At 36.7% G+C, this 144179-nt stretch overlaps 1 long non-coding RNA gene across 1 annotated transcript; it reads right to left on the reverse strand.

Moving 5' to 3' along the window:
• Window positions 1-8834: 8834 nt before the first annotated feature.
• Window positions 8835-78608, reverse strand: LOC118894853. The gene is made up of 3 exons (XR_005019769.1): window positions 78536-78608; window positions 9234-9289; window positions 8835-8959 (listed from the first exon to the last, which is right to left on the reverse strand). It is a non-coding gene; the product is annotated as an uncharacterized LOC118894853 (long non-coding RNA).
• Window positions 78609-144179: the final 65571 nt, after the last annotated feature.

The raw sequence follows: 144179 nt of genomic DNA on the forward strand, positions 1-144179 counted from the left end.
GATGGAAATAACTCATTAGTGGTGGGATATATGAGCCTGGAGCTTTGCAGAAGGCTGTGAGCCCTAAATTTCTGTGGGTACAGAGCACATGGTACACTAACCTAAGTATAGGTAAAGTTGTGCTTGCGTCTCAACCTAACAACATAGCAGCTCTCTAACCTTGGGCAAATTACTTCTCTTTGAGCCTCAGTTTCTTAATTTGTAAATGAAGATGCTATGGGACCCAAATGAGATATAAATGAGAGAGTGCTTTGTGAAGTATTATGTGGCTATGCAGTTTTATTATTATCATTAATGACTCATGTACATATAATCAAAATATTTTCTTTGTGTGCACATGGTGCAGAAGAAAATATCAGACCAGGAACAAGTGATTTGTCTTCAAGTCTCAATTTTGTTATTCTCTACCTGGTGATCTTAGGTACTTTATATCACTCCTTATACTTCAACATCCATAAAGTGAAAGTTGGATGAGATCAGTGGTTTTGAAACTTCGCTCAGCGGAGCCTTAGCATTTTTCATTGAGATACCTCAAGGGCTCCAAAGGGATGGGGCATGGGGAGACTACAACAGTCCTACTTTCAGCTGGCTTATGTACTGAACTTTTCTATGGGGTTCTTTAAAAGAACATGTTTCAAAGCTAGGAACAGAAAAGTCTGAAAATTTCTGAGTTAGATGATCTCAAACGAACTTTCCTTCTGGAACATCCTATGGTCCTACAGTATTATAAATCATTCAGCCTCTCCAAATCCCTGCCTTCTCCACAAGACTATATGGAGGAATAGTTATGAAAAGGCTCCCAAAGCTGTAAGATAATTCTCTAAAGTTGCTTACTGACAATATCCAGATACCAAGTGATATTATATCCACATCCACACTATGTCACTTAATTGGATTTTTTATTCTTTATGTTTTATGTATAAATATTGCAGGATAGGGATGAAAATACTCATCATACATGCCAACTCTAGTAGCTACCCAGACCCTATGATAACCTGGTTTCTGTGTTTGCATTTGGGTTCCCCAGTAAAGAATGCTGTGATCAAATATTAATTTCCAACATAAGCATAGAAAGAACACAGGCACACATATTAGTATTTTTCATTCCTCTTAGAGGCAAAAATTTGCTTCCTGTGTGGTCAGTACAGCTTGATTCCAAAACATGCCTCTGACTTTCACTTTTGCATATAGGGGTTTTAGTCCTATGGGGAATTATGCCTAAATTTCACAGCTGAGCTCTCTCCTGTGGTACCAAGGGAATTCTGTCCTATTAAAAAAAAAAAAAGTCTTATTCAGTAAGTGTAAGGGAACTTCCTTAACCTGATAAAGGACATTTTAGTGGTGAAAGACTTACCCCTAAGGTCAGGAACAAGGTAAGGATGTCTTATCTCACTACTTCTTTTTAACAGTGTACTGGATGTTCTCACCAGTGGGATAAAGCAATAAAAAGTTCCTGGAAAAGGCCTTTTATCCAGAATATATAAAGAATTCTTACAATCCAGTAAAAAGAAGATAAAACAACCCAATTTAAAAATGGGCAAAAAGATTTTAATAGACATTTCATCAAAGACGATATATAGATGTCAAATAAGCACACAGAAATATGCTCAGTATCATGAATCATTGGTGAAATGGAAATAAAAACTGCAATGATATACCCCTACACATTTGCTAGAATGGCTAAAATAAAAAAGATTGTCTATGCAAAATGTTGGTGAAGACATGGAGCAACTGGAACTCTCACACACTGCTGGTGGAAATGTAAAATGATAAAACTACTTTGGAAGATAGTTTGGTAGTATCTTAAAAAGTTAAATACGTTGGGACTTCCCTGGTGGCGCAGTGGTTAAGAATCTTCCTGCCAATGCAGGGGACACCAGTTTGAGCCCTGGTCCAGGAAGATTCCACATGCCGTGGAGCAACTAAGCCCGTGAGCCACAACTGCTGAGCCTGCGCTCTAGAGCCCGTGAGCCACAACAACTGAGCCCGCGTTCCACAACTACTGAAACCCGCACGCCTAGAGATCCGCAACAAGAGACGCCACCACAATGAGAAGCCCGCGCACCACAACGAAGAGTAGCCCCCACTCACCGCAACCAGAGAAAGCCCGTGTGCAGCAACAAAGACCTGACGCAGCCAAAAATAAATAAGTAAATAAATAAATTTTAAAAAAAGTTAAATACATACCTACCATACTACTCAAACATTTCACTCACTCCTAGGTATTTACCCAAGAAAAACAAAAGCAAATGTTGACTCAAAGACTTACACACTATACTCATAGCCACTTTATTTTTAGTAGCCCCAAATTGGAAATAACCCATATGTTCACATTACCACCTGTCTACTAGGTAAATGAATAAACGAATTGTGGTATAGCCATGGAATGGAATACTTCTCAGCAACAAGAGGGTACAACCAATGATATATGCAAAAACAGGGATATACCTCAAAATAATTTTTTGAAGTGAAAAACGCCAGACAAAATATAGATACTATGTAATTTTATTCATACAAACTCTAGAAAATGCAAATTACACTATAATAATAGAAAGCAGATCAGTGGTTGCTTTGGGACAACAGGGGTGGGATGGCAGGGACCAAGGAGGAGCAGGAGGAAAAGATTACAAAGAGACTTTTTGGGGTGATGGATATGTTCATTATTTTGACTGTGGTGATGCTTTCATGAGTCTACACATACGTAAAAACTCATCAAACTATAATTTTTAAACATATGGGGTTTACTGTATGTCAATTACATCTCAATAAAGTTTTAACAAAAATTAATTACCTGTCATTTTTGGTGAGTATTAGTCTTCTATTTTTACTTCATTAGAAAGAAACCCATGACTTGCTGTGGAACTTGAGCAAGTTACTAACATCACTGGGATTCAATTTCCTCAATTTTAAGAAAGAGTTGACTTTTACAATGATAAAAGATCCCTTCCGTCATCTCTAATTTATGATATACAAGCCACATTCAAGAAGATGGAGAAGTCCTAAACTCCGATACTTAAATTTTAATGACAAAGAAATTTTCTTCTGGAATAAGGAAAGGTGGAAGCATTATAATTTGACATATAGACTCTGACTGTGGCTCTTGTACCATCAGCTGCTATGGCTCCTTTTATTGAATTTTCAGTTTGTGAGGCACTTGTGGAAGATTACACCTGAGCCCAGGCTGAGTCGGTCCCAGGATGATAATCAACCAACAGGAGGATCTGAGGCATCTGAGTGCCCCTGGGTCACTTCAGATTCTTTTTAGATCTTATACAATTAATATAAATTTGTAGTGTCCATGAGATTGAAATTGATGTAGGCTGAAAAGCCAGAATGCTTTAAAATTCTGTTCCAAAAATCCTTAAATGTTTATAAACAATGCTTTCTGGAATGACAGGAATTGAAAGGAGTGTGAATAATTTTATTAATATTAATCTTTATTTTCCAAACAATAATTGAAAGAAAAAACTAATAAATAATGTTAGCATTCATTGAATGCTTATTTGGTTTCAGGCACTGTGCTTTGCATATGTTATGTCATTTAATCCTCAAAACTATTCAACATTATATTTACTTTTTTACAAAAAAAATGAAGGATGCCACTCCTGAGATAAATGCCCAGTATCACATAGCTAGTAAAGTGCCAAGTATTAACTATTTTCACCACAGTATTTACAGATCATGAATTTAACCTGAGCCATGTGGGTTTTTGATTCTGTTTCATTCCACTTCTAACTTACAGACTGGCCTTCAAAGTCACTTAACGCTCTTCATGTTCTGAGGTCTGCACTTTGAAAATGAAGATAATGATTTTCTTACAATCCACACATGGAGGACATAAGAAATAAGACATAATCAGATGGCAAAAAAAACTTATTTGCATTGATAGCAACATCTTCTATAAAAATTAGAAAAATAATTTTCATAGGTTTGGTATTTATCATTTATAGGTGTATCCCAAATGTCAACACAATTAATCTTGCTTTTTTTTTAAGATTAAAATAAATTGACTGAACACTTCTATCCTTTTAGGAAGTAGAAAACTCACCACCTTTCCCCACCACCCCACCTTCAGAGAGTTATCTATTAACTGGTGTTTTCCTGGACACTCGTAGTTCTCATTTTCTATTCTAGCTGAACTCTGGGTCTCACTGTTATTTCATCCCCAATGATTATTCTTTTTGCTCTGTCTTACACAAAAATAGGGAGGGGCAAAGATTTTCTTTGATTCCAGAATAATGTCAATTTGTACAGATAACTCCTCTGAAGTTTTAAGGCAATGGAAGAGGGGAGTTACAGCACAAAACTACATAGAAAACAGTTTAAAACAGAGCATTAGACAATTCTTTTCTTAAAACTCTTTCCGTAGCCCTGTTAGCAGAAATTATTCACCAACTTGCTCTCTTTAGGCTCCAGTCTTCTGCCATATAATCTGAGCACTTTTTCTGTCTAATACCTCTGTCATTTTTCTCTTCCTCACTGAAACCCCCATATTTGTGATAACTTTCCATGATGAACAGTTCAGCTAATACTTTAATACATTTCCTTCCAAACTATAATCCTCCATCCTCATCTTCCACACTAACAGGCAGTTTCCTTTTCAAAAACATTTGTCTCCCTAAGAGAAATTCAGATGCCATCCACTGACATACACTTTTAAAAAACCTCATTTCATATTTAATGTACTAATACCTTGCTAATTTGCAGTTACTTGTCTGGTAACCTTAATACAAACCAGAAAGTAAGCATAAATGGTTCACAGGAAGCCAAAGTCACCATCTCAGGCAACTTATTTATAAAAATAAAATTGTATAAGAAGTAATAGTAATGATCAAAATGATAAGAAAAATATTAAAAGAGTTTGTCTTACAGATACATGTAAATCAATGAAAGTAGAACACTCCTTCACACCATATACAAAAATAAACTCAAAATGGTTTAAAGACCTAAATATAAGACATGACACCATAAAACTCCTAGAAGAGAACACAGGCAAAACATTCTAGGACATAAATCATAGCAATATTTTCTTAGATCAGTCTCCCAAGGAGAAAGAAATAAAAGCAAAAATAAACAATAAAAGCTTTTGCACAGCCAAAGAAACCATCAAAAAAATGAAAAGACAGCCTACAGAATGGGAGAAAATATTTGCAAACGATGTGACCAACAAGGGGTTACAAACAGCTCATACAACTCAATAACAAAAAGCAAACAGCCCAATCAAAAAATGGGCAAAAGACCTAAATAGACATCTCTCCAAAGAAGACATACAGATGGCCAAGAGGCACATGAAAAGATGCTCAACATTGCTAATTATTAGAAAAATGCAAATCAAAACCACAGTGAGGTATTGCCTCACATCTGTCAGAATGGCCATCATCAAAAAGTCTTCAAATAATAAATGCTACAGAGGGTGTGGAGAAAAGGGAACCCTCCTACACTGTTGGTGGGAATTAAAATTGGTGCAGCCACCATGGAGAACAGTATGGAGGTTCCTTAAAAACTTAAAATACAGTTACCATATGATCCAGCAATCCTACTCCTGGGCATTATCCAGAGAAAACCATAATTCGAAAAGATACATGCCCCCCAATGTTCATAGCAGCACTATTCCTAATAGCCAATATATGGAAACAACCGAAGTGCCCATCAACAGACAATGGGTTTAAGATGTGGTAAATATATACAATGGAATACTACTCAGCCACAAAAAAGATGAAATATTGCCATTTGTAGCAACATGGCTAGACCTAGAAAATATCATACCAAGTGAAGTAAGTCAGATAGAGAAAGACAAATATTATATGATATCACTTATATGTGGAATCTAAAAGATAATACAAATGAATCTATATACAAGACAGAAATAGACTCATAGACATAGAAAATGAACTTATGGTTACCAAAGGGGAAAGAGAAGGGGGAGAGGGATAAATTTGGAGTATGAGATTAACAAATACAAAGTACTATACATAGAACAGATAAGCAACAGGATTTACTATATAGCACAGGGAACTATATTCAATATCTTATAATAACTTATAATGGAAAATAATTTAAAAAATTATATATATAAAACTAAATCACTTTGCTATATACCTGAAACTAACACAGTATTTTATATCAATTATACTTCAATCAAAAGAAGAGTTTGTCTTAAATGTAAAACAAAACAAAAGAACCCTCAAAAACCAAAGTTCTCTTAGTAAAAATGCTGACTTCCATTGTTTAAAAAATGAGCAGTAATTAAGGAGTATAAGAACAGTTCCTGGATATGACATGCTCTCAGTTATGATTATAATACATTAATGAACTAATTTCTCATGAGATGGATGAATGATTAGAAAATAGCAATTATGATAAAATAAGGTACACATGAAGATAAGTCAACTCTGCTGCACAAAGTACTGGGAAAGAAAACTGAGACAAAAAGCAAAAACAAAAAATAACCACCACTGGAATACAAAAGCCTAGAATTTTCTCTTTAACTGATAACTAGTAGAGGCAGTATGAAGCTTTAATTCAAATATTTGAAATTCCCTGCTAATTTAAAATCCAATACCACCAGCTAGAATATGAAATAAATTTTGTAAAGGAAAAACAATGGTTGAAATATTTACATATTTGACATTTTAATAAATATAAATAAACAGATGAATCACTAACTTCCTACTTTGTACAGCAAAATCTTCAAGAAGGAGACACCACTGACCTAGGCTTTAAAGGAATAACATTTACTAAATTTAGAGCCATGACACTCCAGGTGGAGGAAGCACAAAAGCCAAGGCACAAACGAGCCAATTACTTTTTATTCCATCAAGAGGACACTAATATCATCATGGATGAGTAGAATGTAGCTCCTGGAATGAAAAGCTGAGGGGTCACTACTCCAATGAAACGAGTGATAGAATGATTAAGTTAAAATAAGTATTTCTTTGGAATACTGGTAGAGTGGATAAAAAGTCCTGAATTTTTTCTTTTCTCTTTTTTCTTTTTCTCTTTTTTTTTTTTTTTTTGGAGGGGGGTTAGAGGAGGTTGGGGAAGAGAATTCAACACTGATGCAAGTTATTAACAAAAATATGTACATTTAACTTAAATTTACAGGTTAGCCTTATGATGTGACTAATGCCATTGTCTAATACAAATGTCTGGAACACATTTTTCTCTATGTATTTATATTAGTATTTATTATTTCTTTATTATATGCATGTTATGTTACTTATCAAGTAAATCCAAATACATGGAACATCTAAACTTTGTATGCAAGGAAGTAAATAATATACTCAAGCAATCTAGTGCACATTCGAAGAAAAAATGCATTCACCATGTCCCCCAAATCTCAGGCTATTTTTCCATTCTCCCTCAATTCAAAGATCTTGTCTAACCACAGACTGAGAACCACTCAAAGAAGCTAGAATCACTCCAGGGAATTTTATATTTAGCAACTCACCTGGGTCACTGGTCTCTGTCCATGCCCCATATTTAATATAATATGCTAATCTTTGAATATTGAAGTTTTCCAAATAATAAAGTTTTCTATGAATGACCTAGCCACACGTACACACATTAGCAATTCATTATGTTTAATTTAGACCTCATCAGTGCATTACATCAAGTCCTAAAAAGACACAAAACAATATATTCTGAAAAGTACTGGGTTCTACCTTTTGATATTTTTAAGAGTGCATTCCTTTCTTTCATGAATTCAAATGCTATACTTTCTGGGCTTAACCTCTGTGTCAAGCTGTCAAGATGATAACCATCTGTTTGATTGGTAATTTTTTTTTTTTACTATGTTTGACATATTTTTAATGGTTTCTATTGATTTTTTCTTCCTAGCAATTGTACATGGTGATCAAAATATTTAATATGAGACTTTCCTGTTCTGTCTTCAAGTAGACAGTATAAGCTGTGTTCAAAAATATATTTTTAAAAATCCATATAAGACAGTGTTATGAACACTGTACATGAAAAAGGTATAAAGAATTTAGCAAATTGGCTCTTGTTCCCATAATGAAACTTAAAAATAAGATTTAAAGTAGATTATAAAACAATCTTTAAAAACACACACAAACAAAAACAACTGAGCAAAGAATAGGAAAAAACAGAAATTTGACGACCAGCAAAGTTTTCCATAGTGAGCTCAGAAAAATCAAAGACCAGTTTGCTGAAAGAAATAAAACCTGTAAGGCAATTAAATGTTTTCCAGGGCAATTAAATGATTGCCCCAACCATCACTCTCCTCATACCTCCTTCTTTCTTAGTCTGGAAAGAAACAGTAGTGGAAATTCTGCAGAGATTCTTATACATTGTGAAAATTACCTAATCAGCTTTGTAAAAGCTATAGAATCTCAATTACCATCATATCTTAATAGGATTTGGAATCCACTTGATCCAAATTTTGTCTAGATGCCATTTGTGTGTGGCAAAATGAACCAGACAATTTTGTTTCTTTCTGAACTATACATTTAAGTTTTTGTACCAGAATGATGTATCCTAACATCCCACCCCTGTGCTACACTTTCTTTTAAACCCCCAGCACAGCAGCACCAACAGGATTTTTCATGGAGGAAGTACACAGGCTACTCCTGAACAACCAACTATTTTGCAGACTGGCTTTCTCCCCAAATTTGGCTCCTAGATGCCCAGAGCACCCACCTGAGCAGACATATCCTACATCTTCAGATGAGAGAGATAAATGAACTCCATAGAGGGCAATATGAATTCTAAGATAGAAGTTGAGAAGAAAAATCAACCCCCTTACTCTTTTCTACAGGACTAGAAAAAGTTGTGTGTGTGCTTACCTGATGGCAGTGAGCTTGCTCTCTGTGCCAATGAAATTAATCCTGAAGCTAATGTGAACTGCGCCTGACTTCAGAATAGCAGCTCCTTCTGCTATTATCTGACAGCACTACCCTTTCAGAGAGTCTTCTGGCCTTGTGCTGTGGACATTTGCTTCCTGAAAAGATAGTTGATTGGACAGTTTAACTTTGTGAAGTTTGGGTGAATCTAATGATATTTTTCCCCATATAAGTTGCATGCATGTGAAACTGAACTTATACATGATTAAGAGGAGTCTTTTCTGCCCATTTAGCCTTTGCATCATTTACCAGATGCAGATATCTTAGGAAGATAAAATCTAAATTTTTAAGTTATTTTGGATGTTAAGTAAGTCCTGGGTGAACATGAAGGTTGGATGAGTCAACTAGAATTTTAGACTTGGCTAGACTTACTTTGGAACTAGGACTTGCAGCTGGCAACTGGGCAGTGATTCAGGAGGTAGCTGATGCTAAAAGAAAAAAAAAAAGAATGTATTAGACTTATATGGTTATAATCAGCTCCTAACCTCTTTAAAAACACCCCAGATTTCCCTTGTGGTGGTTTCTTTTTCCATCCAAATAGTTTCTGGATGTTAATTTTAATCTGATTTCATCGGGACACCAATGTGGGGAGAATAAAGGGCAAGGCAGGTGAGTAGCAGAGGGATTTTTATCTGAGCTCCAATCATTCACTGGTGCCTCTGGTTGAAAACACCAGAAAAATGAAAGCGATAGAAATAGCTAAAAGCAAATTTAAGAAGAGAAGCTGGAATGCTCAAGTCTAAAGGTAGTTACTAGAGGAAGGAGAAGCTCAGAAATTAATGTGTAATTAATGTGTCATGAGAAGAAGTTGGTAGAAGAAGAGGCGGAGGAGACAGGAAGGAACGTGGAGGAGACAGGAGGGAACATGAAGGAAGAAAGGGAGAGAAGGGGAAAAGGCATGAACTTCACTACTTGATTAGAGCTAGGTCCTCAGCTTAAGCTCAGTTTTGCTGTCATAAGATGACCCCACCATCTCAATAACTCACATTTCTTTCTCTCTTATACTACATGTCTCTCATAGGTCAACTGCCGTAACCACAGAACCAGCCCCAAACTGGCCCTATCTTGTTTCTAACAAGATACTGAGTTGTTTTTCAGAGACAACAGAATAAAACCCAAAGCATGTGCAGAGGAGAAGATCCTGACCTCAAAAAACACCCAGAACCAAAGTTTCTCCCCCCACGGAACCAAAGGCCCGGACGTGACCGGAACCTGAATGCTGGAACCCTTTCAGAAGCGGAGGGTCCAGACTGAAGCCCCTTTACCGTACCTTACTGCAAATGGCCAAGTTCCAAAGTCCCTCCAGGGCTTCTGCATACCAACCCTCCTCCCCTAACTCATAAAAGTTTGACTGAACCCCAGTTTGACAAAACTGAACTGTACCTCCTGTCTCCTTGCTGGTTGTCCTCACAATAAAGTTTTTTCTTTTCTCAAAAGCCGGTGTCATAGTATTTGCTTGTACGTGTGTCAGGCAACAAGCCCTTTGCTTGGTAATGAGACAGGAGGGGAAGGGGCAGGACCCAACCACCAGATAAATGAAGAAGGGGCACAGCTGTTAGGATGCGATAAAAACTGGCCGGAACCAGCTGAAACCAAGATGGCTTCGAGAACAGTCAGGTCATTGATCTTTAGCTCATTATACCTTTGCTGTAATACTAAAAATCACTCCCCCTTACCCCCGGACAGTTCCGAGATGGACCATGAAAGGCCAAAAAGTGGGTGGTGGCCCAATTCCTGGAAAATCCCCACCTTTCCCCAAAATAACAAGAATATTCCTCCCACTTGTTAGCATGTGAAATCACTCAGCCCATAAAAACTGACAATCCCCTGCCCTGAGGCCACTTTCACTTTCTGAGACAGTCTGCATTCTGCCTATGGAGTGCGTATCTCTCTAAATAAACTTGCTTTTGCTTTTCTTTGGCTCATTCTTGAATTCTTTTCTGCACAAAGCCAAGAAGCTTCACTTGGCGGTCTGTCTTAAGGGTTCCTGCGGGTCCCAGGACATGACATTTCCCTCTCCTGCCACAGTAATACTGCTGCTGGGCAGCTCATTGTCTTCACTTAGGATGTGGGCTGGTAGACTGGGAGGCCTTAACGGAGGTTTCAGAGGGAAAACAGCATACCAAAATCACAAGACAGAAGCTCAGAGGGACACACTTCATCTCTGCTCACATTTCATTTGTCAAAGCAAGTCAAATGGCCAAGCCTGAAGTCAGTAGGGTGGGAATGTATAGTTTGAAAATATATTATCATCAAGTAATATGTAATAACTAAAAATATTCATGAGAAAAGATGCCATTTCTACCTTCTTGGGAGTAGTGGTCAGGGCATTTCGTAGAATGCCCTTCAGTTTAGGTTTTTCTGATGATTTTCCTCATAATTAGAGGGGTTATGGGTTTTGGGGGAGGAAGACCACAGAGGAGAAGTGCCATGCTCAGCACAGTATATCAAGGGTTGGTACTATCAATATGACTCATCACTGTTGATATCAACCTTGAGGGAGAGCTTGTCAGATTGCTCCACTGTAAAGTTATTTTTCTTCTTTTCCGTACTTTACTCTTTAGATGGAAGTCATTATGCACAGCCCACACTTAAGGAGTGGGGAGTTTTGTTCTACCTTTTGAGAGCATTTCACTCTTTTTACGGGTGAGGGATCTGAGGTTTTCAGAGTTTAAGCCCAAGTTAACATAGTTAATTAAGTGGCATCAAGGTTGAAACTCACATCTGTCTGACTTATGAAACTATTCTTTTTTCAGTGCTACACATAAAGAAGCATAAAAATAGGGAAATGATTAGAAAAATAGAAGGATATGCTTATGAGTTTGTTTTACTGAAGCATGTTGAGAGCCATGGCCCCTTGATAACAGAAACATTTAGATAATGATTCCTTAACTTGCTACTCGCTAGCATTGGGACAGGAGAGTTATGCTCCCTGACATTTATAACGCTATCCAACTATTGTCGTAATGTGACCTATTAATCTGTCTTTCTGCAAATACACCCTGACTCCATTCTAATCACTAAGCCACTTTTCAAAAGGGAAACCAAGTTCTCAGTGCTGTGAGGAGAGTAGAGGATGAAAATGATTTTATCTGTCCGTCTTATGGCTTCTAAGCAGTGTGGGTTTTTTTGTTTTGTTTTGTTTTTGTTTTTTTCTTGATGAGAGTTATAACTCCAGATCTGGCTAATAAAGAGAAGGCATGTTTCTGTCACAGAAATAGCTTTTGTACAAATGGGAAACTGTCACTAAGGCTGAGAAGCAGAGCAACAGGATGGTCTACGTCTGGTGGGTGAAAATTGTGTGAGGTTTTTCCTTCTTACTATGGTGATATAATTCAACGTTGACATTTTAAAGTATGCATCAGGTCTCATTTCTTTTAAAGTGTCATTGACAATGCAATTCAAAGACAGAAATGACCATGTAAAAGTATTTTGTGTTTTCTTAACGGGGATCAAATCTCTCTTCTGACAAAAAATTAAGTTACAGAGAATGTATAAAGATAAAACAGAGTTTGTGGACATTCTATATATTTCACATGAAGATGGATTTCTCTATCCATTTTTATAAACTGAATAGAGACCACTTGACGTCTGAGTCACATGTGCATACCATACATTTAATTGTAATCATATGCTACTCCTGAACGTGATTTGTTTCAATATTCTCATGTGCAGTGATTTCTAAGTTGACTGAACTCTTGGCTGGCAATCAGGAAGTCAAGTTATTCACCTCTATTTCTCATACTATAGAGACATTTATATTTTCAGAAATAATTTTCTCCCTCAATTGCTGAGATTACCTTGACTTTCTGAGGCTGTTATGTAAATCCTACACAAGGATTGAGCTTTTAGGGCAAAAACTGTTCTGTTTACCATTGTGTCCCAGCACTTAGTACATTCTAGAACACTGTATACACTTAATCAATGTTTGTTAAGTGAATATTGAATAAATATTTTCAAGAGAGAAGCATTGCATAAATTTAAGATAGTCAAAAAATACACAACTACTTCTAAAATGAAAGGCCATGTTTAAAGTCTAAGATCATTAATTTCCTTCAGCTCAGAATAAGGCTTATTTTTATGACACCAAGTATAATAGAGTCTGTATCACATAACTTGTGTGATGGCACATTTTCTTCCAAATATCCTAATCAAAGACAAAAGCCCCAAAGATGGATATTAATGGCTAACTTCTATGCTATGCCTTCAGGAAGTCACTAAAATTTTTAACCATTAGGCAGCTATTCATATGAACAAAATCTAATTTTCCTTTTGATAAGCCAATTAAATTATATTTTCTTTATACTAAATAACAAAATTGATTGAAAAGTAATACTTAATGCTGATGAGAGTATGTTGAGAGAGTTACTCTCCTCTACTGCTGCTGTGAGAGTATTTTGATACAATTTTTCTGGAATATAGTTTGGGAATATATACAAAGAGGCTTTAAAGAGTTCATAGACTTTTTTAAACAAAGGAGTTCTACTTCTAGATGTTTATGTAAAATAAATCATCAGAGATTTTGTCAGAGATTAATATTTGAGGATATAAGGATGTTTGTTACATAATAATACTGATCATGAGAAAGTGTCATTTAATTTCATTGTGCTCTAATTTGGGGGGCAATGTTTATTTTTTAATTCAGTGCTAATTTTTTATCACAGTCACACATGATCATAATTTAGAGAGTCAAATTGTCGTACAAGCCTTATTACAGTAAAAAAGCAGAACTCTGACTACCTCTTTCCAATTTCTGTTGCCTAGAGGTAGCCACTTTTAGCTCTTTTAACTGATTCTTAGCATATTTGCCTCCATACTTCCACCAATCTAAAAACAAACAAACAAAGAAACAAACAAACAAGCTTAATTTTTCAATTTTACGCATTACATACTAACTTCCAACTATGGAAAATTACAATTTAGCTTTCTTTCACTGCCTCTATCCCCAGTTTACACATACACCCTTACTCTTTCCCTTTTTTCTCAACAGAGTTTCATCATAATTTTGTATTATCACTACAGCGTGTATAGTATTATGACTATATAAACACGAGACCTTGCTCAGTCATATTGGCTACTGTTATTACTTTTCCTTAACAAGTTTGGGTTTCCTTGTTTCTTTTTTTTAATTTTTAGGTAATGCTATTGTTGTCCATTCTTAGCTTCCTATGTATTTGTAGTTCTTTTATTTACTTCCCCAGTTGTGCAAATCTTCTTTCAGTACATGCATGTACGTTAAGCATCAATGTCATCCTCCTAAAAAAAGTCTCTCATGAGCCTTTCACTTTCCACATCTGGATGTCTGAAGCTTAGCTCTTGTTTGGGGGTCTCCTTTCACCATCATCCTGGGGATTTTCTTTCCACTTCTCATATGGAATTTCCTTTTTCCTGGATTCCATGTCTTTCTCTCTTAGTTTTCTTTGCTTTGGCAGAACACAGATTCCTGAGGAACTGCACATAAGAGGTAAATTTTTTTTTTTTACCTTTTTGCACTCTGAAAATTTAAAAATTTTACTCTGATACTTAAGTAATAGTAGGCTGGGAATAGAATTCTAGACTAGAAAACATGTACCCTCAGAATTGTGAAACCTTTGATCTATTGCCTTCTAGCTTCTAGAGTTGTTAATAAGAGGCTCAATAACAAAGGCTAACATTTTCTCAGCACTGACTATGCGCCAGTCACACGTCTGTATGTATTTATGTTTATTATCTCATGTAATACAACAAACCTATAAGGTAGGTGCTACTTTAATTTCCTTTTTTACAGATATGGAAGCTGAGACACAGGGTTGCAATGACTTCCCCAGAGTTATAGGGCTACTGACTATAGATTCTGGGATTTGAATTCAGCTGAGCTGGATGGCAAGCTCATGCTCTTAACCTCCATACCTTACTGACAAATTGATTAGTGATAGTTTCAATGAATCGTGAACTTTCAATCTGAATACATTTCTTATTATTTTATATTTTGATTTCAGTATCCTGAAATTTCACAATGCTGTGTCTTGTCGTGGGCTTTTCTCATTCATAATCATGAAGGCACAGTGAGACATTTCAGTCTGGAAATGCTGTGCTTCAGTTCTGGAGAAGGTTCTTGAATTATTTCTGTGTTAGTTTCCTCCCTTCTATTTTCTCTGTTCTCTGCTTCCAAATTTCATGGACTGGCCCCACTAATTTTCCTATTCTCTGCCTGTCTTATCTTCCATAGCTTTACCTTTCTGTTTCACTTTCTATAAGCTTTCCTCAACTTTATCCTCAAGAATTTCTATTGAATTTTTAATTTCTGCTATTATATTTTAACGTCCAAGAGCTCTTCTTTGTGTTCTCTGAATGTAGTTCTTTAAAACATTCTGAGTTTTTTTCCCATAGGTTTATTATCTCATGACTATCTCTCATATATTCATATTCACATCAGTCAGACTATTTTGCGTTTTTTAAAAAGTTCTATCCAAGTTGCCATTTTTATTTTCACTTGTAATCTCATTCAGATTCGATGGAGAAATCAAAAGCTTTACAGACAAGCAAAAGCTAAGAGAATTCAGCACCACCAAACCAGCTCTAAAACAAATGCTAAAGGAATTTCTCTAGGTGGGAAACACAAGAGAAGACAAGGACCTACAAAAACAAACCGAAAACAATTAAGAAAATGATAAAAGGAACATATATATCAATAATTACCTTAAATGTGAATGGATTAATTGCCCCAACCAAAACACACAGGCTCGCTGAATGTATACAAAAACAAGACCCATATATATGCTGTCTACAAGAGATCCACTTCAGACCTAGGGACACATACAGACTGAAAGTGAGGGGATGAAAAAAGATATTCCATGCAAATGGAAATCACAAGAAAGCTGGAGTATCAATACTCATATCAGATAAAATATACTTTAAAATAAAGAATGTTACAAGAGACAAGGAAGGACACTACATAATTATCAAGGGATCAATCCAAGAAGAAGATATACAGTTATAAATATATATGCACCCAACATAGGAGCACAGCAATACATAAGGCAAATGCTAACAGCTATAAAAGAGGAAATCAGCAGTAACACAATAATAGTGGGGGACTTTAACACCTCACTTACACCAATGGGCAGATCATCCAGACAGAAGATTAATAAGGAAACACAAACTTTAAATGACACAATAGACCAGATAGATTTAACTGATATTTATAGGACATTCCATCCGAAAACAGCAGATTACACTTTCTTCACAAGTGCACACAGAACATTCTCCAGGATACATCACATCTTGGGTCACAAATCAAGCTTTGGTAAATTTAAGAAAATTGAAACCATATTAAGCATCTTTTCTGACCACAACGTTATGAGATTAGAAATCAATTACAGGGGAAAAAAATAAAAAACATAAACACATGGAGGCTAAACACTACATTACTAAATAGCCAACAGAAGAAATCAAAGAGGAAATCAAAAAAATACCTAGGGTCAAATGACAACAAAAACACGATGATCCAAAATCTATGGGATGCAACAAAAGCAGTTCTGAGAGGGAAGTTTATAGCAATACAATCCTACCTCAAGAAACAAGAAAAATCTCAAATAAACAATCTAACCGTACACCTAAATGAACTAAAGAAAGAAGAACAAACAAAAGCCAAAGTTAGTAGAAGCAAAGAAATCATAAAGATCAGAGCAGAAATAAATGAAATAGAAACAATAGCAAAGATCAATAGAACTAATTTCTGGTTCTTTGAGAAGATAAACAAAATTGATAAACCTTTAACCAGACTCATCAAGAAAAAGAGGGAGAAGACTCAAATCAATAAAATTAGAAATGAAAACGGAGAAGTTACAACGGACACTGCAGAAATACAAAGCATCCGAAGAGACTAATACAAGCAACTCTATGTCAATAAAATGGACAACCTGGAAGAAATGGACAAATTCTTAGAAAGGTATAACCTTCCAAGACTGAACGAGGAAGAAATAGAAAATATGAACAGACTAATCATAGGTAATGAAATTGAAACTGTGATTAAAAATCTTCCAACAAACAAAAGTCCAGGACCAGATGGCTTCACAGGTGAATTCTATCAAACATTTAGAGAAGAGCTAACATCCATCCTTCTCAAACTCTTCCAAGAAATTGCAGAGGAAGGAATAGTCTCAAACTCATTCTATGAGGCCACCATCACCCTGATACCAAACCCAGAGAGAGATACTACAAAAAAAGAAAATTACAGACCAATGTCACTGATGAATATAGATGCAAAAATCCTGAACAAAATACTAGCAAACAGAATCCAACCACACATTAAAAGTATCATAAACCATGAACAAGTGGGATTTATCCCAGGGATGCAAAGATTCTTCAATATACACAAATCAATGTGATACACCATATTAACAAATAGAAGAATAAAAACCATATGATCATCTCAATAGATGCAGAAAAAGCTTTTGACAAAATTCAACATCCATTTATGATAAAAACTCTCCAGAAAGTGGGCATAGAGGGAACCTACCTTAACATTATAAAGGCCATATACAACAAACCCACAGCAAACATCATTCTCAATGGTGAAAAACAGAAAGCATTTCCTCTAAGATCAGGAACAAGACAAGGATGTCCACTCTCACCACTATTATTCAACATAGTTTTTGAAGTCCTAGCCATGGCAATCAGAGAAGAAAAAGAAATAAAAGGAATACAAATTGGAAAAGAAGAAGTAAAACTGTCACTGTTTGCAGATGACATGATACTATACACAGAGAATCCTGAAGATGCCACCAGAAAACTACTAGAGCTAATCAATGAATTTGGTAAAGTTGCAGGATACAAAATTAATGCACAGAAATGTCTTGCATTCCTATACACTAATGATGAAAAATCTGAAAGAGAAATTAAGGAAACACTCCCATTTACCATTGCAACAAAAAGAATAAAATACCTAGGAATAAACCTACCTAAGGAGGTAAAAGACCTGTACTCAGAAAACTATAAGCCACTGATGAAAGAAATCAAAGATGACACAAACAGATGGAGAGGTATACCATGTTCTTGGATTGGAAGAATTAATATTGTGAAAATGACTAAAATACCCAAAGCAATCTACAGATTCATTGTAATTCCTATCAAATTACCAATGGCATTTTTCACAGAATTAGAACAAAAAAGTTTACAATTTGTATGGAAACACAAAAGACCCCAAGTAGCCAAAGCAATACTGAGAAAGAAAAACAGAGCTGAAGGAATCAGGATCCCTGACTTCAGAGTATACTACAAAGCTACAGTAATCAAGACAATATGGTACTGGCACAAAAACAGAAATAATAGATCAATGGAACAGGATAGAAAGCCCAGAGATAAACCCACACACCTATGGTCAACTAATCTATGACAAAGGAGACAAGGATACATAATGGAGAAAAGACAATCTCTTTAAAAAGTGGTGCTGGGAAAACTGGACAGCTACATGTAAAAGAATGACATTAGAACACTCCCTAACACCATATACAAAAATAAACTCAAAATGGATTGAAGACCTAAATGTAAGATGGGACACTATAAAACTCTTAGAGGAAAACATAGGAAGAACAGTCTTTTGACATAAATCACAGCAAGATCTTTTCTGACCCACCTCCTAGAGTAATAGAAATAAAAACAAAAATAAACAAATGGGACCTAATGAAACTTAAATGCTTTTGCACAGCAAAGGAAACTATAAACAAGACGAAAAGACAGTCCTCAGAATGGGAGAACATATTTGGAAATGAATCAACAGACAAAGGATTAATCTCCAAAATATATAAACAGGTCATGGAGCTCAATATTAAAAAAACAAACAACCCAATCCAAAAATGGGCAGAAGACCTAAACAGACATTTCTCCAAAGAAGACATACAGATGGCCAAGAGGCACATGAAAAGCTGCTTGACATCACTAATTATTAGAGAAATGCAAATTAAAACTACAATGAGGTATCACCTCACACCAGTTAGAATGGGCATCATCAGAAAATCTATAAACAACAAATGCTGGAGAGGGTACGGAGAAAAGGGAACCCTCTTGCACTGTTGGTGGGAATGTAAACTGATAGAGCCACTATGGAGAACAGTATGGAGGTTCCTTAAAAAACTAAAAATAGAATAACCATGTGACCCAGCAATCCCACTACTGGGCATATACCCAGAAAAAACCATAATTCAAAAAGACACATGCACCCCAATGTTCACTGCAGCACTATTTACAATAGCTAGGTCATGGAAGCAACTTAAATGCCCATGAACAGATGAATGGATAAAGAAGAAGTGGTACATATATACAATGGAATATTACTCAGCCGTAAAAAGGAACGAAATTGGGTCATTTGTAGAGACGTGGATGAACCTAGAGAATGTCATACAGAGTGAAGTGAGTCAGGAAAATAAAACAAATATTGTATACTAATGCATATATGTGGAATCTAAAAAAATGGTACAGACGAACCAATTTGCAAGGCAGAAAGAGAAACACAGATGTAGAGAACAAACGTATGGACACCAAGGGGGGAAAGCGGAGCAGGGAGGAGTGGTAGTGGTGGGATGAATTGGGAGATTGGGATTGACATATATACACTAATATGTATAAAATGGATAACTAATAAGAACTTGGTGTATAAAATATAAATAAATAAAATTCAAAAAATAAAAAAATAAAAGTCAATACCAGCTTCTCCTCAGACCCCTATACAGCTTCTTATGATGCTGACCTCATCTTGTGCTATCCCTGATTAATATTAAACATCAATAGCTGAAGGAATGGAGAGAGACTTTCATATCCATCCATTACTGCCAGTGTTCCCACACTGTATTTTCATTGGGAGAAGATCAGGCACCTTTTCAAACATTAAGGCCTGGGCTTTCTTGGAGTCTTGCTCTCTTGTATATTTAAAACTTGCATAGATACTTTCAGTTTGCACAGAGAGGAACTTTTCAGAAAATTCCCTTTATACATCAAAACATCATCTAATATAATATAGTTTTGTATATTAGTTCAAAGAACACAATTCTTTTAAAATAAGGTAGTTTTAAAGCTAAATAAAAATATGCAGTAAATACATGCAGAAAGAAAACACTACAATGTTTAATAGGTATTTTCCTCTGAATTAGAGCACTATATCTAAGATTTTTTTAAATGTCTTTTTTTATTCTTTTGAATTTTCCAAGTCCATCATCTCAAATTTACATCTAATCAGAACTGTTGAATTTCTTCCCTTCCTACCACACAAACCAGATATGTGCACCCTGCCTGGCTTCCACAAATTGTTAGTGATCTCTCCATTTTCCTTTTGCTCAGGCCCAAAACCTAGGAGTCATCCTTGCCTCCTTTCTTTAGAGCAAAGTACATCCTGAATTTGACCACTTCTGATAAGCTCTACTGCCATCTTCCAAAATCTTACCTAGATTTACTTCAATAGCCACTTAATTGCCTTCCCTGTTTCCATTCTTGCTCATTGCCTCCACCACCAAGTCAGTTCTCCACACTGCAGCTAGAATAGTTCTATTAGTACACAATTACGACCATGTTGTTCTGCATTTCTTCTCTGATGGCCTCCTCAAGTCTTTCCCTGGGCTGTATGAGATCTGGTTCTGACCTACCTCTCCAGCTTTTTACCATTCCCCTCTTACAACATTCCTCAGGCCACAGTGGCCCTCTTGTTCATCTTTGAAATGACCATGCTTGTTCCCACCTCAAGGCTTTTGCATTTGTTAGTGCCTCTGCCTGGCACACACTTGCCCAGGTCTCTGCAGAGTCTGCTTCCTCAATTTGTCCTTGTCTCTGCTCAATGTCACATCCTTAGAGAGGTTCTCCTGACTCTAACCAAAGTATTGCTCCTTCACCTCTCTGTTCTTGTCTGTTTCCTCCCCCTGCTTTATTTTCCTTCATAGCACTATCACTACCTCACGTCTATTGAATGTACACTCATTTATAACCTGCCTTCCCCTCTAAGACTTTAGCTGCACTGAGGACAGGGTCAACGTTGTTCAGTGCTCCATTACCAAGCTTACAGCAGTCCCTGCTCCATATATATTTTCTTTCAAGTTATAAAGTAGTACTTTATAATTAGAAATAAAATACATACTTTTGCCTAAACATGAGCCCAAACCCCAATTATAGACTGAGAACATTCTGCAAGGTACAGCTTTGACAAAGGAAAAGCATGAGCTGTCAGGAGAATTGAGAGGTTAAATGAAGAAAGTGGAAGTTGAGCTGAGCCTGTCCTGAACTAAAGCATTACAGAGGCTAAGGAGAAGAAGAGAAATAATGGGAGAAGGAAAATAAGACTGCAGTTAAAAATAGAAAGGTCACTGAAGGCCGGCTTCCACTTCTAAGTGACTGAGTGCCAGAGAGGACCAAATTTTATAACAGGCTGTGGAGAGGGGTTTGGCACCTGGCACCGGGATGCCAAGGTTATTATTCTGTAACAGAGTTCTGTGGACCCTTTAATGATGACAGCAGGCACTCTGTTAAAAGGTTAGCTGTAGAGGGCACCTGAGATAGAAAGTGAACAGCAATGTGCATGACACGATATGGCTTAAATCTAGTAACTTGCACCTGCAAAAGACTGAAATGTTTGTTGTGTGGAGACTATAAACAGAATAGGCATCCGAGACAGTGCCCCAACTGTTTTCAATAATCAGGTTTACCAGAATCCAGAATGAAGCTAACTCTAAAATATCCACAAAAAGAAAATATTCCAAGAGAGATAGAACTGGTAAAGAGAGGAGAAGACAGGGGTTCCCATGCATATGCATAGTCATTTCACCACCTCTATGCAAATAATGTTGTGAGGGGAAAACAAGAAGAAATCTGAAATGGACTCAGACTCTTTCTTCCTTTCTTTCTCTCTTTCTCTCTCCCTTCCTTCCTTCCTTCCTATTGTATCTCTATGTGGTGATGGACATTAACTATACTTATTGTGGTAATAATTTCACAACATATGTAAGTCAAACCTTTATGGTATACACCTGAAACTCTACAATGATATGTCAATTATAAAAAGAGAAGAAATAGTGCATAGATTCTCTCTTTCTCTCTGATATGGCATTACATAGATGAACATATCTATGTGGAACCAGTTTAAGATCTGTTGATAGCCATCTGGCAGCACTGTGAATTCAAAGGCAGAATACCTAGAACAGATGAGATCACAGATTGGATGAGTGATCTTATGTGAGTCATTTCACTCCTCTAAGCTTCATTTTTTTCATGAGTAAAATAAGAGAATTTAACTAGACCATTCCTAAAATCCATTTCAATTCTTGCAATCCCTATCATTATAAACACTGGCATTGATTTGAGCTAAATGAAGTAAATCAAAAGTTCCTAAGGATTGACTCACTTTATTATTCTGCATGTACTTAATCAAATATCATTCATCCATCATCCATCTATCCTTCATTCAACGAACATTTATTGAGTAACTATGATATGCCAAACACCATTCTAGGAGTTTCAACAACGTCCCAGCCCTTAAAGAACTCTACCAAAGGGTTTGACACTATAGTTTTTTAAGGTTAATTTGTTTCGGGACTTAGGTAAGACTCCTTTAGTCAACAGAGCGAGATTGGTTAATTTGCCAAGATGCGGATTTCTATGTACATGTATTTGTATCTGTGTTCTCTTGTGAACACAGATATTGGAATTTTATCTGCAAAGTTTGTATACATACCCACACAAAGTATGTATATACATGTATACATGCCCATGTTTTTCCAAGCTACTGAAGTCTGCCAACTGTACTGACAGTGATAAACATAGTATTTATAGTTCAGTCCCACCAATTGCTTCACAGAGTTCTAGCCCCTTTAGGTCCCACACTTGTGCAATACTACTGCTTATGTAAGCAACTGCAAGAATCACTGTGTCCACATTGAGGTAAGCCTGCTGGGTGGCTCCCACAGAGGAGAGCCTCCTCTCAGGGAGTTGGGCTGTGCATTAGCCCCTCTTAAGAGTCTGTTCATTTCGGACACTGATGCCCATTTATGAAAGAATGAATTCATTTTTCATTCCCTCCTCCTCTTGAGGATGGTCTCCACCACTTGAGGCTTCTTTAACAGTCATCTCTGGAAATTCATCTTCTCGTTCTTCTGGTTTACCACATATCCCAAGCATTCACTCAGTCAGTTTTGCCAGGACTTGATGTTTCACTCTGAAGCTTTAGTTATCAGAAAAATAACAGACTCTTAAGCAACCAAACAAGACTATTTTGGAATTTATGTCTCCTTTTTTAAGGAATGAAGAAAGATACCCCAAAAGGCCTGTGTTCTTTAACACAACCACCACCTACTGAATCAAAAACTCACACTTATTAAAGAGCCAGATGGTTATTTCCTCCTGCTCTGTTCCACCTAGTAACCCAGAAGTATGTGATTTTAAAGAGAAACCTAAACTTTTAAACAAAAAAAAACATTATGTTTTTACTTAAAAAATAAAAATATACAAACACTGAATAACAGATGAATTATTCTAGCATAAGTAATATTTTTCTTATTATTTTGTGACAGGTGCTTAAAATAGCATTCACCAATGGCAGACGTAGAAATGCACTGCTCAGCTCTGCCTTCAAGGAAGGACTTGCTGTCGGATGCTGGGGATGTGATCAGCAGCCCTCCTCCATCATTGGTCCTTTAGGATCTGTGTTGGCTGCAGAGAGTCAGGGTGGTACTCTTCTCAGGGCTGTCCCCGTCCAATGACTCTACAAGGCAGGGGTGTAAGTGGAGGGTCATTTTGGCCCAAGGTGGGACATTCTGATGGGCTTAGATCCCTCAGGAATAAGGGTTTGGGTAGTGCTATCAGGTGCACTGTAGACAAGACTAGATTTGGTACCAAAGTTGAGGAGACCCTGGATAGCTGAGTGGAGGAGGGAGAACATGAGTACCAGTTGTTGGAACCTACTTTAGCTATGGCAGCTACAGCTTGTCCTGCTAACCTCCATTTTCTAAGTTTCTCTCAGGAAAGGAGGTCCATCAGAATCCCAGAGGATGTGCTGCCAAAACATGTGGAGAAGGAGATCCAGGAGGGACAAGGGATGGACTGTGGTAGACACAGAAATGAGCTGCCCAGTTCCTTCTTCCAGGAATGAATTTCTGCCCGGCTGCAGGAAGCAGCTAATAGCAGACAGCCTCAAATCACTGGCTTCTTCAGAGTTTGCCTCAACTGCAGACAGCCAGGGTCTCACTCTTCCTGGGATAACTGGTAGCCAATGACTGAGCAAGATGGGGGAATATTTCAGCACAATCCAGAATTCCTCTGATGGTCAATATTTGCTCTGGAGCTCCACAGGGTTGGCAGAGACCTTGCCACACTTGCATCATGATCTGAAATCTCCCAATCTTGCCCAATCTTGCTTCCTCCCCCTTCCCTTTCTTTCAAAGACCTTTTGCTTGTCTAAGGACCTGCTTCCAGGGAACACAACCAGTGGCATTCACCCCTTCTCCCACTTACATGTAACAGGGCCTCTTACTTTGCCTCCTCACCTCTTATGTTAGTGGGACAAGGAATGGGAGTGGTGGCCAGCAGCACAGAGATCTGATGATCAGAGTCTGGGGTAGTGGGAAAGGGCAGGAATAAAATTATTTCAGTGCTTTTTCACTTTTCTTCTCAGTCCTGAGATACAGGTAACATCATTAATGGCAAGGGAAACATAGACGGTTTGATGTACAGTACACCTTGCTGCTTAGGGTAATAGACAAATCTTTAAGAAATGGATCTATTTTTAAATGTTCTGAGGGGGTTAGTTAAAGGTATTTTATAATAACTCCTTTAGTAAACAAAATAATGCCATTTTAATCTACTTTACAAACACAGATTTTCATATGTTAGAATTATATAAATTATATTTTAAAAAACTAAAATAAAGCAGCTATTCTGATTGATACTACCTCAAGGTTTGGGATGGGGGAGGTTAGAAAACTGCTTCTACTGTTATCCAAAAATGTATTTTTAAAAAATATTTGGACTTCTGTTCAACATTCTCTTTATGTTGAAGACAGAATTCCTTCCTCTTCCCCAACCCCTTAACTTGCCCCCAACTCCCATCCTGTTTCTGGCATGTACTGTCTGTTGAATAGAACTTAGCCCTGCCCCCTTGGCCTGACACACAGAATTCTGGAGAGTGGCTTAGAGTGTTGGCTTTGCCCCAGGATCAGGACAAGGAGAAGGAGGGCCAGGCCAGTTGGTTCAGGCCCTTCTGTGGTATAGCTGAGAACCACAAAGATGGAGCACAGCTTCTTTCCCCCTGGGCTTTTCCACTTCTACACAAAACATTCCAAGTGAGGGCTGAAGAGGCTGATCTCCTCTCCTTGTTTGTTTCTTCATCTGTACATTGAGGACCCACACAGGCACAGGCTTGCTGTGAAGCTTAACTGAGATAGCGAATATGAGAGGGTCCAGCACAACGCCTGACACAGCAAAGTGGCTCAAAAAGTGGGTGTTTGTTCATATATGTGTTCATTTATTCCTGGCCTTCTATCGGGAATGTCTGAATATATGACATATGATCATATCTGAGCCCATGTACCTATGCAGCTGGCAGGATAAAAAAAAGAGGGACTCCTTTAGGAGATAGGGTTTCCTTACGGACTTAAGCTGTTTTGCCTTTATTGCTCTGCTCTAAACTGCACCCCCCACCCCTGGTGATTCCAAGTTCTCCATTATAATAACTCCAAGGTGCTCCCAGTTCTAAGGGGATGTATAAAAAGTACTCAAGTAGTCCACCCTAAATGTCTTTAAATGAAAACAAACCATAAAAACAAAAAACCTTCGTAGTCTTTGAGAGTTTGGCACCTACTACAATGAAATACATAAAAGATGTCACTGGTTTGCAAAATCTACTAATTACTTATTATTTGCCATTTATTGATTGTTTACTCTATGCTGGGCACTGGCACTTTATATACATTCTTTCAATTCATCTGCCTTATAACATGTGGGATAGAGAAATGGATACTAGAGAAGTTGTGTAGCTGCCATGAGGTCCCTAACTACCCAGCAGGTGATTTCCTATGAAGCTTGATGCAGCTTAGGCTTTAGCTCCTTCACTTGCAGGGGTCCCTTCGAAGGCCCTGTAAGAAGTCCTAGCATGTGTTCACATGGTCATGTTTTTACTAAATTTTCAAAAGTAAGATATTTTAACAGAAATCAGTTAAGATTGTTTTCTCTTTCCACTACAATTTCCTCACCATCACACTCTCCTTTGTGGCACTGGAGTGGCCATAAACCTTTTTGGGAGATGGATAAGGGCGAGTTGAGGTAGGCTACATTTAATTTGGGTTTAGTAGCACCTCATGTTTGGTTAAGGTTTCACCAGCCACCCCAGTGTAGGAATTTGCTGTGTCAGCTTACCCAGCGTCATGTCACAGGATGTAAGGCCAAAAGTTGTAACATAATATGAATCTGCCCTACAGCACCCAGCACTGGAAGTACACAGGTAACAGAGGAGAGACAAGGTTTAAAGTCTATAGACACAAAAGCTAGACTATGGAAATGCTTCCAAATCTTACATTCACATATGGGAGGAGTTTAATACAGGTTTTCCCAAATTTGGCAACAACTCTACAAATCTAAATGACAATACCAATAATGACTTATGGAGGCAAAAGGCATTTTTCTGAGCAATTATTTAAGAAGATTATAGCAACCATGTTACAGGAAGGACTGAATTACCTTTCTATTCTTCCGATAGAAAATGATATTGCGAAACCACTGTCATATGAAGAAGTGACTAAAGAATTTGAAGCCAAAAATGTAGGAAAGAAATCATGTAGTGTATATAACTGTCAGGTAGTTAGTAAAAAATATACATGGTTATCTTTCTGAATATTGGAATGTTTTTGGTATTTGTTAGCTTTAAATTTTTTTTAATGTATTATTATTTCTCTTTCAAAATAAAAATCCACATTTGCTCTAATTTTAGTTTCATATTTTGTATTATTTTTCTTTTTTCCCCATCTTTATTGCTGTATAATTGACAAATAAAAATTGTATACAACTGATGTTTTTATATATGTACACATTGTGAAATAATTGCCACAACCAAGCTAATTAACATATCCATCACATGACCTAGTTACCACTTTCTTTGTGTGTGCATGGTAAGAACACTTAAGATCTACCCTCTTAGCAAATTTCAAGTATACATTACAGTGTTGTTAACTGCATTCACATTGCTGTATAATTATCATATCTACCTGTTGAACTGACCCTTTTATCGTTACATAATTACTGTCTCTAGAGACAGTTTTTAACTTAATGTCTATTTTGTCTTATATAAATATAGCCTCCCTTGCTCTCTTTTTGGTTACCATTTGCATGGAATATCTTTTTTCCATCCTTTCACTTTCAGCCTGAGGGTCTTTAAAGTGAGTCTTGTAGACAGCATATCTCTGGTTCCTTTTTTTTTTTTTTAATCCATTTGGCCACTTTATACCTTTTGATTGAGAAGTATAATCCATTTACATATAAATTATTGGTAAGTGAGGACTTAATATTGCCATTTTGTTAATTGTTTTCTGTTTTGCAGCTGTTTTGTCCCTCTCTTCCTCTCTTGCCATCTTCCTTTTTTATTTGTTCTTGTTTTTGTTTTTTTTTTGGTAGTGATTTGCTTTGATTCTTTTCTCTGTATCTTTTGTTATACCTATTATAGGTTTTTATCTTTGTGGTTAGCTCCAGGCTTGCATAAAATATCTTGTAGTTATAACTTTCTATTTTAAGTTGATAACAACTTAAGTTCAATTGCGCTGCAGATGTTCACAGTGGTGGTGAGGTCCTGGGGTCCTCCTACTCTCTTTTTCCCCCATGTGGTAAGTCACAGCCAAGGGGATCCTTTTTGGTGCCAGGTCAGGGACAAAGGTATATGCACAGTCATGGCAGTGCCAGCATCTAGGACATGGGTGCCCATGCTGTGGCATCAGGACTTGGGGGAATGTGGTGAGGGAGGGAAGGGTGTGGCACCTCTGGCCCTAGAGGGAGGCAGTGACAGATCTTGCGTAGGGGGCATACAGTGGCATGGAGTCCAAGCAGCTCTGTCAGCGGGGGTCAGCTGTAGTCCTTGGTGGTGAAGCCTGCTGGGGACCTTCTGGTTTCCTTTACCCCCTTGGGAGGAGTCTTTGGTCCAGGGGATCCCTCTTGGACCCAAGCTGTGCCAGGCTGGGGGATGGGATGATTCAGGTAAAATGCTTCCTGCACTTTTCAATTCTGGCATCTTCAGTTTTTGTGCTCCACTATTTTGCTACAGTTTCTTTACTGTAATCTAGAGCTCTCCAGAGCTATTTTCATCTGTGAGTAGTTATTAAATTACTGTTTTTGTGGGGGCATGAGACCTACTAGTTTGCCATTTTGCTAATGTCACTCTTTGTATTGTTTTTCTTAAAGTGGAATTCTTAAATTGGATCAACCCCTGCAGCTAGTAAGTGGCAGAGCCAGATTCAAAGCCAAGTCTGTCTGATTTCAAAGCTATTCCTTGCTATAGTTTTTTCCTTCTCATTCATTTATAGCTTAACTCTAATCCTCCCTGACCATCTCTTGCATGATCCTCTGCTCTCACCTTCCACTGAAACCCCTCCCGCATTGCCAGAGAACATTATTGGGTCACTCTTTCTACCTTCTCCCAAAAATGAGACAGTAATTTCTTGCTAACAATTCTATTTCCATGACAATTCTCTCCCCTGGAGGCAATCCCTTATGCCATTTATCAAAATTCTTAAAACAGGATAAGTTTTTTATTCCCTACTGCCATCCCCAGATATAGCTAACCTGCAAAACAACCTCCTACCTTGTCTCCCCGTGTCCTCTACAGCTACATTCCTTGGTAACTTTGGCATCTTCCCCTGCTGGCATCACAATTCCTTGACCGTCTCAATACATATGGCCTTCATCTCTACTCCATTTGAACCACTCACAGGCATGACGCATCCTGCAACTTGGCTTCCCTCAGAATAGCTCTGTATCCCAGATTTATGAAACTAAAATTTCCCTTCTCCCACTCCTAGGCTCTTTTCCTTCATTTATCCTAAAGCTACTAATTACTTTCCTAGAGAAAGGCAATAAGCTGGTTCATTTTGTTCCATAGTGGGTTCTTGCTGACTCAAATCTATTAACTCTTAAATCTACTTGGTATTTTTAAAAATCATCTACATTTGTCTACCTACAACATTTTCCAGAGAACCTTTTCTCAATCATTTTCTCCCTCATCAAATATTAGTTTATTGGTATTCACTTCCTGAACAAAACTTTATCACATACTTTACAGGAAAGATTGAGGGCACCTAGCCATATTATCTTCTCTCTCCTTCTCAATGGTTTGGCTTTATAAGCTCTTATTTGTCCCATCCATCTCAGAGTAAGAAATTCTTTTTCAAGGCAACCCTTCAAGGATGGCCCCCAACCTTTCTGTTGTCATCTCACTCTTTCTGACACTTTGCTCCATCTGTTTTTTTTATTTCCTATTGTTCCTTCTCTCTGGATTATTCCTCTATGTCTAGAATGTGCTTTCTATCACTCACTCGAAATAACTAACCAACTTTCAGAGGCATCTGCTAGGATTGAAGGTGCATCCTGGACCTTAAGGGTGTCAATATTTCCCATCCTAATTAAAGATCAAGGATGATACAAAGATGTTAGGGGAGACTTCAACAAGGTTCCAGAGTGCAGAGGAATACAGGGACTGACACAATCTTTAAGGTAAGCTACATAATGGTAAGTAATAGAAATTTACCCAAAGTTGGGATGATTATCTCTACCAATTTTTATGTTTCAGGACATAGATCTGGGTCATCAGGAAAGAGGGTGCTAAAGCTGCTGCAGAAATTCCTAGCTGAGGAAGATTCTTGGCGACTGTCCTGGACCTCAGCCAAGGTACACAAACCCCTTTGGGGAAGAAAGCAGCTGTAGGAATAGGAGCAGCACTATGCACAGGTGTCTCCGTCTTAGAAGAACACATTTATGCCTCCATATATCATTTTCAAAAGGTGAATAACTGGAAGGACATTTGAGATTCATCTAGTCCAGAGGTGAGTAATAACCTGTGAGTTCTATTCTGCTCATTGTTGATAAGCCTTCCTTGGCCCACACTGTGTTTTTTATAAAAATTGTACCAACACATTAAAATCTAAAGAAATAACTTAAATGTCATGTTTCAGTCCTTAGGAAATACTGGGCGATTTGTCAGCCCAAACTTGAAATTTCAGCATGGCAATCCTTGGTTGGATCTGAGTAATGGCCACCCCTTTAGATGGGGTATGTGTTCTTCAGTCTACCATCATCGCTCTCATTCATCCAGGAGGCGTTGGCATCTGAATTTCCAACTCACAGCTTTGTCCAATGTCCTAATATTACAAATGATGAAATTGGGACCCAGGGAGTTTTCACAGTGACTCCAAGGTCACATAAGCTAGTTAGAGATAGTGTTGCACTGATTCCAAGTGCTGTGGTTACATACAACATTGCTTCACAAAGCTGCTTTAGCCTAACAGTCTTTTTAAATTGGGGTATAGTTGCTTTACAATGTTGTGTTAGCTTCTGCTGTACAACGAAGTGTATCAGCTATATGTATACATATATCCCCTCCCTCTTGGACCTCCCTCCCACCCCACCACCATCCCACCCATCTAGGTCACCACAGAGCACCGAGCTGAGCTCCCTGCGCTATACAGCAGGGTCCCACTAGCTATCTCTTTTACACATGGCAGTGCACATACATCAATCCCAATCTCCCAATTCATCTCTCCTCCCCCCACCATGTCCACACATCCGTTCTCTACATCTGCGTCTCTATTCCTGCCCTGCAAATAGGTTCATCTATACCATTTTTCTAGATTCCACATATAAGTATTAATATACAGTATCTGTTTTTCTCTCTTTTTTTAAAATTAATTTTTATTGGAGTATGGTTGCTTTACAATGTTGTGTTAGCCTCCACTGCACAACAAAATGAATCAGCCATACTCATACAGATATCCCCTCCCTTTTGGACTTCCCTCCCATTTAGGTTACCACAGTGTACTAGGTGAGTTCCCTGTGCTATACAGCATGTTTCCATCAGTTATCCATTTTATACATAGTATCAATAACGTATATGTGTCAATCCCAGTCTCCCAATTCCTCCCACCCCACCCCTTTCCCCCTTGGTATCCATACATTTGTTCTCTACTTGTTGTCTCTATTTGTTCTCTATTTGTTGTCTGTGTCTCTATTTCTGCTTTCATACAAGATCATCTATATATACCATTTTTCTAGATTCCACATATATGTGTTATTATCCGATATTTGCTTATCACTTTCTGACTTACTTCACTCTGTATGACACTCTCTAGGTCCATCCACGTCTCTACAAATGACCCAATTTCATTCCTTTTTATGGATGAGTAATATTCCATTGTATATAAGTACCACATCTTCTTTATCCATTCCTCTGTCGATGGGCATTTAGGTTGTTTCCATGTCCTGGCTATTGTATATAGTGCTGCAGTGAACATTGGGGTACATGTGTCTTTTTAAATGAAGACTTTTTAAAAAAATTAATTAATATATTTATTTTTGGCTGCATTGGGTCTTTGTTGCTGCATGTGGGCTTTCTCTAGCTGTGGAGAGTGGGGGCTGCTCTTCGTTGTGGTGCACGGACTTCTCATTGTGGTGGCTTCTCTTATTGCAGAGCACGGGTTTTAGGTGAATGGGCTTCAGTAGTTGTGGCACACAGACTCAGTAGTTGTGGCTTGCGGGCTCTAGAGTGCAGGCTCAGTAGTTGTGGAGCATGGCCTTAGTTGCTCCACGGAATGTGGGCTCTTCCCGGACCAGGGCTTGAACCCGTGTCTCTTGCATTGGCAGGCAGATTTTTAACCACTGTGCCACCATGGAAGTCCCACATGTGTCTTTTTGAATTATGGTTTTCTCAGGGTATATGCACAGTAGTGGGATTGCTGGGTCATATGGTAGTTCTATTTTTAGTTTTTTAAGGAACCTCCATACTGTTCTCCATAGTGGCTGTATCAATTTACTTTCCCACCAACAGTGCAAGAGGGTTCCCTTTTCTCCACACCCTCTCCAGCATTTACTGTTTGTAGGTTTTTTGATGATGGCCATTCTGACCAGTGTGAGGTGATACCTCATTGTATTATAGTTTGGATCTGCATTTCTCTAATAATTAGTGATGTTGAGCATCTTTTTCATGTGCCTCTTGGCCATCTGTATGTCTTCTTTGGAGAAATGTCTATTTAGGTCTTCTGCTCATTTTTTGATTGAGTTGTTTGTTTAGCAATCTACAGATTCAATGCAATCCTTATCAAATTACCAATGGCATTTTTCACAGAATTAGAACAAAATGTTTTCCAATTTGTATGGAAATACAAAAGACCCTGAATAGCAAAAGCAATCTTGAGAAAGAAAAATGGAGCTGGAGGAATCAGGATCCCTGACTTCAGACTATACTACAAAGCTACAGTAATCAAGACAATATGGTACTGGCACAAAAACAGAAATAGAGATCAATGGAACAGGATAGAAAGCCCAGAGATAAACCCATGCACCTATGGTCACCTAATCTATGACAATGGAGGCAGGACTACACAATGGAGAAAAGACAGTCTCTTCAATAAGTGGTGCTGGGAAAACTGGACAGCTACATGTAAAAGTATGAAATTAGAACACTCCCGAACACTATACACAAAAATAAACTCAAAATGGATTAGAGACCTAAATTTAAGACCAGACACTATAAAACTCTTAGAGGAAAACATAGGCAGAACACTTTTTGACATAAATCACAGCAAGATCTTTTTGGACCCACCTCCTAGAGTAACGAAAATAAAAACAAAAATAAACAAATGGGACCTAATTAAACTTATAAGCTTTTGCACAACAAAGAAAACAATAAATGAGATGAAAAGACAGCCCTCAGAATGGGAGAACATATTTGCAAGTGAAGCAACTGACAAGGGATTAATCTCCAAAGTATACAAACAGCTCATGCAGCTCAGTATCAAAAAATAGCCTAATATTTTTGATGTTCAGAAGCAATAAGCCTTATCTTAACAGAGGTACAAAATTCAGGAAATATATTTTGCCATTATTAGCTTTCTACAACTTTTCGGAATAATGCAATTCATTTAGGAAGTCTTGTCACTGGGCAGATCAACAGCTCTGACCAACTTGATTATGTAATTTGCAATTGTGTTTTCATTATAAAACTCATTACCTAGTAAAGCAAGAAAAGAAGAATCCTCATTTATCCTTCTTAGAATCTTTTCTCAAACTACATATTCAGAAGGTCAGAGTTCCTTACCAGCTTTATAGCAACTTTTTGGCTTTTGTTCAGGCAAGGAAAATGTAAGAGACCATAACACTGATTCTATAATTTATTCTTATATTAAATACCTGAATTGACATTTAGACAGCATTATGTATGCCATCCTGGGAATTCTTTATTTCCTTAGCATCTATATACATTTTATCTGTTGCTGCCATAAGAGGTAAAAAGAAGGGAGACTTCTCCATTCCAAATCATGGCATAGGATACATTCTTCCCTTCCCCTCCAGACCCTTCCCTTCCTTTCTCTTCTATGCATTTCTTGTCTTTTCCTTTCTCTTCCTTTCCCTCTTTTCCTTCCTTTTTCTTCTCTTCCCTCCCCTTCCCTCTTTAATCATTTATTGGTTGCTCACTGCATACTAGTCATTGTACAGGAAAATTCGAGGTGAAAGGAGATTGATAAAAAGAAAGGTCAGGTAAATGAATGCATAAATGATTATACAGGAGTATAAGATATGAAGAGCAAACACTCTCAGTGCTTCACCCTGTTCTCTTAGATCCCTTACCATACATCAGCTTAACTTTCAAAGGCAACACTGGCATCTTTGTTGGTGTGCTGCTCTCAGGCTTCCAGAACACACTATGCTTATATGTACCACAAGACAGAAGTGCCTGTACTGGTACAAGGGTAACTTGTAACCAATGGCTAGTCAGTGTAGAAATAAAAATACCCATCCCAGATTCCACATTCTTGTATGGGATAATTCTGAGTACTAAATTTTGAACAGTTTTCCAGAGTTTCCCTATGGGATAGTAATTGTCAGTTACCCATGACAAGAGTTGACTTAATAACATATCTATTAAAGGCTGCCTTCCCTTCCCTGATTGCTTCCTTCCTTATCTATACATGTTCTTTGCACCTCTCCAAAAACTGCTTGACTCAAATCCTGTCTCTTTGAGTCTGCTTTGGGAGGAACCCAGACTAAGATAGAGTAACTCATGACTCTTTTCTAATGGGGAACAGATCATTACAAGACCAAAGTCATATGGGAACTAGGAGAAAACAATTCTGTCTGGCAGAGTTAGATAAGATATCAATTTGAGGTAACATCTAAATTAGGTCTTAAAAAATAAGTAAGAATTTGCCAAGTGGAGGTGATGAGATTCAATAATACTAACAGCTATACACTTTACATCTGTTTTCTCCATTGATTCTTAGAAAAGTTTTATGGGTTAGGTGCTTACTAATATCTTATTTCTTACAAATGGAGAAACTGGGACTTGGAGAGATTAATCAGTTTACATAAGGCTAGTCTGCCTGTAAATGGCAGGGCTAAGATTTAAACCCAGTACCATATGGTTCCAGAGTCATAGTTCTTCACAATACTATACCACACAGGAGGAAGAAAACAGGCTTTCCAGGCAGATAGATCTGAGCTTGAATCCTCCTTCATCTTAGCTGTGTGTCCTTGACTGAAAATTAACTTCTAAATCTGTTTTCTCCACTGAAATTGGAGATAATTACTCTGAAGAAAGTTTTTATAAGGTCTAACTGAAATATAATATGTAAAGTATCCACTACAATGCTTGTCATAAGTAGACTCTCAGTAAATAGAGCAGTAGTTGTTGTCATATGTCATATAATATGATTATTGTGGGCAGGTGAAACTGTTAATGTGAAAATTTTATGTGTATCTCTGAACACCAGCCCCTCTTACTTCACGTTATAATACTCTACTGTGCCTAGAGTATAGTATTCATGGTGAAAAGTGGTAAGAAATGAGGTTACAATGGAACTTTAGGAGAGAGTGGTATGGACATATATACACTACCAAACATAAAATAGATAACTAGTGGGAAGCAACCGCATAGCCCAGGGAGATCAGCTCAGTGCTTTGTGACCAGCTAGAGGGGCGGGATAGGGAGGGTGGGAGTGAGGGAGATGCAAGAGGGAAGAGATATGGGAACATATGTATATGTATAACTGGTTCACTTTGTTATAAAGCAGAAACTAACACACCATTGTAAAGCAATTATACTCCAATAAAGATGTTAAATAAATAAATAAATAAATAAATAAATAAATAAATAAATAAATAAATAAATAAATAAATAAATAAATAAAGATATGTATGTCAAGCTAAGGTTGACTATCCTAAAGGAAGTCATAAGTGGTTTTTATGCAGGGATGAAGATGACATGTTTACACCTGCATTATGGAGTTAAGTAGGAATGAGGTTGACTTGTTCAGATGTGTGGGGATTTTTTTTGGTGGGGTGGATAACCTGAAGTCACTAATAATGCTCGATTAGAGGATTGTGGGTCTGGGGGCAGAAAGAGCTTTCAGGAGACTTTTGGGATCTGCTGTAGGATTTTTCCCATTCTCATTGCTCTCCCTCATTTTCAAAGCACAATAAAATTATTAAGTGTGAGTGAATTCAAAGATTGTGTGTGTGTGTGTGTATGTGTGTGTGTGTGTGTGTGTGTGAGAGAGAGAGAGAGAGAGAGAGAGAGAGAGAGGACAAAGTAGGTAAAGGGAGGAGAGACAGAAAGGCACCTTGAAACAGCAGCCTCCCTTCCTCAGTCAGTGCCACTCAAGTTTAATGCCCTCAAACTTGCTCTGGACACTGAAGATCAACACACTTGGGTTCCACAGTAGGGAACAGACCTTCCAGGTAATACCTCTCATTTGGCCCTCAGACTTCTATCCTTGAATCTTTCTGAGGACTGTTACTCTTTGGTCTACTCCACTTGATTTCTAACATCGACTCAGTCTGTGGTCTTAGCTTGATCTGGAGAGTGTTCCCCTGAGTCTCAATTTGCTCAGCTGTAAATGGGCAATAACTTTCCTGCTCTCCCCATAGGATCAAATGCAACCTATCTGTATATATTGCAGATCACTATACAAACATCTTGCTTAGTGAGACAAAACTGCTTTTCCACTCCAATCAAGGGAGTCTCCTTCCATTTAATAATTATTTCTGTGAGATGAGATACTTGTTCACAAAAGCTAAATTACTATTCTGTCAAACCACTTCTTTACTTATTTAATCTTGTGGCAGAAGCCGAAAAAGATCATAAAAATCATATAATTCAATTCCACCTTAATTTAACATTATTTTTTAACATGGGTTTTAGAAAACAAGTCATTCAATTTTGGCTCTTTTGGACCATGAGTTTTCCAAATTGGTTACCTGTCCATATCCAGTTTTATTACTTTACTTTCTTAAAATGACTTTTTCCATAATAATTGCTTCTTTTCACAGCCATAAGAAGTAGAACAGCAACTTTATATGATTCATTTAGTTCTCCTTCAGTTTATATCATTCTGCTTCTCTTTCAAATGCTGGATTCTGTCACCTCCAAAATGCTGAAGGAGATGAGTTCTTGGCCTTAGAGCTTTTGCTTGCACTGTTCCATCTGGACTTCTCAAACCCTTTCTTTCTTTCAAAGCTCTGCCGAAAATTTTAGGGGAAACTAGCTGGGGAAAATATGGGAATCTCTGTGCTATCTTCACAACTTTTCCGATCATCTGAAACTACTCTAAAATTTAAATTTTTTTTCAAAAACGGGATCATTTCAATCTGAAAAATAATGTGTGCAGAATTTAGATGTGGATGCTAGTCCTTCGTGTGTGTGTGTGTTTATGTGCACTTGTGTGTTCGTGTGTGAGAGAGAACAAAGTAGGTAATAGGAGGCAGGAGGTTGGTCTTAGCTAGCCTAAAAAGAAATACTTTAAGGTAAAACTGGAAAGCACTCTAGTTAGTTTGACAGTAGTCCAAGTAGTCAGCATTTTCTCTAAGGAAATCGATATCTAACTATGGTAGCCAGCCTCCAAGATAGCCTTCAATGTTCCACATTTTCTGATATTCACTCTCTTATGTAAATTACTTCCCTATGAAATCAAGCCTGTCCCTATGTGACCAATAGAATATGGTGGAAATGGTGGTATGTGATTTCCCAGGCTAGCTCATAAACGCTGCCACATTCACCTTGGTTCCTTGGATCTCATGCACTCCAGAGGAACCTAGCCACCATACCATGTGGAAGAGTCTTCTCAGAGAGAAACTGAAGCCCCCAGCCAAAAACTAGGACTAAGCTGCTAGTTATGCAAGTGAGCCTCATAGGATCTTCCACTCCCTTCAGATAACTGCAGCCCAGTTTGATAGATGACTGCAATTGCATGAGAGACTCTAAGCAAGGATGGCCTAGCTGAGCCCTCCTTAACTTCTTGATCCACAGAAACCAGAGAAATAATAAATCATCATTGTTGTTTTAAGGTATTGTTTTGGGTTGATTTATATGATGCAAAAACTAAAACACTAATATTTATTGAGTACCTAATATGTGTCAGGAATTCTACCAGGTGCTTTTGCAAACATTATTTCTGTACCCAATTTTTGGCATGGATATAGTTATGTTCATTTTACAGATTTAAACAAATTCAAAGCCAAGATAACTTAGGGTGGGAGGAGGTAGGAGAGAAGGAAGGAAGTAGGATAAAGGAAGAAAAGCACAATTTGGATGAGAATTGGTAAAGAGCTTTGAAGCAAAAATGGATTTGTCATGAGAGGCAGCTGGGAACTCAGTGCCAAATAGTAATTTATTTAAGAGTCCAGCTCCATTTTGTGAACGTTAGAAACAATAAAAAATAATACAAATGAATCTATATACAAAACAAAAACAGACTCACAGACATAGAAAACAAACTTATAGTTACCAAAGAGGAAAGGGAGGGAGAGATAAATTAAGAATATGGGATTAACAGATAAAAACTACTATACATAAAATAGATAAAAAACAAGGTTTTACTGTATAGCACAGGGAACTATATTCAATATCTTATAATAACCTATAAGGGAAAATAACCTGAAAAAATGTATATGTATATAGTCATTGTATACATGTAGCTGTATATATATATATATATATATAGCTGAATCACTTTGCGGTACACCTGAAACTAACACAATATTGTAAATCAACTATAATTCAAATTTAAAAAGTAATAAAAAAAAAGAAGTGTTCTGTTGGCATATGTATAACTGGATTAAGCCAGAGAGAAAATATAGGTAACAGTGAATCAGTCAGTGCCTAAACTAGGATGGTGGTTACAAAAATATTTTGAACTGCTAATCTCTGTTCCTAAGAAAGTTATTTATCAAATTTAAGAGTTTGGTCCTTCTTCAAAATTTCATTAAGAAGATCTTTTCTGCCTTTCCTACTAAGAATTCTCATTAATGCTACTTGTAAACATCCAGGGGGTTCATAAATATTCACATATACAAATAGAGTACTGATAGAGTCATATAACTGCATGCATGAGTCAACACCTTGGACTCTATTTCAATAATCTTCAACTTGTAAGGCAGAGAACAGTTTGTTTTCTCATCTGCACAGTAAGGTTTTAGAAGTATGATGGATTAAGTCCTAAGAAGAGAATCTTGGTTTGGAACCAGTAACGAAAGTGTTTCCAGTTTAAAATAAGCAAAGCATAAGATTAAAGAATGAAAGTTTCTTATATTGAGAACTATACCATAACCTATAATTGTATCTCCAGATAGAACTTCTTTTTGACAGATTATCTTTCTTTAGTTACTGAGTATCTGAAGACATCAAATTCATGTGGTCATGAAAGGACACCAAAGCACATTTTCACCATTTGGAGAACTGGCCATGTGTCCCTTTTTTTTTTTTTTTTTAACATCTTTATTGAGTATAATTGCTTTACAATGTTGTGTTAGTTGCTGCTGTATAACAAAGTGAATCAGCTATATGTATACATATATCCCCATATCTCCTTCCTCCTGCGACTCCCTCCCACCCTGCCTATCCCACCACTCTAGGTGGACACAAAGCACCGAGCTGACCTCCCTGGGCTATGGGGCTGCTTCCCATTAGCTATCTATTTTACATTTGGTAGTGTATATATGTCCATGCCACACTCTCACTACATCCCAGCTTACCCTTCCCCCTCCCCGTGTCCTCAAGTCCATTCTCTACGTCTGCGTCTTTATTCCTGTCCTGCCCCTAGGTTCTCCAGAACCATTTTTTTTTGATTCCATATATATGTGTTAAGATATGGTATTTGTTTTTCTCTTTCTGACTAACTTCACTCTGTATGACATTCTCTAGGTCCATCCACCTCACTAGAAATAACTCAATTCCGTTTCTGTCTATGGCTCAGTAATATTCCATTGTATATATGTGCCACATCTTCTTTATCCATTCATCTCTCATGGACACTTAGGTTGCTTCCATGTCCTGGACATTGGAAATAGTGCTGCAATGAACATTGTGGTACATGTCTCTTTCTGAATTACGGTTTTCTCAGGGTATATGCCCAGTAGTGGGATTGCTGGGTCATATGGTAGTTCTATTTTTAGTTTTTTAAGGAAACATACTGTTCTCCATAGTGGCTGTATCAATTTACATTCCCACCAACAGTGCAAGAGGGTTCCCTTTTCTCCACACCCTCTCTAGCACTTATGGTTTGTAGATTTTTTGATGATAGCCATTCTGACTGGTGTGAGGTGATACCTCATTGTAGTTTAGATTTGCATTTCTCTAATGATTAGTGGTATTGAGCATTCTTTCATGTGTTTGTTGGCAATCTCTATATCCTCTTTGGAGAAATGTCCATTTAGGTCTTCTGCCCATTTTTGGATTGGGTTGTTTGTTTTTTTGATATTGAGCTGCTTGAGCTGCTTGTATATTTTGGAGATTAATCCTTTGACAGTTGCTTCATTTGCAAATATTTTCTCCCATTCTGAGGGTTGTCTCTTCATCTTGTTTATGGTTTCCTTTAGTGTGCAAAAGCTTTTAAGTTTCATTAGGTTCCGTTTGTTTATTTTTGTTTTTATTTCCATTTCTCTAGAAGGTGGGTCAAAAAGGATCTTGCTGTGATTTTTGTCACGGAGTGTTCTGCCTATGTTTTCCTCTAAGAGTTTTATAGTGTCTGGCTTTACATTTAGGTCTTTAATCCATTTTGAGTTTATTTTTGTGTATGGTGTTAGGGAGTGTTCTAACTTCATTCTTTTACATGTAGCTGTCCAATTTTCCCAGCACCACTTATTGAAGAGGTTGTCTTTTCTCCATTTTATATTCTTGCCTCCTTTATCAAAGATAAGGTGACCATATGTGCGTGGGTTTATCTCTGGGCTTTCTATACTGTTCCATTGATCTCTCTTTCTGTTTTTGTGCTAGTATCATACTGTCTCGATTACTGTAGCTTTGTAGTATAGTCTGAGGTCAGGGAGCCTGTCCTCCAGCACCGTTTTTCTTTCTCAAGATTGCTTTGGCTATTCAGGGTCTTTTGTGTTTCCATACAAATTGTGAAATTTTTTGTTCTAGTTCCGTAAAAAATGCCATTGGTAGTTTGATAAGGATTGCATTGAATCTGTAGATTGCTTTGGGTAGTCGAGTCATTTTCACAATGTTGATTCTTCCAATCCAAGAACATGGTACATCTCTCCATCTATTTGTATCATCTCTAATTTCTTCCATCAGTGTCTTACAGTTTTCTGCATACAGGACTTTTGTCTCCTTAGGTAGGTTTATTCTTAGGTATTTTATTCTTTTTGTTGCAATGGTAAATGGGAGTGTTTCCTTAATTTCTCTTTCAGATTTTTCATCATTAGTGTGTAGAAATGCAAGAGATTTTGGTGCATTCATTTTGTCTCTTGCAACTTTACCAAATTCATTGATCAGTGCTAGTAGTTTTCTGGTGGCATCGTTAGGATTCTCTATGTATAGTATCATGTCATCTGCAAACAGTGACGGATTTACTTCTTCTTTTCCGATTTGGATTCCTTTTATTTCTTTTTCTTCTCTGATTTCTGTGGCTAAAACTTCCAATAATATGTTGAATAACAGTGGTGAGAGTGGGCAACCTTGTCTTGTTCCTGATCTTAGTGGAAATGGTTTCAGTTTTTCACCATGTTGGCTGTGGGTTTGTCATATATGGCCTTTATTATGTTGAGGTAAGTTCCCTCTATGCCTACTTTCTGGAGGGTTTTTATCATCAATGGGTGCTGAATTTTGTCGAAAGCTTTTCTGCATGTATTCAGATGATCATATGGTTTTTTTCTTCAATTTGTTAAAATGGTGTATCACATTGATTGATTTGTGTATATTGAAGAATCCTTGCATTCCTGGGATAAACCCCACTTGATCATGGTGTATGATCCTTTTAATGTGCTGCTGGAGTCTGTTTGCTAGTATTTTGTTGAGGATTTTCGCATCTATGTTCATCAGTGATATTGGTCTGTAGTTTTCTTTTTTTGTGACATCTTTGTCTGGTTTTCGTATCAGGGTGATGGTGGTCTCGTAAAATGAGTTTGTGAGTGTTCCTTCCTCTGCTATATTTTGGAAGAGTTTGAGAAGGATAGGTGTTAGCTCTTCTCTAAGTGTTTGATAGAAGTCACCTGTGAAGCCATCTAGTCCTGGGCTTTTGTTTGTTGGAAGATTTTTAATCAGAGTCTCAATTTCAGTGCTTGTGATTGGTCTGTTTATATTTTCTATTTCTTCCTGGTTCAGTCTCGGAAGGTTGTGATTTTCTAAGGATTTGTCCATTTCTCCCAGGTTGTCCAATTTATTGGCATAGAGTTGCTTGTAGTAGTCTCTTAGGATGCTTTGTATTTCTGTGGTGTCTGTTGTAACTTCTCCTTTTTCATTTCTAATTTTATTGATTTGAGTCCTCTCCCTCTTTTTCTTGATGAGTCTGGCTAATGGTTTATCAATTTTGTTTATCTTCTCAAAGAACCAGCTTTTAGTTTCATTGATCTTTGCTATCGTTTCCTTCATTTCTTTTTCATTTATTTCTGATCTGATCTTTATGATTTCTTTCCTTCTCCTAACGTTGGGGAATTTTTGCTCTTCTTTCTCTAATTGCTTTAGGTGTAAGGTTAGGTTGTTTATTTGAGATGTTTATTGTTTCTTGAGGTAGGATTGTATTGCTATATACTTCCCACTTAGAACTGATTTTGCTGCATTCCATAGGTTTTGGGTCATTGTGTTTTCATTGTCATTTGTTTCTAGGTAATTTTTGATTTCCTCTTTGATTTCTTCAGTGATCTCTTGGTTATTTAGTAGTGTATTGTTTAGCTTCTATGTGTTTGTATTTTTTATAGATTATTTCCTGTAATTGATATCTGGTCTCATAGCGTTGTGGTTAGAAAAGATACTTGATACAATTTCAATTTTCTTAAATTTACCAAGGCTTGATTTGTGACCCAAGATATGATCTATCTTGGAGAATGTTCCATGAGCACTTGAGAAGAAAATGTATTCTGTTGTTTTTGGATGGAATGTCCTATAAATATCAATTAAGTCCATCTTCTTTAATGTATCATTTAAAGCTAGTGTTTCCTTATTTATTTTCATTTTGGATGATCTGTCCATTGGTGAAAGTGGGGTGTTAAAGTCCTTTCTATGATTGTGTTACTGTCGATTTCCCCTTTTATGGCTGTTAGCATTTGCCTTATATATTGAGGTGCTCCTATGTTGAGTTCATAAATATTTACAATTGTTATATCTTCTTCTTGGATTGATCCCTTGATCATTATGTCATGGTCTTCTTTGTCTCTTGTAATAGTCTTTACTTTAAAATCTATTTTGTCTGCTATGAGAATTGCTACTCCAGCTTTCTTTTGATTTCCATTTGCATGGAATATATTTTTCCATCCCCTCACTTTCGATCTGTATGTGTCCCTATGTCTGAAGTGGGTCTCTTGTAGACAGCATGTAGACTGGTCTGGTTTTTCTATCCATTCAGCCAGTCTATGTCTTTTGGTTGGAGAATTTAATCCATTTACATTTAAGGTAATTAATGATAAGTATGTTCCTATTACCATTTTCTTAATTGTTTTGGGCTTATTATTGTAGGTCTTTTCCTTCTCTTGTGTTTACTGCCTAGAGAAGTTCCTTTATCATTTGTTGTAAATCTGGTTTGGTGGTGCTGAATTCTCTTAGCTTTTGCTTGTCTGTAAAGGTTCTAATATCTCTGTCAAATCTGAATGAGATCCTTGCTGGGTAGAGTAATTTTGGTTTTAGGTTTTTCCCTTTCATCACTTTAATTATGTCCTGCACTCCCTTCTGGCTTGCAGAGTTTGTGCTGAAAGATCAGCTGTTAACTTTATGGGGATTCCCTTGTATGTTATTTGTTGCTTTTCCTTTGCTGCTTTTAATATTTTTTCTTTGTATTTAATTTTTGATAGCTTGATTTATATGTTTCTTGGCATGTTTCTCCTTGGATTTATCCTGTATGGGACTCTCTGTGCTTTCTGGACTTGATTGACTATTTCCTTTCCCATATTAGGGAAGTTTTCAACTATAATCTCTTCAAATATTTTCTCAGCTCCTTTCTTTCTCTCTTCTTCTTCTGGGACCCCTATAATTTGAATGTTGTTGTGTTTAATGTTGTCCCAGCGGTCTCTGAGACTGCCCTCAATTCTTCTCATTCTTTTTTCTTTATTCTGCTCTGTGGTAGTTATTTCCACTATTTTATCTTTCCGGTCACTTATCCATTCTTCTGCCTCAGTTATTCTGCTATTGATTCCTTCTAGAGAATTTTTAATTTCATTTAGTGTGTTGTTCATCATTGTTTGCTCTTTAGTTCTTCTAGGTCCGTGTTAAATGTTTCTTGTATTTTCTCCATTCTATTTCCAAGATTTTGGATCATCTTTACTATCATTACTCTGAATTCTTTTTCAGGTAGACTGCCTATTTCCTCTTCATTTGTTTGGTGTGGTGGATTTTTACCTTGCTCCTTCATCTGCTGTGTATTTCTCTGTCCTCTCATTTTGCTTAACTTACTGTGTTTGGGGTCTCCTTTTTGCAGGCTGCAGGTTCGTAGTTCCCGTTGTTTTTGGTGTCTGCCCCCAGTGGGTAAGGTTGGTTCTGTGGGTTGTGTAGCCTTCCTGGTGGAGGGGACTGGTGCCTGTGTTCTGGTGGATGAGGTTGGATCTTGTCTTTCAGGTGGGCAGGACCGTGTCCGGTGGTGTGTTTTGCGGTGTCTGTGACCTTTTTATGATTTTAGGCAGCTTCTCTGCTAATGGGTGGTGTTGTATTCCTGTCTTGCTAGTTGTTTGGCATGGGGTGTCCAGCACTGTAGCTTACTTTTCGTTGAGTGGAGCTAGGTCTTAGCATTCAGATGGAGAATTCTGGGAGAGCTTCTGCCGTTTGATATTACGTGCGGCTGGGAGTTCTCTGGTGGACCAATGTCCTGAGCTCAGCTCTTCCGCCTCAGAGGCTCAGGCCTGACACCTGGCTGGAGCACCAAGACCCTGTCAGCCACACAGCAGCTGTGTGACTGCAGGTGAAGGATTCTACCTCTGTGCCTCTGTCTTCTCCTCTCAGCACTCTTTACTGGCTTTTCCTGAAGTCCTTTTCTTCCTTTGATCTTCTTTTTTATCTTCAGTTCCACCGTAGATGACAAAAATTTCTCTATCTTTGATGTCGATTGATAGATGTGGTGACGTCCGGCTCTCCGGGGCCGGGCCTAGGCTGTGCCAGATGACGGACGGACGTTCATGGCGAACTGGGCCCCCCTTTTTGTTCTGCCCGGTTCCCCTCGCCTCTCCTCCTCGCCTGTTGGTGGTGTTGGAAGGCAGGGGTGCAGCATCTGTCCAACCCCCAGTCTCCCGACCCCAGCCTCAGGACCTTGGCAGGCCGGGGTCCTCTAACACTCTTGCTTCTCCTCCTCAGCATGTCTCAGAACTTAATTTTAAAATGGCTGTCTTTGTTACAGCGTCTAGTAATTTCCAGTAAAATTACAACAAATGCTCTTGCTGTGTAGGAACTTAAACGTGGCTCACCAAGGTTGCAGATCCTGAATTGAAAGTCTCAGCTGATCCTGCATAAACACATCTTTGCTTGAGAAATATCTGGTAGTTTATGTCAGGTCAACACAAGATGGAGGCTGTAATCCAGAGAAGATGGAAAGGAATTGGTCTTTGATAAGAGGGACACTATTTTCTCACCTGTTCTGTGTGCCCAGCTGCAATCTGTGTGTCTTCTGTCTTTACCTGCAACTTTCTTACAGGACAGCCTTTGGTTACTGGAGCTACTTTTGCCTCCAAACTCCAGAACTCCAGACTCCAGAGGCCCTCCTTTCAACGTGCTGCCTCTCCCCTTCTGCACAGGTCCTGATGTGTCCCTTTTTTAAAAAAGATATCTTTCTACCAACTGCTTGAAATTGATGATTCATGACCTGATCTCAGAAGCATTTCTTTGAGAGGTATTTATTTAGGTGTGCTATTTGGGGATAATGATTGTAAACCTTAGAATTACTTAACATAATGACTTGACATTATTTCCTTTATAATATATGCCACTGTTCTGAACTATGTAGCTATTTGACTTTCATTGTTATCTAACTGGCCTAAAAAGTCATCAGTGCATAACTATATGACTTAGAAAAATTTCAGTGGGGAAGCTCAGCCTTCTGGGCAGTTACATAATACATAATACCAGAGGACAGAATTTTCCCAATTGGGAATTATTGTTGGAAGGTTACATATAGAATGAAAAAGTATAAGATTGTGAGATTGAAGATACTGTTTAAATTTTTCAGCACTTTTTGTGAAAAGCTTGTGACAGAACCAATAGGATCTTTAATTTATAAGCAACAAGTCTAACCAGCTGTATTTGTAAAGGTAACTCTAGCTAATATGAGAAAAATCCCCATATCTCAGAGGCTTAGCATGAGAGAAGTTTATTTCTCACTTAGGTAAATTCTGATTGACAAGTAGCTTTCTACCAAATGGTTCAAGGACCCAGATTCTTTCAACCTGTGGCTCTATAACTTCAACATGGGGCTTCCAAGGTCACTGTGTTCACCTGCATCAAGCCAGAAGGGAATGAAAATTATGCATGAGAGGCTTTATGGACCAGTCGTAAAAGAATATACAGCACCTTTGATCTTATTCAATTGGCCAAAGTTCACTCACATGGCCATATCTAACTGCAAAGGAGGCTGGGAAATAGAGTCTACCTGAGTTGTCCAGCAAGAAAAGGAAAGATTTAGCCACAGCAGCTAGCAATTTCTACCATAACAACCAACTGCTTTATCCTTTTTAATGTCAGTGCTGGAGTCTAAGTGAGTAGAAAATTTATATTTACCAGTATTTTGGGTAATACAAAACCACCAGCACTAATTTTTCTAAGTGCTCTGATTTGTCACTGTCTGGCTTTATTGAGTGAGAATAAGACTGTTTCTCTGATTTTGTGCTGGTATTGACATGATTATCCAGATTTATTCATTTATTTATTTTTGTTTGGCTAAGCCATATAATCATGAGCTCTTTATTTGTAAAGTGATTTTTATGTATCCGACTTTATCATTATTGACCTAAGTAGAACTCAAGAAGTCGTTTATGATACCAAATTATCTTACTATGTAAATCACTGAAACACTCTCCTCAATCACGATCGCATCAAAACATGATAAACTGATTCTTCTGCCCTTTCCTTTTTAAAGAATACCCTGATAGCTTTTTTTTCTTTTCTACCTCTAAATAAAACTCTGGAAATCTGTGCTATAATGAAAAGAAACAGCATTCTGTGGTAATGAGAATCATGGGAATGTTCTCAGACCAATTTATTTCTTAGCTCTAGTTTACCGTAAGAGCTGTTTTTGGTACAGGGACTCTCAAGGGAAATCAAGAGAACCTCAGAAACTTGTTCAGAATTTCCAGGTTAAGTGGAACGGGGAAGCCATGACAAGTGGCTGTGCCACCTGCAATTTGATGAGCAGCCAGAGGCCCCCAAACCAGAAGCAATTTCCCTATGTATTTGCTAATTGCCCTTCCACAAACACACACAAATCATATTTCAACTCAGCCCATTAAAGAGTCAGAACTTTGAGTGTTCCATTTCATTAAGATGTTAGCATTGCCATTTAAGATTTCATAGACTATTACTGAAGAATAAATTAAAGAAGAAAAATGTTCATTATATACAATGTCAAATAGTCCTTGTTTACTAAATGACTTGAGTAACAGAAGTTAGTCCTCAGACCACCCTGACCATAAAATATTTCTTCCTTCTTAGAACCGCTAAATGACATTTTGTCACAGCACTTAACTAGCAATTTTCATTTGTTGCTCTATGTTAATGATAATTAAGGAAGTTTTCAAAAGGAAAGACACACAATCTTATCATCTTAACAAATTAGCTATTTCCAGTTTTTCTAATTTATTTCTCATCCTTATTTATGTGTATTTAGGGTCTTATTGTTATTGTTCTTGATAATGTTCTTGTTGATATCTTTTAACCTCTTTTTACTTCTTTTAGTGTCTTACAGAGCCTGGTTTTGAACATAGTATTTATTAATAAACATTCATTGACAAATGTTTATTGATCTCCTACTACATGCTAGACACTGTTCTGGGTCCTGGGAGACAGTGATAAATAAGATAAAAATTCTGCCTCAAGTAGCTTATGTTCTAGGAGTAAGGTTAGAGAGATAGACAATAAGATGTAAAGATACAAGTTAAATAATAAGTATGGGGAGATGAGACTTGAATGTTGAGAAGGATACAGCTGTGTGAAGACCCAGGGATGAGTGATTAGTCCAAGCAGAAAACACCAGTTGCAAAAGGTGCAGGTTTGGTGTGTTCCAGGTACAGCACAAAGGCCACTGTGGCCAAAATACAGTGAGTCAAGAGAGAAATGGAAAGAGATAAGGTAGGAGAAGTCAGTAGGGGACTTTGGAGTCCCTGTAGATATTTAAAAATTTATCAAGAAGCCATAGGAAGTTATTAAATGGCGGCATGGTAAGATCTAATTTATGCTTTGATGACTCCAGTTTCCATGTGGCAGATATACAGAAAGGCAAGAGGAGGAAAGTCTGGGTGGACACATGAGTCTGGTCTTAAACTAGGACTGATTCAGGGGAGATATTGAGAAATGCTTGGACTCTGGGTATATTTTGGAAGTAGAGGCAACAGGGCTACCATGAATTAAATGTGTGCTATTAGGAATAAAGTGGAATCAGGAAAGACTCTTAGGCATCCAGGTATCATTCAGGAGTGTGGTACCATTTATTATGTTAGAGATAATTCGATGATATTCATTCAAACATTTATTAAATGATTACTTTGTGTCAGACATTATGTTAGGCATTGTAAACAGGAAGAATCCCCTAAGGAATTCTAATCTAAGCAAGAGTGCTGAGGACTGGCATTAAGGCAGAGGAAGAAGGATGAAGAGGAAATGACAAATTTAAGAAATATGTGGGAGGTGGAATTGGCAGAATATGGTGCCTGATGTTGAGAGTGAGAAAAGATTCTGGGATGATTCGAAAATTTCTGATTTAAATGGGTAGTTGGCAATGCCATTAACATAGAGGGAATACATGATAAGAAATTAGTTTGTGGAGAAAGTCCTTATTACATTAATAAAGGAAGCTAATGATTACTGACCACTTCTTATGTACCCAGCACTGTGCTTAGTACTTAACACAAGCGACCTCATTTATTCTTCAAAACACTATTGATACACTATTATTTTACCTGTTTTTACAGAGGAGTAATCTGGGAATTATGCAGGGTAAATAACTTGCTCAGTGCTATATATGTATTAAGTAGGAGAGCCAGGTCTTGAATACATGACACCAGTATTTGTTGATGTTGGATGTAAATTGCCATAGATATCCAGTTAGGGGCATTTAGTAGACTATAAACATGGATCTAGAACTTGGGATGTGACTTGGAGATACAGATTTGAGAATTATCAGCATAAAAGTGATTGTTTGATTCCATACCTTGTATTGGCTTCCTTCTCTTCCCTGTCTTGCTTTCCTTCACCCCTAATGTGTTTCCTGGGATCACCTTCCAAATAATCTACTTGCACTTGAACCCCCGAACCAGAGTCTGCTTCTGAGGGAATCCAAACCCAGAGAGCAACTGACTGAAAAGTAAATAGAAGGTGAAGAAATAGCAACAAGCCCTTTCTTAGGAGCTTGGCTATGAAAGGAGGGAAATCAATAGAGAAGTGACCACAAGAGAATGTAGGACTACTTTTTAAGAAAGGAAAACAACTAAGTTTATATGCTAGGAGGAAAGAGTTAATAGTAAGGGGAACATTGAAGAGGTCCCGGTAAAAATTCTACTATTTTCTGTGAGGCCGAGAAAAATTTTCGGCTCAGAGGGAGGGGTGGCAGAGAGAAAGTGAAGTGGGGTTTTTAGTGGTTGACGAGGGGTTGAAACCACAGATTTTTGGTGATATCAGTCTGAGTGCTTGCATGATTTTTGTCATCAGAGCTCAGCAATCAGAGAACAGAAGTGGAGAAGAAGATAACTGGAATAATATGAAACTGGATTAAAATTTCCAGAACTGACTTCTTTGAGTAGTCCAAGTGTCCAGGGTAGGAACAACAGTGTCCAGGTGAAAGGGCAATAGCCCAGACATTTCCGGCAACTCTAGTTCTTGCTGACCTGGGCAGGGACCACTTGACTGAGACTTCAAACCCCCAATCATCTCTGCTTTGTCTTCTTAAATCCTCTTTGCCTCACCAATTTCCGACCTACAACTTCTCTGACCTTCAGACTTCATGAATATTCTTGTCTTCTTTTTTTTTAAGTAAAATTAAAGGAGTTATGAAGTCACTGAGTTAAGAGTTGTTGAAGCTAGAAACATTCTGAATACAAAGAAACAGTCCCAGAGAGGTACTCACTTGCCAAGATTATAAAACAAGTTAGTGGGGAAGCCAAGAGACTCTGCTTTTTCTAGTATTCTGAGATGTCTCTCGTAAAGGTAGGAACAAAGAGACAAGAGCAGAGAGGGGAATATGCTGAAAGGAAAGTGTTTGGGCTTTGTCCTTTTAAACAATTTTTAGAATTTGTATTATATTTTTCTTAATTCTTGCTAAGTAGTTTTATTTCCACAATTTATTAATTTGATTTCCATCAGAGACCAAATATAGTAATCTAATACCCTGCTTCTCTCACTGGGGCCATTATTACTTTGTCTTTCAAGGAATGACCTCCCTTCTGCTAAAAAGGATGGGGTGATGCCGTGGATGAGATTGCAACAGTCAGCTTAGGTGTCCGAGACTGAGAGGCCCTCCTTCTCCCCCAAGGAAGCACCTCTGCACTCAGCTCTGTCCCAGGAGGCAAAGGGGGCAAGAGACCAGGAAGGTTAATTAACTCAGATCTCTCCCTTTGGCCGTGGAAATCATTAATCATAGAGGCCAACACATGGCTACTGATCTTTTAATGATGATTTTAATTTGTATACTAAGCAAACAGTCTCAAGAATGTTGCTTTGGGTAGAATTTGTGAGCCATGCCTAGGCAGGTTATTTCAAAGTCAATTGCACTTTAATACTCTTCTGAAAAGTCGCTCTTTCATTTTGACAACTTCATTTTGTAAATACCGTCATTGGGCTGTCATTTGCTTGGTGCTGGGTAAATTAATCCCAACCAAGGATTTATTAGTTTTAATAAAAAGGAAAAATATTTACACTTAAAATTGCTTTTAAAATTGTAATGGTTGTGAAATAGCCTGGGTTTTAGAACTAGAAAGGACTTTAGATATTATCTACTCCAAGTGATTTGCAAATAAAATTAAGATCCAGAATTGTGAAGTGGCTCATCAGAGGTCACAGAGCAACTGACTGGAGGAGTTGAACTGGATCAAAAGTCTGGTATTTTTCCCCTCAAACTATTAATGAAATTTAGATACATTAAGATACCATAGTGCTTCAAAACAAGTACTGTTTTTTCAGAATCAATTAAATCCTACATAGTTGAGTGTTTCTGCATTCCAAATTAGACAGCTTGGCTTACAAGCATTATTGCTGTCAAAAGCCATATTATCTCAAGCTAATTTTCTTAATTTGAAAAGCAAAATCTACTTACTTGTTTTTCATTAAGTAATAATACTTGTCTTGCAGTAATGTGGCCCCAAAATTGCAATCATGAAACAGCTTAATTGCACTCAGAACAGTATTTAAAAGAAACAATTATATCTCAAAGACTTTGTAGTGTAATGTATAGGGAATAACGTGGCCTACCTTAATAATAAAAGACAAGACATTTGAAGTGATTTACAGTGTTACAGGTGATCTCACAGCTACCCACATTATTATAAACTATCCAATGATGTTACTATCTTTTTACAACTTAAGACACAGGGTTGTTATATGACTTGTTTCAAAGTCACACAGCTGGCTGGTGACCCTGCCTAGATTAGATCCTAGGCTCTAGATCTCCTGGTTCTCAGTTCAGAGTTTCCCCCACACTATAGTAACAGCCCTTCATTGAACCAAGTGTGATATTGTGGTCACTCTGTGTTCTGGACATTGGTCAATGGATCAGATGTTCACCCAGTGAGTGTAAAAGGCACTGCTAAATTCCTTGATTGAGGTCTAGTCTCTAGGAGAACTGGACAGAAAGCATTGCTTCCTATATCATCAGAGTCCTCCTAAGTCCACTGTGGACCCTGCCAATTCTCTGATTCACTGCAGGGCCACCTCCACCAGGGAGGACCACATCCCTCTTTGGAAAATGCCCATCCTTCATACTGTTAAAGAGAAAAAACACAGGCCCAAAATGGTGTCACTTGTGCTAAATAAAGCCCATGATACCAAACTTAGTTTTAACACCTAACCTAATTGTAGTTTCGGCCTTCACCAGAAATGTAATCTTAATCAACCATTCTGGAATTTTCTGGTCAGCATCAGTAAGGTAATCTGTCACATGGACCCTCTCTATCCCACCCCTGGCCCACCAGGGGAAGAAGAGGCAATCTGCATGATAAAACCCATGCAGTCCCTTCATCCCCAAAAGACAATGTCCTGGCCCAAAAGAACTGTTTCTTATCTTTTGCTAATGACTTCCTTGCCCCACCCTTCTTCCTATAAAAAACCTTCCATTTTATATAACTCCTTGGAGCACCCCTGTTGTTGCTAGATGGGATGCTGCCCAATTCATGAATCACTGAATAAAGCCAATTAAATCTTCAAATTTATTCAGTTGAAGTTTTTTAACAACATTCTGTGGGCAGCACCACTGATGGCCCAAGAACATGCTCACTAAGGATGGGTAGAGGGTAGAATGAAACGTTTTTAAAACAGTCACGCAGCATTAACAGATAAGGAGAGAGGAGTGTGGAAACAGAAAGATGCACAGAGCTGTGAAGGCTACAGCTTACATGGCGACAGCCTGAGAAGTTCTGGAATGAGAAAGGAAATTTCTCAGGCAGTGGTTTTATACTTAGAAGGCAGCACACTTCTCTGCCCAGGGACACTCCCCCGTTATACTCCTGTTCAACATGGCAGGCAAATTTAAGACATTCTGCTCATACTCTTCATTCCAGGTGTGCAATGATAGAAGGTTGCTCATTTTAAGTCCTCTGTGGTCTTGTCAACTCAGGCTAATTCCAAGGACCTTCAAACTGTGGCACATACTTCAGTTGCTTCCATTAGTGCTCCTCCATATTTTAAAAACTCAATCATACCCAACCTTCTCTCTGTAACAGGGTTGGTTTCATGATGGAAAAGAAGGAGGGGGTAATACAATTAGGATAATCTTTGCAGCACTCACCTGTGTTTTCATGGAGTTTTCTCCTACTTGTGATGAACTTCCATTCTAGTGTGTGCCTACTCTCTCCACATAATGATCAAGAATGTCCTCTCTTACTCTCAAAGTGTCCCTCTTTGGAACAATATGTAATTTGGTCATCATAGTCATATTTTGTAAAATGAATTTGCAATTTATTTGAACATATTATATAACTTATACTGGTTTTCCTATGCCATATCTTCAATCCAAAAAAAACATATACTGAGTGTTTGCTGCATATATAATATTATTTTAGAAGTTGTAATTCTAAGGTGGAAATATGGTTCCTCTTGCCCAAAAGTTCATTATCATGATGAAAAGATAGACAATGAAAGAAAAAAAAATCAACACTGCTATAAAGTAGAATGATATGAGTTATAAGCAAGGGGAAGAGAGGATCCTTAGAATTGGGGAGTTTTAAAGGATAAGACTTGAGCAGGCATCCCAGGCAAAGATAGTAAATGACAATAATAACACTAACAGCAAAAGCAACAATAGCAGTTATAATTTATAAATGCCTACTATTTTCCAGGAATAATGAAGATTGCTTTAGAGATATTATTTCTAATCATATCTAAGTTAATCAAATCTGATTAAGTCCTAATTTCTATTAAGTCTAACCTATATTATTGATGTTAGAATCCATGCAGAGCATATGGCTAGAAAGGTTGGGAGATGTCTTGCTATGGAGGACCTTGAACACCCAGTTGAACACACAGAGTAGTTGAGATTTCAACCTAAAGGCAGCAGAAGCCATCTCATATTTGGATTTGAAGTGGGAATATGATCAGACGCTAGTGGTGGAAGGGTGGTGAGAGGGGAAGGAGATGGAGGACTCTCTAGGAGGCTATATTTATGTCACAGATATAATGACGAATTGAAGTAGGTGAGGGGTAATAAAAACTAGGAGACAAATTTGAGACCAATTGCAAAAATGATATTAAGGTGATTTTCAATTTAATAAGATATGAGATTTTCTTGTTTGTCTTAATGAACTCTAGTAAATTTCTAATTTAAGATAAACTGGTGGCGTGTGTGGAGGAATGGGTTGTTGTATTTGAAATTACTCTGCATCTTTCTTCCTTTACCCCCTTCATTCCTGTTTAGCGCATTATGTTTTAAATTATCTTTAACTCACTAGAAAAGTTTGGTAACTTTCAAGAAGAGTTAGTTGCTCTTTGTAAATTATTCATCTCTGGTGTGTGTGTGTGTTTAAATCACTTTAAACCTTGTGCAATATCATGTAAATGACAGTGCGGAACAAGCTGTCAAAAATGGATTTGATCACTGGGAAATTTAAAAAGTAAAATAAAATTGCAGAGAAAGGAGAATCTGGCTTAAGAGTGAATCTGTGCATGGCAAGGTGATATTAATGATCACCAACAGTAGGACATTTATTTTGAATTGTTTTTCTGGCTTTGGTGTTGGCCAGTGTTCACCCATTCATATTCTCTCAACTGGTTGCTTGATTAGGATTGAACTGCATTAGGATCAAAACCCTCACTTTAATCTCTTTGGCAATATTTTCATATCGAAAGAAACAAGGGCTGAGCTGGAATAAGTTCAGGCTCAAGAATGACAAAAATGTGATCTATATTAACAACTTTGAATCATTAGGATGCCATTTACCCTATTAATGCTGAAATTTAAAAAATTTTATTCCAAGAATTTGTCTTTAAGTTAAATATTAGACTTTTCAAAATGTATATTCTGTCTTAAAATTATCTATAAATTCAAAGGTGACATCCCAGTTCATGCCAGTAATGCAGCTATTCATATTCTATCATTCATAAAAGAAGTTATATCTTACTGTGAAGTGTTCATGAAGAATGTCTCCGATTTCCTATATTAGCTGCAAACAAGAGTCTAAGCTCTAATAATTTATGATGAGCCCCTTTGACTTATGGGTTCACCTCAAATTGAAAATAGATTCCTAAATCATTTCATTTAAAAAGTGGCTATTTCCTATGACACTGTATCAAAATGTATTGTCTGTCAGCTCAAGGATCCTTTAACATTTTCTCAAAGTTCATATTAGTTGGACCATCTCTATAATATTGTTCACTTAGAAATACCCACACAAGGAACTTCTCTAAGGTTTCTCTTTCAGTCGTGCTTTTCTCTTAATTCTACATTCTCTGTTCCTCACCAGAGGTATCAGAAATCTAAGCTTTTAGTGAAAAGAAAATGACTTTGCCATCTGGAATACATTTGACTAATATCTCTGGAGAATGGGAATTTCAGAAGGGCCTTTTCTTTCTTGTAAATAATTTTTCCTATTTTCCTTTACAAATTAATGACAATAGTTTAAAAAAAGAATTTATTCAAATTTGTATAATACTTTATGCTTCACAGTACCACTTTTACAAACATTATCTCACTTGATCCTTAAAAGAAACTCTAATGGAAGTAGGGTAGGTATTACTGTTTTGCCTATTTAAAGGTGAGAAAACCGAGGCTCAGAAAGATAAAGATCACTTAAGGAGCAGCTGGTGGAGCTGGGATTTGCACCTTGGTCTGAGTCCGTATCTAGCGTGGCTGACACTTTACCCCAAAGATAATGTTTCTGCCAATACCAAGGAATAACAGGAGACTGGTAAATAGGCTACAGGAGTTCTCTAGCAACTGAACATTGTACAAGAAAAGAAAGAACTTTCCTACCTTGCTAGTAACTGCTGACTTGTATACTGTAACATTGTCCAGGCAGCCCTGGTACTTGGCACAGATGGTGAGATCTGTACCTGGGCAGGGCAGAGCATTTATCCATCAGCAGAGAACAGTAGGAGCAGGGTAGTAAAACTTGGGGCCAGGTGAGGGAGGCTGATTTATAAGGGTTCCACAGCAGGGGAGCATGTTACCTTATTTAGTGAGATGGTACATGCCGAGCCCATCTTCTCCCCAGGGTTCACATGCTGCCCAGGAATGTGAGTAATGTCATGTTCAAGTACTGACCATCATGCCTAGCTCAGAACCGCTACTCCTCTCCGGCCGCTAGGTCCTTCCTTCTTTCTTTCCTGCCTCCCTTCCTGACTTTCTTCATTCATTTATTTATTGAGGTATAATTGACATCAAGACCCATTCCTGACTTGAGCAAACCATGCCCAAATCCTCTTTCCTTTTGATGGGGTGTCCACCCCTTCCTGGCAATTTGAATTCCATCTGGTCATCTCTTCTGGGAGACACTGTTTAGATGCTTTATTTTCCTATGTCAGTCATCAGCTGATGGAAATATAAAAACGAGAGTGCAGTTCAGCTAGCTCAACCCACCAACCACATCTAATTTTTATCTTTGGCTCAACCAGGACACCCTTGACATTTAGAAGTAGCATTATCAAATGATACTAAATTAAGGATCTGACACAGAGGACCATGTACACCATTTTTCAAATTTTTACAAGATTCAAAGATTTGCTTTGGAACTTGTACCCAGATTTGAGGGAAGTTTATGTAGAGCTAGTAGGAGTTTGGAGCCAGTGAGAGTCAAATATTTCTCTTTCAGAAGTTTATAAGAATAAATATAGCAAAGAAATTCTCCCCTCTCCTCCCAAAACACTCTTCCCACTTTTCTAAGAGTAAGTCAAGAGCATGGATGGGGTTTTATATTTCTTATTATTTCTAGCTCTAGGTCACCTAATTCTCAATACATAATATATGTTCAGTACATATTTCTTAAATAAATTAACTTTTTCTTACTATAAATACCTTTTTTTCCCCTCCAAATTACTGGTTTGCTAAAGTAGGGGAAGCTGAAGTACTATAAAAAATTTCAATGTTATTTCCTCAACTGAAATTAATGCTGCATAACCTAGATTCTCAGATATAAACAACTTTGGAGGTTGGAGTCCATTATGAACAGTAATGCTACCTTCTATCAAAGTGTGTGGTTGCAGCCTAGTTCTATTGCAAATTGGTGGTAGAAACATCTAGCTATTTAATAAAAATTGGTGCTCCCTCTTTCTTAGTGGAGAGTCATAGTTGAGAAGCAGCTGCCCAGCTAGTGATTAATCTACTCATGCCTTGCATTTGGGTTGGGCTATAGGAAAAGTTTTTGTCAAAGGAAAGAGAGCAGAAGTGCTGTGAGTCACTTCCAGGCAAGGCTGTTAAGAAGAAAACACCTGAGAGGACAGTGGACCTTCATAATGGAATAGCCTAAGTCCTTGAATCTCCTTGTAGAAGAAGACTGCCTTCCAAACAGGAACATAAACATTACACTATTAGATGAGCATAGAATAACCTTATAATGTGCTGAGCCGTTTAAATTTTGGTATTTGTTTGTTGAAGAGCTAGAGTTACATTGCTTCAATGTATCATTTGGAAGCAATGTGACTAAAAATTTAAAAATTAGCCATGCAACAATTTCAGGTATCCTGTTTTTAAATTATAAATTTATTTACTTATTTATTTATTTCTATTTTTGGCTACGTTGGGTCTTCGTTGCTGCACGTGGGCTTTCTCTAGTTGCAGCGAGCGTTGTGGTGCATGGGCTTCTCATTGCGGTGGTTTCTCTTGTTGCAGAGCATGGACTCTGGGCGCGCGGGCCTCACTAGTCGTGATACGTGGGCTCAGTAGTTGTGGCACGTGGGCTCAGTTGCTGTGTGGCATGTGGGATCTTCCTGGACCAGGACTTGAACCCACGTCCCCTGCATTGGCAGGCAGATTCTTAACCACTGCGCCACCAGGGAAGCCCAATTTTAGGTATCCTTGAATGCAGTGCTAAGGGAATCCCTGATACCGCAGGGAGAATATATGAACAGGCCAGGGCAACAGGAATAGAAGGTACCTAAAGGAATCTCTTAAAGTTGTGAAAGAACAGAAGGAAGAGAATTTGATTCAAAAAATATGAGTGAGTTGCTTAGTAAGAACTTTGTCTTTCCACAGATCTTTACTGTTTATGAAACATGATGGTGAGTATAGCATGGACTTGACCACTAGGTTTTGTTTTTTTATCAAAGATGTTTAAGTCTTTAGTGACACTTTTTCCTCCAAATGGAAATATATCTAATTTTAAAGAAACAGCTAAAATAAGATTCTCTGTACAAATTTTTAAATCTGACCTTATTTAAACTCAGCTATTGTATGACGTGAAGATTATCTAATACTATATATTCACTGATAATTTGAATATATGCTTAAGGTATTTAAATAGCTATATTAGTCATTTCTGTGTCCTGAATGTTCTGAAGAAATTCATTTCAAAGCTTCCTTTCAAGAGTATTATTGCTATTAATGTTTTCTTGCTAGAAAAGCTTAAGGCCTCTCCTGTGAAGCTGTGATATATTACAAAAAGTCTTCCATAATGCAATTCAAAAGGCCCAGTTATTTCCATGGGACAGCAAGCTTTGTTCACGGTCCTGAAGAAATTTTTCTTCCCAACAATTTTACTTATGATAGAACCATCATTTCTCTCAGAGTGACCCAATACAGTCAGAGCTAGTTTGGTGAAAGAACATTTTAAAAATTATGGCCCCAAATTTTAGTAAAAAAAATGACACTTCTCAGATTTTTGCTCAAGTTTAAAAAATGTGTATCTTTGATTTTGCTTTCCCTCCAGTTATAATAATTTCCTGAGGCCAAATAAATGTGGACTTGTGTGCTGAATGTCAGCTGAGTTGTAGAAAGTTGCTGGTAATTCACTTCTTAAACTATTATACATTATTTTTCACTTCTTCTAGAATACTGAGTGGGCCTAAATCCTCTTTATTCATCTTGCTATTAGCTGGAGGCTGATACAGGGTTATATTATGAAGTTTAAAATAACATAGCACACAGAGTGAAATCAGTGTTGTTGAAGACAACAAATAATGCACATATTAATTCGGTTATTATGATTTTCATTTTTATTTTGCCTATCATCCAATTATTGTCACATTTTGCTTCAATTTCAATCCCATTGTGATTTGTTCAGTAACTCTTTTGTTGATACCCTTATAATATCACCTACACTTTTTAGCACAGTGCTTAATATATAATAGATTCCCAATAAATGTTTAGCTTTCTGAATTTTTAAAATGAAGCAGATATACTATTTTGTTCTAGTTGATTTAGCTGAAGATTCTGCATTTTTGTAATAAGCTTGAATCAGAATTCATCCTGTGGTGATATGATACATTCTGTCAGGAGCTGTGCTCTTTCCTTTCAGGCCTTCAGGAAGAAACACCCACACCAAAAGAGCTCAGCACCCAGCAGTTCAGAGGATTTCCCTCTGGACAGTGTAGATGCCCTTCTTTCTCCTCCCTCTGTATTTCTCCAATGACTTTGACTCATTTGAAACTAGATTTAGGGGCATGCCAGACAATTGCCTAGGATGTTAGTCTTTAAGGACTACTAAGGCATCAACAGGATAAATTAGAAACAGGTGCCAGTTACTCAGGTTTCCACCCGCAGTCGACTAGCAAAATGCAAACTGGTATTACTTCTGCCAAGAGGACATACAAACAATCCTGCTTAATGTGCCTATCTATTCTGTTGAATATTCTGAGGAACCTGAAATCAGCAATCATAGCTGACATATCTTAAATAAAGGAATGGCACAAGGTTATTTAGAGTGAACACATGACATATTTTATTATCCAAATGTTAAATGCTTTAATATAGTTCACAGAAAGTTTTCCGGTTAAGAAAATTGACAAAGAAAACAGAAGAGAGAACCAGGATGACAGAAAAGAAGAATATGCTTTTCTTGTTTTTCCTCTTTAGAAGACTGAATCTGCTTCAATCAGTAGAAGTGAGTTTAGTATGTTACCTTTTTTGGTGTGTAATTTTTGTTAATAGAAAATCAGTTTCTCCTCATCTCTACTAAATAAATGTTGAATAAGTAGTTGAATCTTGTTGGTTTGAGGGAAACAACATATTAATATGTCTCAGTCCAGTCCTGAAGCATTTCTGGCAATGGGTTCTCCATTTTTATGGGGGTTGCTGTTGTGTAGACCTGACTCACTTTTGCTCCCTGATTTCAAACCATATTCATCCTGAAGCTTGAGAATATACACTTTGGTGCTTGGTCTTTACTACTGTATGTGCTCTCTGTTTGAATGACATGAGCAATAGGAACATCAGCAGGATTGTTACAGTAAAGAAATGATGCCCAGTGGGGGTAACAGGTAGATTCAAAAGAGACAATGGTACCCAGTGGACACAGAGGACAGGATATGCCCACCCAGTATCAGCAACCTGCAGAGATTCTGATGTTCAACAGGAGGTGAAGAGACATCTTCCCTCAGTTTTCCAGGCAAAGGAGACCAAAACAGAATATGTGAAAATTATTATTGGGTTTGGTTGCAAATTAGAAAAAAACTCAACTAACAGTGGTTTCAAGAAATAGTAGTGTATTTCTTACATGCCAAGAAATATGGCATGAAAGCTAGCTGCTGCACTGGTTCAGCCACTCAACAATGACATCGAGGACTCAGGCTTTTCCAGCTTCATGTTCTGCCATTCTTAGCAATTTAGCTTTCATCCTCATGTCCATAGCTCATGATTGCTATATGGCTGCTGCTGTTTAGACATCTAATTTACCTCCAAGCCAGGAAGAGTGAAAAAGTGAAAGTGACCATGACAGAGTGTGCCTCTTTTTATTGAGAAAGAAAAAGCTTCCTAGAACCACCCCAAAACAAATTTATTCTTGGGTCTCACGGACCACGGCAGAGTCAGAAGACCACCTCTGGCAAAGCTGGGACCAGGCCAGTCATAATTGGCTTAGACTAATCAACTATCCATCCCCAAGACTGAGTACGCTGCCATCCCGCACAAAGTCAGGATTCTTTTAGCAAGATAGAAGGTGAAAATTGGAGTAAGTAATTAAAAGAGTCTGCCACTGCCAGGTGTCATGGGATGAGAGGTAAGTGGGAAGCAAAAGAGGAAATAAGCAGTGGCTATCATCTCATAGCTCAAGACCTATTTCTGAGCACACACAGAAGTTATCCACTGGAAGTATCCTAGGGAAAATAGGTGGACAAGTTGGAAAACTTCTAGACCATGAGTAATCCTATAATATAGGTTGGGCAAGACTCCTGAATAGTTCTTACAAGTAGTGGATCGTATATTAAACTCAGGCTGTAGTAGAGAAGATACAAACAAAAACCATTTTACATGACTTTAAGAGAAGAGGCTTTAATTGTATCCATGGCAGGTGTGGTAGTCACATTTCCTCCTTCCCACCACACCACTGTCCCCTCCTGAGAATTTTCAGTTTCACTTTGGTTTGAACTTCAGATCCAAAGACTGCTGATAATTTTAGGATATTCAGTAGAGTATTCATTCTTTTGAGGGTTTGGGCTATTCGGGGATCAACAAAAAGAGGAAAGATCTATTCATTCCATTTGTAAATTTGTGATAGGAAATGCCAAATTAAGAGGATAAAGAGCCAGCCTGGGTTTTTTTATCTCCTAATATCAGAGTCACTATCTATAAATACATTTTTCATAGCTTGCAATCAGTAACAAAAAGAATGGATACTGTGAGTTTCTAATTTTCTAGGATAGGTACATTCTTTCATTGTTATTTGAGGATGCATGTTAGTAAAACTGAAAATTTTTCTGGAATATGATCGTTTTGATCATGAATAGTTGTACTAATCAGCAAGATTTTAGTTTTACTTTTATCTTCTACTGTCTCAGTTTCCTGCTGTTTTGTGGTATATTAGCAGGGACCCCTTCTATTGCAAATTATATTAGTACTATTTATAGTTCAAGTGCAAGGAAAAAAATAATTTATTGCTTCACATAAATGAAAGGTCCATGGCTTGATCCAGGGTTTATCTCTATTCATCTCTGTTTTATATTATGTTTTGACTTCATTTTCTCCTCCTTCAGATGGCCCCTTCCATGTAGCTAAAGAAGATGGGGAGAAAGCAGCTCTAGTTTATGGTATTCTCATAGCTCTTGATCTGAAAGGAAGAAAGTCCTACTTTCTCCCAATGTTCTTGTATCACATAACAGGAAAGGCGCTGATTGGCCCTGTTTGCACTATGAATCCACCACTGAAGGAGGGAGATAGATACGCTATTTTTATTGAATGAATCTGGATATTGAGCTCAGACCTGTGGGTAAGGGCAGGTGGTTGCGTTCATCCACCTAAGCCATATAAAAAGGATGAGTCTCCCAAAGCGAAGGGGATTGGGTTCAATCTACCCAACCCATATAAAAGGTAGGAGTTTCTCAAAGGAAAGGGTTAGGATTAAGGTTAGGGATAGGGTTAGATTAAAAACAAAGCAAAACAGTAACAGCAACAGATGACTGCTCATGGAGCAAATCAATATTTCATGGAATCTAATGCCTAAAAATAAAAAGGTATTGTTTATCCTTTGCCTACCTTGAAGAAAATATAATAGCAATCATTATCAGGAAGTACTAGAAAAACTTTGAAGACATAAAAGACTCTCATTAATTTAGATCAGTTTAGTATAATAATAAGATCTACTAGCCCTGAATGTCATGCTGGGCCAAGCATTCTATTAGTCATACTTTTTATTTCTGTAATCCTTAGGGCAGTTATATTTTTCTAATGAGGAAATTGAGTCTTATAGGGGTTGAATAAGTTGCCTAAAGTCATGCAGGTACCTAGTGGCAGAGAGATCTTCTGGCTTTAAACATACTCTTTACAATAAGTTTCATTATCATGAACTGGTCGAAATCTGTTCATGTTGTCTGAGATGTTCTCAAACATCCTGAAATTGTTCTGTTGCTTTCAAGGGTATCAGCTAACAGCTAAAAAAATGTTACTTAGCAGAAGTCTTTGGTCTCCCTCTTTATTTTATAAATTTTATTTTATAGTTATAATTTATAAATTTAATAAATATATGAGAATGAGTGGTAACCACCATATGAATTGCTTTTCTCTAAATTAATACCTATTTGTTTCCTTGAATAATTTAAACATTCTTGCCTACAAGATTAAATTGTACCATCTTTGACACATATTGTTAAGCTTGAGCTCAGTCCTTGTTTATATTTTCACAAATTTGAAATTAGTGGAAAGCAAATTAATGTTTTTTTCTCTATTAATAAGGTCAAAAATAAGCCAATTTCTTTCTATTAGGATGTGTACAGTGAAGCATTAGTAGAGTCTTGAGGGGAAATATTTGAAAAGATCCAAAATGAAATAACAAATTAATTAAAAAGAGTTCAGTATTAATCTGTAAGACATTCTGCTGTTTTTCAGAGCTTCTTCTTTCAGTTCATCATTCAACAATCAACAAACATATTTTGCTAGTTGTGTGTCAGGCATTGGCACAAGAGTTGGAAAATCAACAAGGAAAAATACGGGATCCCTGACTTCAAGAAACTTAGAGTCTAGTCTGAGAGACAGATGAGTAGACACATAACTAAACAGAGGCTGAGGTACACACAATAAGCTATGGGGATCCACAGAAAAGGCTCCTAAGACAACTTAGGCGATCAGGATTGGGTTGGAAAAGCAATTACAAAGCTTCCTGGGAAGTTTGGTTCCTGAAGTGAGTTGTGAAGGATAAATATAAGCAGCATATGATAAGAGGGGATGGAGACAGAAAGGGTTCCAAGCAGAATAGGCAGTGTGTACTAGGTCCACATCACCAAGAGGAGAGGCAGATGGAGGAAGGGGTTGGGGGGGGATATATTTAGAAATCTAAAAATAGTTCAGTATAATTTGGGGTGGAATGTGGTAGGGAGACAAGTGGGGATTGATAGGAAAGAAGTATTTGAGTTCCATCCCACCAATATGAGTAGATATTTTTGAACCTCATTTGCCTATAAGTAGAGAGATTCTACCATCTAAAGAAACAGGAGGCAGCACAACATGCAATCCAAGAGGCAAGGTTCCAAGAGCAGCCAAAGTCAATAACAAAAGGACACTAGCCAATGTCAGGAGATGCCCAAAGCTGTAACTGGGGAAAGGAAATGAATGAAAACTGGGGGAAGAAAGTTATGGGAATAAGAAAGGCATAAAAGGAACAGCTGGTGGAGCATTCTAACCAAGAGTACCAAATAGCTCCTTGATTTATTTTTCCTTTGGAGGCCCACAGACTCTTAAAGTTCTGTCTTTCACCTGATAAAATACACAGAAGATACACATACTTGGCTACCAATATGGAGAATGGCTGCCAACTACAACCAGGAAGGATTATAGGATCTCACTCCTCCAAAGGTGAACAATGTTCTAAACAAGGCTGAGGGCAGGGAAAGGCAGAGCTATTTTAGACTCCTTAGCCTTCTCCTCTCTGACAAAAAATTGTGTTAGTACCCTTGGAAGGCTATAAATAGTATTCTCTAATGAAGAAGGAAAAAAGACAGAATCACACATTTCCCTGCTGTACTTAGGGAAACACAATGTTAATGCCCCTGGATATAAACAGAACTCTCAGAAATAAAAAGTACTTCCTTGTTTATGGGAGATTGTGAAAGAGAATCATACACTGTTAAGATTATGGTCTTGTTTACAACTAGTAGATTAAATCTTAAGAGGATTTTATTGATATAGGAATAGCCTAACACATAAAGAAAATATGTGGGAAATATGTCTGAAAATGAGCACTTCCAGATATGTTCCATGCCATTGTTCTACTCATGTGACTTGTTCCAGAAACATATTTAAGCCAGTCATAGGAAATTACAGCCACTCCCTCTTGGATTGGCCCAAACCACCTTCTAGTTCTTTAGCAAGGTTACTGATGAACTGGTACTCAACCCAGGCCCATCTTTCTCTGAAAACACAAATGGATATGGTCCCCTGGGTTGATATCCTTGATGCTCTTTCTTGGATGTGATTTTGGTACTTGCTGCCAGTCTTGCGTACCCCACTCCTGATGAGGGCGTAAATGATGACCTCGATACAAATTTATTCTGGATAAGCAAACCCTTTCCTCCTCCCCTCCTTCCTCAAGAGGAAGATTAGACAATCCGATATGACTAAAGGTGTCTGGTTTGACTGTGAGGCAGGTTAAAAAGGTGGTATTAATAGACAAAATGACTACAGAGAGTCCCTGGTTCTCAAAAAAAAGTCCCTGGTCCTATACCTTCAAAAGTGCATTGTCCATGTTAGTCTCTCATTGGTTACAAACAACAAAGAAAGTGAGTAAACTTTCTGGGTGGGCGGGAAAAGCATTCTGTATTCTCTTTCAAGGCACGTAGATAAGGTGTGAAAAGAGTGCTTGCACAGTACAAAATACATTAACCATAAAAGGAAAAAAATCTATGAATTGAACTACATTAAAATTAAGAATTTCTGTTCATCAGATGACACCATGAAGAGAGAGAAAAAGACAAGTCACACACAGGGAGAAGATACAACTGTAACTGGCAAAGAGCTAGTATCCAGAATGTATAAAATACTCTCACAATTCAATAAGTAAAAGCATAAATGATGAAATAAAAAATGGACAAGACACTTGAACAAACATTTCACTAAAAAAGATATACAAGATGTTCAACTTAATTAGGCATCAGAGAAATGTAAACTAAAACCAAATGAGACACCATCACACACCTTCCCGAAGGGCTCAAATTAAAAGGACTGATAATAACATGTGTTGGTGAGGATGAAGTGCAGATACGTACATTGCTGATAAGAACAAAAATCGTACAACCACTTTAGAATGCTATTTGGCAGTCTCTGTTAGTATATTATGAATATAAGCACACTGTATGGTCTAGCAATTTCACTCCTAGACATACATCCAACAGAAATGCACACATATGCACACCAAAAACCATATATAGATATGTCTATAGCAGTATTATTTGTAATAGCCCTAAACTGAAAACATGCCCAGAGTTTATAGAAAATAATGTGAATTTAGAAATTGTGGTATATTTATAACATGGTTAATTGCACAGATATTATGTTGAGAAGAAAAAAGCCAGATACAAAACAATAATAAAAAAAATAAGGGGGAAAAGTTATCTATGGTGTTAGAAATTAGGATAATGAGGGACTTCCCTGGTGGTTCAGTGATTAGGAATCGGTGCTCTCACTGCCAGGGCCCTGGGTTCGATCCCTGGTTGGGGAAGTAAATTCCCTCAAGCTGCGTGGCACAGTCAAATAAAATAAAAAAAAAAAAAAAAAAAGAAATTAGGATAATGATTGCTATGTTATGAGTGAATATGAGAAGATATGAGTGAGGCTTCTGGGGTGCTGGTAATATTTTATTTTGTGACTAGGTGGTGCTTACATGTGGTGCTTATTTTGTGATAACTCATCTAGCTATGTACTTATTTGTATTTTTTTCTGTATATATATATAGTACTTCACTTAAAAAAAAAGAGTTTATTTTTAAGAAGTGCGTGAAAGTAGCTTGACCCTCAGTTGTTATTTAAATAATTCCTTGGACTTCTGCCATCCAATGCTCACTTGCCAAATATGGTTGTGTCGGCAGTGCTGACAGAACTAGAGCAGGAGAGAGGATCCCTACATAGTTTGGCCTGAGGCTAGTTGGGACTCCTTGACCTTCAGGGGGAAGGTGATGGTTAACTGTCAGATTAACATCTATATTTTTAAACTTTAATATATAAAAAGGGAAATATAGCTTAATTATATCCCTAATGAAATGTCATGCAATGTCTTGGTAAAGACATGGATGTTGAATCTATGTAAAATGAAAATTGCTTGACACTGTTAAAATACATATAATTTTGCTGTGGCATAGAAAGTGCCACAGTTTCCCAGAACTAAGTAGATAAAGAATGTGTGTGATAACAGGGAAATAACTGGGCCCTGGTGGGATTGATCTATGGACAAGGCAATCAGTCTGTTTCCTAAAATAATTTTCATGTCTCCAAGGTAACATCACATAATCAGTGTTGGTTTTTTCATAGCATGTTTAGCATAGCAAAAATATAAACAGATTGTTCTAGCTTACAGATGAGACATTTAAAAAGCTTAAATTGCCATCTACTTATTTAGTTATGAAATCATAAATTATTAGATAAAAAGGCTGAATTCAGAAGCTATGTATCACCTTCAGGGTCAAGTCATACTGCTCAGCATGGAATATAAGTTTCATCATGATTTGCTTCTTGCAAACTTCTCCATCTTCCCACCTTCATCTCTGCCCACTCCATCGTCTCTTGACCCACTGTATACTCCAGTAGTTGCTAACTACTTCTAATTACTGAATATTTGCTCTTCCAAACTTCCAGACTTTGTGCATGCTCTTAACTCTGTACTGAAAAGCCCTTCCCTTAATTATCTGCCTGGAAAATTTGTATTCATCCTTTAAAAACTTCCTCAGTCTCAAAGATTAAACACTCCTTCCTCTATTCTAACTGCAAACCATTTCTGTTTCCATTACTGATCTTATGATACTATTTTTTTTCCTTCTCTCCTTTGATATTTAGAATTCCTTGAAGATATGGGTTACATTTTGTGCATCTCTATACACCAACTCCTGTTGTTCCAACATCTGGAGCATGGATAATGCTAAAGGAATATTTACCAAATGGAATTGAAAACAATTTGCTCTTTCACAAGCAATTTGCCAAAGAAGAAATTCAAATGGCCAATAAGCATATTAGAAAATCTCCAATCTCATTATTATTTAAACAACTGAAAGTTGAAATAATATACATTATTTTCTTCCTTACAGTTAAACACCTAAAAATATTATAATACCTGGGCTATTGCTGATGCAGTTTGTTACCTCTTATCAAGTGCTTTTAAAAAGTTTATAAAATTTGACGTGTATCAAAAAAAAAAAATGGGGGACTTCCCTGGTGGGCCAGTGGTTAAGACTCCACACTTCCAGTGCAGGGGGCATGGGTTCAATCCCTGGTTGGGGAACTAAGATCCTACATGCCGTGCAGCGTGGTCAAAAAAAAAAAAAAAAAAACTTTGACCTGTAAATATATTACTAGATGTCCATTCTCATGAAACAATCCAACAATGTGTATATATTTATGCACTAATACATATTTACAGTGTTATTTATAATAAAGAAAATGGAATATAAGCAAAGGGCCCAAAATTAATTTAATCCCCTTAAATAATTGTGATACATCTCTACTGCTGAAAAGAAACACTTGTGCTAAGCTCCATGACAGCAAACCAAGGCTTAACTGCAGTTTCAGCCACTCCCAGGAACATGACCTTTACCAGTCAATCTGGAATTATCTGATCAGCACTATTGAGGTAATCTGCCTGAGAGACCCCTGCCCTTCCCCTAAAGGAAGGTCACTTTGCCTGAAATAATCCTTTCTTTTGTTTATGACTTCCTTGTCTCACCCTCTTTGTGCCCTTAAAAACCTTCCAGTTTGTACAGTTCCTCAGAGCTCCTTTCTACTTTCTAGATGGGATGCTGCTCGATTCATTGAATAAAGTCAATCAGATCTTCAAATTTACTTGGTTGGATTTTGTTTTTTAACAGTGGAACATGGTGCTTTACAGTGTGTTTAATGACATGGAAAATGTGTATAATATAAAGTTACCCCCCAAAACGAGATACCAAAATGCGTATGTATATACAGTATCATTTCAATTGCATAAAGAAAACTTTTGATTAAAAGATTAAAGGAAAAATACACCTAAAAGATAGCAGTGGTGCCTCTAACAAATGAAGTTAAGAAAAATATTTTTGCTTTCATAAACTTTCCTCTAGTTCCTAAATTCCTGTAACAGTCTAGTTATCAGGAGAAAAAAGAATTCCCCTCAATTATGCTTCTTATATATAAATTAAAAACAAAACAAAACCAATTTTAATTTGAATAAACTCTAGATAGGGCATGCCTGATTATTAAAAATTCTAAAACACAGAAAATATTTTAAAATCATTTTTTATTACTGTCCAATGATCAGATAACTTGAATTGATCGCTAAGAGGTGGAGCATTTCCCAGAGAAGGGAAGATGTGAATCATCAGATATTTCTGAATCTGGAACCAGGTGGTGGGACAAACTCACATATTTCCTTAGTTATCTGCCATGGAAATACTACAGAGCAGATATCATTATTCACAGAATCACTCTAGTATATGACAAAGTCAGATTTTGATTCCAGGACTATCTGCTAAAAAAGTGTCATTCATTCTTTTGCAATTAACACTCTAAGCAAAATAAGAGTTCACAGCCTGCTTTAATGAAGAGATAAAAATTATTTATAGTGAGTCATACAATTTGTTTACTTAAAACTTTTTATTAAATAGATTGAATTTGCTTCCTGACTCATAATTTACGCAAACCTTTTCATCAAGGGAAACCCTACTAGACGATGAATGCCTTGAAAGTAGGGACCATCTTACAAGCATTGTGAGTATGTTTTCCTCAGCCCAGCCTGGGGTCAGAAGCACCTGTAGGGATTCAGTAAGTATCTGATGAATTAAATTAATCAGATCCTTCAGCAGGAACTTAAATCTTTCCAAGACAAAGTTACCCCAAATTTCAAATTAGGTCAAATTATAAAAATGAGGTTTTATTGTGTTTCATGCACACTTTTGTGAGCACCATTCTTAACCCTGACAGCAAGTTTTACTGTCAAGAGATAGGTCTCCCTTAAGATTTTAGTGCAGTGATTAAAACCCTCTCTTTCAAGATCTATGAAAAATTACAACATCCTATTTTAGGAGCAAGGATTAAGGGCTATTGACTTTAGTCTCTTCTAGAAACACTTGTTCACTGATTTTTGTGGTCATTACTACAAACTCTATCTTGTCAGGGGACCTCAAAGTGACTGAGATTTCAGAGAAACAATTCTTGACAAATGTGAGCTTTGAGAACTGCCCCCTTTTGGTCAGCTTTGGGTTCTGCGCTGCTTTTGATGAAGGTTACCGAAATTAAAGAAGCACCAAAGATAAGACTTGGTAGCCAAACTCTGTTCAGACTCATTAGTTTCTTTATCTTTCTAGGAAAGCAATGCTTTGAGGAGTATTTGTAAATGGGGAAGGGGGAAAAAGATGTCCTGAGCTCCTACTATGAATCAGGCATTGTATATACATTATTGCATTTGGAATCACAAAATTCCTATGAAGTAGGTATCCTTCATATTGCAGATGAAGAAACCAAAAGTTAAAATAATCACTCAAGGACTCACAGCTAATAAAAGATTGAACAGAATTTCTGAATTGTTTCTTTGCTCTCATATATACTCTCTGCCCTCTCTCTGGCTCACTGTCTATTAGCAGAAACTATATTTCCCAGGTTCCTTTGTTGTGCCTTTTGGATGTATTCAGCCAAAGGGTAGGAGGGTTGGGACCTGGTGGAGAGGAAACTAAGTCCCCCAAGTTTATGACTAACTCTCTATCCAAAACTATATTCCCTTTCTTGTCCCGCCTCTGTTCCCCTCAGGATTGAGAAGTATTGAAGAAAAGGGGGGACTGAAACCAAGCAGGAACCTGTGAGGCCTTCCCAGGTACAAACACCCCTGTGCCTCCCTCCTCCCCCACTTCTTGTTTGACCTTTCCTGAGATCCAAAGAGCAGACTCAAGCAGTTAATGATTAGGACAATAGAACCACAGGACTCCTAGTTCCACCTGAAGAGATACAGATAACAATCTGATGCATATCTTTGAGTTGTTCTGCAGAAACTAAGACCCCCACTCAGTGGAGGATGGTGCCTACATGTTGCCTGCAAACACACAGACCCCAGACTGGGTGGAACCAGAAGAATGATGAAGACTGGGTGGAACCAGAAGAATGATGATTAAGATTCCCCAAACATCACTCTGTTACCTCACCACCAACCAATCAGAAGAATGTCCATGAACTGATTACACACCCTGCAACTCTCACCCCTAAATTGTCTTTAAAAACCCTTCCCTAAGAGCCATCAGCGTCTTCTGAGCATTAGCTGCCTATTCTCCTTGCTTGGTGCCCTGCAAATAAACGCCATATTTTCCTTCACCACAGCCTGGTGTCAGTAGATTGGCTTTGCTGCATGTTGGGTGAGTGAACCCAAGTTCGGTTCAGTAACAGAGACTAGGAGGCCACAGAAAAGTAGACAGGATAGTCCTACTCCTTGCTTTGCCTAGGCTAACCTTTCCAGAAGCAGCTCCAGCTCCTTGGTGGCTCCAGGTCTAATGGGTCTAGCTATAGTTCTAGCTCCCATTAGATGGCCTCAGTTTGGGGCTCTGATAATCCACCTCCTCCCTGCCGCTTTAGTCTTAGGGGTTGCTGCTTCTTGTTCTTGCAAATCTCTGACTTGCCTGCCCTGCCCCCTTTCCCATCAGCTTCTCAGCCCTTTCATCAACTGTATGAACAATATTCTGCATGAAAACTCTAGCATTAAAAAAAAAAGGAAGGAAGGAAGGAAGGAAGGGAAGGAGGGAGGGAGGGAGGGAGGAAGGGAGGAAGGGAGGAAGGGAGGAAGGGAGGAAGGTAGGAAAGAGCTGGATTGGTTTCTCTGTTCTTAATTCATCCTTGACTGATAAAGATTGAATCTGAATCTGTTTGATCCCCTTGCACGGCCAACAGAAAGGTGATTTTTTTTTAAGATAATGAGTGGTCCCACATTAACATGTAACAAGAATTTCTGTCTCTGACTCCATTTCATATATCCCAAGACTAACCAATGTCTTGTCACTATTTAAAACTATTTTAAAATAGTTTTTTTTTTAACATCTTTATTGGGGTATAATTGCTTTACAATGGTGTGTTAGTTTCTGCTTTTTATGTAACTGGAAACTATTACTGACGCAGCTATGTTCAAGATGTTTGTATATAAGTTAGTTACTGAAGTGTGGGCTGGATTTTGGCAGAGAAACATATGGAATCCAAAAAGTATACCACGTAACCATGGATTTTAATGTTTTATTAAGACTCATTTCCCTTTGGCCACCAGTCCTGCAATTTGTCATACTGTCAGATGCTGAACTTAAAGCTTTTGCTACATGTTTTGAAAAAGGAGACTGAACGTTCGCAATTGTCTAACCCACAAGCAATCTATACTATGTTCTCCAGGCTTTAGAATGCTTTCAGGCAAGTGAAGATGCTCCTTTTCCTGAACTGTATATTATAACCAATTTGTTGAATGAGCCAAACTCAGGAGTGTGCCAGTAGAAACCAACCTATTTTTCTTCCCTTTTTCTTCAAGTCATTCAGCAACCTGGTTTCCCCTCACGATTAGGATAATATGTCCCCCAAGTCCCACAGCTTCTTTAATCACTCTTATATGATACACAGATACTTCCTTTGTTTTCATATTAAAAAGCCCACTCAATGCACCCCAAGCCTAATTAATCACAAAATCCTTCCATTAATTAATTTAACAACTATTTACCAAACACCTATTTACCTGGTAGTATTCTAGGTTCTGTAGTTATAGCAGTAAATAAATCAGACAGAAAACCTTCCTCTCATGCAGTTCATGTTCTGGTGGGGAGATAGACAATACACATGAAAAATAAGCAAAATATAGAGCATGCTAATGATAAGTGCTAAGAGGGCTGAATTTTATTGATAGATAGGTTGGTGATGATAAGGGGGCTTTTCAAAGTTTTTAATACCTCACTCCCAGCTGATGACCTTGCTTTCTATTTGCCTGACAAAATTGAAGGAATCAGGTGAGAACTTTTACAAACTCCCATCACTGCATCAACCCACCTATCAACATCTATGCCCATATACTCTGCCTTCTCACCTGTTAATTTGGAAGAACTATCGACACTCCTAGATAAATCCAACCCCTCCACTTGTGCACCAGATCCAATCCCCTCTGCTGACTCGAGAACACTGCTTAGTCACTCTCCTCTCTCTTTCCTGTTTCATCAATTTTCTCTTGCTCAGTGGCATGCAAACATCTCTCATCTTAAAAATCCTCTTAGGGCTTCCCTGGTGGCGCAGTGGTTGAGAATCTGCCTGCCAATGCAGGGGACACGGGTTCGAGCCCTGGTCTGGGAAGATCCCACATGCCGCGGAGCAACTGGGCCCGTGAGCCACAACTACTGAGCCTGCGCGTCTGGAGCCTATGCTCCGCAACAAGAGAGGCCGCGATAGTGAGAGGCCCGCGCACCGCGATGAAGAGTGGCCCCCGCTTGCCACAACTAGAGAAAGCCCTCGCACAGAAACGAAGACCCAACACAGCCAAAAATAAATTAAAAAAAAAAAAATCCTCTTAGAGTCCAGTACTGCCTCCAGCAACCACTCCACTTTCTTTTAGAGCAAAACTCTTCCTTTCCTTGTCTATACTCTCTACCCTCAATGACTCTTCCCCTGTTCTCTTTAGAGCCTGTTCAAATTAGGCTTTTCTTCCCACCCCTTCACTGATATTGAAAGGTCAACAACAATCGCCATGTTGCTAAATACAGTGGTTATTCGTCCATCCTCATCTTGCTTCTTCTTCACCACCATTTTACGAAGGCCATCAGTCCACCTCACTGAAACACATTCTTCACTTGACTTCCAGGACACACTAGCCTGGTTTTCCTTCCCTATTTCTGGAAGCACCTTCTTAATCTCCTTTATGTTTTCTCCTCATCAACCCATCTAAACACTGGAAGGCCCCATGTCTCAGTCTTTGAACCTCCCTTTTTTTCTATCTAGCCTAGGCTAGGTCTCATCTAGCCTCCCACTAATATCCAGAAGACACCCAAATCCATATCTCCAGCCTTAAATTTTATTTTATTTTATTTATTTTGGGGGAAGTAAATTTTTCTCATTTTTACTTATATTTTCCCCAGATTTATTGAAATATAATTGACAAATAAAATTACATAAATTTAAGGTATACAACATAATAATTTGATATATGCATATTGTGAAATGACCACCAGAATAAAATTAGTTAACACATTCATTACCTTACATAGTTACCTTTTTCTGTGTGTATGGTGAGATCATCTTAAGATTTACTCTCTTATTAGATTTCAAGTATACAATATAGTATTATTAACTATAGTCACCATGCTGTACATTAGATCCCCAGAACTTACTCATCTTATAACTGAATGCTTATACCCTTTGACCAACATCTTCCCATTTCCCTCAGCCCCCAGACCCTGTCAACAACCATTCTATACTGTTTCTATGTTTGATTTTTTTTTAGATTCCACATATAAATGAGCATACAGAATTAGTCTTTCTCTGTCTCTTATTTCACTTAGCATAATGCCTTCAAGTTTCATCCATATTGTTGCTAGTAGCTGGATTTCCTTCCTTTTTATGGCCTTTTAGTTTGATGGAGTCCCACTTATTTATTTTTGCTATTGTTGCATTTGCCAAGACCCACGTCAAGGAGATTTTTCCCTAACTTTTCTTCCACTTTTATGGTTTCAGTCCTTAATGCATTTTGAGTTAATTTATGTGCATGGTGTAAGATAATGGTTCAGTTTCATTCTTTTGCATGTGGATATTCAGTTTTCCCAACACCATTTATTATTTATTTTTTCTGAAGATTTATTATTTATTTATTTATAATTTTTTTTGCCATTGAAATTAACATACCTTTTGATCCCTTAATTCCATTTGTGGCATTAAAATAATAACGTAAATTTTATTTATTTATTTATTTATTTATTTAATTTTTTTAAACATCTTTATTGGAGTATAATTGCTTTACAATGGTGTGTTAGTTTCTGCTTTATAACAAAGTGAATCAGCTATATGTATACATATATCCCTATATCCCCTCCCTCTTGTGTCTCCCTCCCACCCTCCCTTTCCCACCCCTCTAGGTGGTCACAAAGCACCGAGCTGATCTCCCTGTGCTATGCAGCTGCTTCCCACTAGCTATTTTACATTTGGTAGTGTATATATGTCAATGCCACTCTCTCACTTCGTCCCAGCTTACCCTTCCCCCTCCCTGTGTCCTCAAGTCCATTCTCTATGTCTGTGTCTTTATTCCTGTCCTGTCCCTAGGTTCTTCAAAACCACTTTTTTTTTTTTTTTTTAGATTCCATATATATGTGTTAGCATATGGTATTTGTTGTTCTCTTTCTGACTTACTTCACTCTGTATGACAGTCTCTAGGTCCATCCACCTCACTACAAATAACTCAATTTCGTTTCTTTTTATGGCTCAGTAATATTCCATTGTATATATGTGTCACATCTTCTTTATCCATTCATCTGTCGATGGACACTTAGGTTGCTTCCATGTCCTGGCTATTATAAATAGAGCTGCAATGAACATTGGGGTACATGACTCTTTTTGAATTATGGTTTTCTCAGGGTATATGCCCAGTAGTGGGAGCGCTGGGGCATATGGTAGTTCTATTTTTAGTGTTTTAAGGAAACTCCATACTGTTCTCCATAATGGCTGTATCAATTTACATTCCCACCAACAGTGCAGGAGGGTTCCGTTTTCTCCACAACCTCTCTAGCATCTATGGTTTGTAGATTTTTTGATGATGGCCATTCTGACTGGTGTGAGGTGATATCTCATTGTAGTTTTGATTTGCATTTCTCTAGTGATTAGTAATGTTGAGCATCCTTTCATGTGTTTGTTGGCAATCTGTATATCTTCTTTGGAGAAATGTCTATTTAGGTCTTCTGCCCATTTTGGATTGGGTTTTTTGTTTTTTTGATTTTGAGCTGCATGAGCTGCTTGTAAATTTTGGAGATTAATACTTTGTCAGTTGCTTCATTTGCAAATATTTTCTCCCATTCTGAGTGTTGTCTTTTTGTCCTGTTTATGTTTTCCTTTGCTGTGCAAAAGTTTTTAAGTTTCATTAGGTCCCATTTGCTTATTTTTGTTTTTATTTCTTTTTCTCTAGCAGGTGGGTCAAAACGGATCTTGCTGTGATTTATGTCAAAGAGTGTTCTGCCTATGTTTTCCTCTAAGAGTTTTATAGTGTCTGGCCTTACATTTAGGTCTTTAGTCCATTTTGAGTTTATTTTTGTGTATGGCCAACACCATTTATTGAAGATAAACTCCTTTCTCCATTGTGAGTTCCTGACACACTTTCAAAGATGCTGACCATACATGCATGGGTTTATTTCTGGGCTCTCTATTCTGTTCCATTGGTCTATGTTTCTGTTTTTAGGCCAATCCAATATTGTTTTGACACAGATTTTCCTTGACTCATGATGGGGTTACTTCCTAAATAACTTTTCCCAATAATATTTTCGTTGTAAGTTGAAAATATTGTTAATTGAAAATGATTTAACACACCTAACCTACCAAACATCATAACTTAACCTAACCTATCTTAAATGTGCTCAGAACACTTACATTAGCCTACATGGGCAAAATCATCTAACACAAAACCTATTTTATAATAAGGTGTTCAATATCTCATGCAATTTAGTGAATACTATACTGAAAGTGAAAAACAGAATGGTTGTATGGGTACAGAATGGCTGTAACTGTATTGGTTGTTTACCCTGATGATCAAGTGGCTGACTGGAAGCTGCCCAGCATCACGAGAGAGTATGCTACTACATTTTGCTAGCCTGGGAAAAGATCAAAATTCAAAGTTCAAAGTAGGGTTTCTACTGAATGCATATTGCTTTCACGCCATTGTAAAGTTGAAAAATCCTAAGTCAGACCATGGTAAGTCAGAGACCACTTGTTCTATGGCTTTGTAATATAGTTTGAAATTAGGAAGTGAGATACCACCAAGCTCTGTTTTTCTTTCTCAAGATTGTTTTGGTTATTCAGGATCTGTTTTGGTTCCATGCAAATTTAGGGTTATTTTTTCTATTTCTGTGAAAAATTCCATTGGAATTTTTATTACGCAGTGCATTGAATCTGTAGATGGCTTTGGGCAGTGTGGACATTTTAATAATATTAATTCTTCTAATCCATGAACATGGGATATCTTTCCATTTTTGTTTCTTCTTCCATTTCTTTCATCAATGTCTTACAGATTTCAATGTAGAGATTTTTCACCTCCTTGGTTAAATTTATTCCTAAGTATTTTATTGTTTTTGATTCTATTGTAAACAGGATTTTTAAAGACTTCTTTTTCAGATAGTTTGTTGTTAGTATATAGAAACACAACTGATTTTTGCATGTTGGTTTTGTATCCTGTAGCTTTACTGAATTTGTTTATTATTTCTAGCAGTTTTCTGGGTAGTCTTTAGGACTTCATATATATAAGATCATGTTATCTGCAAAGAGAGGCAATTTAACCTCTTTGTTTCCAATTTGTATGCCTTTTATTTCTCTTGCTTAAATGCTCTGACTAGGACTTCCAGTACTCTGCTTAATAGAAGTGGTGAGAGTGGGCACCCTTCAGCCTTAAACTTTAGATTCATAAATCCAACTCCTTATTCAACATCTCCACCTGAATTCCCAATTGACATCTCAAAATTAACATGTCTACCTCAGAGTTCCCTTTTCCATCCCAAAATGTTCCAATTAAAGTTTTCCTCTCACCTTAGTGTAGGCCTCCTTGTGAGGAGGAAATGATATAGTTGGCATATTTTCTTTCCTCATTCTACTTCCTCCCCACTCTCCAGTTCCACTCCAGGATAGAACAAGGGAGGGAGGAGAGGAAAAGTGGCGGGAAAGACCCTCCCTGACCATCATGTATCTCTTTCTCTGTAATCTGAAAATTTAGTACAGTATTTTATAATACATTTTCAAAAAGAAAATGAATTAGGGGATAGAAGATGAGAAACAGAGGAACCAGCCAATAAGTTATTGCCACAATTCATGTGAGAAATAATGGTAGCCCAAACTAAGGAATAGTCATAGGAAGGGAAAAAAGTGGACAGGATGGTGAAGTTTTCAGGCAGTAAATTAGCCAGAAGTTGATGGTTGATTGGAAGTAACGAGTGGAGTGGGAAAAGTCAGAATGATTTTTAGGTTCTAACTTTGGAGTCTGGGTGGATACTAGTGACACTGAGATACAGAATACATGGAAAGCACAAAATTTTGGAGAAAGAGGACTAAATGGTTCAATTTCAGTCATATTGCAAGCTCATGTCTAATTGATACAAGAAGAAACTGGAGAAAGTGTTCATGTAATTTAAATACAGACAATAATTTTTAAAAATATGAAAGAGAGTATGTCTGCACAATAACATGGTTGGAGGGCCGGAACTTTGCACTGAACCAAACTAAGGACCATCAAATATAGAGTACCTCTGTTTCCTACTCCTGATGGAAGAAACACACTTGAAACAAAAATACACACCATTATAATCATTATATAGCTGGGGGGAAAAGGAAATGGGCTGGTTGGCATAATATTTTGCTGTAGAAATAAAGATATGGGTGGTCTGCCCACGATCACAACCTTTTAAGACATACATTGGGTTTAATGCCTTTCTGTAATCCAAACCCTTGCATAAACCTGCCATCTTTTCCTTATAAATCCTACCCACTCCAATCCCAACCCCCACAACTTACTTCCAAAGAAAATGGTATGTATTTAGGGCAGTCAGTGAATAACAGCAAAAGTAATACCAGTGAGTCTTCCTGACAACAGCAGTTTTGGAGGCTTTAGGGCCAGTGAAGCCACAGGGAAGCTGAGTTGGAGACAGCTTTGGATAATGAATCATTATCAAAAGTGTGAGCTAAATTCTAATTGCAGAATCCTTATTACTGTGATGTTACAACAATCCAAAAAGAACACAGCTGGATTCTCAGATGACAGGTGGAGCTTACAATTTCTGGCTGAAGACAGTTCAATTTTTCATTTATAAATTGTGCAAATTTGATGTGGACATCACTGTAAGAGGATACATGTGGAACCCCACTAGGTTATTATTACAGTGACTTTTTTCTGGCAGTAAGATTCACTTTATCATCAGAATTTTATAGCATATGGAGACCCTCTATAGGGAACCCTCTCCACACACAGAAACTTTCTGGAATTTGATTAGTTTAATTTACTAAAAGTTCAGCTGTTAGATTTATGGTAAACAATACCAGCTTTAAAACCCTAAAATTTGACCGCAGCCTACATTTACAGTCTTAACTCTTTACTTACCTTCCTCAAACTCACACTTCAGGTGAAATGTTCTGCTTACTGCCCTCTGACCCTGGATTGCATTTTCCTTACCCCATTCTGGTCTTCTTTGCTGAGCTCTTTGAAATCCAGCTCAACATTCTGACTCTTCTTCCATAAAACCTTGCTTGACTCTATAGTTTGAAGTGATTCTCACTCCTTCTGAATTCCTATAACAAATAGAGTAATTTATGGGAAATTTTTGTAAATAGTAACACACTTAAAAAATGTTTTATATATTGTTATGACCCTTAGTGTCTCACAATTCTATTGGGAATTATTTTTCTGTTTATGAACTTTTATTCACCTGTGTTTCAGGAGAGCCCAAGACTACCGTCAGGTTTAATGACTTACCAGAAGAACTCAGAACTCAGTAAAGCTGTTATATTCATGGATAAAATTTATTACAGTGAAAGGATACAGATTAAAATCAGCAAAAGATGCATAGAACAGAGTCCTGGAGAGACCAGGTGCAAGTAAGCCTCTCCCATTAAAGTTGTACAGACAGCACTTAATTCTCCCAGTAACAACGTGTATGATGTATATTGTCAACCAGAGAAGCTCACTAGAACCTTGCTGTCCTAGGTTTTTATTGGGGGTTAGTACATAGGCACTCCATGCTTACATGACTATAAGTCTCCAACCTCTCCCCCACCCCCCAGAGGTCAAATTGACACAGCATGGCCCAGCGTCGCAGGAGAACAAAAACGGGTATTCGCTGTAAATTTCATTGTTAGCATGAACTATCTTGTATAGCCCAAGGTCTCAGGTATACAAAGATACTCTTTTCAGGCAAAACATTCCAAGGGCTCAGAGATTGTCTCCCATGAGCTAGTCAAGGGCCAGTGCTTTCTCTGGAATGTGCAAGATTTGAACATGCCAAGCCCACTGGCTATATACCTTGTTTGGTAATATTCAGCTGTCCAACCATATTTTATGATTCTTGGGTGTCAGTGTAGAACAGGATCCATATGGTCTCCTTTGTATTTAGTTATTACTCAATAAATATTCCCATCTTTTGCATCATTATGCATCTTATATTCATTATACTTCATATACCAAATACATCATTCAGCTTTTGTTACAGCTTTTCTCTGCAGAGTAACATAAAGAATGTTGATTCTTGGCCAAATTCTCCTCTTTATCACAATGACATATTTCTATAGATATTTCATCTAAAAATCATGCAGCTAGAACTACCGAGCGACATTTTTCAATAGAAAGTGGGGATATGAAATGTGTACAGTGCCTGTTTGCACTGTAAAACTAGAAGAAATAAATTTGAAACCTGAGCTCTTTCTATGAGGCCTGATGAGTCCCCCATCTACTTAGAATAAGGGGCTTATGTTGAAGTTGCATATATGTTTTGATATTTATATCAAGTGGGAATTTGTAAGAAAAATCACACCCATTATAAGCAACCACAGTTAATATTTTTAAAGTAAGAAAAAAAAAGACCAGAATGACTAGCTTTATGGGAACAAATATGTTTTAGCTAAAAATACTATTACTGAAGAATATCAAACCAGCTTCAGAGCTGGAGAGTGTGTGGGGTGAGAGGCAGACTAATAAATGTCATGATAAGAGTATGTGACTGGGTATCAGGACTCCTGTTATGACAGGGACACTATTGTGTGTTCACCACACCTGTAGGAAGACCATATTTCCTAGCTGTCATGATATTTAGGTTGAGGTCATTTGATTAATTCTCTGATGTGGAATCTAGCAAGTCACTTTCAATCCCAGGCAGTTACAAACAAGTGGAGGCTACGTGTTCCATAGTGTGGGACTGCTTGACGTCTACTAGACTTTATAAAAGAAGAAACAAATATATGTTGTATAAAGTCACTGCAATTTCAGGCCTTTGTTACTGCAGCCAAGCTTAGCCTGGCCTGGCTATTGTACCCAGGTCAGAGTAACAACTCTGCAATTAGCAGTATAACCAAAGGCAATATGCTTCAGCTCTTCAGCTTTTAGTTTACTGAAGTATAAAATGCATGGTTTAGACTAGCTCCCTCTAAGGTTCCTCCTAACTATAAATGCTCATGCAATTGGTTAAGAGCAGAAGTTCTGTAGGTTCAATTCCTGGTTGTGTCACTTACTGTCTGTGATGTTAATCTCTGTTGTCCTCATCCATAAAATGAGGATATTAATGCTTGATGCAGATCATTGTTTTTTAAATTGCATATATCTCTAAAAGTCAACAATTAATAATTATATCCATAACAATAATAAGCACATTGTTAAAAGAAGTTTTCAGATCAACAATGAGTTTTGTTTTCTAAACATCCTTGACTCAACAATGACATTGTTAATTGTATTAAATGCCTTTTATATCCATCATTCTTTTTATATCTATCATCAAGATAACAAGGTTGGCCCCTTCATTATTGCCCTGCAGTCATGTTTGTGATATCAAAAAATGAGAAAACTTAGTTCACCATGGTTCATGGAACTCTTTCAGCATGAAACAAAAGCAAAAAATGTTCTGCTGGAGTGTTCCATAGTGCCAGCACTGCTTTTGATGGTAAATAGGAATAACAAAATTTTCTCCCCAGAGTGCTACTCCCTACTATGACACTTAGAGTCATTTTGAATTTCTTCAAATGTATATATATCTAAAAATGCCTGGTTTCTATATGAAGAGGAATTTCATTGTATCTTTGAAGCAAATATGTAAATATTAATAAACCAATTGTGTTTACAACTGCTTTTTAAAAATGTAAATGCTGAACAGATAGTGTGCAAGATGATCTGTGGTTTCCTGGACATCATTGCCCACCTATTTCTATATCTCCTCAGCATAACACGTAACACTCAAAACTACATTTCACAGAATCCCTAACAATCTAACTATCCCTAACTAACTAAGTCAGATTCTGATGATGAGATGCACTTAGACTAGATTTAGTAGGTGGAATAGAAGAAGCCAGTAGCCACTGCTGGCGGTGTGAGCAGATGCAGGAGGCCTCTGGACAAACTCCAGAGAATTATCCACTTCGAGACCCCTGTTGGAATACTTAAAGTAACATCTGTTTTTCTGATTGAAACCTGACCAATACAGATAGTATTTGTAACATTGGTGAAGAACCTAAGATTTTCTTGGAACTATTTACAACAATAGATTAGGAATAAAAAAATTAAAGCCTTAAAAGATTAGAAATTTTCAACCCTTTCCCTTAAAATCCATTTCAAACTGTACTCAAGAATTTTTATTTGATTGCAGTTTAATTCCCTTTTGATGGCATTTAATGTTCTTTCTTTATCTTTCTTTCTCTTTAAGCCTAGTGTTATTTTTTAACTATTGTATAGGAGCTTAAAATGAAGCTGGAAATAATGAATACTCACCAATAGAAAATTTAAATTATCTGTTATAAATTGTATTTGGCCTGTCATTACAGATTCTTAAATGTGCCTTAGCAGAGATAGGATACCAAAGAGACTGATTTTAAAAATATTTTTCCAAGGTTCCATAGATCTGCAAATTAAGTCAAGAAACATGTATTGAGCAACTATACTGGTTGTGCTCTCTAGAAATTTAAATTCAGTCGGCAAGAAAAATACAAGTATGGAAATGTAGAAAATAAAACATTTAAATAATGCTTCAAGATAACAGTAGATGAAATGTTTCAAAGTAATGGATGAGTTATTGCTCACATTATTAACCAGAAGACTCAGAGAAGCTGTAGGGTTCTTCCATGCACACTTCCTCTGCCTTGATACAAGGAAATTAATCTGTTCACATTAGTTTGGGTGTTAAATATTGGACAAGAAACCACGATTAAGGAACGATGATCATCTACAAAATATTTCCAACTGGTGTGAGATGTTACTAGGAGAGGCCTTCAGGGTTGACAATGGACCATATGTCAAGGATAAATTAAGTCTGTTCAAGACACAGACCTTACACACCTACCTTTTAATATCATCTCTCATATTTAATTCCTCTTTTACATTTAATATTTCTATTGATATTTTAGACTTTGCATTGAGTGAACCTTGACTTTATGGACAGAACTTCACCCATTAGTGGAGTGCAGAAATCTCCCTCACTACACCACAGGCTGAGAGAAAGGGTTAAATTAAAAGAGAAGGAAAACAAAGAAGTTCACAAAGCCTACCCTGGTTATTCCAACTCACTTACTCTCCCTTTATCCGTATACTCAAGGCCCTTTTCATATATTATATGTCCATTTATCCTTTTAAATCCTTAATGATATGGAGTACATTTATCCACTGAGTATGGAGACAAGCTCAAAAGTTCCTTAAGTTTTTTCCCCAGTTCCATATTCCTCCCACCTGCGAGTTCTATCATGAAGTCAAACTCCAAAAGTAATCCAGATTTCAGGAAGGAGGAAATTCGGCTTGATTCCAATTTTCTGGGTCTTATCATCTGAGAAGTAAATAGTTAAATAGAAGATTTGCAATTCCCCTCTCCCATTCCTGTCCCATTGGCAGGGGACACCTCCAAGAAAGAAAAAAGAAAAAAAGATGACCTGGTCAAATATCCTTGTAAGCATACTAAGGTTAATGACCTCTAGCAAACAAAGTAATGCCATTTTCTAACAAGACAGTCCTCATCTGTAGCAGGATATACCTGTTAAAAGATGATAACATACCTAGAATCTATGGATTTATATACATGGCTTCCTGGAAAATGTGATATAAACTATGTAACTATCTGAGCATAAAATGGAAATGTTTCATGGCCCAAACAGTTCTTTCTCAATAAGTGACTTAACTGCACACCTCATTGGAGACCTAATAGATTAATCTGGGACTAGGAAACATCCTGATGCAGCCCCCAGAAAAGGACCTGGTAAGATGTACTGACTATTGCAGATGTCTCCCTGCTTCACCTATGTCTCATGATTACTTGTGTACATGAAATCATTAGTTAAACTTGTTCCTGGCAAAAATCTGATTCATGTGTCTGATTTGATAATCCAATTCTTTGTATTATCTCACTATCCAATCAAACTTATGCTTCTCTGGCTCTAGCCTTGAGCCCAGCCTTGAAAAAACTACTCTACTTAATTCTTGGGATCCAGTCCCTTCTCTATAGCCCAGCTCTGCTAACTAGCTCTTCCCTGGTTTGTCTCCTGAAACCCTCTCTTGTTAAACTTGTTGAGGACCTCAAACTTTGCAGGACCAAGGTCCTACATTTTTCATGCCAGTCTCTACCAGAGATTTAAATTTTTTTAAAGAGCCTAGCACAATGACTATCAACTTTGTATCTGTGGAAAGATATGACTGGTTTGACTTACATGCCTGGATATAAGAATAGCACCCATTCCTGGGCATTGTGTCCCATGTTGTACCCACACTGGATCCCTTATATGCTGAGAGTTCCAGAGGACTCTGCCAAACTTTAGATACTACGTTTTGCTGTTTCTTCAACAGCCATTGCTGGCCTTCTTCCCACCTAGATGGAAGAGTAATTCCAGGTTCAGCCCTCCTTAATCTGCTCCTGTTATGCCCTATATGTGATAGGGTCTGTATCTTACAATTTAACTTATATCTCATCTAGTCCACAGAATACATAATAGATATATAATAATTGCCTGTGGAGAGGGCAGACAGCAGAAGCAAGAAGAACCACAATCCTGCAGCCTGTGGAACAAAAACCACATTCACAGAAACACAGACAAGATGAAAAGGCAGAGGGCTATGTACCAGATGAAGGAACAAGAAAAAAACCCAGAAAAACAACTAAATGAAGTGGAGATAGGCAACCTTCCAGAAAAAGAATTCAGAATAATGATAGTGAAGATGATCCAGGACCTTGGAAAAAGAAGGGAGGCAAAGATCGAGAAGATGCAAGAAACATTTAACAAAGACCTAGAAGAATTAAAGAACAAACGCCTAGAAGAATTAAAGAACAAACAAACAGAGATGAACAATACAATAACTGAAATGAAAACTACACTAGAAGGAATCCATAGCAGAATAACGGAGGCAGAAGAACAGATAAGTGAGCTGGAAGACAGAATGGTGGAATTCACTGCTATGGAACAGAATAAAGAAAAAAGAATGAAAAGAAATGAAGACAGCCTAAGAGACCTCTGGGACAACATTAAACACAACAACATTCACATTATAGGGGTCGCAGAAGGAGAAGAGAGAGAGAAAGGACCTGAGAAAATATTTGAAGAGATTATAGTAGAAAACTTCCCTAACATGGGAAAGGAAATAGTCACCCAAATCCAGGAAGCACAGCAAGTCCCATACAGGATAAACCCAAGGAGAAACACGCTGAGACACACAGTAATCAAACTGACAAAAATTAAAGACAAAGAAAAATTATTGAAAGCAACAAGGGAAAAACAACAAATAACATACAAGGGAACTCCCATAAGGTTAACAGCTGATTTCTCAGCAGAAACTCTACAAGCCAGAAAGCAGTGGCATGATATATTTAAAGTGATGAAAGGGAAGAACGTACAACCAACATTACTCTACCCAGCAAGGATCCCGTTCAGATCGATGGAGAAATCAAAAGCTTTACAGAGAAGCAAAAGCTAAGAGAATTCAGCATCACCAAACCAGCTCTACAACAAATGCTAAAGGAACTTCTCTAAGTGGGAAACACAAGAGAAGAAAAGGAACTACAAAAAGAAACCCAAAACAGTTAAGAAAATGGTAATAGGAACATACATATCGATAATTACCTTAAACGTGAATGGATTAAATGCTCCAACCAAAAGACACAGGCTCGCTGAATGGATACAAAAACAACACCCATACATATGCTTTCTACAAGAGACCCACTTCAGACCTAGGGACACATACAGCCTGAAAGTGAGGGGATGGAAAAAGAGATTCCATGCAAATGGAAATCAAAAGAAAGCTGGAGTAGCAATACTCATAGCAGATAAAATAGACTTTAAAATAAAGAATGTTACAAGAGACAAGGAAGGACACTACATAATGATCAAGGGATCAAACCAAGAAGAAGATATAACAATTATAAATATATATGCACCCAACATGGGAGCACCTCAATACATAAGGCAACTGCTAACAGCTCTAAAAGAGGAAATCGACAGTAACACAGTAATAGTGGGGGACTTTAACACCTCAGATACACCAATGGACAGATCATCCAAAATGAAAATAAATAAGGAAACTGAAGCTTTAAATGACACAATAGACCAGATAGATTTAATTGATATTTATAGGACATTCCATCCAAAAACAGCAGATTACACTTTCTTCTCAAGTGCGCACAGAACATTCTCCAGGATAGATCACATCTTGGGTCACAAATCAAGCCTCAGTAAATTTAAGAGAATTGAAATCATATCAAGCATCTTTTCTGACTACAACGCTATGAGATTAGAAATGAATTAGAGGGGAAAAAACGTAAAACACACAAACACAGGGAGGCTAAACACTACATTACTAAATAACCAAGAGATCACTGAAGAAATCAAAGAGGAAATCAAAAAATACCTAGAGACAAATGACAATGAAGACACGACAACCCAAAACCTATGGGATACAGCAAAAGCAGTTCTAAGAGGGAAGTTTATAACTATACAAGCTTACATCAAGAAACAAAAATCTCACATAAATAATCTAACCTTACACGTAAAGGAACTAGAGAAAGAAGAACAAACAAAACCCAAAGTTAGCAGAAGGAATCATAAAGAACAGAGCAGAAATAACTGAAATAGAGATAAAGAAAACAATAGCAAAGATCAATAAAACTAAAAGCTGGTTCTTTGAGAAAATAAACAAAATTGATAAACCATTAGCCAGATTCATCAAGAAAAAGAGGGAGAGGGCTCAAATCAATAAAATTAGAAATGAAAAAGGAGAAGTTACAACAGACACTTCAGATATACAAAGTATCCTAAGAGACTACTACAAGCAACTCTATGCCAATAAAAAGGACAACCTGGAAGAAATGGACACATTCTTAGAAAGGTATAACTTTCCAAGACTGAACCAGGAAGAAATAGAAAATATGAACAGACCAATCACAAGTAATGAAATTGAAACTGTGATTAAAAATCTTTCAACAAACAAAATCCCAGGATTAGATGGCTTCACAGGTGATTTCTATCAAACATTTAGGGAGGAGCTAACACCCATCCTTCTCAAACTCTTCCAAAATATTGTGGAGGAAGGAACACTCCCAAACTCATTCTATGAGGCCACCATCACCCTGATACCAAAACCAGACAAAGATACTACAAAAAAAGAAAATTACAGACCAATATCACTCATGAATATAGATGCAAAAATCCTCAATAAAATACTAGCAAACAAAATCAAACAACACATTAAAAGGATCACACACCATGATCAAGTGGGATTTTTCCCAGGGATGCAGGAATTCTTCAATATATGCAAATCAATCAATGTGATACACCATATTAACAAATTGAAGAAGAAAAACCATATGATCATCTCAATAGATGCAGAAAAAGCTTTTGACAAAATTCAACACCCATTTATGATAAAAACTCTCCAGAAAGTGGGCATAGAGGGAACCTACCTCAACATAGGAAAGGCCATATATGACCACCCCACAGCAAACATCATTCTTAATGGGGAAAAACTGAAAGCATTTCCTCTAAGATCAGGAACAAGACAAGGATGTCCACTCTCACCACTATTATTCAACATAGTTTTTGAAGTCCTAGCCATGGCAATCAGAGAAGAAAAAGAAATAAAAGGAATACAAATTGGAAAAGAAGAAGTAAAACTGTCACTGTTTGCAGATGACATGATACTATACATAGAGAATCCTGAAGATGCCACCAGAAAACTACTAGAGCTAATCAATGAATTTGGTAAAGTTGCAGGATACAAAATTAATGCACAGAAATCTCTTGCATTCCTATACACTAATGATGAAAAATCTGAAAGAGAAATAAAGGAAACACTCCCATTTACCACTGCAACAAAAAGAGTAAAATACCTAGGAATAAACCTACCTAAGGAGACAAAAGACATGTATGCAGAAAACTATAAGACACTGATGAAAGAAATTAAAGATGATACCAACAGATGGAGAGATATACCATGTTCTTAGATTGGAAGAAGCAATATTGTGAAAATGACTATACTACCCAAAGCAATCTACAGATTCAATTTAATCCCTATCAAATTACCCATGGCATTTTTTACGGAACTAGAACAAAAAATCTTAAAATTTGTATGGAGACACAAAAGACCCCGAATAGCCAAAACAGTCTTGAGGGAAAAAAACGGAGCTGGAGTAATCAGACTCCCTGACTTCAGACTATACTACAAAGCTACAGTAATCAAGACAATATGGTACTGGCACAAAAACAGAAACATAGATCAATGGAACAAGATAGAAAGCTCAGAGGTAAACCCACGCACGTATGGTCAACTAATCTATGACAAAGGAGGCAAGGATATACAATGGAGAAAAGACAGTCTCTTCAATAAGTGGTGCTGGGAAAACTAGACAGCTACATGTAAAAGAATGAAATTAGAATACTCCCTAACGCCATGCACAAAAATAAAGTCAAAATGGATTAGAGACCTAAATGTAAGACCGGACACTATAAAACTCTTAGAGGAAAACATAGGAAGAACACTCTTGGACATAAATCACAGCAAGATCTTTTTTGATCCACCTCCTAGAGTAATGGAAATAAAAACAAAAATAAACAAATGGGACCTAATGAAACTTCAAAGCTTTTGCACAGCAAAGGAAACCATAAACAAGACGAAAAGACAACCCTCAGAATGGGAGAGAATATTTGCAAACCAATCAACGGACAAAGGATTAATCTCCAAAATATATAAACACCTCATGCAGCTCAGTATTAAAAAAACAAACACCCCAATCCAAAAATGGGCAGAAGACCTAAATAGACATTTCTCCAAAGAAGACATACAGATGGCCAAGAAGCACATGAAAAGCTGCTCAACGTCACTAGTTATTAGAGAAGTGCAAATCAAAACTACAATGAGGTGTCCCCTCACACCAGTTAGAATGGGCATCATCAGAAAATCTACAAACAACAAATGCTGGAGAGGGTGTGGAGAAAAGGGAACCCTCTTTCACTGATGATGGGAATGTAAACTGATACAGCCACTATGGAGAACAGTATGAAGCTTCCTTAAAAAACTAGAAATAGAATTACCATATGACCCAGCAATCCCACTACGGGGCATATACCCAGAGAAAACCATAATTCAAAAAGACACATGCACCCCAATGTTCATTGCAGCTCTATTTACAATAGCCAGGTCATGGAAGCAACCTAAATGCCCAATGACAGATGAATGGATAAAGAAGAAGTGGTACATATATACAATGGAATATTACTCAGCCATAAAAAGGAACGAAATTGGGTCATTTGTTGAGACGTGGATGGACCTAGAGACTGTCATACAGAGTGAAGTAAGTCAGAAAGAGAAAAACAAATATCGTATATTAACGTATATATGTGGAACCTAGAAAAATGGTACAGATGAACCGGTGTGGAGGGCAGAAATTGAGACACAGATGCAGAGAACAAACGTATGGACCCCAAGGGGGGAAAGCCATGGGGGTGTGGGGGTGGTGGTGTGCTGAATTGGGCGATTGGGATTGACATGTATACACTGATGTGTATAAAATTGATGACTAATAAGAACATGCTGTATAAAAAAAATGTGATCAAATGTATTCTATTGGAAAGAAGCAAAAATAGACCATATTTACTGTCTAAATTATATAATAATTTAATGATATTTAGCAACTATTGCAGATGTATTTATTATTGCAGCTTGTATTTGCTTTATCAATGTCTTTGCTTTGGGAACCAAAACAATAAAATAAAATAAAATAAAATCTGAAAAAATAAAATAAAATAAAAAATAAATAAATAAATAAAATAAGTGGGCCTAGGGCCTTTGAAGGTCTTTAAATGGCCCTAAAGCTAAGAAGTGAGCTAGAGAGTTATTCAACAATTAGTTGAGAGTCTATTATATTCTAGAAAGTCTATAAGGCGTTATGGGGCATACAAATAACCAAAAAGTACTACTTATGTCTCTTAGGAGCTAACAATATATTTGGGGAGTAAGAAAGTGACTAACTGAGCATTGCTATTTGTTCTCATTCTTTAGTACATCATTAAGCTACTATCAAGCTCTGCTACTGTTAGATGTACCATGGACTGAGTTTGTCTAGTGGAATGTGGGAAGAAGTGATGCATACCACTTCCATATTTGGCCACTAGAACCTCATATAAATATCCTCACTCTCTTTTTTTCTTTAACTGTTGACTGCATGTGGAGGATCCAGTGGAGGCTGCTGAAGCCCTGGGGGATAGTGGTTACACTAAATGGAATAAGCCTAGGTCCCAGAATGACTGCATGTATCAGAGTCCCTCTCCCCCATGCCTATATACTGTAAGATGAGCAAGAATTAACTTTGGCTGTTTATACCACTGAAATTAGAGGTATTTTGTTATAGCAGTTAGCATATCTTGAATAATATAGGGAAATTAAACTTAATCTCACATAACTTCAGTTTAAAAACAAAACCTGTTGCTTAAACCATATAGAAGTTCAAAGTGCTAGAAATAACCTCAGTTTGGAAGGGTCAAATTAGGGATAATCATTCTACCAATGGGTAATGGTACCTGAGGCAATTGCTGATGGATTGCCACAGTCCCCACCACATAAAAATCTTCCTCTACTTATTTCTCCTCTCTTATTTACTTGAATATATACCTCCACATTTCATTTTTCTTTCTTCTTAGCCTTAGTTTTTCAAGTGTATGAAAATCAGCCCCTTATACTACACATTTAATCTACCTTTTTAGGTTTACATTTTTAAATTTACAATTATCTTTTAATGCATATATATTATTCTGTTAATTATATATCATTTCCATTTATTCTCAACCATTGAAGTAAGTCCTCTAGGGCATACAAAGCTTTGTTCACATGTATTGTTTGAGTTATTTTATGCATTTAAAAGACAGACATTTACTGAACATTAACTCTCTACCATGTACTAATCTAAGCGAGATAGATTGTAGGAATTAGTTCAATGGTTAAAGACATGAGCTTCTAGGTCACATTAATTTTGAGTTTAAATCTTTGCTCTACCACTTACTATGTGACCTTGGTTAAATTATTTAAACCTTAAAGTTCTTATCTCTAAAGCAGCAATAATATATCTGACTGCTTCATGGAATTGGTATATGGCTTAACTGAAATAATATACATGAAACACCAAGTTTATAGTGGGGACTTAATGAACAGTAGATAACAATATCATTATTATTACCATGGTTACAACTAATACTAATATATCTGAATTTTTAAAAACCCTGCCCAAGGAGTTCAGTAGCTAGTAATGACCCTATAATTGGTCATAATCGATAAAACAAGGGAAGAGACACAATCATGGGCTGCATCTGAGCAGAGTCATAGTCATCTACACAGGCAGTGTGCTGAACCTCTGTAAGTGCACAAGCTCCACTTGCTTCAGGACTCCCCTCCTTTGGGGCAAAGGCCCCAGTGTGGCGAGAAGGAAAAACACACACTTAAAGGGAATAAGCCAGCTCAAGCCCAACTCTCAGGGTTTCTGCTCCAGCAACTTGGGAGCAGACCCTGCCCTTGACAAGGTGGTGAGGACCACTGAACAGAGAGGAAGTTCTGCCTCAAACCCTGAGCAGACTCTAGTTCCTCCATCACAAGCCACACCACCAACGCAAGTGATAGTGTTCAGCACTCCCTGAGGAAGGACATGACTAGTGTCCATATCAAATCCAGTCCTTCCGTCAAAGGCACTGGGCAAATGCAATCTACATAGGGATACTCCCACATAAGAACACCCCTTCAAGACCACAATAGGTAACTGTTTCACCTAAATTTGTAGAGATGGAGAAAGTTAAGTAAAATGAAGAGGCAGAGGAACAATTCTCAATTGAAAAAACAAGAGAAACCCCTGAAAAAATAAATAATAAAAGAGAGATAAACAGTTTACCAAACAAAGAATTCAAAACGTTGCTAATAAAAATGTTAACTGAATTAGGAAAGAGTTGATCTAAACACAGATCACATTTTAACAAGGAACTAGAAAATACAAAGAAGATCAATCAAAAATAGATAATTCAATATCTGAGATAAAAAGCACTCTAAAAGCAATGAGTAGCAGATGAATGGCACAGAAGAAGGCATAAGTGATCTGGAAGATAGAATAACAGAAATCACCCAATCAGAACAGTAGACAGAAAGACAAATTAAAAAAATGAAAGCAACATACACTATCCATGGTATAACATTAAACGTGCCAAAATTCACATTATAGGGGCTCCAGAAGGAGAAGAGAAAGAGAAGGGTATTAAAAATGTATTTGATGGATTAGAGACCTAAATGTAAGGCCAGACACTATAAAACTCTTAGAGGAAAACACAGGCAGAACACTCTATGACATAAATCACAGCAAGATCCTTTTTGACCCACCTCCTAGAGAAATGGAAATAAAAACAAAAATAAACAAATGGGACCTACTGAAACTTCAAAGCTTTTGCACAGCAAAGGAAACGATAAACAACACAAAAAGACAACCCTCAGAATGGGAGAAAATATTTGCAAACAAAGCAACTGACAAAGGATTAATCTCCAAAATACACAAGTAGCTCATGCAGCTCAAAATCAAAAAAACAAACAACCCAATCCAAAAATGGGCAGAAGACCTAAATAGACATTTCTCCAAAGATGGTATACAGATTGCCAACAAACACATGAAAGCATGCTCAACATCACTAATCATTAGAGAAATGCAAATCAAAATTACAATGAGGTATCACTTCACACTGGTCAGAAGGGCCATCATCAAAAAATCTACAAACAATAAATGCTGGAGAGGGTGTGGAGAAAAGGGAGCCCTCTTACACTGTTGGTGGGAATATAAATTGATACAGCCACTATGGAGAACAGTATGGAGATTCCTTAAAAAACTAAAAATAGAACTACCATATGACCCAGCAATCCCACTACTGGGCATATACCCTGAGAAAACCATAATTCAAAAAGAGTCATGTACCACAATGTTCATTGCAGCTCTATTTATAAAAGCCAGGATATGGAAGCAACCTAAGTGTGTATCCACAAATGAATGGGTAAAGAAGATGTGGCACATATATACAGTGGAATATTACTCAGCCATAAAAGGAAACAAAATTGAGTTATTTATAGTTATTTATAGGATGGACCTAGAGTCTGTCATACAAAGTGAAGTAAGTCAGAAAGAGAAAAATAAATACCATATGCTAACACATATATATGGAATCTAAAAAAAAAAAAAAAGGTTCTGAAGAACTAGGGGCAGGACAGGAATAAAGACGCAGATGTAGAGAATGGACTTGAGGGTGCAGGTAGGGGGAAGGGTAAGCTGGGACGAAGTGAGAGAATGGCATGGACATATATACACTACCAAATGTAAAATAGATAGCTAGCGGGAAGCAGCTGCATAGCACAGGGAGATCAGCTCGGTACTTTGTGTCCACCTAGAGGGTTGGGATAGGGAGGGTGGGAGGGAGACGCAAGAGAGAGGGGATATGGGGATATATGTATATGTATAGCTGATTCACTTTGTTATACAGCAGAAATTAACACAACTTTGTAAAGCAATTATACTCCAATAAAGGTGTTAAAAAATAATTTTTAAAAAAAGGAAAATGTATTGGAAGAAATTATGGCTGAAAACTTCCCAAACCTAAAGAAGGAAACAGATATCCAGGTAAAGGAAGCACAGAGGGCCCCAAACAAGATGAACCTAAACGTATCCACACCAAGAGATGTCATAATTAAAATGGCAAAAGTTAAAGATGAAGAGAGAAATCTAAAGGCAACAACAGAAAAACAAAGAGTCATATACAGAAATCCCCATAAGGCTATCAGCTGACTTCTCAGCACAAACTTTGCAGGCCAGAAGGGAGAGTCATGATATATTCAAGGTGATGAAAGGAAAAACCTGCAACCTAGATATCATGTAGAATAGGAGGAAAGATTGAAAAACTTCTCAGAGAAGCAAAACTAAAAGAATTCAGCAGTACTAAACCTACCCTAAAAGAAATGTTGAAGGGTCTTCTCTAAATGGAAAAGAAGTAAGAATCTACAGGAAAGGGAAAATCATAATAGGAAAGGCAAATATATAATAAGGATTGAAGATCACTTAAATAAGCCAATAAATAAATTAAAAGACAAAAAATGTAAAACAACTATAACTACAATAAACAGTAAATGGTTAAGCATGAAGATGCAAAATATGACATCAAAAACACAAATAGTGGGGGAAAGGAGTAAAAATACAGATCTTTTAGAATGTGTTTGAAATAAAATGACTCAGTTTAAATCAAGTAAATACAATTATGGGTCAACATAAATGAACCCCATGGTAACCACAAATCAAAAACCTGCAATAGATACACAAAAAACAAAAAAGAAAAAAATCCAAGTATACTACAAAAGAAAATCATCAAACCACAGCAGGAGAAAAAAATAGAACAAGAAATGAACAGAGAAGAACTACAAAAACAACTGGAAATCAAGGAATAAAATGACAATAAGTACATATCTATCAATAATTACTTTAAATGTCAATGTGCTAAATGCTCCAATCAAAAGTCATAGGGTGGCTGATTGGGAAAAAAAAAAAACCTTCAATATATTGCCTACAAGAGACTCACTTCAGGGAAAAAGAAACCCACAGACTGAAAGTGAGGGGATGGAAAAAGTTATTTTATGCAAAAGGAAAGTACAAGAAAGTGGCAGCAGCAATACTCATATCAGATAAAACAGACCTTAAAACAAAGGCTATAACAAAAGACAAAGAATGGCATTATATAATGATAAAGGGATTATAAAATGATAAAGGGATCAATACAATATTGTATTGTATTGATAAATGCAATCAATATATATATCGAGCAAACAGACATAAAGGGAGAAATTGATGATAATACAATAATAGTAGGAGACTTTAACACTCCATTGACATCACCGAACAGATCATCCAGAGAGAAAATCAGTAAGGTAACAGTAATCTTAAATGCTACAATAGACCAGCTGGACGTAATTGATACCTAGAGGACATTGCATCCAAAACAGCAGAATACACATTTTTTTCAAGTTCACATTGAACATTCTCCAGGAGAGATCACATCCTCAATAAATTTAAGAGGATAGAAATTACATCAAGCATTTTTCCATCCACAATGGTATGAAACTAGAAATCAACTACAGAAAGAAAAACTGGAAAAGAACAAACATGTGGAGACTAAACAACATGCTACATGGATCAATGATGAAATCGAAGAGTAAATCAGAAAATACCTCTAGACAAAGGAAAATGGAAACACAACTTTGAAAGTCTATGGGATACAACAAAAGCAGCTGTAATAGGGAAGTTTATAGCAATACAGGCCTTCCTCAAGAAACAAGAAAAACGTCAAATAAACAACCTAATTTACCACCAAAAAGAATAAGAAAAAGAAAAAAACAGCAAAGCCCAAAGTCAGCAGAAGGAAGGAAATAATGAAGATCAGGGAAGAAATAAATAAAACAGAGATCAAAAAACAATAGAAAAGATCAATGAAACCAAGAACTGGTTTTCTGAAAAGATAAATAAAATTAATAAACCTTTAGACAGGCTCACCAAGAAGAAAAGAGAGAGGACCCAAATAAACAAAATAAGAAATGAAAGAGGAGAAGTAACAACTTATACCACAGAGATATAAAAAATCATAAGAGAATACTATGAATAGTTATATGCCAACAAATTGGACATCCTAGAAGAAATGGACAAATTTCAAGAAACATACAGTCTGTCAAGACTGATTCAAGAAGAAATAGACAATTTGAACAGACTGATCACTAGAAGTGAAATTAAATTTGTAATTAAAAGAACTCCAGGAAACAAAAGTCCAGGACTGGACAGCTTCACAGGGGAATTCTAACAAACCTATAAGGAAAAACTAATTGCTATCATTCTCAAACTATTTCAAAATATACTAACATTTTTATGGAACCACAAAGATCCATAATTTCCAAAGCAATCCTGAGAAAAAGAACAAAACTCCCAGACTTCAGACTCTACTATAAAGCTAAAGTAATCAAATGTATGTTATTAGCACAAAAACAGACACATAGATCAATGGAACAGAACAGAGAGCCCAGAAATATACCCATGCTCCTATAGTCAATTAATCTATGACAAAGGAGGCAGGAATATACACTGGTGAAAAGACAGTCTCTTCAACAAGTGGTACTGGGAAAACTGGGCAGCCACATGAAAAACAATGAGATTAGAACATTTCCTCACACCATATACAAAAATAAACTCAAAATGGTTTCAGGTTTAAAAGCTAAAATCACAAAACTCATAGAAGAGAACAGAGGCAGAACACTATCTGACATAAATAACGCCAATATTTTTTGGATGTTTCCTAAGGCAAAAGAAATAAAAGCAAAAATAAACAAATGAGACCTAATTACACTTAAAAACTTTTTCACAGCAAAGGAAACCTTGGACAAAACAAAAAGACAATTTACAGAATGGGAGAAAATATTTGCAAATAATTTGATCAACAGGGGTTAATATCCAAAATATACAAACAGCTCATAAAACTAAATATTTAAAAAAAAATTAAACAACCCAATCAAAAAAATGGGCAGACCTGAATAGACATTTCTCCAAAGAAGACATACAGATGACTAATAGGAACATGAAAAGATGCTCAACATTGCTAATTATTAGAGAAATGCAAATCAAAACAACAATGAGGTATCACCTGTCAGAATGGCTATCATGAAAAAGCCTACAAACAAAAAATTTTGGAGAGGATGTGGAGAAAAGAGAACCCTCCTACACTGTTGGTGGGAATATAAATTGGTGCAGTCACTATGGAAAACAGTACGGACGTTCCTCAAAAAACTGAAAATAGAACTACCATAAGATCCAGCAGTTTCACTCCTGGGTATATATTCAGAAAAAATGAAAACTCTAATTTGAAAAGATACATGCACCCCAATGTTCATAGCAGCACTGTTTACAATAGTCAAGACTTGGAAGCAATGCAAGTGCACATCAACAGATGACTGGCTTAAGAAGATGTGTTATAAAAAAAGAATGAAACACTGCCATTTGCAGCAACATGGATGGGCCTAGAGAATATTATGCTTAGTGAAATGTCATACAGAGAAAGGAAAATACTGTATGATATCATTTATATGTGGAATCTAAGAAAAAAACAAATGAATGTATATGCAAAACAGAAACCAACTCACAGATGAGAGAAAACTAACTTGTGGTTACCAAAAGGTAGAGAGACAAATTAAGCTATGGGATTAATGGAAACAAACTAATATTTATATAAAATAGATAAGCAACAAGGATATACTGTATAGCACAGGGAATTATACCCACTATCTTATAATAACCTATAACAGAGTATAATCTGTAAAAATACTTGATAACTATGCTGTACACCTGAAACTAACAAAATATTGTAAATCAACTATACTTCAAATTTTTTTAAAAAGGTAAATAGGATCATGTGACTCCTCTGGTTAATCTTTCCCTTGTCAGTCATAAAGTCCCTATAACTTTGCATGGATATAAGACCTTCCATTAGGTAATCTACTCACCTGTTCATTTTCATTTTCCTCCCTATTCACCTCACACCTCAATGAGATGGAACTATTTTCAGTTCCTAGAACATACAATGCTTTTGTTCAAAATATCTCCCCTGCCTAGGCCTTTTCTCCTTGCTTGCCAAACACCTACATGGATTGCAGGATTCTACTTGTACCTCATCTTCTTTCTGAATTCTCTCTGTATACCTCTACTCCTTTCATCAAGTAGAATTGTGCTCTGACTTATTTGTGCCCAACTGTTCACTGTAATAATTTATTACACCCATTTGTGTTCATATCTCTCTTGCCTACCAGACTGTTAGCTCTATGAAGATAAGGTAGAGATTCTTGCAAAGCATGCGTCCTGGTAGATCTTGCCTCAATGACCATTTCATGGCTCCAGACCACACCTCTATCTTGTCATGCTCAATATGAAATAGCAAAGGAAAGAGACTTGTTGCTTAAGAGCATGGCCTTGGAATTAGACCTGGGTTCCGGATTTGCCATTTATTACCTGAGTGACCTTTATCAAATTACTTAAGATTCCATATTTCATTTTATCATCCATAAAAGGGAGATAATACATACTTCATAGGATTTTAGGTAGGATTAAATGAGGCAATGCCTAGCACTCAAAAATATTATGATTACATTATTATTATTATTATCCTTTATGTGGCTATATAGTTTGTTTTAGAAAGGTAAGAAAATGCATATCTTGTTTAAAGAGTGAGGTATAAATCCATTTGGAAGAGTAATTCTTTTTTCCTGTTTTATATGTTACAGAGGAAAACAGGAATTTTATGACAATCTTTTCTAATGTAAATGATTTTATTTTTCTAAATGGGCTTAAAGCAAGGCAAATACCCTCCATTAGTTGGATGTAAATTTAGATTATGAAATACATTCATTCATCTGATGCTGGATTTCCAGTCCACTAAATTGGTCACTTCAAGACGTATTCCTTTTCTTTTTTTCTTCTGGCTGTCTCTGCAACTTCATCCAATATTCCTGCCAAGTGGAAATGCTGCAATACCCTAATTGTGGTCTGCTAATCACCCACCAAAGCTTCCAAGAAGTTTTTTCTCTGCCTAGAATCACCTTTTCCCCTATAGCTAACACTCCATCTCCAAATTCAGCTCAGTGGTTATTTCAGGATGTTTTACCACCATCGCTATCATTCTGGGTTTTTTTTTCTCCCTTATCTGTGTCCCCAAAGCACTGTGGCATTTATCATTACATTGGAATTGTCTATTTACTTTTCTATCTCCTTAACTAGACCACCTATTCTTTGGGGTAGGTGCCATAAACTTCATATTCCCAGACCAGCAGCATCAACATGACTCTCTTAGACTTGTTAGAAAGACAAATTCTTGGACCCCACCCCAGACCTACTGCAACAGAAACTCTGGGGGTGGAACCCAGGAATCTCTTGCTCTATAATAATGAGAGTGAAGATGGCAGAGTAGGAGGATGTGGAGTTCACATCTCCTCACAACTAGGACACCTAGCAGGCACTGGTGGGGGACCATGGACATTTAAGGGGACAGGAGGAACTCCCGAGCAACCGGATAGGATGTTGAGGGGAGGGAGGGGGGAGGAGAAGTGGAGGTGGGTGGGACTGGCACCCCTGAAGAGCAGCTAGGGGAGGGGAGGGGTTCCCACAACTGGAATGGCCCACCTAGGAGCAACAGGGATGGGGGGAGACCCCCAGGAGAGTGGAGGATGGGAAGGGAATGGCCAGCATTTCCCCTGCCCACTTGGGGCCTGGGGAGCCTACTGTGGTCCCTGGCTTGATCCTCTGCCCACCGAGACCCCATCTGGCCACGTGGGTCCTGAGGGTGTGGGAGGGAGGGGGGAGGGGGAGAGGAAAGGTAGAGGCCAGACTGGACCAGTGCCCCTGGGGGGTGTCTGGGGGAAGGGAGGGGTTCCCACGCTTGGAGGGGGTCCACCCCAAGTGAGGGAATCAATGGGGAGCCTGTTGAGGTCCCAGGCCTGATCCTCTGCAGTACAAGGTCCCCTCCTGGTGAGCGGAGCCTAAGCCCCGCCCCCACACGCACACCCCGGGCCTTACCTCTGCACTCCACACTCAGAGGCCCCCTCTGGCCAAGCTGTCTTTTGCAGCCTAGCGGATCCTAAGCCTAGGCCCCTGTCCCTGCCTAAACCCCAAACCTGCCTAAGCCCTGCCCCTGCCTAAGCTCCACCCCCACAGCCAAACCCTTTTCTGGCCCTTTTTCTTTTTTTTTTTTTCTTTTAGGTTGTGGTTGTTGTTTCATTTATATTTTTATTTTTTCTAATGAATTTTTTATTTTTCTAATTTTATTTTATTTTTCACTCTTTATAATTGTTCTGCTCCTTTTGGTTTGTTCTCCCCCCTTTTATTTATTTTTTGCTATTGTAGTTCTGTTTTACTTTGTTGTTGTTGTTTCACTTATATTTATATTTTTTCTATTATATATGTTTATTTTTCTAATTTTACTTTATTTTTTATTCTTTGTTATTGTACTGCTCCTTTTCTTTTTCTCTTTTTTTGCCACACCATGTGGCTTGCAGGATCTTGGTTTTCAGGCTGGGGGTCAGGCCTGAGCTCCTGTGGTGGGAGCGCTGAATCCAAACCTCTAGACAAACAGAGAACTTCAAACCCCAGGAAATATTAATTGGAGTGAGGTCTCCTGGAGGTCCTCATCTCAGCACCAAGACCTGGCTCTACCCAACTGCTTGCAAACTCCAGTGCTGCACACCTCAGGCCAAACAACCAGTAAGATAGGAACACAGCCTCAGACATCAAAAAAAAAAAAATGAGATGACAAAATACAGATGAAAGAGCAAGGTAAAAAGCTACAAGACCAAATAAAGGAAGAGGAAATAGGCAACCTACCTGAAAAAGAATTCAGAGTAATAATAGTAAAGATGATCCAAAATCTCAGAAATAGAATGGAGGCATGGGTCAAGAAAATACAAGAAATGTTTAACAAAGACCTAGAAGAACTAAAGAATAATCAAACAGTAATGAACAACACAATAACTGAAATGAAAAATACAATAAAAGGAATCAATAGCAGAATTACTGAGGCAGAAGAATGAATAGTGAGCTGGAAGGTAGGATGGTGGAAATAACTGCTGAGGAAAGAAAAAAGAATGAAAAGAATTGAGGACAGTCTCAGAGACCTCTGGGAAAAAATTAAAAGCACCAACATTCATATTATAGGGGTCCCAGAAAAAGAAGAGAACGAGAAAGGGTCTGAGAAAATATTTGAAGAGATAATAATCTAAAACTTCCATAACATGGGAAAGGAAATAGCCCCCCAAGTCCAGGAAGCACATGGAGTCCCATACAGGATAAACCCTAGGAGAAACACACAATGACACATATTAATCAAACTAACAAAAATTAAATTCAAAGAAAAAATATTAAAAGCAGCAAGGGAAAAACAAAAAATAACATACAAGGGAATCCCCACAAGGTTATCAGCTGATTTTTCAACAGAAACTCTGCAGGCCAGAAGGGAGTGGCAGGATATATTTAAAGTGATGAAAGGGAAAAACCTACAAGCAAGATTACTCTACCCAGCAAGGATCTCATTTAGATTTGATGGAGAAATCAAAAGCTTTACAGACAAGCAAAAGCTAACAGAATCCAGCATCACCAAACCAGCTTTACAACAAATGCTAAAGGAACTTCTCTAAGTGGGAAACACAAGAGAAGAAAAAGACTCACAAAAACAAACCCAAAACAATTAAGAAAGTGGTAATAGGAACATCATATCGATAATTACCTTGAATGTAAATGGATTAAATGCTCCAACCAAAAGACACAGACTGGCTGAATGGATACAAAAACAAGACCAGTATATATGCTGTCTATAAGAGAACCTCTTCAGACCTAGGGACACATACAGACTGAAAGTTAGGGGATGAAAAAAGATATTCCATGCAAAAGGAAAACACAAGAAACCTGGAGTAGTAATACTCATATTGGATAAAATAGACTTTAAAGAACGTTACAAGAGATAAGGAAGGACATTACATAATGATCAAGGGATCAATCCAAGAAGAAAATATAACAATTATAAATATTTATGCACCCAACATAGGAGCACCTCAATCCATAAGACAAATGTTAACAGCCATAAAAGGGGAAATCGACAGTAACACAATAATAGTGGGGGACTTTTTACACCCCACTTACACCAAAGGACAGATCATCCAGACAGAAAATAAATAAGGAAACACAAGCTTTAAATGACACAATAGACCAGATAGATTTAATTGATATGTATAAGACATTCCACCCAAAAGTGACAGAATACACTTTCTTCTCAAGTGCACACGGAACATTCTCCAGGATAGATCACATCTTGGGTGACAAATCCAGCCTCAGAAAATTTAAGGAAATTGAAATCATACCAAGCATCTTTTCCGACCACAATACTATGAAATTAGAAATCAATTACAGGAAAAAAACTGTAAAAAACCACAAACACATGGAGGCTAAACAGTACACTGCTAAATAAGCAAGAGATCACTGAAGAAATCAAACAGGAAATTTAAAAATACCTAGAAACAAATGACAACAAAAACACGACGACCCAAAACCTATGGGATGCAGCAAAAGAAGTTCTAAGAGGAAGTTTATAGCAATTCTAAGAGGAAGTTTATAGCAATTCAATCTCACCTCAAGAAACAAGAAAAATCTCAAATAAACAATCTAAAGTTACATCTAAAGCAACTAGAGAAAGAAGAACAAAGAAAACCCAAAGTTAGTAAAAGCAAAGAAATCATAAAGATCAGAGCAGAGATAAATGAAATAGAAAAGAAAGAAAACAATAGCAAAGATCAATAAAACTAAAAGTTGATTCTTTGAGGAAATAAACAAAATTGATAAACCTTTAGCCAGACTCATCAAGAAAAAAAGGGAGAGGACTCAAATCGATAAAATTAGAAATGAAAAAGGAGAAATTACAACTGACACAGCAGAAATTCAAAGGATAATAAGAGACTACTACAAGCAACTATATGCCAATAAAATGGACAACCTGGAAGAAATGGACAAATTCTTGGAAAGATGCAACTTTCTAAGACTGAACCAGGAAGAATTAGAAAATATAAGCAGACCAATCACAGGTAATGACATTGAAAGTGCAATTAAAAATCTTCCAACAAACAAAAGTCCAGGACCAGATGGCTTCACAGGTGAATTCTATCAAGCATTAAGAGAAGCGCTAACACCTATCCTTCTCAAACTCTTCCAAAAAATTGCAGAGGAAGGAACACTCTCAAACTAGTTCTACGAGGCCACCATCAAATCACTCTAATACCAAAACCAGACAAAGATATCACAGAAAAAGAAAATTACAGATCAATATCACTGATGAACATAGATGCAAAAATCCTCAACAAAATACTAGCAAACAGAATCCAACAACACATTTAAAAGATCATACACCATGATCAAGTGGGATTTATCCAAAGATGCAAGGATTCTTCCATATATGCAAATCAATCAATGTGATACACCATATTAACAAACTGAAGAATAAAAACCATATGATCATCTCAATAGATGCAGAAAAAGCTTTTGACAAAATTCAACATCCATTTATGTCCAGTGGACACAGAGGGAACCTATCGCTACATAATAAAGGCCATATATGACAAACCCACAGCAAACATCATCCTCAATGGTGAAAAACTGAAAGCATGTCCTCTAAGATCAGGAACAAGACAAGGATGTTCACTCTTGCCAGTATTATTAAACATAGTCTTGGAAGTCCTAGCCATGGCAATCAGAGAAGGAAAAGAAATAAAAGGAATACAAATTGGAAAAGAAGAAGTAAAGCTGTCACTGTTTGCAGATGACATGATACTATACACAGAAAATCCTAAAGATGCCACCAGAAAATTACTAGAACTAATCAATGAATTTGGTAATGTTGCTGGATACAAAATTAATGCACAGAAATCTGTTGCATTCCTCTGCACTAACAACGAAATATCAGAAAGAGAAATTAAGGAAACAATCCCATTTACCATTGCAACAAAAAGAATAAAATACCTGGGAATAAACCTACCTAAGGAGGCAAAAGACCTGTACTCAGAGAACTATAAAACACTGATGAAAGAAATCAAAGATGACACAAACAGATGGAGAGGTCTACCATGTTCTTGGATTGGAAGAATCAATATTGTGAAAATGACTATAATACCCAAAGCAATCTACAGATTCGTTGCAATCCCTATCAAACTACCAATGGCATTTTTACAGAATTAGAACAAAAAAGTTTACAATTTGTATGGAAGCACAAAAGACCCCAAATAACCAAAGCAATCCTGAGAAAGAAAAACGGAGCTAGAGGAATCAGGATCCCTGACATCAGACTATACCACAAAGCTACAGTAATCAAGACAGTATGGTATTGTAACAAAAACAGAAACATAGATCAATGGAACAGTATAGAAAGCCCAGAGATAAACCCATGCACCTATGGTCACCTAAAATATGACAAAGGAGGCAGAAATATATAACGGAGAAAAGACAGCCTCTTCAATAGGTGGTGCTGGGAAAACTGCACAGCTACATGTAAAATAATGAAATTACAACACTCCCTAACACCGTACACAAAAATAAACTCAAAATGGAATAAAGACCTAAATGTAAGAACAGATACTATAAAACTCTCAGAGGAAAACATAGGAAAAACACTCTTTGACATAAATCACAGAAAGATCTTTTTGACCCACCTCCTAGAGCAATGAAAATAAAAACAAAACAAAAAAAAATGGGACCTAATTAAACAGAAAAGATTTTGCACAGCAAAGGAAACCATAAACAAAACAAAAAGACAACCCTTAGAATGGGAGAAAATATTTACAAATGAAGCAACCGACAAAGGATTAATCCCCCAAATATAGAAACAGTGCATGCAGCTCAAAATCAAAAAAACAAACAATCCAATCCAAAAATGGGCAGAAGACCTAAACTGGCATTTCTCCAAAGAAGACATACAGATGGCCTACAAACACATGAAAAGCTGCTCAACATCACTAATTATTAGAGAAATGCAAATCAAAACTACAGTGAGGTATCACTTCACACTGGTCAGAATGGCCATCATCAAAAAATCTACAAACAATAAATGCTGGAGAAGGTGTGGAGAAAAGGGAACCCTCTTGCACTGTTGGTGGGAATGTAAATTGATACAGCCACTGTGGAGAACAGTATGGACGTTCATTAAAAAACTAAAAATAGAACTACCATATGACCCAGCAATTCCACTACTGGGCATATACACTGAGAAAACCACAGTTCAAAAAGTCACATGTACCCCAATGTTCATTGCAGCACTATTTACAATAGCCAGGACATGGAAACAACCTAAATGTCCATCGACAGATGAATGGATAAAGAAGATGTGGTATATATATATATATATATATATATAATGGAATATTACTCAGCCATAAAAAGGAATGAAATTGGGTCATTTGTAGAGATGTTGGTGGACCTACAGTCTGTCATACAGAGTAAAGTAAGTCAGAAAGAGAAAAACAAATATCATATATTAATGCATATATGTGGAATCTAGAAAAAATGGTACAGATGAACCTCTTTGCAGGGCAGGAATAGAGAAGCAGATGCAGAGAACAGACGTGTGGATGCAGCAGGGGAAAGGGAGGGTGGGATGAACTGGGAGATTAGGTTTGACATAAATACACTACAATGTTTAAAATAGATAGTTAGTGGGAACCTGCTGTATAGCACAGGGAGCTCAGCTCGGTGCTCTCTGATGACCTAGATGGGTGGGATGGGGGGAGGAGGTCCAAGAAGGAGGTGTTATATGTATCATTTAGCTGATTCACTTTATTGTACAGCAGAAACTAACACAACATTGTAAAGTGATTATACTCCAATGGAAAAAAATTTAAAAATTAACAAAAGAGAGTAAATAATCTACAACTACACATGATCATATGGAAAAATTCACAATTATTGAATTAAAGAAGCCAGGTATAAGAAAAGTAAGTACTCTCTCTCTGTGTATCCATTATATAGTCATGAACAGGCAAAATTAATCACTGTTGTTAGAGTGTAGTATAAGTGGTTACCCTTACTCAGTATGGCTATGTAATTGACAGGGCCCATTATAATATAAATATGCTGGGACACTGGTTTAAAATGTAGTCCTTTAAATACTTTCCACACATCTTGAGCGCTAGAACTTTTACTCTTCCAATTGTCTACTTTGAGATGTATTAACTCTATCTTTAGCATCAGAAACTGTTTGAAGTGCATTGATAGCAACATGAAAGGAAACTGGAATTATGGATGGAAACTGATCTTAGAACAAGAAAGAATTTGGTAGAAACTAGTAAGTGCTCAATAAATGATAAATCTTGTCTTATTAGAAACAGCACAGTATAAAGCAATTTATCCAGAAATATATGAAGGACATTAGCCACCTTGATTTTCTGCTATTATACAGCATGGTACATTATCAGGGTTTAATAGACACAGTCTTGTCATTCTGATGCCAGACATCTAGGACAAACAGAAACTTCAGGAACTGGCATCTTGTGTGTGAAAGCAAGAAATACAGCCATGTCTCTAGTAGAAAATGTGTCAGTAATCAGTAAGTTCCAGGGAACAGGTTTTGTGAGAGAGAAGATGGGAGACCACATGAGCACGGGCATCATTTGAGGGTAAAAGATGCCAAAAGGAAAAAGAAGAACGTGGATTATTTTCCTTTTTTTGCGAAAGGCCTTTCTGGATTTAAGCATACTAATATGCCCCAGACTCAAATGGTAACTTACTTTTGAAATCATAAACATAGATAGCTGTTTGCATCTGAGAGAAGCCTGTCACGGCAATCTGAGGTGTGACATATTTGCCTGAGACTGGTGTTCCCTCAGGGGAATAAAAATATGTTATAGTTGTGACATCAGTCTCTTCTTGAACAGACAGCTCTAGGTTGGTATCTTTTGGGGCAAGGTAGTGGGAACCTTTATATGCAATCTTCAGAATTCCTGAAATGTAAAGTGCATTAATGATAGGAAGTATATATTTTTTTGACTTGTCCTTAAGATTCTTAATTATGAAACACAGTTCTTTCAGAAAAGACGTGACTGGACAAGTAATATCTGTATTTTTCATCTTAATATAATAAAAATATATCCATTAAATCCTGCAGTTTAGAAACATTGCTTATATTATCCCATGAGATACACTGCCCATCAACATAACTCAGTGACATCTTTCTTCATCATTGTCATCATACTTATCAACCCAGTGGTGCATATTGCAAACACAGCTGTTCCCTAAAGAAGATGCCAGTCAACATGAACAAGATACAGACACACACAATCTCATGTATTCTAAACAAACATTGAACAACCAAATCAATTTATGTTGAGTTGCAAAAATGCAATGTCGTGATTCTTGGCCTTCTCAATCTGTGGAGGTAAGACACTAAAATTCTAACAAATGAATGTAAATCTGTGAAAAAGAACTCATCAGTAAAATAAAATGCATCATGTCTCAATTTTCATGGTAGAGAATATTTTTCTCCTTTAGTAAAAAACTAAAACTCTTAAAATGCTAATTCTCTCAGTGTTTTTGCAGTACCAGGTATATACTGATTAATTCAATAAATCTCCAAGGTCATCTGTGCATCTAGTGAAAAACTTATCACTATTTGTACTTCAGTTAATGTTCAATTTATTAAATCATGTATCTGATAAACAAAAAACTATGGAAACCAATTTTTCTTGAGCATTTAAACAATGACTGCAGTTTGATTGTTTCCTTACAAGATTGCAGGTACAATTTAGCATAACTGATTCTTTTGAGTACATCAGATCCCTGCACATCAGACAAAATGCACACAGATGCAATAATTACAAAATGTGTTGCCAAGTATACAGTTAAAGTTATCCTAAAATATCAACACCACGAGTTTAATTCATTTCTTCACTTTATGTGTTTTTATGCCTTCCTGCTGTACTTACTCTAATAACTTCCCAGAATTTTTGCCTAAATTTGACATCTTCCCAGGTTTTCTATGTTCACAAGAACAGTAAAGTGCACAGGTTTTTTATGGAATTTTTATTAAGTTAAGGGACTTGATTTCTTCTCTTAAAATGTTTCAACTCTAAACTTTTAAAATCCATACCTTTCACACAGGTATCACTTTTGTACACCTTTCCTAAAAGGTGTTTAAAATATTTTTTATTGTGAAAATTTCAAACAGACAAAAATGCAGCAAGTACAGTAACCACTCTTATACACATCCCCTACCTTCAACACCCATCAATATTTTGTCATATTTACTTCATCGGTTCCCTCCCTTTTTTCTTGAATATTTTAAAGCAAATTCAAGATGTCATGTAATTTTACCCTTAACTACTTCAGTATGCATCTAAAAAGGGAAGGGTATTTAACCTCAATGCTATTATCAAAGCTAACAAAATTAATAATTCTTTGCTATGATCAATTCTCAGTCCATATTCAAACTATCCATTATTTTATTTTATTTAGTTGGTTCAAATAAATATCAAAACAAATGTATTCACTGTATTTTTTAGGTCTGTTAAGTTATTTTTAAGTCTTTGAATCTAGAATAGTATCTTTTTACTTTTCATTCCTCTGACTTGAAGAAACCAGTGAGCTCTCCTGCAGAATATCTGCAACATGTATATATATGATTGACTGCTTCCTCATGGTGTCATAAAACTGATTTCTTCTCTTCAGGCATTTCCTATTTATTAGAAATTGGTGCTAAAGGCTTGATTTGATTCAGATTCAATATCTGGGGGAGGAGGCTTAAGATTACCACAAAGGAGGTGCTGTCTCCTTAACACTGTATTACATCAGAAGGTACATTGGTTACCTCACTTTTAAAGGTGCCAAGATTAATCAGTGTTAAAGGATTGGCCAGCTTGATCCCCTTCATTGTAAAGTTCTCCATAAACATTTCACCAAATAGTTTTAGGATCCATTAATGAGCATTAGCTAAATAGGATCCATGGGGGATTGATTCCAGGACTCCCTGCAGATACCAACATCCTCAGATGCTCAAGTCCTGAGCACTCAGTATCCAAGGATGCAGAACCTGCAGATATGAAGGGCCAACTGTAATTTATTTCATTAGTGTTTGCAAATGGTGATTCTATAATTCTCTTACCCTTCCATATTAATTAAGTATAATCTTCTGCATTCCTTTATTCACAGGCCAATGTAGTTAAGCTGAAATAAAATTTATAAAGGCAGAATAAATGCTTAACTCTTTCTTTTTAATTACCAATATTTAAAGTAATGAGTTGATGTCCAAGCAATAACCAATTGTTTCCAATGAGTTTGGTATCTTTCTCTTCTCCATTCCCTTTCCTCCTCTTCCTACCATTAGAAACCCAGCTTTAAAACAAACTTTTTTTAAATCGTAGTTGCTGGTGTACAACATAGTGATTCTCAGTTTTTAAAGGTTATACGCCATTTATAGTTATTGTAAAACACTGGGTATATTCCCCATATTATACAATATATTCTTGTAGCTTATTTTGTACCTAATAGTTTGTGCCTCTTAATCCCCTACCCCTAATATTGCCCCTCCCCCTTTCTCTCTCCCCACTGGTAACCACTAGTTTGTTCTCTATATCTGTGAGTCTGCTTCCTTTTTGTTACATTCACTAGTTTGTTGTATTCTTTTAGATTCCATACATAAGTGAAAGCATACAGTAGGCATTTGTCTTTCTCTGACTTATTTCACTTAGCATAATGCCCTCCAAGTCCATCCACATTGCTGCAAATGACAAAATTTCATTCTTTTTTATGGCTGAGGAGTCTGGTATTCCATTGTGTGTGCGTGTATCCATTCATCTATTGATGGACACTTAGACTTCCATATCTTGGCTACAAATATTGCTGCTATGAACATTGAGGTGAATGTATCTTTTTGAATTAGTGTTTTTGTCTTTCAGATATATACCCAGGAGTGGAATTGTTGAGTCATATGGTAGTTCTATTTTTAGTTTTTTGAGCAACCTCCATACTGTTTTCCACAGTGGCTGCACCAATCTACATTCCCACCAACAATGCAGGATGTTTCCCTTTTTCCACATCCTTGCCAACATTTGTTATTTGTGTTCTTTTTTGATGATAGCCATTCTGTCAGGTGTGAGGTGATATCTCACTGTGGTTTTGATTTGCATTTCCTGATGATTAGTGATGTTGAGCATCTTTTCATGTGCCTACTGGCCATCTGCATTTCCTCTTTGGAAAAATGTCTATTCAGGTCTTCTGCCCATTTCTTAAATTGGGTTGTTTGTTTTTTAGATGTTGAGTAGTATGAGCTGTTTATATATGTTGGATATTAATCCCTTATCAGTCATATCATTTGCAAATTTTTTCCCCATTCAGTAGGTTGTCTTTTAATTTTGTCAATGGTTTCCTTTGCTGTGCAAAACTTTTAAGTTTAATTAGGTCCAATTTGTTTATTTTTGCTTTTGTTTCCTTTGCTTTAGGAGACAAATCCAAAAAAAAATTGCTGTAATTTATGTCAGATTGTTCTGCCTATGTTTTCCTCTAGGAATTTTATGGTTTCCAGTCTTACATTTAGTTCTTAATCCATTTTGAGCTTATTTTTATATATGGTATTAGTGTTCTAATTTCATTTTCTTACATGTAGCTGTCCAGTTTTCCCAGTATGACTCATCGAAAAGACTGTCTTTTCTCCATTGTATATTCTTCCCTCGTCATAGATTAATTGACCATAAGTGTGTGGGTTTATTTCTGGGCTCTCTATCCTGTTCCATTGATCTATGTGTCTGTTTTTGTGCCATTACCATACTGTTTTGATTATAGTAGCTTTGTAATATAGTCTGAAGTCAGAGAGTGTGATTCCTCCGGCTCTGTTCTTCTTTCTCAAGATTCTTTTGGCTACTCAGGGTCTTTTGTGTTTCCATACAAACTTTAAAATTATTTGTTCTAAATGTGTGAAAATGCCATTGGTATTTCGATAGGGATTGCATTGAATTTGTAGATTGCCTTGTCTACTCTCACCACTTTTATTCAACATAGTTTTGGAAGTACTAGCCACAGCAATCAGGGAAGAAAGAGAATTAAAAGGAATCCAAATTGTAAAGGAAGAAGTAAAGCTGTCACTGTTTGCAGATGACATGGTTCTATACATAGAAAATCCTAAAGATGCCACCAGAAAACTACTCATCAATGAGTTAAGTAAAGTTGCAGGATACAAAATTAATATACAGAGATCTGTTGCATTTCTATACACTAACAACAAACTGTCAGAAAGAGAAATTAAAGAAACAATCCCACTTACTACTGTATCAAAAATAATAAAATACCTAGGAATAAACCTACCTAAGGAGGTACAAGACCTGTACTCAGAAAACTATAAGATACTGATGAAAGATGATAGAAACAGATGGAAAGATATATTGTGTTCTTGGATTGGAAGGATTAATATTGTTAGAAACACAGCTTTTTTTACATTCAATATGATATAATCAATTGCAGCCTTAACATTGGACAAAAGGAGTCTGTTCATGTTGGCACCTGTTTTCTTTTGTCATAATCCCATTAGTCTTTGATAGCTTCTTTGCATTCTGGCATAAAGGCATATCACAGGTTCATCTTGAACATTTCCTGCCCCACATATGGAATCAGCCATTTACCACAAGGAGCTCTGATTCCTATTAGTAGAGGAATCTCAACACTACAGTTTAGGCATTCTGCATGCTCATTGCTCTTGGGTTGTCATACTTCCATGACTTTTCAGTGGACACAGCTGGGAAATATTTACTTATTTTATAAGAGAGGGAAAAAAGTCATGAGTTCTGCCTAATATTTCCAATTGAAATTTAGTCACAGGATTTTTACTTAACATCATTGATTCTCTCTCAGCCTCTCTCTCTGAATAGCTTGATTCCTAACAACATTAACATAATTACTTATTTGCTTTTTCATATTGTACACACATATATGTATATGCATAATATTCAAAATAACATCATTGATATTATCACTAACAATAAAAAATTTTACTGTAGGTTAAGATTTCTTTGTATTTCAGAATCTGTAGTCAAAACACTGCTTTAAGGTCAGTGCAGTAATTATTTTCTCTGGATGGTTATATTACAAGATGTACTTTTAAATTCTCACTTGGCAAGATTTAGTATAATCCATTGTTGTGCCCTAAGATATTGACTTGTGTTGTTAATATTATTAAACTTTTATGTATTTATCATTATTTTATTGGTAGGGCCATTTAGAAGTTGTGTCTCCCAGGAGATGGAGATTGTGTCAGCCTTAGCCATTAGTTCTCTTCTTTATCTCATGGGGCTAATTTATCATCTTGAGCACACTGTTAAGCCCTGTTCCTCCTTGGCTATTGTGTGTGATCACTGATGCTGATTCACAGCTCAATTCTCTTCCTGCTGGTTATAATGTGTGACCACCAGTACCAACCAGTCCTTGGTGTAATTGCTACTTTTACCAGAATTGTACTCCTGATTCCCTGTGTTTGGATGGAAATAAGTACCTATCTATGCTTCATAAACAGAGGCACACTCAAATATATTAGCATTCCCCTGTTTTTCTGCAATAAATTTTAAAAATTAGATATGTCTCATTCCATTCACTCTTCTTTTACTTGTTACAACTATGATTTGTATACTTTATATTATTATGAACTCATATTTGATATAAGCATGAAAACAATAATGATGATTATTGTGGCTTATACAGACTGAACTTATTCCAATTGGCCACAATAATCATCACTATTATTTTGATGCTTATATTATTACAATTTTGTCCTTTTAGCACTTCCACAATAACCTTTAAAATGTCTTTGTTTTCTGGCAACAATTTTTCCAGAACTATCTAAATTGTTCTTGCCTGAAGACCTGTAATAAGTTATCCCATAGAGTCTTGGTTCCTTTCAGAGGAGAATAATATTTGTATCAGATACAATCTCTGCCCCACCCTTTCCTCTTTGCTTTACCATTTTAGTTATCACTGGCACCTTTCCAAAATGCTAGCATTCTGCTTCTCTGTGCCTGAGGGCTTTTTCTGGTGGCTGGGTTCTACTTCCTGACTGGTAGGCTGGAACTGCCAGGGAATTAACACCACCTGGGAGCAGCGCTCAACCAATGACTCAGGAAGGCTGAATATAAATACTCCAACTCCCTCATCCATAGGTGGGATAATTGTGTGACTTAAATTTCACACTTACTCCCAGAGTTCCAGGCTAACCAGCAGTAATAGCTTGCAAGATATGTATCCTCTATCAGCCTCCTTCAATCCCTGTCTCATTCTGTGATTCCTCTCTTCGCACTGGAATCTTTGCCTCAGTGTCTGCTTCTAGAACAACCTAGATCACACAATACTAATGTAATGTAATATAGTATAATGCTGTAGTGACAGAGCTGGAAAATATATGTCCTTTTTCACTGATTAACCCTAATTTTATTTTCCAGTTTAAACTTTTATGTTGCAAGACTCTACCATGCTCACAGTATGTGGTTTCACTGACTTATAAACCTTTCTTCTACTCTAACAAAGGGTTATTAAATGTCTGATGATGGCAATGTGATAATGATAGGGATAATATCTATGATCTGAAAAGCTGAACGTTTTCAAAGCATTCATTTAAATTCAATCAGCATTTATGAGGGTCTTATGTGTCAAGCACTGGGCTAGGAGCTAGGAACACATAAGTAAAAAAACTGACATTAATAAATAAATTAGATATTTTCCTGTCAGAAAGTTGGAGAATTAAAAAGGCCATGTTTTGACATTTCTAATCCTATAAAGGTTACATTTTCACACAAGAATGGTTCTTTTGTATCAAAAAAAAAAAAAAAAAGACTATTTGGGAGAAAGACAATGGTGTTATTTTTTTCCATACTTATGGATACTTGTGGTAAGGAGCTTTCTTACCCTTAAATCTTTTAAAAATCCTTATTAACCTCAGAAAAAATATTTTTTTACACAAGATGCTAAACTGAATTCATAAACAATAGCAGTACAAGATTCCCATTAGCATTTCAAAAAAATTAAATCCTATCAAAAATTTCTTCTCTACTTGAGGGTTGTGTATTTTAAAGACTGCTGAGAAGCAAGTTTTAGGTGTATGTAGACTGAACTGCAGGGTATGCAGGGCAAATGTATATTCAACACTGGGGTATTTTAAAAATATATTTATACTGATTATTTAATTACACAGAGGAAAGCACACATTTCTTCTACTTACTTCCAGTCAATACAGAAATACATAACCATACATAATTCACTAAGGAACATATTCAGAATGAAATGTCTGTATAGGAGAAGGCCTTGGTTTCCCAATCCTAGTCTTAAACTTCTTTGCAAATTTACAATTAATTCTCTAATTATTGGAATTTTCTGTGGTATTTATTTTCCAGAGAAACATCACTTATTACTGAAAAACTTTGATTCCTGTCTATTTTCTGTTCCCAAGACATACTCCTCTTATCTGATTCCCTTTATCATTTCAGTACTTTGAGAAATATGTGCTACTAACAATTTAGTAACATCTTTTATTCCCTCCCCCCAAATGATGCTTAAATACATCGGCTTAAATAAATTAACGTTTGACTGATACATTTAGCATTAGCAACAAATTTACATGCCAATGCATGGGCTGATTCTACCTGAAAATATGGTGTATCCTTGTGTTTTCATGCCGCTAGTCAGCGTAAAAAAGTGGTAGGATCTTGTTTTCTCTTGTTCTCATTTTTCAAAGTGCCATTCATGGACCTATCCCTAGTGTCCTAGTAAATACATATAAGTTTGATGTTATACATTCATTACAGAAATGCAGAAATAAGGGAAGAGTAGGAGAGACATTATACTGTTTATCAAGATATGAAATCCATGCTTCATTTTTTATACTTACTTCTTTTCTCCTTGCATTATTTATTTTTTTCTTAAATACAATTTATTTTTTAGAACAGTTTTAGGTTCACATCAAAATTGAGTGGAAGGTACAGACATTGCCCATATACTCCCTGTGCCTACATATGCATAACTTCCCCCATTATCAACATCCCTCACCAGCACGGTGCATTTGTTGCAGTTGATGAACCTACACTGACACATCATAATCAAAGTCCGTAGTTTACATAATCAAAGGCCGTAGTTTACATTATGGTTCACTCTTAGTGTTGTACATTCTATGGGTTTGGACAAATTTATAATGTCTTTTCCAGAATGTATATAGTTAGAATCATACAGTATGTAGCCTTTTCAGACTGGCTTCTTCCATATAGTAATATGCATTTAAAGTTTCTTCGTGTCTTTTTATTGCTTGATGGTTCATTTCTTTATAGTGGTATATAATATTCTGTTCTCTTGATGTACCACAGTTTATCCATTTACCTACTGAAGGACCTCTTGGTTGATTCCAAGTTTTGGCAATTATGAAGAAAGTGCTATAAACATCTGAGTTCAGGTTTTTGTGTGGATGTAAATTTTCAACTCTGGGTAAAAACCAAGGAGTATGATTGCTAAATCATATGGTAAGAACATTTTAGTTTTATAAGAAACTGCCAAACTGTCTTCCAAAGTGGCTGTACCACCAGCAATGAATGAGAGCTCTTGTTGCTCCACATCCTGTCAGCATTTGGTGTCATCAGTGTTTCAGATTTGGGTCATATTCTAATAGGTATTTAGTGGTATCTCATTGTTGTTTTAATTTACATTTCCCTGATGACATACGATGTGGAGCATATTTTCATATTCTTATTTGCCACCTGTATATCTTCTTTGGTTAGGTTTCTGTTAAACCTAACAGACCTAACAGACCTCAACCTAACAGACCTAACAGACCTAAACCTAACAGGTTAGGTGTCTCTAACACCAACACAAGGTCATCTAGATTTTCTCTTATGTTATCTTCTAGGAGTTTTACAGTTTTGTGTTTTACATTTAGGTCTGTGATCCATTTTGAATTAACTCCGTGAAGAGTGTAGGGTCAGTGCCTAGATTCATTTTTTTGCACGTGAATGTCCAGTTGTCCCCACACCATTTGTGGAGAAGACTATCTCTGCTCCATTTTATTGCCTTTGCTCCTTTGTCAAAGATCAGTTAACTATGTTTATGTGGTCTATTTATGAGCTCTTTAGTCTGTTCAAATGATCTACTTGTCTGTTTTTTTTTCACCAACACCATGCTGTCTTGATTATAGCAATCTTATAGTAAGCTTGAAGTCAGGTAGTATCAGTCCTTCAACTTTGTTCTTCACTTTGAATACTGCATTAGCTACACTCCATGTAGATTTTGCCTCTCCGTGTAAACTTCAGAGTCAGTTTGTCGATATCCAGAAAATAACTTGCTGGGATTTTGACTGAGATTGTGTTAAGTCTATGGATCAACTTGCAAAGAACTGACAACTTGACAATATTGAGTCTTCCTGTCCATGAACATGAAATATCTCCATTTATTTAGTTCTTTGATTTCTTTCATCAGTTTGTAGTTTTCCTCATATTGATCTTGTACCTATTTTGTTAGACTTACACCTAAGTATTTCACTTCTGAGGGTGCTAATGTAAATGGTATCGTGTTATTAATTTCAAATTCTACTTGGTCATTTCTGGTATATAGAAAAGCAATTGACTTTTGTATATTAACCTTGTATCCCACAACCTTGCTATAATTGCTTATTAGTTCCAATTTTTTAGCAAGTCTTTCAGATGTTCTACATAGATGAAGATGTTATCTATGAACAAAGGCAGTTTTATTTCTTCCTTCCCAAACTGTATACCTTTTATTCCTTTTCCTTGTCTTATTGCATTAGCTAAGAATCCCTCATTACTTCCTCTATTCCTTTTCCTTTCTAAAGATCAACATAGTGAGGAAACAATTGGAATTATTCAGGTTCTTGATATACAAGATAAGCAAAATCTAAAATTTCATTTCAGATCTGAAAAGTTTTTTGAAGTTCTTATTTAAGTCCAAAATTATTTCTAATATCATATTAAATAGAATCTTAGACTGAGACACAATTATAGTACTGAGTAAATAGATGAATGCCAGACATTAAGTCTGTTGAATATAACCATGAGTCTAGAGCTTTAGGGACAGTAAATATATAGCATGCAGGCTGTCACTTCTCTATCCTGAACACCTGGGAGATGTTGCTAATCAAACTCACTATTCTTACCTGCTGAGTTTAGAGAAGGCTTCTGCACAATGTTTCCAGCAGCACCATTCCTAGGTCAATGTTGGCTTGTGGAATTTACCATCCTTGAAGTACAGTATAAACAGTTTACAGAATAAATTGCTTCTTGTTAATTCTCAGGATGTACCTCAACCAGAGTAAGGAGAAATATCAAAGCATTATAAAAGCAGTGCATCTTTTTTTCCTGGGTTTTAAAATTGTTGAGATTGCTGCAGCTGTTGCATAAAAATTTTCTGAGTTTCTTCCCTGTCCTAATGATAAGTGAAAATAACCCCAACCTTAAATTGGTAAGAACAATAAATCAACTATTTAGGAAGTGTACATACAACGGATAAATTGCTTTTCCTAACAAACTCATGTAATGACCATAGATAATGTTATCTCAAGCCAAGTTTAAGTCTCTAGGCACTGTAGATCAGTCTGAGAAGAGCTAAAGCGATGTTTCTATTTATTTTTCTTCCCAGGTTTCTATGGAAACACCTTTTCAGGTGGCCTTTGCATGAAAAGAATATTTTATTTTTAAACAATATGATAACAAATGCTATTTATCTATGCAAAGCTAAAATTTGTTATAGATTTATGAACCCAGGCTAAAATGTGACTTCCTCATTTGTTTGTCTCCCAAGAAAGCCAGTCATAGAGCTAACACATGTGCATTTGAGAAGAAAATTATTCCTCATTCTTCAGTTCAGAAAATATATTATTTATTTTGTTTCACTTATGAAGTTATTCTACATTTTCATGCAAAATTCCAGACAATACACATTGTAAGGAATGACAAATTTCACAAACCCTGATTAAATTTTCAATTCAATTAAGTTTTACTTTTAATGGTTCCTATTTACTGTCAACATGGAATCTGTTAACAAAAACAAAGCAAAAGACAAAACACATACAAATACACATGTGGACACAGCTGTCTATCCCAGCTATAAAAATAAGATCCTCTTCTAGAGGTATAAACTGAGCACCTATGTAAAGTAGGCTAATTTTCAAAAAAAAAAAAAAAACCCAAAAAATTTTTGGAATAAAGTGTTTATGTTCCTTCAAAATTTTACTTCCTGTAATTTCCATATTGAATGGAGAATGAGGTGTCTACTCATCCATAGCATATATATATATTTTTTATTTTACTTAAAATTTTTTTAATTTTATATTGGAGTATACTGATTAACAATGTCGTGCTAGTTTCAGGTGGACAGCAAAATGATTCAGTTATACATACACATATATCTATTCCTTTTAAATTCTTTTCCCATTTAGGTTATTACAGAGTTTTGAGCAGAGTTCCCTGTGCTATACAGTAGGTCCTTGTTGGTTATCTATTTCAAATACAGCAGTGTGTACATATCAAACCCAAATTCCTGATCTATCCCTCTCCCCACCCTTCCTCCCGGTAACCATAAGTTCATTCTCTAAGTCTGTGAGTCTGTTTTGTAAATAAATTAATTTGCATCATTTTTTTAGGTTCCTCATATAAGCAATATCATATGATATTATATTTGTCTTTCACTGTCTGACTTACTTCACTTAGTATGATAATCTCCAGGTCCATCCATGTTGCTTCAAATGGCATTATTTCATTCTTTTTAATGGCTGAGTAATATTTCATTGTATATGTACCACATCTTTATCCATTCATCTGTCAATGGACATTTAGGTTGCTTCCATGTCTTGGGTACTGTAAACAGCACTGCAATGAACTTTGGGGTGCATGTATCCTTTCGAACCATATTTTTCTCCAGATATACACTCAGGAGTGGGATTGCTGGATCATATGGTAGCTCTATTTTTAGTTTCTCAAGAAACCTCCATACCATTCTCCATAGTGGCTGTACCAATTTACATTCCCACCAACAGTATAGGAGGGTCCCCTTTCTCCACACCCTCTCCAGAATTTATTGTTTGTAGACTTTTTAATGATGGCCATTCTGACTGGTGTGAGGTAGTACCTCATTTTAGTTTTGATTTTCATTTCTCTAATAATTAGCAATGTTGAGCACCTTTTCATGTGCCTGTTGGCCATCTGTATGTCTTCTTTGGAGAAATGTCTATTTAGGTCTTCTCCCTGTTTTTTGATTGGGTTGTTTGTTTTTTTAAATATTGAGCCACATGAGCTGTTTGTAAATTTTGGAGATTAATCCCTTGTCAGTCACATTGTTGGCAAATATTTTCTCCCATTCTGTGGGTTGTCTTTTTATTTTGTTTATGGTTTCCTTTGCTGTGCAAAAGCTTTTGAGTTTAATTAGGTTGCATTTGTTTATTTTTGTTTTTATTTCCATTACTTTAGGAGACAGATCAAAAAAGATATTGCTGTGATTTATGTCAAAGATGTTCTGCCTATATTTTCCTCTAAGAGTTTTATATTATCCGGTCTTATATTTAGTTCTTTAATCCATTTTGAGTTTATTTTGTGTATGGTGTTAAAGAATATTCTAATTTAATTTTTTTACATGTAGCTGTCCAGTTTTTCCAGCACTATTTATTAAGAGACTATCTTTTCTCCATTGTATAGTCTCGCCTCCTTTGTCATAGATTAATTGACCATAGGTGCGTGGGTTTATTTCTGGGCTTTCTATCTTGTTCCACTGATCTGTATTTTTGTTTTTGTGCTAGCACCATACTGTTTTGATGACTGTAACTTTGTAGTAGAGTCCGAAGTCAGGGAGCCTGATTCCTCCAACTCCATTTTTCTTTCTCAAGATTGCTTTTGCTTTTTGGGTCTTTTGTGTCTCCATATAAGTTTTAAGATTTTTTGTTCTAGTTCTGTGAAAAATGCCATCTGTAATTTGATAGGGATTGCATTAAATTTGTAGATTGCCTTGGGTAGTGTAGTCACCTTGACAATATTGATTCTTCCAATCAAAGAACATGGTATATCTTTCCATCTTTTTGTGTCATCTTCGATTTCTTTCATCAGAGTTTCATAGCTTTCAGAGTACAGGTCTTTTGCCTCCTTAGGTAGTTTTATTCCTAGGTATTTTATTCTTTTTGATGTGATGGTAAAAGGGATTGTTTCTTTAGCTTCTCTTTCTGATCTTTCATTGTTAGTGTATAGAAATGCAACAGATTTCTGTGTATTAATTTTGTACCCTGGAACTTTACTGAATTCATTGATGAGCTCTAGTAGTATTCTGGTACTGTATTTAGGATTTTCTATGTATAGTATCATGTCATCTGCAAACAGTGACAGTTTTATTTCTTCTTTTCCAATTTGGATTCCCTTTATTTCCTTTTTTTCTCTGACTGCTGTGGTTAGGACTTCAAAACTATGTTGAATAAAAGTGGCAAGAGTGGACATCCTTGTTTTGTTCCTCATCTTAGAGGAAATGCTTTCAGCTTTTCACCATTGAATATGATGTTACTTGTATGTTTGTCATATATGGCCTTTATTATGTTGAGGAATGTTCCCTCCATGCCCACTTTCTGGAGAGTTTTTATCATAAATGAGTGTTTGATTTTGTAAAAAGCTTTTTCTGCAACTATTGAGATGATCATATGGTTTTTATTCTTCAATTTGTTAATGTAGTATATCACGCTGATTGCTTTGCAGATATTGAAAAATCCTTGCATCCCTGGGATAAATCCCACTTAGTCATGGTGTACAATTCTTTTAATGTGTTGTTGGATTCGGATTGCTACTATGTTGTTGAGGATTGTTGTGTCTATGGTCATCAGTGATATTGGCCTCTAATTTTCTTTTTTTGTAGTATCTTTGTCTCGTTTTGGTATCAGGGTGATGGTGGCCTTGCAGAATGAGTTTGGGAGTGTTCCTTCCTCTGCAATTTTTGGAAGAGTTTGAGGAGAATGGGTGTCAGCTCTTCTCTAAATGTTTGATAGAATTCACCTATGAAGCTATCTGGTCCTGGACTTTTGTTTGTTGGAACATTTTTAATGACAGTTTCAATTTCATTACTTGTAATTGGTCTGTTCATATTTTCTATTTCTTCCTGGTTCAGTCTTGGGAGGTTATACCTTTCTAAGAATTTGTCCATTTCTTCCAGGTTGTCCATTTTACTGGCATATAGTTGCTTGTAGTAGTTTCTTTTGATCTTTGGATTTCTGTGGTGTCTGCTGTAACTTCTTTTTCACTTCTAATTTTATTGATTTGAGCCCTCTCCTTCTTTTTCTTGATGAGTCTGGATAAAGCTTTATCAAGTTTGTTTATCTTTTCGAAGAACCAGCTTTCAGTTTCATTGATATTTTCTACTGGTTTCTTCATCTCTATTTCATTTATTACTGCTCTGATCTTTATGATTTCTTTTCTTCTGCTAAATTTGGGTTTTATTTGTTCTTCTTTTTCTAGTTGCTTTAGGTGTAAGGTTGTTTTTTTGACATTTTCCTTGTTTCCCATGGTAAGCATGTATTGCTATAAACTTCCCTCTTAGAACTGCTTTTGCTGTATCCTGTAGGTTTTGGATCATCGTGCTTTCATTTTCATTTGTCTCTAGGTATTTTTTGGTTTCCTTTTTGATTTCTTCATTTATCTATTGGTTGTTTAGTAGCATATTGTTTAGCCTCCAGATGTTCATGTTTTTTACAGTTTTTATAGTAAAGATACTTGATATGATTTCAATTTTTGTAAGTTTACCAAGGTTCACCTTGTGTCCCAGCATGTAATCAATCCTGGAGAATGTTCCATGTGCACTTGAGAAGAAAGTGTATTCTGTTGCTTTTGGGTGGAATATCCTATACATATCAATTAAATCTATCTGGTCTATTGTGTCATTTAAAGCTTGTGTTTCCTTATTTATTTTGTGTCTGGATGACCTGTCCATTGGTGAAAGTGGGGTGTTAAAGTCCCCTACTATTATTGTGTTACTGTCAATTTCTCCTTTTATGGCTGTTAGTATTGCCTTATAGATTGAGGTGATCCTATGTTGGTTGCATATGTATTACAATTGTTATATCTTCTTCTTGGATTGATCCCTTAATCATTATGTAGTGTCCTTCTTTGTCTCTCATAACAGTCTTTATTTTAAGGTCTATTTTGTCTTATATGAGTATTGTTACTCCAGCTTTCTTTTGATTTCCATTTGCATGGAATACCTTTTTCCTTCCCCTCGTTTTCAGTCTGTATGTGTCCCTAGATCTGAAGTAGGTCTCTTGTAGACAGCATATATATGGGCCTTGTTTTTGTATCCACTCAGTCAGTGTATGTCTTTTGGTCGGAACATTTAATCTGTTCACATTTAAGGTAATTTTCGATATGTATGTTCTTCTTGCCATTTTGTTAATTGTTTTGGATTTGTTTTTGTTGGTCTTTTTTCTTCCCTTCCTCTTTTGTTCTCTTCTCTTGTGAGTTGATGACTAACTTTAGTGTTGTGTTTGTATTCCTTTTCCTTTTTTGTGTGTATATCTATTGCAGATTTTTAGTTTGTATTTACCATGAGGTTTTGATACAGCTGTCTATATATAAACAAGATTGTTTTAAGTTGCTGGTCTTTTAGTTTCAAATGCATTTCCAATATCCTGCATTTGTGCTTTCCTCTTCTTACAATTGCTAGTTTTGATATCATATTTGTGTACAGATGATTTCCTACATTTACTGTATGTTTGCCTTTACTGATGAGCTTTTCCATTTGTAATTTTCTTATTTCTAGTTGTGGCCTTTTCTTTTCTGCCTAGAGAAGTTCCTTCAGCATTTGTTTCAAAGCTGGTCTGGTGGTGCTGAATTCTCTTAGCTTTCACTTGCCTGTAAAGCTTTTGATTTTTCCATCAAATTTGAATGAGAGACTTGTTGGGTAGAGTATTGTTGGTTGTAGGTTTTTTCCTTTCATCACTTTATATATACCATGCCACTCCCTTCTGGCCTGCAGAGTTTCTGCTGAAAAATCAGCTGATAACCTTATGGGGCTTCCCTTGTACATTATTTGTTGCTTTTCCCTTGTTGCTTTTAATACGTTTGTCTTTAATTTTTGTCAGTTTGACTACTATGTGTCTCAGTGTGTTCCTCCTTGGGTTTATCCTGCTTGGGACTCTCTACACTTCCTGGACTTGGGTGACTGTTTTCTTTCCCATGTTAGGGAAGTTTTCAGCTATTATCTCTTTAAATATTTTCTCAGGTCTTTTCTCTCTCTCACCTCCTTCTGGGACCATTATAATGCAAATATTGGTGTATTTAATATTTTCTCAGAGGTCTCTTATACTGTCCTCATTTCTTTTTATTCTTTTTTCTTTATTCTGTTCTGCAGCAGTGATTTCCACCATTCTGTCTTCCAGGTCACTTGTTCATTCCTCTGTCTCAGTTATTCTGCTATTGATTCCTTCTAGTGTATTTTTCATTTCAGTTATTGTATTATTCATCTCTGTTTGTTCTTTAGTTCTTCTCGGTCTTCGTTAAAAATTTCTTGTATCTTCTCGATCTCTGCCTCTGTTCTTTTTCCGAGATCTTGGATCATCCTTACTATCATTACTCTGAATTCTTTTTCAGGTAGATTGCCTATCTCCACTTCACTTAGTTATTCTTCTGGGGTTTTATCTTGTTCCTTCATATTGGACATATTCCTCTGCCATCTCATTTTATCTAACTTTCTGTGATTGTGGTTTCTGGTCCACAAGCTGCAGGGTTGTAGTTCTTTCTTCTGCTGTCTGCCCTCTGGTGGATGAGGCTGTCTCAGAAGCTTGTGCAGGCTTCCTCATGGGAGGGACTGGTATCTGCCCACTGGGGGGTGGAGCTGGGTCTTGTCCCTCTGGTGGGCAGGGCTGTGTCAGGAGGTTGTTTACCTGGTAGGTTTTTTACTCAGGAAGACTTTAAGCAGCCTGTCTGTTGATGGGTGGGGGTGTGTTCCTGCCCTGTTGGTTGTTTGGTGTGAGGCATCCCAGAACTGGGGCCTACAGGCTACTGGGTGGGGACAGGTATTAGTGGGAAAATGGCAGCCTTCAAGAGGGCTCATGCCACTGAGTACTCCTCAGTGTCTTTGTCCCCGCAGTCAGCCACAGCCACCGCCACCTCCACAGGAGACCCTCCAAAACCAGCAGTAAGTCTGGTCCTGTCTCTTATGAGGTCACTGCTTTTTTCCTGGGTCCTGGTGCACACGAGACCCAATATGCACCCTCCAACGGTGGAGTTCCTGTTTCCCTCAGTCCTGTGGAATTCTTGTAATCAAACCCCACTTGCTTTCAAAGCCAGATTCTCTGGAGGCTCCTCCTCCCATTGCCAGACCCCTAGTCTGGGAAGCCTAACATGGGGTTCAGAACTTTCACTCCTATGGGAGAACTTCTGTGGTATAATTATTTTCCAGTTTGTGGGCCACCCACCCAGTGTTATGGGATTTGATTATATTGTGACTGTGCCCTTCCTACCATCTCATTGTGGCTTCTTCTTTGTCTTTGGATGTAGTGTATCTTTTTTGGTAGGTTCCAGCGTTTTTTTGTCGGTGGTTGTTCAGCAGTTAGTTGTGATTTTGGTGTTTCCATAAGAAGGAATGAGCTCACGTCTTTCTACTCTGCCATCTTTTCTCCTCTCTGCAACATGTTTTATCACTAATCATCATGGGAATGCAAATCAAAACCACAATGATATCACCTCACAGCTGTCAGGATGGTTGCAGATGACATCATCATCTAAAGAGAAAATCCCAGAGTCAGCTGCACCATCCAGAGCCACCATGGATGTACTGGCACCAGGAAACTGCACCTGCAGCCATCTGCCTCTTCAGGAGGCAGCTTAGGCTCAGACCACTGCTCAGGTGCCCAGATCTGGTGGGATTCCCCTTGTATATATTTTAGATATTAATCATGTCCAGTATTAGCTGTGATCTGTCCTCTCTTTTTGGTCATCCTACAAGCAGCATACCTCTACCCTTCTAATCATTTTAGTTCTTTTCTTGAGGTCCATTTACTAGACTTGTATATAATATCCCAGATGCAAATAGATAATTGCTTTATTCAAGAGTTAGGACAACTTCTATTAGAGAAACAAAAGAACAGTGGAGTGTGTGGTAAGCGACACAGAAGCCTGCATCTACATTATTATGTATAACATTGATAATGTCTAAAACTGATCAATCAAGAATCCCAGGGTAATTACATTATTTAAATGTATTAAAGTAAAGCTAGAGGAACACAGATATATGCATAGAAGATGGCTGCCTCTTAAGCAGGATCAGAAAGAAAGGAAAGGTTGAATCAAGAACTGCTATTGTTGTAAGTTTCTTAGTACTATTGTATTTTCATACTATGCACACATATATTTTGCTAACAATTAAAAAATAAACTGGCATAGTAAAAGTAGGAGAAGAAATTAATCTGCTTTTTTTTGGCCCACACAAATATGTTAGGATATGTATCAACTGACAAGGCTATTCAAGTCATAAATAATACATAGTCAAATGCAAAATGGATATTTACATAGTCCTCCTCCTTTAGGTTGTTTTTTATCTCCTAATTTGAAAATGTTAAATAATATGAGTTTTCTCAAGAAGAAACCTTACTATATCTTTTTCTACGCAGAAAAATATTCACTAATCCTTCCTTTGGATTTTTGTCTTAAGCCATCTCTCTATAGCAAATATTTGTCACTCACCTCTCAATCCTATAATTCATTTTCCATAAATCCATTTCCCTCCTCACAGAACTCCAAATAATTAGGCATAATTTCTCCTTATAGTTATATTTATTTAAATTTATTAAATATATATTTAATATTTCTCCCAATTGGCTATGTTTATTTAAATACTTTTAAACTAAACCTCACTGTAAACCCTACTCTCTTGCTCCATGAGGCACAGCTGTCTTGCCTTCATCATTTTTGATCAGTAATGGTGCTTTGTAGAAATGGCCAAACTTTCTCTCATTTACCTATATGATGTCATGCCTCATTGGTTTGCTCCCTTTGCAGCCAGGCCTTTTCTGGCCCACTTCTATGCACTGTCTCAAAGCCTCTGCACCCAGAGCACTGACCTACAGCTCCTGTGACAGTGTCTTCAGTCCTCTGCTGAGGGTTATGCCTCTAGATAATGTAAATTGTCACCCATCCATTGTAACCTCACAGTAGGTAGCAATAAAGAATCAAAATCAATTAACCTCTGTTGCTATGTGCTGCAGTACATTGTCCAGAAGTTCTCCTAATTCCTTCTTTTCATAAAATTTAAAGACAGCATGACACCAGCAGAGCAAACCATTCATCTTTATCCTCACTGCTAAAAATACGTCCCAAATGTAGATTTAAAATTGAGAAAATGAACTTTCTTTCAACAGAGATGGTTAGAGTTTTTAAGACACAAAAACTAGTTCTGAAATTTATAGGCTTCAAACAGGAGATAGGAGGACACAATCATTCAAAAATTAACAATTTTTATTACTGAAACATCAGTCTGGTCTCTTAAAATGTTATATATGAAAAGCCAAATTTATAAAATAAATTAGATATTGTTTTGCAGTACAAAAGATATTCAAAATTGTTTTAGAAAATGAGTTTCCCAGACAGTTAAGATTTTCCTCTCTTCACAGATCATTGACCATTCTAGCTACTTTAATAAGAAGGTAAAGGACAGAGAATTTGTTCTAGTTCTGTGAAAAATGCCATTGGTAATTTGAAAGGGATTGCACTGAATCTGTAGATTGCCTTGGGTAGTGTAGTCATTTTGCCAGTATTGATTCTTCCAGTCCAAGAACACGGTATATCTTTCCATGTTTGTGTCATCCTCGATTTCTTTTTTTGGCATATTATAGTTTTTGGATAACAGGTCTTTTGCCTCCTTAGGTAGGTTTATTCCTAGGTATTTGAAGTGATGGTAAATGGGATTGTTTGCTTAATTTCTCTTTCTAATCTTTCACTGTTAGTGTATAGAAATGCAACAGACTTTTGTGTAATAATTTTGTATCCTGTGACTTTACCAAATTCACTGATGAGCTCTAGTAGTTAAGGTGTGGTGTATACACACACACACACACACACACACACACACACACATATATATATATAAAACAATGGGATATTAGCCATAAAAAAAAGAATGAAATAATGTCATTTGCAGCAACATGGATGGACCTAGAGATTATCATACTAAGTGAAGCAAGCCAGACAGAGAAAGATAAATACCATATGATATTGCTGATATGTAGAATCTAAAAAAATGATATAAAAGAATTTATATACAAAACAGAAATAGACCCACAGGTATAAAAAACAAACTTATGATTACCAAAGGGGAAAGGTGCGGGAGGGATAAATTAGGAGTTTGGGATTAACATATACACACTACTATATGTAAAATAGATAACCAACAAGGACCCACTGTATAGCACATGGAACTGTACTCAATATTTTGTAATAACCTATAAGGGAAAAGAATCTGAAAAAGAATATATATATATATATATATATATATATATATATATATATATATTTAACTGAATCACTTTGCTGTACACCTGAAGCTAACACAACATTGTAAATCAACTATACTTCAATTTAAAAAAAAAAAAGGACAGAGAATTTTCAATCTATTCTATTGTGAGGCATTGCTAATTGATGACATTCAAAAAACTTCAGTTGCCAAAAGTAAATTTACTGAAATTTTTAAACACACATGTTATTGTATAAAGAAGAGGTCACAGATTTGTTCCAAAGCAGATAACTAATCTCTAGTCTTTTTCTCTTCTTTCCATCTCTTTTCCTTTCCTTTTTTAAGAACTTTTTGAGACAAAATTTAAATTTTCAGGAATATCACATAAAAATCTGGACTCCTGGCTTCTTCTCAGAAAAATCTGGGGACCTGGCAACTCACATTTCCACTGGCAACAAGAAGGTAGAATTAAACAGCTGAGTACTCTTTCATGTGCAGCATGAATACTCCAGTTCCCAGAGGCCCCTTCATACACTATTGCACACCAGATTCATCCAAATTCACTCATTTACATTACCTGCTTAATGTCTTTAGGCATTTATTTGATACTGTGAATGTCAGTTTCCTAAATAAACTAGTTATGATACTCATTAGTTAGAGTTAGTTATGGTACTTACAGCAATGATCTTAATAGTAACAGGAAGTCTAAAGGGTTACAAGAAATTCTATTTAATGCTTAATTACTTTTCATCAATAAATAGTAATTTTACATTTAAATTAATAGTGGTAGAAATAGAGCTCTTATGTAGAGTAAAAATAAAAAAATAAACTGAACTTTTTTGTAACTCAGTTACAAACGAACTAGCCAAACAGTATTTTTCCTTTTTTTTTTTACTACTAATTTGATATGCTGTGCACCAGTCTCCTTGGGCTGCTGTAAAAAATTACTTGGTGTCTTAAAAAAACAAAAATTTATTTTCTCACAGTTCTGGAGACTAGAAGTCTGAAATCAAGGATCCGGCATGGCCATGTTCCCTGGAGAGGCCTTCCTTGCCACTTCCAGCTTTTGGTGGTTCCTGGTGTTCTTTGGTTTCTGGCAGCAAAACTCCAATCTCTGCCTTTGTCTTCATATGCTCTGCCCCTCACAGTGTCTGTGTTTCTGTGTCCTTTCTCTTATAAGGACACCACTCATTGGATTTAGGACCAATTCTAAATCCATATCATGTCATCTTGAGATTTTTTATTACCTCTGCAAAACCCTATTTCTAAATACAGTCACATTTATAGGTATGGGGGAGAGAGGTCAGGAGTTGAACATATATTTTTTGAGGGGTACAATTCAACTCACTACATACTGATTTTTCACAGATTTAAATAAATTTGTGGCTCATTTTGGTTTAAGTATTCAAGCTCTATTCATTTTCCAATTTAAATTCACAAATTTAATAAAATCAAGCTAAAAATATAAAGTTTTCCTTTGGTTTCAAAACCAGGATCTCTGCAGAATTATAATTAGCTGCATCTAATAAGCCAGTTCTAAGCCACAAGAAAAAAACTGAAGTAAAGGAAGTCTTACAATTTAAGCCTTAGTTTTTAATTCAGAGTGGTTACCACTTTTCTCTCTTTGACCAGGGTTTTTCAAGATGGGTGCATGACCCCTGCAATGGATGCTAGAACAGGCTAATGCAACTCTGACTTTGTGAGAACCAACTGTTAAGTATTCAGGAATTTTGAAAGCTAATAGTAGCTTGAAATTGGTCATAGTTGGAAGTATTTATACAACAAAATTTGGCAAATGCTACAAATCAGGGGCCCTCCTCCACACAGAGCCTGCTGTTAAACAATTACCAGCACACCACTACCTGCATATTATCAAGTAGTCCACTGGTGGTCTGGCAGTTTCAGAAGAAAAAGTAATTAGTTAGTTTTGTTCACCTCCATTTCATAAATGTCAAATGCAAGATTAATTATTACCATCTCCCAAATATTGTTGCTTCTTAATCATCATTATTTCCTTAAGTGATGTTCAAGAGAAGCAAGGATAGCTACAAGTTAACAAGGTGAATTAGTCTCAGCTAATGAATTTTCACATCTTTTGCATAAAGCTGGTATTTTAAATTGTTATCATAGTGTTGTATTGTATCTACAAAAATAGATCAGTGACTTAAAGTAATTCAGAAAAGCATAAAAGTAATGACAAAAAGGGTAACAGAAAGGTTTCAGTTCAAACTATCATCATATATGAACAGTATTCCAGTGCAAATGTGGAAATTAAATGTGTATGTGTTCTGACAAAGATTCTATGGATATAATGATTTCTTGCAAATGAAAACACAACTACAAACATCTGAAAAGTAGACTTTGTTGATCAAGAGATCTAGTCACCTCTTTCCCTCCATGTATTGTATGCTGCAAGATTATGTGAAATAATAATGAGGTAAAGAAGCACTCTCACTTTCAAACACAGCACAGTGACCTTTCTAGTAAACCAATTACATTTTACCAGAATGAATGCATAATAATATTTCCAGCATGAAATTGATTAACTTTGTTATCAACTTTTGTTAACTTTGTTAATTAACTTTGTTCATCAATTTAGAGAGATGTGACCAAAACCATAGGCATCATTCACAGTTGTACTCCTCATAGGAAAAAGGGGTTAATGTTCTGTTATTAGTGAGATGCTTGTTAAATTAGCTACAAAGTTAACAAGTATCACATTCAACGGAAAGTGGAATGACCTCTAGGTAAAATTCCTTTATAAAATAATAATATTGGATGCCATTTAATATCAATTACATACAATGTAGAGGAGCAAGTGCTGAGACATGCTCATTGTAAGAAGATGTACACTTGAATCAGGACAGATAGGGCAAGCTGTGTGTGTGTGTGTATGTACAGGATCGAGGAGTATTGCTGGACAAATAAAAGAAATTGCACCCAAATGCCAGGCCACATACTGCCTTATTCATAGAGAACTGTTGGCAGTCAACAACCTGTCTTCTCATCCTGACTCAGTATTGAAGGAAATGATTCAAATTTCAAATATGGTCTAATTAACTCATATTTTTATTTTATCTGAAAGTCAATGATTTGTGGGACTGGGAATACATCAGTGATGAAAGCAGACAAAATATCCTATCTCATTTTGGTGTTGGTGTGGGTGGGTGAAGGGAAGCAGACAATAAACCAATAAATAAGTGAATTAGATAGTTGATATTTGACAGTTTTTGCCCTACAGAAATGACAATTTCATACAGTTCAACTTAATATTTTAGAAGAAGATAAATACCATGGATATGAATTAAGCAAGGCAGAGGGAGAGGGAGTTTTGGGGTGAGGTGGGGTGAAGAAAAGGGCAGTGGGAGGTGAAGAAGGACTTCACTGGTACAAACTTCTCAGTGAACTGTACAGAGAAACTGGCAGAGAGAACAGGGTTACTTTCCCCACTAAAGAATAGCTTTTGAGAACTAGGTCAAATAATTTAAAATTTTGAATGGAAACACAAAAGACCTTGAATAGCCAAAACAATCTTGAGAAAGAAGACTGGGAGGAATCATGCTCCCTGACTTAAGACTATACCACAAAGCTACAGTAATCAAAACAGTATGGTACTGGCACAAAAGCAGACACATAGATCAATGAAGCAGAATAGGGAGGCCAGAAATAAACCCACACATTTATGGTCAATTAGTCTACGACAAAGGAGGCAAGAATATACAATGAAGAAAAGGAAGTTTCTTCAATAAGTGTTGCTGGGGAAACTAGACAGCTACATGTAAAATAGTAAAATTAGAACATTTTCTCACACCATATACAACAATAAACTCAAAATGGATTAGAGACTTAAATGTAAGACTGGAAATCATAAAACTCCTAGAGGAAAACATAGGCAGAACACTCTGACATAAATGGCAGCACTATTTTTTTAGATCTGTCTCCTAAAGAGAAGGAAATAGGAGCAAAAATAAACAAATGGGACCTAATTAGATTTCAAAGCTTTTGCACAGCAAAGGAAACCATCAACAAAATGAAAATACAACCTACTGAATGGGAGAAAATACTTGCTAATGATATGACTGATAATGAGTTAGTACCCAAAATATACAAATAGCTCATACCACTCAACAGTAAAAAAAAAAAAAAAAAAAGAAAACACCTTTATTAAGAATTGAGCAAGAGACCTGAATAGACATTTTTCCAAAGAAGACATACAGATGACCAACAGGCACATGAAAAAATGCTCAACATTGTTAATCATCAGAGAAATGCAAATTAAAACCAAATGAGATATCACCTCACACCTGTCACAATGCCTATCATTAAAAAGACCAGAATTGGGGTTTCCTGGTGGCACAGTGGTTAAGAATCCACATGCCAATGCAGGGGACATGGGTTTGAGCCCTGGTCCGGGAAGATCCCACATGCCGCGGAGCAACTAAGCCCGTGAGCCACAACTACTGAGCCTGCGCTCTAGAACCTGTGAGCCACAACTGCTGAAGCCTGCACACCTAGAGCCCGTGCTCCACAACAAGAGAAGCCACCGCAATGAGAAGCTCGCACACTGCACCAAAAAGTTGCCCCCACTCGCCACAACTAGAGAAAGCCCGTGCACAGCAACGAAGACCCACCACAGCCAAAAATAAATGAATAAAAATAAATAAATTTATAAAAAAATAAAAAGACCAGAATGGCTACCATCAAATAAATGTTGGTGAGAATGTGGAAAAAAAGGGAACATTCCTGCGCTGTCGGTAGGAAAGTAAACTGGTGCAGCCACTGTGGAAAACAGTATGGAGTTTTCTCATACAAAACTAAAAACAGAACTACTGTATGACCCAGTAATTCTACTCCTGGGTATATATCCAAAAAAACCAAAAACATTAATTAAAAATGATACATGCACCCCAATGTTCATAGCAGCATTATTTACAATTATCAAGCTATGGAGGCAACCTAAGTGTGCATCAACAGATGAATGGATAAAGAAGATGTGGTATATATATGCAATAGAATATTACTCAGCCATAAAAAAAGAATGAAATTTTGCCATTCCCAACAACATGGATGGACTTGGAGGGTATTATATTGAGTGAAATAAATCATACAGAGAAAGACAAATACTGTATGATATTACTTATATGTGGAATCTAAAAATAAAACAACCTAGTGACTATAACAAAAATGAAGCAGACTCACAGATATAGAAAACAAACTAGTGGTTAACAGTGGGGAAAGGAATGGAAGGAGGGGCAATATAGGGGTAGGGGATTAAGAGGTACAAACTGTGATGTATAAAATAAATAAGCTACAAGGATATATTATACAACACAGGGAAATAGCCAATATTTTATAATAACTATAAATGGAACATAACCTTTAAAAATTGTGAATCACTATGTTGTATGCCTATAACTTATATAATATTGTACATCAACTATATCTCAATAAAAAATACATATTTACTTATAAAAATTAAAATAAAATGAATTGGATAAAAAGAATGCAAGCTGTTGAAAGAACAGGTGCTCACATGAGGTTTTGAAAAGATGGACAAAAGCATTTCTTCATAATTTCATAATACCAGAAAAGATGGTTTCTGTTATTCCCAGTGGCTTGCTCAAGCAATATGTGTCTCAATAATATATCCTGTATCTTGAACAGCCTAATTTATCACCTTGCGGACAAAATGGCACAATTTTGATATTGAGATTGGGGATATCAGAATTTCTTAAGAAGACTAAGTGGTGGGACAAACAACTTGACTGCCAAGAGTCCAATGTTTGCCAGAGAAAGAAATTTGACTTTTTAAAAACCAAATCCAAATCCTGCAATAGAAATTGGGTTATACTTTCAAAGCTGAATACTACCTAAAGAGTAAATTGGAAAACCATTGGCTATATCTCCCAAGTTGAAGCTTTTAGGGTTGGTGTGTATTAACCTTGCCTATGCAGCATCTTTCAGAAATCTCAAAGTAAGTTTCAGTGGAAAATTTCTTCATATTTCTGGATCAACACACAGTCTGAAAATCTGGAACAGTGTGACAGTGCCAACAAACAGTTGCTGCCATTTCCAAGAACTTATAATTATGATGAAAGAATTTCTAATTTTAGCAGAAATAAAGATAAAGAAAAGGAACCAACTGCGTATAGAACATACCTATGGCTGCAGCCTTCATGCTGAATAAATACATCCAAGTAAAATGTTGCAAACAGCATTATACCTCTCACAGATATGATAAAGGGAGTAGTATAGTGCCTGGTTAAGGGCTCAGGCACCAAAGTCTTGGTTTGAGTCCATTTAACCAGCTGCATAGCCTTGAACAAGTTACTTAACCTTTCTATGCCTCAATTTGTATCTGGGAATGATCATAATAATGCCAGTCTCATAAGGTTAATGTGACTATAACTTGGGTTAACATATGAAAAAAACTTAGTGCCTGGTAGTCAATAAAGTGTCTTAGTGCCTAGTATACAATAAGGACTATGTGAGTAATAAGACCTCCCAGGTTATTGTGATGACCTGATGGATTTGGAGACACAACAACCAGTGAGAAGCACTATGTATATTCAAAATCTTTTATAGCTTGAAGACTATACACATCATTCAGTCTGGTATGTCATCATCTCTCTAAAACCTAATGCATTCAGTTAAGCCTACTGAAAATAAAGGGTCAAAGGAAACTCTGTCATATAAAAATAAAACAAAGTGCTTGAAAACAGCTTGTTCTGTTCCTTACACATTCCCTTTTACGTTTTTGGACACTTATTTGCTTAACAAGAAAGCCCCTTTGTCACAGGCCTGAATGTTCACAAACCCCAAACTTGTGAACTCTAAGTTTAGACTGCTTTATTAAGTGCCCATTGAGATGATCTTTACAGCTTTACGGGAGTTCAAATAAGATTTCCTTACAAGATCATGCCAATCCATTAAAATCTAGTGTTGCTTTCATTTAATCATATATTTCCAGGAGATTTTGCTTTAATAACAAATCTTAGGTATGGAATGCAATGAGGTATAGGGGAGAGAACAGTAGAATCCAGCAAACTAGGCCTGAAATCTGGATATTGAGCTTTAGACCTCAGTGAATATGAGCAAGTCACTGAAGCCGTTGAAGCTTCTTTTCCACATCCAGAAAAATAGGTATAATGATTATGAAAATCAAATGTGAAAATACTTTGTAAATTGAAAATACTATGCAGATATTCAAGAATACATCCAAGTTTTGTGAGGTTCATATATATTGAGGGCCCTCTGTAAGAAAAAAATACAGTATTATGAATACAAAGTTAGATACAGAAGTAAATATTTAGAATGAGAAAAGTCACAACAAATTTTAAATATTAAGATAGTTACAAATACCACAAACATGATGAAATCAAGCAATATAGCATAATATTTTTATTCACTAACTGCCTGACATGTTGTTAAAATAGACGTTTCCTACATTTTTGGCTGCACACTCTTTAAACACCTCTTGAGATGATAATGGTTTTATAATTTTTCTATGGTAAGTAAAAAAAATAATTCAGACCTTCCTCTAACATGATCGATTAGGATTCTTTTTTAAAGTAACTTAAAATAGTTTCTTTTGGCTTCACAATTTGATTTTGGCAGTGTCATCTATATTTTTAAAGTTGTCATATGTGGAAAACCTTTATTAGTGTCTTTGTTGTGTGTGCTCTATGATCTCAGAGCATTTCTTGTGTTCCTGTCTAGAGTCTAACCTAACATATTCATTGACTTAGTGATACCCATTAATCAATTTATCTTAGAATTATGTTATCTTCACCAGTTTCAGTACTCATATCAAATTAAAATATTAAAATATTTTCCCAATGTTTTCAAACAATGTATTCCTCTTCATTAATTGGGTTATTAAGCAATCCAAAAGCCTATAATTCATTGCTTCTACTCAAAATTTATCCTGGAAATTATTCCTACAGTAGGATAATAACTTAATCATGTAAGAAAGTGACTGCAAGCTTCATAAATATATTATATAAAACTCAAACTAAATGTGTTCTCAACTCAACTTCCCTTTAGTTAGATCCCCAAAATAACTCTGGCCATTCCAATGCTACCTGATACTAGAAGTGTGCAGAGAGTAAGTAGGTTTGATAAGAGATAGCAATCTTGACTGATTGTTGTTACAATATGTAATTTTTTAAAAATTTATGAAAACTTTTGAAAATGTGAACGTGGGCTTGGGCCCACTCCCAGGATTTTGGAAAGCTCCCATGCAGATGAACCTTAAGTTTCATTAGCTTCATAGCAAATCTTCCTCTGAAGATTTAATTCATTTACCCGCTAGAAAAATCTCTCTCACACCTCACTTCTTCCAACAACTTTGGAAGCAACTGATACAAATAGGCTCTGGACAAATATTTGGTGAATAAATAAAAGAGGGTGCACTACAATTAATACAATTAATGAGAATTCAATTAGCCATGTGGTGATAATGATATAGGAAGAGATTTCCAATATACTAGACAAAGCAATATGACATAATGGTAGAGCATGAGCTGTGGAGCCAGGATTCCTAACTCCATCATATAAAGGCTATGTATCTCACCCTTTTCTGTGCCTCAGTTTCCTCTTCTGAAAAGTGGAGATAATACTAGTAACCTGTCATGTAGTGTTGAAAGGATTCAATGTATTGATGCATGTAAAATGCTTAATGAATTTTAACACACAGTAAGTATTCGACAAGTGTAGCTATTTTTGTTTTATAAACAAAAACCTTCCTTCCCTGTTTCCAAAAATGGTTTAAGGTAGCATAAACAAAACACTTCAAAAGGCTAAAATACAATTAATACCTGGGATAATCAAAATGATGTGTAAACTAAAGATAAGAAAAATAATAAAACTCAGGGATGAAATGAGAAATGTCATATGAAAAAAGGTTCCTTATGGTTGATAGAAGCAGGGAGCAAATTTGGCTCTATGAACCCTGTAAAGCAGCCTACTCTGCTGAAGAACACCTTCAGGATATTGCAGCAGCAGACTTTCCACAATCTGTCCTGTGGCAAAACATGGTGGCAAAAATTATTAGTACTTAAGTTAAACATTTCTCCATCTTTTTCATCCTCTTCAGATTATACATTATGGAGAAGCATCTGAATTAGTCGAGTGTTCCTAAGGGAACTCTGCTCCTCAGTGATTGGCTAAAATTTATCAAGCAGGTGCTAACAGTGATTAGGCAGGTTGGATTGGAATGAAAGGAATAACCCATTTCTAAGGCTTGTCGTGATCCTGTAGGACCAAGTGAATAAAAGGTCACAGGACCAGAAGAAATGCAGAAAAATGGGCATCCAAACCTAACATTTCTCAACATTTTCCTTTGCAAAGTAAGGATGAGAAACCTTTAAAGGTATTGTGTCTGATCAACTAGCAAGGATAAAGAGTTTTAAAATCTCATAAAGCCCTGCAGATTTTCATTGTGCTAACCCAAAGAATCTTCAAAAGCTATAACATATTTGCTTTCCAGAATTATAGTTCTCTGATCTGAAAAAGAAATTGAGGCAATTCCTAAGTTGTCTTTCTATTATTGTTGCTGTTTCAAATTCTCTTAAAAACAAGCCTCTAAATGTTTGTGCCTCCTCTAAGATAAAAATCCCCAAGTACCACTTCAAACTTGATGTTTTCTATTAGAACTTAAAAAGAACATCTAACTTCTACTTGAATTACTATTTCAGTTAAGCCTGTTAATGTAAATTATGATATTCTCTGGAGCCATATAGTTTTGCTAAGTACTATTTAGCGGCAGAAGAATATGAGCCATTCTTATAGAAACTGATCAGTTAAAACAACTTCATCATGTATGGTTTTAAATTTGCCTATAATGGAAATCAGAGTGCCAGTTCTGGATTTTTTGGTTGTATTCATGGGTGTACTATGAAAATAATTTTTAAAAAATTCTCAGAGGTAGTTTTCATATCCTAACACTAAGGAAAAGTTGGTTATAGGAACCAAACTTTTAGGAGATTTCTTTGGAATTAATAACAACTGCAACCACTGATTTTTACAAGCACACCATAAGTGAAACACATCCTTAAATTAAACTTGCCTTTTTGGGAATTTTTTTTGAATTTTTAAATTGTGGTAAAATATATATAACATAAAATTAGGCATTTTAACCATTTTTAAGTGTACAATTCAGTGGCATTAATTACACTCACAATGTTGGAAAACCATCACCACTATTTCCAAAACTTTCTCATGGCCCAAAATAGAAACTCTGTAGCCATTAAGTAATAAATCTCCATTCTTCCTCTCTTCCCCAAACCCTGTTAACTTCTCGTCTACTTTCTGTCTCTATGAATTTGCCTATTCTAGAAAATTTCATATAAGTGCAATCATACTATATATATATTTATCACATTTTGGTTATCCATTCATCTGCTGATGGACATCTGGGGCGTTTTTACCCTTTGGCTTTTGTTAATGTCTGCAATGAACACTGGCATACAAGTATCTGTTTTAGTTCCTTCTGTCAATTTTTTGGAGTATATACCTCAAGCTAGAATTGCTGGATCATATGGTAATTCTATGTTCAACTTTTTGAAAAACACCAAACCATTTTCTACAGTAGCTGTAACATTTTATATTTCCATCAGCGTTGTACAAGGTTTTTTAATTTCTCTACATCCTTGCCAATACTTGTTATTTTCTGTATTTTCAAAATTATTTTAATAGCCATTCTAGTGAGTATGAAGTGGTATCACAGTGTGGCTTTGATTTGCATTTCCCTAATGACTAAGATGATGTTGAGCATCTTTTTCTATGTTTATTAGCCATCTATATGTCTTCTTTGGAGAAATGTCTGTTCAAGTCTTTTGTCCATTTTTTAAATTGAGTTCTCTTTTTGTTGCTTAGTTTTAGGAGATCTTTATATATTTGGGGATCTATAACCCTTATCATACATGTGATTTGTACGTATTTTCTCCCATCCTGCAGGTTGTCTTTTAACTTTATTGATAATGTAACCCTTGCCTTTTTAAAAATGTTATTTACATTTTTCTCTTTGATATAAAAGAGAATATCAAAGTATTTAAAATACTAATCATAGCAGTTACTGAGAGTGCTATAAAGAAAATGGGGCTTCCCTGGTGGCACAGTGGTTAAGAATCTGCCTGCCAATGCAGGGGACACGGGTTCGAGCCCTGGTCTGGGAAGATCCCACATGCCACGGAGCAGCTGGGCCCGTGAGCCACAATTACTGAGCCTGCGCATCTGGAGCCTGTGCTCCGCAACAAGAGAGGCCGCGATAGTGAGAGGCCCGCACACCGTGACGAAGAGTGGCCCCCACTTGCCACAACTAGAGAAAGCCCTCGCACAGAAATGAAGACCCAACACAGCCATAAATAAATAAATAAATAAAATTTTTTAAAAAAAGAAAATGGATTTTCCTCTCAACTGATTCATTATTCTTAATGTGGAATACATTTAATTAACCTTGTTTCTTATATGTATAAATGAAAGCTGATTTTAATTATAGCTATTTTTACAATAAAGAGGTTTTCAGAGTAAAAATGACATCAGAGGAAAAATTGAACCTTTGTTTCATTTATAGAACACAGTTCTCACCTATGCCTGAGGAATCATTTACTTTACTGGAGTTAGTATTGATTACAAGAGGATCTATTATATTAGAGAAGGGAATTGTATAAGGTTAGAGGAAAGAGAATACGTTAAATCAGGGAATTCAAGGGAATATGCATAGGCACATAATATATTGTGGAAAAAGAGAAAAGATAAAGAAATTGAGGATTATTCTCCTTCTTGTAACCATAAAAGTTAGATAAGCCAAGAACACAGTTGGAATTTACCCAAATGCACAGAACATATAACTAACACCAAAACGTGCAAGCTCTACTCCTGGATTTTTGCCATGACAATTCCTTCTCATATTATAGATATTATAAGTGAGAAAAGCCACAAGCACTTGCATTTTATAGTAACCAGGGGTGGCGCTAGCTCCATTCAAGAGAAGGAATGGGGAAAAGTTTTAAGAGAGACAAAGGATAGGACCAAAGAAGAGGCTCTTGATTATAGATAAAAGGGATTATAATGAGCCTGTGTGCTAAAGACCTTCATCTTTATTAGAAAACCTTTAATAAAATCTTTTTGTAAGCATGGAGAAAAGAATTAACCATGAAGTACTGTAAATTACATTAAGAAGACAAGTCCATAAAACAGAGAGCTGATGAAGAGTTATGAAAGTCTTCATAATATTATTCCAGAATCAAAGTCTCTTCTCAGTGAATTCTGAGAAGGTAGAAAGGCAACCAGACTTGATAGAATCACCCAGAGCTTTCAATCATCCCCCAATGCAATATACCCCCCAAAAGTGCACAGTGATAGTATCCTAATAGCATTGTCACTTGAAAAATAAATATAGCAGAACGTGACAATTTGCCATGGCACTTAAAATTGGAGAAGTGTTTTCTAGGGAATGAACCTTTAAAATATTCTTTTCTATATCAAATAAAGGAACAATCCCCTTAAAAAACTAAAAATAGAATTACCATATGACCCAGCAATCCCACTACTGGGCATATACCCAGAGAAACCGTAATTCAAAAAGACACATGCACCCCAATGTTCATTGCAGCTCTATTTACAATAGCCAGGTCATGGAAGCAACCTAAATGCCCATCGACAGATGAATGGATAAAGAAGATGTGGTACATATATACAATGGAATATTACTCAGCCATAAAAAGGAATGAAATTGGGTCATTTGTAGAGACGTGGATGCATCTAGATACTGTCACACAGAGTGAAGTAAGTCAGAAAGAGAAAAACAAATATCATATATTAACGCATATATGTGGAACCTAGAAAATGGTATAGATGAACCGGTTTGCAGAGCAGAAATTGAGACACAGATGTAGAGAGCAAACGTATGGACACCAAGGGGGGAAAGCAGTGGGGGAGGGTGTGTGTGTGCTGAATTGGGCGATTGGGATTGACATGTATACACTGATGTGTATAAAATGGATGACTAATAAGAACCTGCTGTATAAAAAAATAAATAAAATTAAATTTAAAAAAACAAACAATATTCAATGGGGAATTCCCTGGCAGTCCAGTGGTTAGGACTCCATGCTTTTGCTGCTGAGGGCCTGGGGCTCAATCCCTGGTCAGGGAATTAATATCCCGCAAGCCTTGTGGCTTGGCAAAAAAAAAATTTTTTTTTAATTTAAAAAAATTTAAAAAATAAAGGAACAATCCCTCTTAAATAATTCTCTAAAAAAGATATACGGCATCTATCAAATTATGTTCCAGCTAAAGGTAGGATAAGAAATCATAAATATCTAACATTTTATATTTCGGGGGTCCTGAGAGCAAAAGCACATGCACACAAATGGCAAATATACTCATGATAAAAACTTTGCATGGTTAAAAAAATATAGCTAACTCAAAGAAAGTGGAAGGAGATGTTATGGATACTAGCAGGGTCTAAACCCAGCTAATCCAGTCAAAATGTCTTGTTACAAGTGTATGTGGCAAGTATGCATGTCATCTTAAATAACATATATCCTAATATCTTCCAGAATACATGAATTTTCTTTTTTTTTACTGAAGTATAGCTGATTTACAATGTAGTGTTAGGTTCAGGTGTACAGCAAAGTGATTCAGTTTTATATATATATATATATACACACATATAGGTATATATATATTTATATATATATTACACATATAGGTATATATAGGTATATATACATATATATACACATATAGGTATATATACCTATACACATATAGGTATATATATTTATATATATATACACTTATATATAATAAGTGTGTATATATATATATATAAGATAGGTATATATAAATATATACTTATTTTTTTCAGATTCTTTTCCCTTATAGGTTATTACAAAATACTGAGTATTGTTCCCTGTGCTACAGAGTAGGTCCTTGTTGGTTATCGATTTCATATATAGTAGTGTGTATATGTTAATCCCAAACTCCTAATTTTTCCCTCCCCTCTCTTTCCCCTTTGGTAACTATAAGTTTGTTTTCTATGTCTGTGGGTCTATTTTTGTTTTGTATATAGGTTCATTTGTATCATTTTTTTAAGATTCCACATATAAGTGATATCATATGACATTTGTCTTTTTCTGTCTGGCTTACTTCACTTAGTATGATAATCTCTAGGTCCATCCATGTTGCTGTTCAAGTATGTGTGTATGTGGCAATTACGCATGTCATCTTAAATAACAAATCCCCCAATATATCCCAGAATACATGAATTTTCAAGTCTTGATCTATGAGAAGAATTGTGTGCCTTTTCACACAATTGTGTAGTCACCAATAAAATATAGGATAAACACAGCAACTCAATTAAAATGTCATGCTTTACTGGCACAAAAACAGAAACATAGATCAATGGAACAAGATAGAAAGCCCAGAGATAAACCCACGCACCTATGGTCAACTAATCTATGACAAAGGAGGCAAAGATATACAATGGAGAAAAGACAGTCTCTTCAATAAGCGGTGCTGGGAAAACTGGACAGCTACGTGTAAAAGAATGAAATTAGAATACTCCCTAAAACCATACACAAAAATAAACTCAAAATGGATTCAAGACCTAAATGTAAGACTGGACACTATAACACTCTTAGAGGAAAACATAGGAAGAACACTCTTTGACATATATCACAGCAAGATCTTTTTTGATCCACCTCCTAGAGTAATGGAAATAAAAACAAAAATAAACAAATGGGACCTAATGAAACTTCAAAGCTTTTGCACAGCAAAGGAAACCATAAACAAGACGAAAAGACAACCCTCAGAATGGGAGAAAATATTTGCAAACGAATCAACGGACAAAGAATTAATCTCCAAAATATATAAACAGCTCATTCAGCTCAATATTAAAGAAACAAACAACCCAATCCAAAAATGGGCAGAAGACCTAAATAGACATTTCTCCAAAGAAGACATACAGATGGCCAAGAAGCACATGAAGAGATGCTCAACATCACTAATTATTAGAGAAATGCAAATCAAAACTACAATGAGGTATCACCTCACACCAGTTAGAATGGGCATCATCAGAAAATCTACAAACAACAAATGCTGGAGACGGTGTGGAGAAAAGGGAACCCTCTTGCACTGTTGGTGGGAATGTAAACTGATACAGCCACTATGGAGAACAATATGGAGGTTCCTTAAAAAACTAAAAATAGAATTACCATATGATCCAGCAATCCCAGTACTGGGCATATACCCAGAGAAAACCGTAATTCAAAAAGACACATGCACCCCAATGTTCACTGCAGCACTATTTACAATAGCCAGGTCATGGAAGCAATCTAAATGCCCATCAACAGATGACTGGATAAAGAAGATGTAGTACATATATACAATGGAGTATTACTCAGCCATAAAAAGGAACGAAATTGAGTCATTTGTTGAGACGTGGATGGATCTAGAGACTGTCATACAGAGTGAAGTAAGTCAGAAAGAGAAAAACAAATATCATATACTAACGTATGTATGTGGAACCTAGAAAAATGGTACACATGAACCGGTTTGCAGGGCAGAAGTTGAGGCACAGATGTAGAGAACAAACGTATGGACACCAAGGGGGGAAAACCGCGGTGGGGTGGGGATGGTGGTGTGCTGAATTGGGCGATTGGGATTGACATGTATACACTGATGTGTATAAAATTGATGACTGATAAAAAAAAAATGTCATGCTTGAGTGTATATGTATGAGCATGTGTGTATGTGATTAAATATGGCCATTCTCTCCGGCACCCCAACACTGCAGTATGTATACAGCCCCAGGGCTCATTTTGTGTTTACTGGATATTGTTGCTTACTTAATGTTGTTGCTCTGAGATGATGGGGAAAGACTACATCCTTGTGAGCAACTGGTGAGTCTCTCTCCCCCCTGAAAAGCAGTGAAACTAGTTCTGAGACAAGCTGATTTTTGGAAGATATTATCTCTAGGTCCCACATTTCTCATTTCAACTTGAAGGAGTTAAATCAAGATTAAGGACAGTCCTAGATGTTGGAGAAGAAATTTCTAATGACACTGTGAGACAAAGACTAGTCAAAAACACTATGGAGAAGGTCACAGGCTGAAGGGAGATAAGAAGCCAGATTTATGAGCCAGGTTATCGAATCACACATTACCAGTTCTATCTCTTTCCCTTGTGTTTTCCCATGTGTTTGGTAAACCTATTTTCAAATGTTACTCTCTGGTCTACACAAAAATTCAAGCTCCATGCAGGTAGGGGTGTTTGTCTGCTTTATTGATTGCCTCATTCCCCTATGCTTAGAACAGTGCCAGGAGTACACTGGGCAATTGACAAATATTTAATGAAGAATGACTGTGTTCACCATGTTACTGGGAAATTAGGGACTGTTTCTATAGTCATACTTTGATCCATATTTTAGGGAAATAACATTCCTGAAACCAGAGAGTGGGGGCAGCACTACTGGTGAGAAAACTTTAAGGGGAAATGCAATCTGGGGGGTAGGAATGGCTGTAAAATAACTCCATTCCTCCTTCTGTGGGGGTTGTTCTTCAATTGCCAGCCTAGAAGTGGGTGGTTTTGATTTAAGGCAGCTTTGTGTTTGGAGGCAAGGTGAGAGCAGCAAGTGAGTGAGCCCTTAGAGCTGCATTATATAGTATAATCAGTAATACAGGTCGGAAAAAAACTGGGGAGGAGAGCAGGGAAGCAGTTTAACTACAGTCTGTGTGGGACTCAGGAGGCCTTAGATCTGTTTCCAGTCCTAATCTAGCTTCTAGTGGGAAGTAAAGAGGCACCATGTTAGGCCCTTCACATATGCCTTCTCATTTAATCCCACAGTAACTCTTTAAAGATAAATGACATAGCACTTCACTAAAAGGAACACTGATGCTGAGAGAGATTAAATAGCTTCTTTAGGTGGGAGAGCTAGAGAATAATTAAGCCTGGATTCAAACTTGGATCTGTTCAATTTCAGGGTCTACTTTTGTTACTCCAGGACTCAATATCTTCAGTCTGCCTAACTCCCAAATCTTACACTCTGAACATTTTTGCCCTTTATTGCACTGATATAATAGCAAAATAATTGCTTCAACATAGGAATGCGCTGTCTCTAAATTATTATTTTGTGTTTGTGTAAGGGATATGGGTATGAACCTCTGCACCAAGGAAAAGTACTGCTTGTGATAAAAGATTAGAAAACAAAACCAAAAATAGACTGTCCAGAGAAGTAAAGAGGTTGCTTTCAATGTCAAGTTTAATTCGGAGTGATAACTTCATTAACAAACTGTTTCTTTGTTATGTGGTTTCTAAAATGTTTTCGCATAAATTTGGCCTTAGGGGAAAAAAAAACCAGAGAGATTCTCCATGTATCTTTAAATGCCTTTGCTAGCCTGTGGAAGATATTTCCTGTGTTGATCAAAGATTCCTTCTAGGTAGAGCAGTATGTCTTGGGGCTAAGTGCTTCTTCCTATGACTGTATTCTTGGGATGCTGCTGATTAATACAAGAAAATTCTACCATGTGAATCATTAAAACAGGGAGGACTTTGT

The sequence above is a fragment of the Balaenoptera musculus genome, chromosome 4 (genome assembly GCF_009873245.2).
Source record: "Balaenoptera musculus isolate JJ_BM4_2016_0621 chromosome 4, mBalMus1.pri.v3, whole genome shotgun sequence".
NCBI lineage: Eukaryota > Metazoa > Chordata > Mammalia > Artiodactyla > Balaenopteridae > Balaenoptera > Balaenoptera musculus.